The sequence below is a fragment of the Papio anubis genome, chromosome 2 (assembly GCF_008728515.1).
Source record: "Papio anubis isolate 15944 chromosome 2, Panubis1.0, whole genome shotgun sequence".
Classification (NCBI taxonomy): Eukaryota; Metazoa; Chordata; class Mammalia; order Primates; family Cercopithecidae; genus Papio; species Papio anubis.
In genome coordinates, this window is record NC_044977.1 from 109,039,122 (window position 1) to 109,183,300 (window position 144,179).

General features: G+C 40.3%; 1 protein-coding gene across 3 annotated transcripts; it reads right to left on the reverse strand.

Annotated features, from left to right (window-relative positions):
• Positions 1 to 57,861: 57,861 nt before the first annotated feature.
• Positions 57,862 to 100,388, reverse strand: LOC116273658 (transcription factor SOX-2). 3 transcript variants are annotated; one of them, XR_004181965.1, is made up of 3 exons: positions 97,939 to 98,579; positions 82,523 to 82,630; positions 57,862 to 58,259 (listed from the first exon to the last, which is right to left on the reverse strand). XR_004181965.1 is itself a non-coding variant. In XM_031662845.1 (2 exons), the coding sequence occupies exon 2, from the start codon at positions 85,470 to 85,472 to the stop codon at positions 84,513 to 84,515; it is 960 nt and encodes a 319-aa protein (XP_031518705.1). In that variant the 5' UTR covers positions 85,473 to 88,187; positions 97,939 to 100,388; the 3' UTR covers positions 83,222 to 84,512. The 3 variants fall into 3 exon arrangements, 1 of the variants encoding a protein (XP_031518705.1); XR_004181966.1 differs by lacking the exon at positions 82,523 to 82,630; XM_031662845.1 differs by lacking the exons at positions 57,862 to 58,259; positions 82,523 to 82,630 and adding an exon at positions 83,222 to 88,187 and having other exon boundaries at positions 97,939 to 100,388.
• Between the last annotated feature and the right edge of the window lie 43,791 nt (positions 100,389 to 144,179).

Consider the following 144,179-nt stretch of genomic DNA (forward strand, 5'->3'; position numbering starts at 1 on the left):
AGTTAGGCAAGAATTAATTCACTAGGTCCCTGGAAATAATCAGTCATATTTAATAAGCAAACTTTTCCTATGCACCTACTATAGAGGTGCCACGTGACAGTCAGCAGCTGGGAAGTTTTATTCACATTCAGAAGGGTCACAACAAGGATTCTCTTTTGTTAGCAAAAATACTGAAGGGAAAAACAAAAAGCATCTAAGCAGGGCAGGCAGAAACAAAAAAGTAGGCTTGAAAAATTTCTCTAGGCCGGGCACAGTGGCTCATGCCTGTAATCCTAGCATTTTGGGAAGCCAAGGCAGGTGGATTGCTTTGAACTCAGGAGTTTGAGACCAGTCTGGCCCACGTGGCAAAATCTTGTCTCTCCAAAAATACAAAAATTAGGTGTGTGTTGGTGGCTCCCACCTGTAGTCCCAGCCAGTCGAGAGGGTGAGGCTGGAGAATCGCTTGAATCTGGGAAGCAGAGGTTGTAGAGAGCCAAAATCATGCCACTGCACTCCAACCTGGGCGACAGAGTGAAATTCTGTCTTAAAAAAATATATATATATATATATATATATAAATTCTCCGAGGAAACAGGCCACTGTGTTAATGGTCTCTGTATGTCTCTGGGTAGTAACATTGTGGGGTTTTTCTCTTTGTTATGTTTTTTCATACTTCTTATTTATTTATTTATTTTTACAATAGGTATATATAACTTGTATAAAGAAAATAATAAATAAGCAAATTTTCAAGAGATGAAGTCTCACTCTGTCACCCAGGCTGGAGTGCAGTGGCATGACCTTGGCTCACTGCAGCCTCAACCTCCTCAACTCAAATGATTGTCCTACCTCGGCCTTCTGAGTAGCTGGAACTACAGGTGCAAACCAATAAAATTAGCCACCTGGCTAATTTTTGTACTTTCTGTGTAGAGACAGCATCTTACTTTGTTCCCAGACTGGTCTCAAACTCCTGGGCTCAAGCAGTCCTCCTGCCTCAGCCTCCCAAAGTGCTGGGATTACAGGCATGAGCCACTGTGTCGAGTGGAGAAAAATCTTAAAGGAAAAAGTCTCCAAAAGGCTATACAAAATAAGGAAGAGAGGCCAAGCACAGTGGCTCACATCTGTAATCCCAGCACTTCTGGAGGTGGAGGCGGGCAGATCATCTGAGGTCAGGAATTCGAGACCAGCCTGACCAATATGGTGAAACCCCGTCTCTACTAAAAATACAAAAATTAGCCAGGCGTGGTGGCAGGCGCCTGTAATCCCAGCTACTCGGGAGGCTGAGGCAGGAGAATCGCTTGAACCTGGGAGGTGGAGGTTGCAGTGAGCCGAGATCACGCCATTGCGTGATCTGGTCCTGGGGGACTAGAGTGAGACTTCGTCTAAAAAAAAAAAAAGAGAGATTAAATGTAAATAAGTCCATTGATTAGTATAGTTGACTGCCAATCATATTGATGGACAGCATGGTTCTAACTATTTTTTTTCTTCTTTTTGTAAGAAGCCTCTTCCCAGAACCACCTATTTAATTGTTTTTATTTTTTTGGTTTCTGTTTTTGTTTTTGATACAGGGTCTCTCTCTCTGTCACCCAGGCTGGAGTGCAGGGGCCCAAGTACGTCTCACTGCAGCCTCAAACTCCTGGGCTGATGACCCTTTTGCCTCGGCCTCCCAAGTAGCTAGGACTATGGGTGCATGCCACTACACCAGGCTAATTTTGCAATTCTTTTGTAGAGATGTGATTTCACAATGTTGCCCAGGATGTTCTTGAACTCAGGGCCTCAAGTGATCGTCCAGCCTCTGCCTCCCAAGGTGTTGGGATTTCAGGCATGAGCCACCATGCCCAGTCTAGGTTTTGTTTTTGTTTTTTGTTTTTCCAAATCAAACATTTGGCCTTAGCCTTTGAAAAGAAGGAGATATATCATCTACTTTACTAATTCTTCCTAGACTCTGGGACTTCACGTCCACTGAAAGAATTAATCCAATCCCTCCTCCTCAACCCCAAAAATCCTAAAACAGTTTGAATGTTTAATCTTCCTTTGTCAAAGGTAATCATGAGATCCTGAGGACAATAATATTGTGTTTTGGATTAATATATGCCATTTTAGGGTTAAAAACAACCCCCACTACCACGACAACAAGAAAATCACCCATTGCCTTTTGTTTTTACATTTGTATGAACCTTTTTGCTGTTACAGATTTCTACGCCCCACTAAGGTCTGGTTTAGTCAGAAAATCAGAGGAAGCCCACAGTGTATGAAAGGGTTATTCATCTCGAGGGCTGAGCATGAAGGTCCTCAGTCCTCAGTGAGTGATCCTGTGCACATACCCTCAAAGTACAGATGGCTCCTCAGGGCAGGAATTAAAGATGAAGAGAGAAATGATTCTCAAATGGAACACAGTACATTAATTCACTTAGAGGGCACAGGGTGTGTCTGCTTCACTGACTTTTCCAAAGACAGAATTTGGCCCTATGTCCAGTTATAGTACATGAGCTTACTCCTTCAAATGTGCCTCTAAATTTCCCCAAATGAGGGCCATGGCTTATCACCAAATTCTAAATGAGCTGCTTGCTGGTTTGAAAGCACTTGAGGCAATTTGAGTCTCAGAGACACTGAAGGCTGAGACTTCACCTTTGTCTTCACCTCCCCCAGAATGTCCGAAGAGCAGGCAATGCGTTTCACTCAGGAGTTGTGGCAGTTGGCTGAGGCCTCCCTGAGGAGAAAAGAAAGGGGGAAACTGTGCTGGGTGAGGTTGGCCTCTCCTAACTCTTATTAATAGAGAACATGTGGGCTGAGGCAAAAGCAGGGGCTGGGCTTGCTGAGTAAACAGGATGGGATGAGAAAGAGAATGATGCTTTTATATTCTTGTCTATTATGGATCCAGGGAGTCTCTTTAATGGAGATGAAAGGGAGAGATAGATTTAAAGGAAATCGTTTCCAAAGCTAAATGTGCAGGCCACTGATGTGTCTTCATTCCCTTTCCCATGGATGGGGGCTAGATCGTCAATTGGCATCGCTGGCCAGATTTCACACATGGTTTTTTTTGTTTGTTTGTTTGTTTTGAGACAGAGTTTCACTCTTGTCGCCCAGGGTGGAGTGCAATGGCGCGATCTCAGTTCACTGCAACCTCTGCCTCCCGGGTTCAAGCAATTCTCCTGCCTCAGCCTCCTGAAGTAGCCGAGATTATAGGCAACTGACACCATGCCCAGCAAGTTTTTTTTGTATTTTTAGTTGAGACGGGGTTTCACTGTATTGGCCAGGCTGGTCTTGAAATGCTGACCTCAGGTGATCCACCTGCCTCGGCCTCCCAAAGTGTTGGGATTACAGGCGTGAGCCACTGCGTCTGGCCTCACCCATGTTTTTAAATCGATGGCTCTGGTATACCTCTATCATCTGAGAATTTGTTTTTTAGATCCTTCATTTATGTATTCACTTTACTAATATTAATTGAGTGTTACTAATGCCAGGTACTTTTTGGGGCACTGTGAATGTGACCGTGAACAATACAACGTTTATCAAAATAAAGGGAATTACGATAGGCAATCGCAGAACATGCACAAAGTAGACCCAGGTGCTATGAAGATATCGGAGAGGGAGTACTCATCCAAGCATCTCTCAGGGAGGGGTGGTCAGGGAGGGCTCCCCTGAAAAGCAGTTCATGACACCTAAATTGAGCCTGGAGTTAGCCAGATGGAGAAAAGAGGAAGAGGGTTTTCTAGCCAGGTGATTCTGTGTAGACAAAAAAAAAGCTTAGAGTCTTGACATGACAAGAACATTGCGTAAAAGGGGCAACAGTATCATTACTTAAAAAGTGCACACTCCTTTCAGGGAGAAGAGAGAAGACAAAGGTATCCCCAAGGACATTTAAGGAAGGCTGCCATAGAAATGACACAAAAATTATCCCGGTGTTTCAGAGAACATCCAGATGAGATTCCACATCTAGAGTAGGAATAAAAAAGTGCTGTTTGCATTTGAAACTTTCTTCCACGTATGAAATCATTTTTGACTTGAGCCCATGAATACCTTTTTTTAAAAAGAGCAATTTAAGACTATGAGGCAGGCAGATTTGCAAAGGAGTTTCCCTTACCTTATCAAAAATGCTAACATGTTTACATATGTCAATGTCTTAAGTGACTTCTTAAGTAATTTGCCTCTCTAGTCCTAGAAGCAGCATTGCTAAAATAAACTATGGTGCTTATCACGTTTTAAATTTTGTATTGACACCTGAATATCGGAAAATTTTATCATTGAAATTTAATTTTAATACCATATATGCATACATCAGTGAGTATTTAGAAGATTACTATAAAACCTTGCATCTTCCTATATATATAAAAAATACACATAAACATGTTTATGACAAAAATTTTTTGTTTTTTTTTGTTTTTTGTTTTTTGAGACAGAGTCTTGCTCTGTCACCCAGGCTGGAGTGCAGTGGCACGATCTTGGCTTACTGCAATCTCCACCTCCTGGATTCAAGCAATTTTCCTGCCTCAGCCTCCTGAGTAGCTGGGATTACAGGTGCCCGCCACCACACCTGGCTAATTTTTGTATTTTTAGTAGAGACAGGCTTTCACCATGTTGGTCAGGCTGGTCTCGAACTCCCAACCTTGTTATCTGCCCTCCTCGACCTCCCAAAGTGCTGGGATTACAAGCATGAGCCACTGTGCCTGGCCTTATGACAAAGTTTAACCAAAAAAAAAAAAAAAGAAAAAAAAGTGGCTGGTATTGGAGAACCAAACCATTACAGAATTTTTTCATTTATCAATTTTATTCCAGACAATATAAAAGAAATAAGAACTCTGTCAGTACTTAAAAAAAAAACAAAAAAAAACTTTATTTCATGCCATTATTTCCTTTCAATCTGCTAGCTAAAAACATGTCCATATCAAGCTTTGTTTCCTGGTCCTTATTATAGTCTCCATAAAAATCATTAGAAATATACTGTCTCAAAAAGAGAAGCTGATTCCTCTTCTGCCCAAATTGTTAGTTTTCTGATTGACTTTGAAAACCAAAACTTTACTCTCTTTGAGGGAAAATAATCTATTTTTCTAGAGAATTTCAATCTGTCAGTCACTCTGATAGACACATAGCTCCTACTGTATTATTTTTTGCTTCAGCTAACATAAGTTAAAACAAAATCATTTTTAAAGCTAAAGGCAAGCCAACATTCTGATTAGCTTCAAAAGTTCTTTAGTTAACCAGCGACTGCCAAGTTTCCCCAATGTAAAACATGTTCTTGACTCATTTTCTTCAAGTATTAAAGTATGTGATCTGCCCCAGAATAAGAGCTGCATCCAAATATTATGTCTTAGCAAAAAAGTTACAGTTGCTAAATTTGTAACTCATATATTTTTAGTTTTAAATCTCACAGAAAGAAACTTTAGCTCTAAGACATGAAATGACTAAGAGAGGAAAACAAAGTTCAGGAAGTCTTCACTGTTCCTTATTTTTAGTCAATGATCCATTTGTGTGATGGCCAAAATTATTGTTACAATGAATTACTATAAGCAGACAGAGGCTACAATTTTCACTGATATTTCCTCTTAGGGACTAGAGAATTCAGCGTCCCTGGTTAAAAGTATAGATTGAGTTTAGGTAGTCTGGGTATTTTTCAGCAATTCTTTTTCAAAGAAATACTTGTATAAAAAATTGTTTTGGTCTATGCTGAAACAACACGTTATTGTGCACAGTAACTGAAAGTTTTATATAAGTTAGTCAGCCAAAAGAACCCAGACATCTGAAAACGTGCCATATTCACTAAATTGCTATTCCAAAGGAAGAAATTTGATTAAAATGTTAAATAAGTCAGTGGAATAAAATCAGGGAGCTAGTTGCTTGCCTGCCTGCTTTCCCCTCTTTTCCCCTTCCTTCTCTTCCCCCAACTTCCTTCCTCCCTCCCTCTTTCTTTTTCTTCTCCCACCTCTTCTTTTTTCTTTTTCTTTTTTAATCCAGATATTTTTAGCCTGGAGCATATTTGTCACATGTTTTTACAACTCGTCTACATTAAACCACATTTCTGTCAGCCAGAATAGTTATAGCATACCAATTATTTAAATAATCAGAACCCTTGGGTAAAAATGTTTCAGGTGCCAAAAAACAGCAAGTCTCGTCAGCATGCCGAGAAATTGTTTCTCCCGAGAGTTTAGAACGGGAATTTCCTCTGAAACAGAGACAAATGTACGTGGACGTCAAGCTAGAATTTCTTCTCTGTACTCTAGAAATGGACATTCTGAGATAGCATTGCCACGACCTTCCAAGTAGCTAGAGCTGAGCCAATGCTGCGGGGAGGCCTAGAGGAACAGGCAAACGTATTAGACCTTTGGTTCTCAGAAATTAGCTGCTCATTAGAGTCACCTGGGGACTTTTGAAAAACAATTCTGATGGCTGGGTCTCACCTGCAGAGGTTCTATCATTAGCCTGGGATATGGCTTGGGTCTCAGTATTTTTAAAAATCAGCAAAGCTTGAGGATCATTGTTTTAAAGCATGCAAATTTCAAATTTAGGCCTTAGACAGATTTTGATTAAAAAAAAAAACTGCCCTTTGGCCTGGCACGGTGGCTCACACTTGTAATCCCAACACTTTGAGAGACTGAGGCAGGAGGATCCCTTGAGGTCAGGAGTTCGAGACCAGCCTGGCCGACATAGTGAGACCCGCCCCCCCTGTCTCTACAAAAAAAAATTTTTTTAAATTGCTAGTCATGGTAGTTGTTCACCTGTAGCCTTAGCTCTTCAGAAGGCTTAGGCTGGAGAATTGCCTAAGCCCAGTAATTTAAGGCTGTAATGAGCTATGATTGTGCCAGGACACTCCAGCCTGGTTGACAGTGTAAGGTCCTGTCTAGAAAAAAACAACAACAACACCACCTCATCTGAGCTGAAAAATTAATTGAAAAAAGGGAAGAGTTCTTCTTGATGTTCCTAATTATTCTGTTGTCATTTAAAACAATTAACTAGCCATTTATTTATTTCATGATTTTGTGTGTGTGTGAGATGGAGTTTCACTCTTGTTGCCCAGGCTGGAGTGCAATGGCGCAATCTCGGCTTACTGCAACCTCTGCCTCCTGGGTTCAAGTGATTCTCCAGCCTCAGTGTCACAAATAGCTGGGATCACAGGTGTGCGCCACCACGCCCGGCTAATTTCGTATTTTTAGTAGAGACGGGTTTCTCCATGTTAGTCAGGCTGGTCTCTAATGCTTGACCTCAGGTGATCCACCTGCCTCGGCCTCCCAAAGTGCTGGGATTACAGGTGTGAGCCACTGCGTCCTGTCAATTTCATGATGATTTTTAATCACTTTTTTTCTGCCTTTCAGACGGTAGACATCAGAAACTTTACATCTGACCAACACCAAACAGGTGTGGGAATAAATGTCATGCTGTTTCTTTACCTCCTAAGCCTGCTACCGAAGAGGAGTGGAAAACTCAGTTTTCCGGTTTAACTCTAGTAGCTGGCCCATTCAAAGAGAATAGCCCATACACAGGACCAGCGATTGTGGCCAACAGGAATGTGGGCCCAGAGTCTTCAGATCTTCCATTTTTTTTCAAGAGAAGCCAGAAATCATCATCTTTATGCGAAATTTCCCAGTTTCTTAATGTTGGCAAGTAATTAAATTGTGGGTAATCAAAACACGTCTGCCAACCAAATGGAAGCTGCCACTCTGCAACTTCTGGCCTAGAAGGCAATTCATCTCCTCTTCATTCAGCCAATGACTGCTCAGCTTTCAACACTCAGTTCTGGAGACAGTTCCTTTGAAAAAACTTCCCTGGCCACCTCTGCTCCACCCTACCCCTTTGCCCCTAGCCTGCTACTCCAACTCTGAGCACCCAAGTGTATCTCCTAACTTACCTCCCTCCAATGTGATGCGTGTCTGTCTCCCCTAACAGACTGCCTGATACTGCAGGACTGAGATGGTGTCTTAGCACATTTAGTTTTGGAATGTATGTCAGTTCCAAACCGGATACTAACTCAGCAAACAAATGTTCATTAAATACTTACTATGGGCTGGGCACGGTGGCTCACACCTGTAATCCTAGCACTTTGGGAGGCCGAGGTGGGCGGATCACCTGAGGTCAAGAGTTCGAGTCCAGCCTGACCAACATGGAGAAATCCCATCTCTACTAAAAATACAAAATTAGCCAAGCGTGGTGGCACACACTTGTGATCCCAGCTACTCGGGAGGCGGAGGTTGTAGTGAGCCAAGATCATAGCATTGCACTCCAGCCTGGGCAACAAGAGTGAGACTCTGTCTCAATAAATAAATAAATAAATAAATAAATAAATAAATAAATACTATGTATATATATAAAAATTCAACAGCACTTTGGGAGGCTGAGGTGGGTAGATCATCTGAGGTCAGGAGTTTGAGACTAGGCTGGCCAACATGGTGAAACCCCATCTTTACTAAAAATATAAAAAATCAGCCAGGCATCGTGGCGGGTGCTTGTAATCCAGCTAATTGGGAAGCTGAGGCAGGAGAATCGCTTGAACCTGGGAGGCAGAGGTTGCAATGAGCCAGGATCACGCCATTGCACTCCAGCCTGGGCGATAAGAGTGAGACTCCGTCTCAAAAAAAAAAAAAAAATTAGCTGGGTGCGGTGGTCCGCATCTGTAATCCCAGATACTTGGGAGGCTGAGGCAGGAGAATTGCTTGAACCCGGGAGGCAGAGGTTGCAGTGAGCCAAGACTGCACCATTGCACTCCAGCCTGGGCAACAAGAGCAAAACTCTGTCTCAGAAAAAAGAAAAAAAAATTCAACAAATTCAAATCATGGCCTATTAGAAACACAAATTAAGAACATAAACACTAGGAAAATGTTTTCCACCTCCAAATAGATGCCATTATCTTTGTACATTGTATCTCCTCCCAGATCTAATTCATTTATGAGCATCATCAGAATGTCTCCGTAAGAGGATCAAGTAACTTGAAGAGGGTCAAGTAACTTGCAGAAGGTCACACAGGCAGCACCTTGAACCCAGGTTGGCTTCAAAGAACACTCTCTCAACTAAGCTTTCCTTTGGTCATTTTATATTTAACTGGGAATAATAATATTAATAGAACCCGCCTTAAAGGGTTATAAGGATTAATTATGCCAACAATTCTATACTGTGCTGGGTCATTACTATTACTCATGACGTAACATAGCACCTCTAAAGAACCCTGTGTATTACCATCTTTCAAATGAAGACCCAAGGTCAACTGTCAAGGTCATTCTGATAGGCGGTTGCAGAGCTGAGATTTAAACATGAATTTGCCACCAAGTCCATCACTTTGCCAGTTACACTAGAGAAAAATCAACCCAGTCCCTCTAAGTGTTAGCCAAACTGCCAATGCTTAATACCCACTCTCACACATTAGGCTTTTACTACTCACCTTAACTGGTACCCAAATGCAAGTAAATTCCTTTTATCTTTATATTAATAAAAATAAAAGCTAACGTTATTGAGTTCTATGTTCTCAACCTTGTACTAAGCATGTGCCGTGCATTATCTTATTTAACCTCTATGAGGCATGCGTTATTATTTTCAGATGAGGAAATTGAGGCCCCAGAAGTTTAAGTAACTTGCCCAAAGACACAAAGTAGTGTTTAAGCCTAGACTCTGACTCCAAAGCCAATAAGGGTTCTTAACCTCTCTGGCAGCCATTGAGATTTCCCAGACCACTACAATGTCATTAAAACTAATGATAATAACATTACAAACCAACTTACTAACTCTTTATTGTATTACCATCAACTCATAAAAGAAAGAACACGCTAACACAAAAACTATTGAGAGGCCTTAATCTCAGAGTAAAATAATTAAATACATTTTATGAAAAGTTTCGGACTCTTTACCTTTTCCATATGTACTGGTGGAAGCTTTGTCTTCACCACTGCCTCTCTGCTACCGTCTTTTTCTTGTCCTTTCCTACTTAGTCACTGCCAGGGCCACCACTCCACCATTTCTTCTCCTTAATATTCTTTCTATTTATTCTTTCATTTTGAACTGGGATAATTGTCCCACAATTAGCACTGGAATCATTTGGCCTGGGAGAAGAAAGCCCTGGGAGAAAGAGGGGGGGTGGTCCAACTTAAGCAATGGGGAAAAGGCTCGGAAGCCAAGGACAGGGGTGGCTGTCCATGCTGCGTGCACAGTCAGAAAGGGAGGTGCCAGCCGGGCGCAGTGGCTCATGCCTGTAATCCCAGCACTTTGGGAGGCCGAGGCAGGCAGATCACCTGAGGTCAGGAGTTCGAAACCAGCCTGGCCACCATGGTGAAACCTTGTCTCTACTAAAAATATAAAAATCAGCTGGGCATAGTGGTAGATGCCTGTAATCCCAGCTATAGCTACTTGGGAGGCTGAGGCGGGAGAATTGCTTGAACCCAGGAGATGGAGGTTGCAATGAGCTGAGATCGCACCATTGCACTCCAGCCTGGGCGACAAGAGCGAGATTCCATTAAAAAAAAAAAAAAAAGGAGATGCCATGGAGGACTGTGGTATGTGATGCAGAGTTTAGGAAAAAGAAGGATGAAAAAGGACAGGCAAAAGGACAAAGTGCTTCTCTAACTCTACCTTCTTAACACTCAGAGAGAAGAAGTAGGCCGATGGCAAGAAGAAGGCATGTTGACAAAGCAAAGGATGTTTTCATTGTACTGACAACTCTCCACAGGTACCACTCAGGTAGAAAATATGACCTAGGATCCAAATTCAGTCTATCTGATTGCAAAGTCTGGGCATGTTTCCCCATGCCACAAAAGACATGCCCAAAGTGACAAGGATAAGAAATGTTAAGGCCAGAATTAGAACCCAGGGCCTTTGACTTTTTATCACTCTGTTTCCTTGATACAAACTTTAATTCCCACAGCTGAGTCAGGCCACACTTCGAAACAATGCTAGACTTAGTATCAGCAATTGTTTTATCCCTGATGACTTCTCATTTTGCCTGATCAAGAGCATTGGTAATCAAGAAGGAAAAGGCAAGAGAACGAAAAATGTGGAAAGGAAGAAAGTTGGAGGCCCAAATGATTTTCTAAGATGAGGAGACTGACAAATTCCCTCACCAATTGTCTCCAGAACATAACACGCTGTGGTATTCACACCATACATGACACTGTGCTAACCACCATCACAGCAGTTTTAAACAGTTTGCATTTTGAACAGTGTGCTTTTGAGACTCTTAGTAAATTCAACCATTCCCTTATTCCTTGAGATTAATAAACCTATTCATGATGAACCTCATTCTCAATGGGGGACATACCTGACAAATCTAATTATCTATAAAAAGAAGGCAGTACACAATTGCTTAAAGAATAAATAACTCTTTAGTGAAGAGCAGAAGCAAAGCATGAGGAGGAACAGGTCCCGGTAGCCCTGGTTGGAACACACAATTTGCCAAAATCTCCAAAATGGGTAGTCATTGCAACTAATACATAGAAGGATATTTAACCTGGAGTGTCTGTTTTTGTGAGTTTTTCTACTCGCACATTAGCAAGACAAGTGTTTGGAGGGTCTTTTTGGAGGGGAGTGGACAAATGTAGAGAAAAAGAAAAGCTAAAAAAGGAAGTCGAAACCTGCATTTTCTTGTATCAGGAAATGCTCATGTATTTTATGCCCAATCTGTGTTGACCCTACGTGGCTTGTAGTCAATGCAAGCAGCATCTGACCTGCGGAAGTTAATTCTACAGAGCAATGGAATTGAGTTAGCAAGGTTTCATCCTATTACCTTCCGATAAAAAATTAATTCTTTTTTTCTCTCTCTCACAGTGAGTCCCTGACACTTTTAACTATTCGTGTTGCTAGTGAAAATAAATTGATTCAAAATTCAACTAACTACTTTTCCTGAAACTCTTTAGTGGGTTTAAGGGTATTTTATTTCTTTTCACTGAACATTTTATTTTCCCTACTAACTAAAATAATAAAATGTATACGTGGGGACATGGGCAGGAGTTGACCTCCAAAAGCTAAAAGTTTTTTTTTTTTTTTTTTAGATGGAGTCTCGCTCTGTTGCCCAGGCTGGAGTGCAGTGGAGCGGTCTTTTCTCACTGCAACTCCGCCTCCTGGGTTCAAGCCATTCTCCTGCCTCAGCCTCCCGAGTAGCTGGAATTACAGGTGCCCACCACCACGCCAGCTAAAAGTCTTAAAAGTCATTTCTGAAAAGTCTCCTATGATATATTGGTAAGTAGAAAACAACTAAAAAACAGTATTGATTATATCAGCACAATTTTGAAGAAATAAAACACACACATGTACATACACACACATGTGAAAAGATGAAAAGGAAGTACACTAAAAGGTTAGCAGTAGTTTCTCTCGATATTGAGAATGGGGGTGCTCTTTTATTTCCTTCATTTTTGCCTTGGTCTACTTTACAATTTCTCTCTCTTTTATTATTGTTATTATTATTTGAGATAGTCTCAGTTGCCCAGGCTGGAGTGCAATGGCACGAGGTTGGCTCACTGTAACCTCCACCTCTTGGGTTCAAGAGATTCTCGTGCCTCAACCTCCTGTGTAGTTGGAATTACAGGTATATGCCCTCATGCTCAGCTAATTTTTTTTTTTTTTTTTTTTTTTTGAGGTGGAGTTTCGCTCTTGTCGCCCAGGCTGGAGTGCAGTGACATGATCTCGCCTGTCACCACGCCCAGCTAATTTTTTGTATTTTTGGTACAGACGGGGTTTCACCGTGTTAGCCAGGATGGTCTTGATCTCCTGACCTGGTGATCCGCCCACCTCGGCCTCCCTAAGTGCTGAGATTACAGGCATGAGCCACCATGCCCAGCCTCTCATTGTGTTTTAATTTACATTTCTCTAATGATCAGTGATGCTGAGCTTTTTTTTTTCATGATTGTTGACCACATGTATGTGTTCTTTTGAAAAGTATCTGTTCATGTCGTTTGCCCACTTTTTTATGGTGTTGTCTTTTTCTTTTTCTTTTTTAGCTCATCAGCTATTGTTAGCATTAGTGTATTTTATGTGTGGCCCAAGACTATTCTTCTTCCACTGTGGCCCAGGGAAGCCAAAATATTGGACACCTCTGTCTCAGATACAAGTAAACAACCAAGGCTGGAAAAAAAAAAAAAGGCCTTGAACATTAAAACAGTGAGTGAAACAAATGGATAGAAAAAAGCAACTTGAGTGAAACAAAGATTATACAATAAAAATAAAACCCCAAAAGATTCGAATACCCTGAGGTAAAATATTGCAATTATGAAACAAGGACAAAATATTATTTTTAATGAACATTTAGAAAACAAAAAGGAATTATTGGAAATTTAAAAATATGAAAAAGGCAATAGAAGATTTACAATAAAACTAGTTCCAAAAGTAAAGCAAAAAGACAGAGTTAGAAAATAGAAAAGCAAAGATAAAATTAAAAGACAGCCTTGAAGATATGATATCCAAAGAACAGGAGTTCCAAAAACTAAATAAATATAAATAAAATAGAAACTTACAATGAAATAATTTTAAAATTGTACCTAGTCCAGAAGATATGAGTTTTCAGATTCAAAAGGATTTACTGGGTATCCAATGAAAAGTATGAAAACAAACCTAGACTAAGGCATATCATAGAAAAATATAATATCATGGAGATGAAAAGGTCTTACAAGCTTCCAGAGAAAGAAAAAAAGTTACAACAAAAGATTTCCAGACTTTTTAATAACATTGGAAGTTAGAAAGCAAAAGAATAAAGTGCTCAAAATTCTAAAGGAAAATGATTACTAACACGGAACTTTATACCTAACTAAACTTTTATCATGTATGATGGTAGGGGGAAAAAAAAAAGACATTTTGGGAATTACAAATTTTCAAAACATTTACTTGTCTTCTTCACTTTCTCAGAAAGCTATTAGAATGTGGTCAGTAAACCAGAAAGAGGAAGCAATGGATACAGGAAGCAGAATTCACACAGGGACTGTTAACAGGAAATTCCAGAGTGATAGTGAAGGGAATCTCTGAGAGCAGCTAGTCCAAGATGGGACAAATCATACAGCTCCAGGAGAAAATCTTCAGGGAGATAAAATTGGGAGACTATGTGATGTGTCTGAACATCCTAAGAGAATACAAATACCAAAGAGCACACATTGAACTAATGATTAAACCCAGAAAAGAAAAATAAAGCAAGGCCAGATCCTGTGGCTCACGCCTGTAATCCCAGCACTTTGGGAGGCTGAGGTGGGTAGATCACCTGAGGTCGGGAGTTCAAGACCAGCCTGACCAATATGGAGAAACCCAATCTCTACTGAAAAAAAAAAAAAACAAACAAAACCACACACACAAAATTAGCCAGGCATGGTGGTGCATGCCTGTAATCCCAGCTACTTGGGAGGCTGAGGCAGGAGAATTGCTTGAACCTGGGAGGCAGAGGTTTTGGTGAGCTGAGATAGCCCACTGCACTCCAGCCTGGGAAAAAAGGGCAAAACTCTGTCTCCAAAAAAAAAAGAAAAAAAGAAAAAGGAAAAGGAAAAAATAAAATAATTATCAGGGAAACAAAAGTTGTATAAGAAAGAAAAAGCAATGTCATAGTTTACAGTATGACTCAGCTGTGAAAAATCATTGTGATGTAAACCCTAATGCTGACCAGGCAAAAATTATGAGATAAGTATGTTGGAAGAAGAGGGGGACAGGGAGTGTGGTACGGTAGAGGCAGGTAGAGGCCCGACCCCTTTTTGTACTTTAAACTGCAGCCATATATTACTTTGATGCAAGCATAAAACAAAAAAAAAATCTAAAAATTTTGGCCAGGCACAGTGGCTCACGCCTGTAATCCTAGCACTTTGGGAGGACGAGGCGGGCGGATCACGAGGTCAAGTGGTCGAGGCCATCTGGCCCACATGGTGAAACCCCGATTCTACTAACAATACAAAAATTAGCCCGGCATGGTGGCGCGCACCTGTAGTACCAACTACTCGGGAGCCTGAGACAGAAGAATCTGGGAGGCGGAGGTTGCAGTGAGCCGAGATCGTGCCACTACACTCCAGCCTGCCACTAGAGCCAGGCTCTTTCTCAAAAAAAAAAAAAAAAAAAATCTAAAAATTTTAAAAAGGAGTGAGTGGCTGGTTTTTGGAGCTCTACGTATTTAGGTTAGACTCTCACTGCAGCGGTAACCTAGGTCTGACCTTGTATAACTTCCTTAACCTCTCTGAGCCTGTTTGTTTCCATCTGTTAAATTGGGACAATGGCAGTTGTGAGGATTAAATGAGGTTTAATGTGTAAGGCCTTTTGCCAATATTGGACAATTAATGTCAGTTTCCATTTCAAATGGCCAAGGCTCACTTGGCCATTGTGGGAGACTAGAAGCCAAAGTGTTTCTGCTGTTGCAGCAGAGTTCTAATTACACCAGTTGCCCAATTGTTTGAGGAGGGAGGCTTTAGATCAATGCTTCTCAATCTTGAACAAGTTATAGACTCCTTTTAAAGGAGAAACAAAAACAAAAATCCCCACCAGACTCTTAGGGGTCTAATGTTGACTTAGACAATTTTTATTATAGTGTTATTTAATTATGTATTAATTTCTTATATCCATAGAACTTGGAAAAGCCTAAATTAATAAATACAGTCAAAATAAATATAAATGCAAAACAAATAACAAGACCAGTAAAATTCAAATGATCACTAATTTAATGTGACAGTGGTAACATTTTGCTGAAACCAAATTACAGTTCTTCAAGAGCGCATGCTATAGCACATTCTCATGGGTCTCTGTGCCCAGGTTACTTGGTGCTGGTTCATGACCCAATTTCTCACTGATTTTCTGTAAAGCCTTCTTTGACAAATAGTTGCATATCTCCTTGGCCTTTGCATGGTTCTAGCATGTCTCTTATATGTCAGATCTACCAGTAATCTTTTCTTGTTAGTCCAATAAAATGAAATAACACAATTTGGCACTAACTCAATCAGAAACAGAAACTCAGGCTCAAAAATTGAGAAGAACCCCAAATTAAAAATCTTTACGTAGAAAACAAGAGAATCCCTTAATGAAACTTTGTGGAGATTAGCTAAGCCCTCCTGGGGAGCCATAACTAAGAGGCAAGAGTGAGTCCTGGGGCCACGTATGGTGGCTCATGCCTGTAATCCCACCACTCCGAGGCAGAGGTTGCAGTGAGCCGAGATCGCACCATTGCACGCCAACCTGGGTGACAGAGCAAGACACTATCTCAAAAAAAAAAAAAAAAACAAAGAAAACAAAAAAAAACAGTGAGGACTTTCCAGTCAGCAGATGCCATTCTTGCTTTCCTTTTCTCTCCCCGTCCCTTCCAAATGTGGAGACACATGTCCAGTCAAAATTGCTAGTTTCATTCTGCTTTTGACCATACCCATGGGACATCTAATTATGATTTCCTTCTTTCTACACACAATAATTCCTCGTTTTATTGTATTGGTTGTGATGGGTCCTTTGTTTGCTTTACTTGTTTTTTTAAATTTTGCCTTCTTTTTAAAAATATATATTAAGATATTTTGGCCAGGCATGGTGGCTCACTCCTGTAATCCCAGCACTTTGGGAGGCCAAGGCAGGTGGATCACGAGGCCAGGAGATCAAGACCATCCTGGCCAACATGGTGAAACCCCATCTCTACTAAAAAAAAAAAAAAATACAAAAAATTAGCTGGGCATGGTGGTGGGCGCCTGTAGTCCCAGCTACTCGGGAGGCTGAGCAGGAGAATGGCGTGAACCCGGGAGGCAGAGCTTGCAGTGAGCAGAGATCACACCACTGCACTCCAGCCTGGGCGACAGAGCAAGACTCTGTCTCAAAAAAAAAAAAAAAAAAAAAAAAAGATATTTTGTCTGGGCACAGTAATCCCAGCATTTTGGGAGGCCAAGGCAGGCGGATCACAAGGTCAGGAGTTTGAGACCAGCCTGACCAACATGGTGAAACCCTGTCTCTACTGAAAATACAAAATTTAGCTGGGTGTGGTGGGGGCACCTGTAATCCCAGCTGCTCGGGAGGCTGAGGCAGGAGAAACACTTGAACCCGAGAGACGGAGGTTGCAGTGAGGAGAGATCCTGCCATTGCACTCCAGCCTGGGCAACAGGAGCAAGACTCCATCTCAAAAAAAAATCGGTGTTTTTAAATGGAATTTAATATGCACATATTCTGGCATATTTAAAACAAACTGAGAAAAAATGTTCTTTTGTGAAATGACTTGTTATTCAAGGTTTTTTAGTGTATGTGCTGCCGAAGCGAGCACTATTCAAGGTTTTTTAAGCCTTTCCTAGGAAGAGGTAGTGTCATGAAAAGAATAAAAGGAGCCAGCCTCAATGGCTCATGCCTGTAATCCTAGCTCTTTGGGCGGCCAAGACAAGCAGATTCTCAAGCTCAGTAGTTTGAGACCAGCCCGGGCAACATGGCAAAACCCCGTCTCTACAAAAAATAAAAATAAATAAATAAATAAATAAATAAATCTTAGCCAAAATTAAAAAAAAAAAAAAAGTATAGTATATTAAAATTCCCCAACCCAACCTCAGCTCTTCCCCTGTAACCCAGGCTGCTAGTCCAGGAGCACAGCCTCAGACAGGGCAGGCTTGTTTTCTAGCAACACACATCCAACCACACATGTGCCATGTACCAAAAGCCAGGGGGTGAAATGTCCCTCACAGTCCAGGATTTCTCTTTTCTGCAACCACAGTTATCCACGGAAGTTATGAAAGTTCAGGCAATCATGGTCATTTCAGCAACTCCAGGTGACTGCAGTGACTAAAAGGAAAGTAAAAGAAGTTGCCTCTGCTCATACCCAAAATACCTCCAGCTATATATACATTTTTTTCAACAAATATTTATTAAACAACTATTATGTGAGGTTCCACGTTTTCTATTAGGCGATACAAGGGATATAAAGTTGAAGAACATGTATGTCCTACTTAGAAAAGTACACAATCTAGAGGAGGGGGTGGACATATAAACAAATAACTGCAAAGATTGATATGCAGTATGCTATGGGAACATAGAGGAAGGAGCAACTCCAGCTTGCCTGAACTGACTCTGAGTTGGTTTCTGGCTGAGTTAGAGTTTCTCAGCTTAAGAAAAGGTGAAAAGCAGCCGGGCGCAGGGGCTCACGCCTGTAATCCCAGCACTTTGGGAGGCCTAGGCAGGCAGGCAGATCACAAGGTCAGGAGATCGAGACCATCCTGGCTAACACGGTGAAACCTCATCTCTACTAAAAATACAAAAAAATTAGCCGGGCGTGGTGGCAGGTGCCCTCGTGAACCCAGGAGGTGGAGCTTGCAATGAGCGGAGATCACACCACTGCACTCCAGTCTGGGCGACAGAGTGAGACTCCATCTCAAAAAAAAAAAAAAAAAAAAAAAAAGAAAAGAGAGAAAGAAAAGGTGAATAGGAGAAGGAGTCCAGGCAGGAGATAGAGCACAGAAAAAAAAAAAAAAAAAAGACTTAGTTCATGCAAGGAAAAGTAAGTAGGTCTGGCGTTACATAATGTATAGTAGATAAAAATAAACCAGAAAAAAACATGGGACAGATGTTTAAGTTTGAATTTTTCCCCACAGTTTCAATTTGATGTATGTATGTGTAGGTATATATACAAATATATGACAATATTTATGTAAACAAAGCACTGTTCCAGATATTGCAAACCTAGAAATACTTCTTTGCAGTGTTTCTCAGAAGGAAAACTTGGACATGACGTATAAAGCAAATAATAACTCATGGAAAGCAAGTCTACAGAGAACCACAATAACATTGACCAAGTATTTGGTATGACTTTTCAATGAGTAAAATCTAGAATAGTTAGGCAAAAGGACAACCTGCATGTCCTTCAAACAATTCTTCATAAATAACATTTCTATCAAACAATAGTTTGATAAGAATTAGGCAATAGGTAATTGAGTTTATAGTCTTTGCAAATACTTTATAGTTGATTCTAATGGCAGTTGGTATTCTTTGGAGAGTTGTAATCAATGAGCTGATATGATTGTACATGATTCATATGTGCAAATTTTAGGAAGGAGTGGGAGGAAGAGCAGGGAGAGCCATGCAGGGGTTTATTACATTGTCTGAGATGAAAAAAAATAGGCCGGGTGCAGTGGCTCACGCCTGTAATCCCAACACTTTGGGAGGCCAAGTCAGGCAAAGGTCAGGAATTCGAGACCAGCCTGGCCAACATAGTGAAACCCCGTCTCTACCAAAAATACAAAAATTAGCCAGGTGTGGTGGTGTGCCTATAGTCCTAGCTACTCGGGAGGCTGAGGCAGGAGAATCACTTGAACCCGGGAGGCAGAGGTTGCAGTGAGCCAAGACCATGCTATTGCACTCCAGCCTGAGTGACAGAGTGAAACTCCATCTAAAATAATAATAATAATAATAATAATAATAAATTAGAAAAAGAAAAAAGACAGAATTGAATTAGGTAGTGACGATACATGCAGGAGTCATTAAGTAGTAGAATTGCTCAAGTTTGCCATCAATTAGTGCTGGGGAGTGAGAAGTATGAAGAGTCTTAGAAGCCTCTTAGATTTCTGTTATGAATTTCTGGGTGAGTTTTATTTCCCTTAACTAGAATAATAAAGACTAGATTGGGAAAGGCAGGCTGTAATTATGAGTTCTGGTAAAACTTGATGTTAGGAAGTGATGAAAGAGTGGACATGATTTATCTTTTTAATATAAGAAGAACAAATGTTGATGAGACAGTGATGGTCCCACACATGGGCACATCCACACCAGGAGGCAATTTTTCAGTATTAATATAATATTAAATGCACACACCACATGATTGAATTGATTCAATCAAGTCTATTTCTTGGCATCGACTTCAGAAAAAAATATATGTGCACTAGGAAGAATGTACAAGGATCTGTATTGTAGCATTGTTTGTAATATAAGAAATTTAAACTACTTAAATTATCTTTAATATGGAAATAATTCAATAAACCATGATAATGTTTCCAGAGTTGCTAAATAATAAAAATCACCTAGGATATTGAGAGAAAATAATTTCTTGGCCAGCCTCTGTGGCTCACGCCTGTAATCCCAGCACTTTGGGAGGCCAAGGTGGGCAGATCACCTGAGATCAGGAGTTTGAGACCAGCCTGGCCAACATGGTGAAACCCCGTCTCCTCTAAAAATACACACACACACACACACACACACACACAAAGTAGCAGCCAAGCATAGTGGCGGGTGCCTGTAATCCCAGGTACTCGGGGGACTGAGACAGGAGAATCGCTTGAACCTGGGAGACAGAGGTTGCGGTGAGCTGAGATCATGCCACTGCACTCCAGCCCGGGCAACAGAGTAAGACACCATCTCAAAAAAAAAAAAAAAAAAAAAAAAGAAAAGAAAAGAAAAAGAAAAGAATTTCTCCAACTCCCTTCCCAGTCCCATGAAACCAAGACTCTCTTAGGGGTAAGGGCTGAATATTTCTAGGTGACGCTTATCATTAGGAAATTTTCAGAAACAGTTAAGGAAAGTGTTTCCAAAATTATCTCCACAAATACTAGATGAGAATTTAAGAGAAGGCAGGTATGTTTGTGTGAAGCAACTCAAAATGAGCTCCAAAATATATTGACTGATCAACAGAGACTACAGATGAACCCACAGTATGATACCACTATGTAGCCACAGGCTCACACACAGAACCATGTATTTTGAGAGGTGAATATGGGCTTGGGGGTGGTGATTTCAAAGGGAACTTCTGTTATGCCTATAAAGTTTGATTTTTCAGCTGAGCGCAGTGGCTCACGTTTGTAATCCCAGCACTTTGGGAGGCCTAGACGGGCAGATCATGAGGCCAGGAGACCGAGACCATCCTGGCCAACATGGTGAAACTCCGTCTCTACCCAAAAAAAAAAAAAAAAAAATTAGCTGGGTGTGGTGGCACGTACCTGTAATCCTAGGTACTGGGGAGGCTGAGGCACAAGAATCACTTGAACCCAAGAGGTGGAGGTTGCAGTGAGCCGAGATCATGCCACTACACTCCAGCCTGGTGACAGAGCGAGACTCCATCTCAAAAAATAAAAATAAAAATAAAGTTTCACTTTTCTGTTTACAACCAAAATGTAGCCGTGTGTTAATTCTTTAATTAAAAGTAAATATTTACGTACTGCTGGTGTGGTTGAGGTGATGAAGGTAGCCTTTGCAAAATTTATGATTTGTCTCAGATCTCACAAACACTCTGAGGCATGTCCTCGTTAAATTGTATCTACTTATTTATCAAATATTTGACATTGTTCTCTACACACAATGAAGCAGGTTCATTGTTTTGGAAAGGGAGGGCAAGAGAGGCAGTAAAGATGGGGAATAGGACCAAGAAATCTCCTACCATTTCCATGTCTACCCATCTTTCAAGACCTAATTCAAATTCTGTCTCAAAGGGTCAGTTCCCACAACGTGATCTCATCTCTGTCTTCTACACTCCCATGCCACTTCCTTCATCTACTCACATATTTGTCTACAGGTCTCACCCCTCTTCCCACACTATCCCCCCTCCATTTCACTTTTTATTTCCCCAAAGCCCAGCAGTGTCCTGCATACACAGCTCTCAATACTAAATGATTATTGAATGAAATGCTTCCAGCTATGCCTCTGAGGTCTGAGAATGGTCTTCTACTCTCCACTGTAATTACTGCCCAGTGGAAGTCACTTAGTCCTCTCTCCCCTTACATCCTCACCCCATCTCTCCCTCCTCCACACTGCTGTCCAAAACTCCTGCAATAGGAAACATGTGTTTTCATTATATAATGAAAGCTAAGGCTCAATATCCAAATCCCCTGAGGAGAGCCATAAAAAGTAAATGGTTGCATCCCATTCTTTTAGAACCCACGATGGACAGGAGTGAAAGAAGAGACAGTAACCACATACCTCGGGTAAGGTGAAGAGCAGAGTTGGAGAACAGAAACTCTGTTGGCTCCTTGGGGAGGAAAAACAAGCATGGAAAAAGAGGCTTTTCTTCATAAGTGTGCCACATCAGTCACCCATCGCCACTTCTGCCTCTCATCTATTCCCTGGCGGCCATCCTAAGAAGAATAACTGTCTTGACATGAGACAGACGATTTCAAGGCCTTCTCCTTGAGGCCAATCTATCCATGAAGATGGGGAACAGCGTTTCACAGTGTTGCCCTTCAGTCCTCTCATGAGTGACTCATTCCGAGACCAAACTGAGGACACTCTCCAAAAAGCCATGCCAGGTCTCCAGCTGGTTTCAGACTAGCAGCCACAAAGGAATCAACAGACCATTGTTTTTTATATAAACCGTATGTCCTGGAACTTCATGTCTTATGCCACTTGTGCTGAGGTCTCTTTGCCCTAGCCCTCCCCAGAGTCACATTTATTTTATTATTTATTTAAGTTATGCATCAATCGGGGGCTGGCATGTAACATTTAGCACCTCAAATTGGGTAGTTTGGAGAAAGTTCATAAAAGGAATATTTGTAAACAGCAAGAAGACAGTTCTATCTCTTGGTGCTGGTATTGGTGAGGCACATTTGCCACCTCTCTGTCAGAAGCTGCAAGGAGCGGGAGTGAGTCCCAATCCCAGGGAGTCACAGCTACGTGGAAGGGCTGCCTGACAGGTGCTTTCAAGAGAATATATATCCTAATTTCAGTCTCCCTTCTTTTGATTTCTTCCCTCTGTCTTCATTGGCCAAACCCTGCTGGAAGCCAAGGGCCAAAGAAGCTCCTTGATGTTGTCTACAACAGTTTGTCCCTCTAGGTCACAAGCAGGTGGAGGTGAATGAACAGTGATGCTGGGAGGACAACGGAAGATGTACAGGACAACTGCACTGTCTGTCTTTGGCTCAAAAACCACCACCAGTGGCGTTTGTGTGTACAAGGCCATTTATAATCTGAAGCGCACTACCTTTCCACCCAATCTCCCACCATTCTCACCATGTGACAGTGCTATGATCAAGACGTAAGGCAGTGTCCCTGCCCAAGCCTCACAGTTCCATACCTGTGTGCCTGCCTTGTGCTTCCTCCTCTGCCTGAACCATTCATCTCCCTTTCCCTCTTGGAGAATTTCTACCCATCTTTCAAGATGAGACTCAACCATTTCCCTTTGAAGACTTCCCTGATCTTATTCTCTTCATATAAGCTTCATCAATTTTGCCTTTTTAATACTGAAACACAGCAAAAGTATGTGAGCACAAACTTTATTCCTGTACATTTTTTCCTGCCACTCTACTGAGCATTCCTCAAAGATGAAGACTTTCTATCATTATTATTAGTAATGACCACAACTGTAATTTTCTGAGTACTATTATGTGCCAGACCTAGCTCCATTAATGTATTTTCTCAGTTAATTACATGACACATTTTGTTTTTATCCAAAGTGCACGCATGAACACTGATTTTCAGAAAGATTGATCAGCTGGCACAAGGTCACTCAGCTAGTTAGCAGCGGAGCTAGGATTCAAACCTATGTCCATCCAACTCCCAAGTCCCTGAAAGTAACCACAGCAGACACTACCTCTCAGCTCTGTGTCCCCAGAGATGGCCCCACTCTGGGTAATGCATAACTGGTGCCTGAGACATGTTTCTGAATAAACAACCAGAAGAATAATATGCTGACAAAAATCTTTTGACTATGCATATGTTGTTCTGGTATGAGTTGGCACATGGCCTTGATTTCCTGTAACCTCATCTCCAGGCCGATAGTTTATAGCCATGTTCCATGATGCTGGTAAAACTAAACTAAATAAACTAAACTTTGTCTTGACTTAAGTTAAGTGGCTTCTCAGAAAAGACTCATCAGCAAACACAATCCCTTGGAAGACTGTGGTATTGTCCTTCATCCTAGAGCAGGGTTAGAAAATTTTCCCAAGGAATGGAAGAACAGTGTGGCAGGAGTGGCTGAGCAATATGTCCTTGTGGGTTTACATAACACAAACTGGGAGCTGAGAAAAAAGAGGAAGTAGATTTTTTAAATGAATCCTTTTATAACAATAACAGCCACCGTAGACTGAAAGCTTATTGTGTGGCTAACTCTGTTCTTGGTGCTTTACATGCATTATTTCTAATTTTTTAGCAGCCCTGAAAAATAGATCTTACTTACCTTTCTTATTCCCATTTTATAGAACAGGAAACTGAGGCTCAGTGAGCCTAAGTAACTTGTCCAAGGCCTCCCAAACACATGTAATACCTGACTCCAAAGGCCATGCTTAAATTTCCATGGCTCTACCCTGATTCCCTGAAAGACGCAAATTAAACACTATAAGCTATAACAGAACCAACATTATCATAAGGGAAATCCCTTACGAACCTTTGGAAATTCTGTGGCAAGTCAAGGTAATCCTGATTATCAAATGCAATTGTAAAACTCAGTTTTAGAATCCTAAAATAACATTTGTCTTCACATAATTACCTCATTTAAGCCTTCCTTTTACATCTTTGTAAAACAAGTAAAAGCAGTGTTATGATTCCATTTATGGATGAGGAGATTGACGTTCAGGGAAACAAAGCAGCTGATAACAATAGCATTGGAACCCAGGACGCTCATAAACTTATATGCAAAAGCATTTGTATTGTGAGTATTTTGAACCTATAAAGTTGAAAGTCTGCTTGTTTCTAAAGAGTTGGCTTATGCCAACGTCCTCTTCCTCATCTACCTTTCTCCACTGACATATGTTTTCCTTATTATGTTCATTCATTGCACAAATATTGTAACAACACATTTTTTAATTAGAAGTAATTTCATTCATAATTCCAGTACCCTGACTTATCAATTATTTTTAGGTTTCTATTATTTTCTTCCAGTCCTTATCCATATACCACAAAAAAGCACATACACACATTTACACATATAAACACACATCAATAAATATTAAAACTTCCCTGGGAAGTTATTTGAAACTCGGTGCTGATCAAAAGGTGGTGGTCACAGGCACCTGATTCACAGAATCCAAACAGATTCTTATACATATGTTATTTCCCCTCAGACAGCACAGATCTTTTTGCTGTCGTTGTTGTTGCTGTTTTTGAGATGGAGTCTCACTCTGCCACCCAGGATGGAGTGCAGTGGTGCGATCTTGGCTCACTGCAACTTCCGCCTCCCAGGTTCAAGTGATTCTCCTGCCTCAGCCTCCAGAAGTAGCTGGGACTGCAAGTGCACACCACCACACCCGGCTAATTTTTGTGTTTTTAGTAGAGACGGAATTTTACCATGTTGGCCAGGCTGGTCTCGAACTACTGACCTCAGGTGATCCACATGCCTTGGCCTCCCAAAGTGCTGGGATTATAGGCGTGAGACACTGTGACTGGCCTGGTTTTTGTTTTTGTACCCATTACCCAGCTTTAACAGTTATCAACATGTGTCAAATCTTGTATCACTTCTACCACTGTTTATTCTCTTCCAGCTAGATTATTCTGAAGCAAATCCTAGGCATCATAATATCATTGCATCTACAAATAACCTTTTATTTCTTTTCTTCTTATTTTTTATTATTTATTTATTTATTTATTTTGAGATGGAGTTTTGCTCTTGTTGTTTATGCTGGAGTGCAATGGCACCGTCTCGGCTCACTACAACCTCCACCTCCCGGGTTCAAAGGATTCTCCTGCCTCAGCCTCCCAAGTAGCTGGGATTACAGGCATGTGCCACAAAACTCGGCTAATTTTGTGTTTTTTGTAGTAAAGACAGGGTTTCTCCATGTTGGTCCAGCTAGTCTCAAACTCCCAACCTCAGGTGATCCGCCCACCTCGGCCTCTCAAAGTGCTGGGATTACAGGCGTGAGCCACTGCACCTGGTCTTTTTCTTATCGTCTATATTTAATTACGGATGCATAATAGTTGCATATATTTATGGAGTACATGTGATATTTTGATACAAGTATACAATTTGTAATGATCAAATCAGGGTAATTAGGGTATCCATAACCTTTAACATTGATCATTTCTTCGTTTTAAAGTACAATCATCTTATTGTGCTACTGAATACTAGGTCTTATTCCTTGTATTTTCTTCTTTTTTTTTTTTTTTTCCAGAGACAGGATCTTGATCTTTCCCCCAAGCTGGAGTGCAGTGGCATGATCATAGCTCACTACAATCCGCAAACCTCAAACTCCTGGACTCAAGTGATCCTCCCGCCTCAACCTCCCAAGTAGCTGTGACTACAGACGTGCCCATCACGCCCACCTAATTTTTAAACTTTTTTGTAGAGATGGAATTTCACTATGTTGTCCATGCTGGTCTTGAACTTCTGGCCTCAAGCAATCCTCCCACCTTAGGGTCCCAAAGTGCTGACATTACAGATGTAAGCCACCATGCCTGGCCCTATTGCTTCTTTCTACCTGAATTTTTGTACCCACTAACCACCTCCGCTTTATTCCTGCCTCCAGGCTATCCCTCCCAGCCTCTGGTAACCACTATTCTACTCTCTCCATGAGTTCAATTGTTTTTTTTTTAGGCTCCCACATATGAGTAAGAACATGCAATAATGAAACAGCACAATCCTGATATCATGAACTAGACAAATAGAAAGAAGAGAGAGCAACAAGGGAAAGACTTACTCAAAGTTAGTGATCATTTCTGTAAAGATTTTTTTTTTTTTTAAGGAGTCACCACTGCTATATCCAAATTCTGAATATGGCAATTATTCCTCAATAGGATGCAATGCCTGCTTTTCTGAGGCAAACTTTCCTGGTCTTTCAAATGTTATCTTAATAAGAGTGACATTGACCAAAATGTTAACTTTAGTTATCTCTGGGTGGTGAGATTTACAGGTGATGTTCATATTCTTGTTGATTCTTTTATGCCTTTTCTGAATTTTCTACAATAAACATATGTTTCTAATAATATTAGAATGAATAATAATGGTATTGAATACGATGTGAAAATGATCTAAAGAAAAGATCCTGTAAACATTGGAGTCACACGGACAGATCATGTAGTCCATACCACTGGAAGGACAGCCAGCCCCTTTCTTAGGTCAGGAAGCCTAGAACCTGGGAGGTACAAGTTCTAGCCCATTTCTCTTTCTTGTATAACACCTGCTAAGGAGCTGCTGCTCCTTTTTTGTTTGTTCGTTTGTTTTTAACTTGGAAATATTGTTCCAAAACCATTTGTCAACAGAGAAGATTGGATTCTGAGAGCATGTTAAGGATTTTCTGTAGCAATGGTCAAATATAATTTCGTAGAGAATATCACCCATAGAAATGTGTGGGAGCTTTGCTGTCAAGTCCTGTAGCACTTTAATAAAGGAACATGTCATTTTTCTTCAGTTAAATTTTAGCTGGAAATAATATTAGATGAATTTTTATTGCCGTTCATTCCATAGCCTTTCTGCAATTTGGAAACCTTAATGATTTCATGCAAAATTCACTGTCTAAAGAGTCTTGGTGGCTTCTGTCTGATCCTGGTTTTTCCTTTTGATGCGGATTACTTATGTGCATCTATCATGGTAAAAACAGCAGAGTTTGGGCAAACACTGCTCTCTCAGACCCCCGCTCCCTTTCAGACCTGGAGATCCTTCATCTAACCTAGTTCCATTCTTGTGTCTCTTCCCGCTGGCTTCCCCGGTGCCATTTTTATTAAAGCCCCAGCTCATCCCACATTCAGCTGCATGACTTCTTACAGGCTTCAGAATAAATCACCACATTGCTCCGATCTTGGCTTCTCTGCCCTCGGCTTTCAATTAAATTTAGAATTGACTTTAAAGATACAACCTCAATGTACATGGTTGAAAATGACCTTGTTTCCCCTTTCCCACCACCTGCGACTTCCTGAGCGGGGCTCTTATACTCCAGCTCCTGGTTCAAAAAGTAGAAACAGGAATTTGCTACATGCTCCTGTGGCAAACTATAAGTCTCAAGCTGTTTAAAGTCTTTAAAGTCCTGTCCAAAAGGTAAAGTACACTCTGCAGAGAAAAATCTGGGGGCCTGAATCTCTGGCTGCCTGTGTTCAGGAAGAGACATAGAAGGAGAGGAGGAAGGAGAAGAAGAGGAGAAGAAGTGAAATAAAAAAAAAAAAAAACCCAGAATCTTTGAGCTAAACAGTTTTAATTTGTTTAATTTCTACAGTTTGCATTCAGAATATTAGTCTATTTATAATATGCATCCACTATTAAAATAAGTATATTAAGTTAACATAAATGATCTATGACAAGATTAAGAGAACATCAAAGCAGATTTTAACATCAAAACTGACTTTCATCTTTTGTCTTGTCATTTGGCTTTTTACTCTTAGCGAGGAACATGGCATAGTAAGCAGCAGGTTTGGGCTATTTAGAATTGGGCCTGCTCCTGCCAGTTTCTCCCTCTTACCCTTGGAAGGCTTTACCCACCAGGATGGCTGAACCAGAAAACACTTCTTCCTCCCTTCAAAAACCATGACTATTTTAAGGCACACAGTTCTATCTAACTAAAGGCAATAAGGTCCCTTTCAATTTGGAAGAGAAGAAGGAAAGAATGATGTGTTCATCTAAAGAAAGGATCAAACAAGATTTAATACGTGAAAAGGATGTGTAAGTTGAAAATGATTTACAAATGTAACAGATCAATTTATTCATTAATTCATCAATCAGTTATTATTTACTATGTATCAGGTTCCAAGGAGGTTGTACAGTACTTAGGAACTTAAGCCTTAATTTTCTCCCCTCTAGAATGGGACTAGAGACCCTTCTTTTTACAGTATGTGAGAATTAGGTGAAAGAATAAATGTAAATTACTTAAAACTAGTTCTTGGCACATAATAAATACTGAATGAATAGCTCTCTATATATGTGAAAAAAAGTATTTTCAACTAGAAGGGGTCTACAGCCTGATGAATTATTATTCTGAAACTTCTACCCTTCGTGCTGAAAACACCCTGAAATTTGGGAAGCTTCAAACATTTAGCTATGCAAATCTCAAATCAGAATACACTCCTAGTGATTGCCCTTTAGAAAAAGTTACTAGGAACAGGCCGAGCACAGGGGCTCACGCCTGTAATCCCAGCACTTTGGGAGGCCGAGGCGAGCAGATCATGAAGTCAGGAGATTGAGACCATCCTGGCTAACATGGTGAAACCCTGTCTCCACTAAAAATACAAAAAATTATCCAGGTATGGTGGCTGGCGCCTGTGGTCCCAGCTACTCGGGAGGCTCAGTCAGGAGAATGGCGTGAACCCGCGAGGCGGAGCTTGCAGTGAGCCGAGATCACGCCACTGCACTCCAGCCTGGGCGACCGTGAGAGACTCCGTGTCAAAAAAAAAAAAGAAAGAAAAATAGTTACTAGGAATATGGGGGTGCTTTGCCAAATAAGGAATAAATGAAGAGAGGGAAAAGAAATTTACACTTAGTAACTCTCTAAACGTAAAATCTCAATGATTTTTGCATCATTTTTTCTAATTGGAATCTCTTCAAATTCTCATTAATAGACAGGCATTAATAGTCTCATATCCCAGATGGACATGCTGAGGCTCCTCCCCATGACCGCAGGGCTAGGAAGTGGAGATGATGGAATTCAAACCGGGTAATACGATTTCAGAGCCCACACTGTCTTCCAGGTCACCAGTTTGCCCCATCCATCCTGTGAGGTCCCATAGGGAGAGATCCTAAAACCTCACTGGAAAATACAAGAGATGTTTGAGATCTTCTAAACGTAAAGGGGACATTTTTAAGAAAAAAAAACTTTCTGCAATAATTAATTTCTCACTCAATTTTGTGAATAGTAGTATTATATAGTAGTGAGATTTTTTTTTTTTCCTTTCCATTTAAACTCTTCCACGTAGAACCTTCCTTTTTCAGTTCTAAAAGATTACTATTGATGGGGATGTTTCTGATGACTTTGAATTTCCTTTCCTTTCTTTCCATAACACTTACACTTTTCTGGGAAGAAAGTCATACAAGAGTTTAAAACTGTGAATTGAAAAGTTAGGAAAGAAGGTTATGCCATACTGACCCTGTTTTGAAAGGCTACAGCCACCCCCTAGGTTAACTGATTTATTTTCCCTCACCAGTTCTACATGTTATAGCCTTCCTGGAATGACACTCTTCCTACGTGGACTCTTCCTGCTCTCGGTTGTCTCCCTCCCTGGACTGCAGGAACAATGATGATCACATGTGAAAGTTCAACCCAGAAGCCCAAATACCTACAGAGGAGAAAGACTTCTTTGCTGGAGAGGCCTAAAAAGACAGCTCCTTAGCATTTTTAGGGTGTTAAGGAGAATTCCACTATGCTAAAAATGTCCTGCCAAGGACTCTCATTGCCACGTGGAGCCCGGTTGGGTTCTATGCAGTGCCTAGCCCCTGTCCACAGCATAGCTAGGTCGCAGCTGGCCCACACTAGCTGATTACAATTAAGGCACTCCACAGAAGACCAAATAGCCATATATAAATAGAAAATTTTCTCTTACCTTCCCTCCATCTTTCTTCCTTTCCTTCTCTCTGTCCCTTTAATATCCAGAAATAATTGTCTTTTTCTCTGGTGACTGAAAAGAAGATCTCCCACAGTTCATCTCACTTGGCAGTAGTCTTAACAGCTCTTTAGGCTAACTTCTCTCAGGATTGTCTTTAAAGTTCAAGGACGAAAAGTTCTCAGGGAGAGAAAGATCCCATTTAGCTAACAGAGAGAAGTTTACAGTTAATTATCACTCCAATAGTTGTGTGTGTTGTAATATTTTGAACCTCAAAAATGGAGCCCATCATTCACCAGGGCATTTTGTAACTGGCCAAATATATTTGCAAGAAGTTCTGGGAACTTAATCATTTCCTTTGTGTGTATATAATTTTATTTATCAAAGCACTTTCACTTGTACATTTGTAGGCCTGAATGATAATACCCATTTTGCGGATAGGGAAATTTGCCTCAGAGATGATGGGACATGCTAAGAGCATGAGGCTAGTTAATTGCAGCATCAAAATTAGAATACTGCCTTTTTACTCATCGTAGGCTTTTTTTTTTTTTTTTGGTACTATACTATATATAAGTTTTATACTCTAGTCTGTGAGATATCTCCATGGAAAAAAAAAATGTACTATTTGCATACCCTAATTAATGTGACTTATGACTCCAAGGCATTGACAGATATCTTGTGATAAAAAGACCTGAAATGAGACTGGGCATGGTGACTCAAACCTGTAATCACAGCACTTTGGGAGGCCGAGGTAGGAGGATCACTTGAGCCCAGGAGTTTGAGGCCAGCCTGGACAACATAGTGAGACCCCAGCTCTACAAAAAATAAAATTAAAATTATCCGGGCATAGTGGCACATGCCTGTAGTCCCAGCCATGTTCACTCCAGCCTGGGCAACAGAGTAAGACCATTTCTTTTTTGAGGATCATTTGTAGCCCAGGCTGGAGTGCGGCCAGATCTCAGCTCACTGCAAGCTCCGCCTCCCGGTTCGTTCTATCTCAGCCCTCAGCCTCCCGAAGGCTGGGACTATGTCACGCACTCACTGCCATAGACATATTTCTTTTTTTTTTTTTTTTTTTTTTTTTGTACTTTTAGTAGAGATGGGGTTTCACTGTTAGCCAGGATGGTCTCATCTCCTGACTCAGGATCCTACCGTCTCGCCTCCCAGTGCTGGGATTACAGGCTTGAGCCACCAAGCCCGCCGCTTTTGTATTTTAGAGAGACGGGTTTCACCGGTTAGCCAGGATGGTCTCGATCTCCTGACCTCGTGATCCGCCCGTCTCGGCCTCCCAAAGTGCTGGGATTACAGGCTTGAGCCACCGCGCCCGACCATGACCATTTCACAAAATAAAAAAACAGCCAGGCTTGGTGGCTCATGCCTGTAATCCCAGCACTTTAGGAGGCCGAGGCAGGTGGATTACCTGAGATCAGGAGTTCGACACTAGCCTGACCAACGTGGAGAAATCCCGTCTCTACTAACAATACAAAAATTAACCAGGCATGGTGGTGCATGCCTGTAATCCTGGCTACTCGGGAGGCTGAGGCAGGAGAATCCCTTGAACCCAGGAGGTGGAGGTTGCAGTGAGCCGAGATCACGCCATTGCACTCAAGCCTGGATGACAATAGCAAAACTCTGTCTCAAAAATAAATAAATTAATTAATTAATTAATAAAACCTGAAATAACTTTTTAATCGAATATAATCATGGAAAAATTATTTAACCCCTTTGAGTCTGTTTCCTCACCTGCAAAATGGTAATGATATGGCCAATCTCATAGTACTGGTATAAGAATTAAATAAATATTTGTAAAGTACTCTGCCAGTAGATTGTAGATGCTCAGTGTTGAGTTCCTTCTTGAAAACATTGCTGTTAGAGTCACAGACTTAGGAGATGAAGGTGAAGAAAAGCTGAGGTACTAGGATTCCCTCATCCCCCACAAGGATACCCCACTCGCAGACCATAGCTCCCTCCTAAACTGTAGGATTCAGACAGGAAGTAGGATAGATGAGTAGTGGCCAGATCATGTGGAGTTAAGATCAGCCTGGTCAGTAAAGGAATTCCGTTTTTTTTTTCTGTTTCTCCAACTCACCAGGCTTGTTCCTACCGCAGAGCTTTTGCACTTTCTCTTTACTTTACTTGTTTGGAACACTTGACCTTCAGACGGTTGCTTGGCTCACGTTCTCACTTTTTTCAGGTCTCTGACGGCTATCTCTGAATTAATTAAAATGCCATTTCTTTAACTACTAGTCATCTCCTACTCCTCAACTCCTCAACCCTTTATTTTGATTATATTATTTTCTGTCTGGTTTTTTTTTTTTTTTTTTTTTTTTTTAGTTGAGGTCTTGCTCTGTTGCCCAGGCTGGAGTGCAGTGGTGCAATCACAGCTCACTGCAGCCTACCTCCAGGGTTCAAGTGATTCTCCCTCAGACTCCCAAGTAGTTGGAACTACAGGCGCCTGCCACAACACCAGGCTAATTTTTTTTTTTTTTTTTGGTAGAGACAAGATCTCCATGTGTTGTCCAGGCTGGTCTCAAACTCCTGGGCTCAAGCAATCCTCTTGCCTAAGCCTCCCAAAACACTCAGATTACAGGCATGAGCCACCATGTCTGGCTTGATTTTTTTTCGTTTTTAATATTAAAAAAAAATTTGTGGGTGCATAGTAGGTGTATACATCTATGGGATACATGAGCTATTTCAATACAGGCATGCAATGTGAAATAAGTACATCATGGAGATGGGATATCCATCCCTTCAAGCATTTATCCTTTGAGTTAGAAACAATCCAATTATACTCTGTAAGTTAATGCTTATCAATACCTGAATTTATATCACGTATGATTGTCTATCTCTTCCGCTAGAACATAAGCTCCATAAAGACAGGGATCTGGCCAGGTACAGTAGCTCCTGCCTGTAATCCCAACACTTTGAGAGGCCAAAGCAGGCAAATCACTTGAGGTCAGAGGTTCAAGGCTAGCCTGGGCTACATAGCAAGACTGTCTCAATAATTTTTTAAAAGACCAAAAATGGAAGAAAAAAAAAGAGACAAGGGTCTCATCTGCTTTGTTCACTGTTTCCCCAATACCTAGAGGAATGAATATCAAATATTAGGTATTTAATAAATAAATAATAAATAAATGAATGAATGAATGTGGATATTGTTATATAAATGAATGATGCTATTCTAAGACCAGTTATTAGCACTGTGGATTCCTCAGACTGCTGTCTTTATGTACATATATATTTTTAAGACAGAGTTTCTCTCTTGTTGCCCAGACTGGAGTGCAATGGTGCAATCTCGGCTCACCACACCTGCCGCTTCCCAGGTTCAAGCGATTCTCCTGCCTCAGCTTCCCAAATAACTGGGATTACAGGCATGTGCCACCATGCCTGGCTAATTTTGTATTTTTACTAGAGACGAGATTTCTCCATGTTGGTCAGGCTGGTCGCGAACTCCCAACCTCAGGTGATCCACCCACCTTGGCCTCCCAAAGTGCTGGGATTACAGGCACCAGCTACCGCGCCCGGCCTTTACGTCTTATTTTAATTGCTAAGTGTACTTTCGGCATTGCGTTAGGATCCTTATAAATCTTGAAACTAAATGATGTATTCCAGCAAACTGTAGAAATATGAACTACTCTCTAAAATTGTCGCATTTCACTTACAAAGACGAATATTCACGTCAAGACAGCTGGGAGAACTTTAAAACAGAGATCTGATTTTGTCATGGTCTGTCCCATTCTTCAATGGCTGCCATTGCCTTGGGCAATTCTCAAAGAGCTCTGCCCTAAAAGTCCCTTTAGGGTCCTATCATCATCTCCTACAGAGAGTGTGTGTTTCTCCATATAATTTTTTTTTTTTTTCAAGACAGGGTCTTGCTCTGTTGCCCAGGCTGGAGTGCAGTGGCACGATCTTGACTCACTGCAACCTCTACCTCCTGGGTTCAAGCGATTCTCCTGCCTCAGCCTCCTGAGTATCTTGGGTCACAGGCATGTGCCACCATACCCAACTAACGGTTTTTTTGTTTGTTTGTTTGCTTGCTTGCTTGTTTTTTGTATTTTTAGTAGAAACAGGGTTTCACCACTTTGGCCAGACTGGTCTCGAACTCCTGACCACAGGTGATCTGCCCACCTTGGCCTTCCACAGATCTGGGATTATAGGCATAAGCCACCATGCCTGGCCTCCACATAATTTTTTTTTTTTTTTTTTTGAGACGGAGTCTCGCTCTGTCGCCCAGGCTGGAGTGCAGTGGCCAGATCTCAGCTCACTGCAAGCTCCGCCTCCCGGGTTCCCGCTATTCTCCTGCCTCAGCCTCCCGAGTAGCTGGGACCACAGGCGCCGCCACCTCGCCCGGCTAATTTTTTGTGTTTTTAGTAGAGACGGGGTTTCGCCGTGTTAGCCAGGATGGTCTCGATCTCCTGACCTTGTGATCCGCCCGTCTCGGCCTCCCAAAGTGCTGGGATTACAGGCTTGAGCCACCGCGCCCGGCCCACATAATTATTAATAGCCCTCCCTTTTACTCTCAAAAGTGTCCTGGTTTGAGAAATGATGTATATGGTCACCCCACCTGTATGTCCCTTTTCCAGAAAACCTTCATTCTAGGCAAACCCATGTCTTGGCAGCTCTCCAAAAAGAAGAAGCTCTCTGGTACCTTTCTTTGAGCAATTTTCCCTCAACCTAGGATAACCTTCCTTCTTCCAGATTCCAACTCTAACATCATCTCCTCTAGAAAGACTTTCCCAGAACTTTCCTCATGTAATTCAGATTAGGCAAACACCCCAAGGCTACTTTGGAATTGCCTGAGGAGCTTCTTAAAAATACAGGTTCCTGGGTGAGGCGGCTCAGGACTCTCATCTCAGCACTTTGGGAGGCTGAGGCAGGAGGATTGCTTGGGGTCAGGAGTTTAAGACCACCCTGGGCAACAACATAGCAAGACCCCATCTCTACAAAAACAAACAAACAAACAAAATTTTAAAATAATAAAGAAAGGGTGGCATGGTGGCTCACGCCTGTAATCCTTGCACTTTGGGAGGTTGAAGAGGGAGGATCATTTGAGGCTAGGAGTTCTAGACCAACCTGGTCAACATAGTAAGACCCCATTTCTATAGTAAAAAAGAAAAAGAAAAAAAAAATACAGATTCCTGGCTGGGTGCGGTGGCTCACACCTGTATTCCCAGCACTTTGGGAGGCCAAGGTGGGTGAATTGCTTGAGCTCAGAAGTTTGAGACCAGCCTGGGCAACATAGCAAAATCCCACAAAAAATAAAAATTAACTGAGTGTGGTCGTATGTACCTTATAGTCCCAGCTACTTGGGAGGGTGAGGTAGGAGGATGGCTTGAGCCTGGGAGGCAGAAGTTGCTGTAAGCCGAGATCCCATCACTGTACTCTAGCCTGGGTGACAGAGCCAGACCCTGCCTATCTTAGAACAAAACAAAACAAAACACAAAAACAGATTCCTGGGCCCTATCACCCCACCTTTGGGATATAGAAAATCTAGGGTGTATCCCAGGAAATCTGTTTGCCTCTCCTAATTGTTCTCACAACATCTTCTGCGTATTTTAACAAGTAGCTATCTCTCTATTATGCCCAATTTGCCTATCTGTTTCCTTCAGGTGACTTTAAATTCCTTGGGAGCAGGATCCATGGCCCTCATCTTTAGCCTGTCTCCAGTGACTAGAATGGTGCTCAACAAAAGATTCATGATTAAATAAATAAAAATGGCAAACATTTACAGAGCACTTACTATGTGCCCAGAACTTTACATATTTTTTTGTGTGTATTCAGCTGCTTATTTCAGAAAAGTTTTTAACCTTCAGGAGCATAACAGCCTAAAAGAAAAATGATATTAGGGATATTATCTCTTGAAAGTCTTTCACAGCTCCATGAATTATTGAATCATTTCTAGGATGGACACCCAGTGTGCCTTACAGGGGAACTTTATAAGCATAACTGGCAACACATATGGTATCATTCCTACTTGCAACTCTTTCCGAGTGTTTTGTGCTTGGCCATCACATTGCACCTTCCAGTGTTTTATTTCCAACTCAGACCTCTTTATCAAGACAGCTTCTATAATGCCTGGGGATGAGAACAAGAGTGGAACTGCTTCATTCTTTTAACCTATACCTTCCAACTCCAAAATGTAGTGCTCTCTGTGAACTTTCTATAAAATTAAGGAGAGCTTATAAAAGGGCTCATGACCTACAAAGAGCTTAATGCATTTTTAATGTACGATTCTGGTAACAGTGTCAGCTTATAGATTTCCAAATGACAGTCACAATCGTGATTTAGAACAAATGGTCAAACCACACAACAGAGTCAACAATATTTTCTCCCATCCCAAGAGGCTAACAGAGTCCAAGGGAAGTATCTGACATCACCTAAATTGGTAAACAGCTCAAAACAATCTTAATTAACAGTTTGCTGGAGCACTTAATGACAGAAAGCATGCCTCAGTAGAAACTGGTATTCATAGGCTGCTCTCAAATTATTAACCAGTTAAGAAGATGGTTTAATGCCCTGGGAAACAAAATAGTCAAAATTAGGAATTAGAAAATCTTGCTTTTGTTCAGACTCTGACACTGGGTGAACTTGGGTAGTAATTTGAAATCTCTGGATCTATTTCCTACTCTCCAAAATGATGTTTAAGTTACCTCTTTTTTTTTTTTTTGAGACGGAGTCTCGCTTTGTCGCCCAGGCTGGAGTGCAGTGGCGCGATCTTGGTTCACTGCAAGCTCCGCCTCCCAGGTTCATGCCACTCTCCTGCCTCAGCCTCCGAGTAGCTGGGACTACAGGCGCGCACCACCACGCCCGGCTAATTTTTTGTATTTTTAGTAGAGACGGGGTTTTACCGTGTTAGCCAGGATGGTCTGGATCTGCTGACATCGTGGTCCGCCCGCCTCGGCCTCCCAAAGCGCTGGGATTACAGGCGTGAGCTACCGCGCCCGACACCTCTTTTTTTTTTCTGAGACGGAGTTTTTCTCTTGTTGTCCAGGCTGGAGTGGAATGGCGCGATCTCGGCTTACTGCAACCTCCTCCTTCCGGGTTCAAGCAATTCTCCTGCCTCAGCCTTCCTGAGTAGCTGGGGTTACAGCATGTGCCACCACGTCCAGTTACTTTTGTATTTTTAGTAGATCCTGGGTTTCTTCATGTTAGTCAGGCTGGTCTCGAACTCCCGACCTCAGGTGATCCGCCCACCTCAGTCTCCCAAAGTGCTGGGATTACAGGCATGAGCCACCACACCCAGCCAGTTACCTTCTTTTAGCTTAAGTGTATACTGAATGCAATGGGATGGGGGTCGGGGGGCTTAATTATAAATGACCAAACATTTTGGATTATGATGAAGTAAAAATCATCTTTCAATATATATCAAGAGATTCAGCTGATGAATTGTCAGGCCTGGCTCAAAAAGCTCCCCCACTGAGCACCTTGTAACCCCCACTCCTGCCCACCAGAGAACAACCCCCCTTTGACTGTAATTTTCCTTTACCTACCCAAATCCTATAAAACGGCCCCACCCTTATCTCCCTTCGCTGACTCTCTTTTCGGACTCAGCCCGCCTGCACCCAGGTGAAATAAACAGCCATGTTGCTCACACAAAGCCTGTTTGGTGGTCTCTTCACATGGACGCGCACGACAACTATCATGTATTTTGTTACCAGAGTTAATATGGCAGGGGATTTTTTTTTTTTTTTAAACTGGAAATATTAGTGCTTACAACACAGCAAATCATAGTGCCTCTGAGTAAGAAGCCTTTCTTAAATCAACAGAAACATGCAACATTGTGAGTTCAAAAATGTTGAACTATTTTTTATGTGGTCATCTTTGGTCCTTAGTGTTGTCAGTCTTCTGGAATAGACTTCGAAAAGAATGGGCAATGTTTTAATCATTGCTTATCATCTAGTACATGCAACTCCAGTAAGGAAAGGTTCCATAACCGTGCCTCATAAAGCAAGCTAAAATGTGGTCACAAAAGTTTCAGCCTGACCTAACCCAGGTTAGGTCTAGATGCCAACAGGCACATTTATTCGGTTTTGTTGTTGTTGTTGTTGTTGTTGTTGTTGCTGTTTTTTCTTCTGTGTGTTTCTTTGATAGAATTTATTTAAGGACTATGTTCATTTTTTTTGAGAAAAGTTTTATAGTATGTGTGTATTTTTTGGAGGTGCTGGAAGAAGAGAGGGGAGAGGTTGAAGAGGAGGAGACAGTATTAAGCTTCTGGGAAGGAAGCCCACTGCTTCTCAAGTTACCATTTGTAAACCCTTTACCCAGTTCTGTTTGGGCTATTGTCCTGAGTAAATCATCCATTGAAAATCAGGCTCTTCAGCTCATTATATATTCTTCATTTGAGGTGACCAGAACTATTTCCTGAAACCTGGTTTGGGTGCTAATTACCTGCTCAAACACCTAGTAAATACTTCTGTGGGTTTGTCATAGGAAAATTTCACTTTTTCATTTTCCTTAAATTGAGCACACTTATCACAAGTTCCCTTTCAACTTCCTAGTCGTGACAATTAACGCCGTCTAAGTAGAGGAGCCCTTGCTCCTCTGGTCACTGGGGAGTGACTCTCATTCCTCCTCAGCTACCCTAAGTCCTAGCTTACAGGCTCAGTTGTAGAGAAAAGTTTACCAAAGTAAGCCACATATTTCTATAGAGAAGTAAGCTGCTTTTTCTTCCTCCAGGTATCTATCTATCTATCCATCTATCTATCTATCCATCCATCTTGTCCTCTTTCCCCAATGAGGCAGGAACTCCTTTTTACAAATACTCTAAGAAACTTATACAAAAAAGAACTTACACTTACAGACATTTCTGTCCCTTCAGATTTTAAAATAAATATTTCTGTTAGCCATCCTTTTATCCTAACTTCCCAAAGGAAAACCTCAAAATCATAGTATATGATTTGTCACAGTGATAAGATGATATTTCTATCAATTTTGAAAAGAATTATTTTACTGGGGAAAAATGTTTATGCGTCTGTGTGTGTATAGTTGGTTCAAACACAAGTTATGTTGCCTTTTCTTTCCTTCCCACATCTAAACAAATGTAAGCTCAAAAGAATGAATGTAGGTGTCATCTTTAAGAAAAATAATCATATAAAACCCAAACAAAATGAAGACAAAAACGTAAAACAAAACTACTAATAGAAGTCATATTTCGATCTTGTATCCCTGGGAAAGAATTGTAAAACTGGAAATTCATCTATTTCATTCTATGTCTATTGCATCCTGACTAGGCAAGATTTTTTCCCCCTTTCCTTAAGAAAGCTGAAGGTGAAGGCTGTCTCTATGTGGCACTGTGGTATAAGTGACCGCTGTTGTGGAGGAGAAAAGCCCATGAAGCTTAAAAATTTTGCAAAGAGAAAACAATCCTCCTGCAGACCACAGTAAATAAAATAACAGCAGTGGGGTGATTTGCAACCATGTAACGGGGCTTTTGTCTGGGTCTATTTCTCTGTGCCTTGAGGGTTTCTGTGTTCCTTCTCTGCAGGATCTCAGTGTTTCGCCCCTCCATTACAAAGGCCCAGGGCTTGAGCCCCTCCTCCAGCTGTTCACCCCCAATCTTGCCCATGCTGAGGCTTACTTACAGCAGACTGAAGAGTTTCAGTGGGGTGCAGGGCACTGCAATTTAGGATTTCTGCAGTACAGGGTGAATTTTCAAGAGTGTATCAGAGAGGGGAGCCAGACTTAAAAATAGCCTTTACTCATCCTATTAACCATTGCATTGCTGAACTGGCTTGTAAGGCAGGACCAGCAGGTTTTTTTCTCTAGCAAACTCCAAAATTGCTACAGCTGCCTCTGACAGTATGTATAAGGCAACACTTCACTGTGTCTTGGATAACAGCTGAATAAATGTTATGATTCACTACAGAAAGAATTACGGTATTTAAAAAATTATTGTATTCCTCTTTACGTGGGGTTTGAGGGTGGAAATGAGGGAAGGGATTAGAGAAGCAGGGGGAGAGGAAGAGTGAAAGAAAGAAGGAAGAGAGAAATCTTGATGAATAGAGGAGTAAGGAAGCCTCTTGTTCTGGTTCGTATTGATCTTATTTAAGCATGGGGAGAACTGATGAGTCTGTGATTATTTTAATGACCATGAAACCTATGCATTCAAAGAAATAAATGAAGCTATGTAATCACCTTCTAAGTAATATCAAAGAACTATGGAAAGGACTAGGGGGAGGGCCATCATTGTATAATAACATTTACATCATACAGGGCTCTGCAGGCAAAGGTAAACTACGGGTTGAAGTACTGTATTTCCAGGGGGACAAGAGCCTACAGTTCAATACTCTGTGACTGTGACCTACCTAATGCAAGGAAGGGTAAGGCATTGAGAAATAATTGTTTCTATTTTGGTATTTCGGCAAGGGAAACACTGATGTTCAAGGTTTCTGAGTGGTTTATAAAGTAAGCAAAACTTTGGAAGCGCAACAACACAGACTATATAAACAGTGGGCAAATAGAGTCAGATGCTGTCTTAGAATAGGCTTTAATTTTTAAATGATAATGAAAATATACTTGTTTCAGACAAAAGACAAACTTCTGATTATTTTAAATAATGTGACATTATTTTAATGTGACATTGTAAAATAATGTGATTGCTTGCCTAAAGGGAGGTATTAAGAAATATGAGACACTGACACTGCCCTCAAGACTAGCCAGAAAGACAGGACAGGTGCACATGAAAAGATGACTAGTGCTATGATGTGGTTTAATACGAATTCTAATCAGCTGATTACAAACATTTGTGATTTTAATGAACTTTCATGTTTAACAGGCTATGCAGCTATGAGGAAAAAACCTCAACTCTGGAATCTGACAGAGGTGGTTTCCAATTCTAGTTCTTCCACTTGTTAGTTATGTAATGCAATAAAAATTGCTTTAAAATTGCTTAATGTTTCTGAGTCTCAGTTTTCTTCTCTGTAAAATGGGGATACCATCACCTGCCTCCTCATGTAGCTGTGAGGATTAGAGAAAATAATAAATGGAAACCACCTGGGTGTATTTGGGCATGTAATCATAATAGCTGTTATCACTAATCCCATTACTCTAAACAGGCAACAGAAATTCTTAAAATATGTACCACAGAAAAATAAAACCTAATTTAAAACTTTAAGCCCTTCAAACCTTAGGGCTCCTGATTATGGGTCTGTTATTATTAAAATGCTGCTACAAATAGGTTTGCCAGCAAAAGAACAGGACATTCAGTTAAATTTGAATTTCGGATGAAAAACAGGTACTTTTCAGTATATGGCCCATGCACTATTATACGAAAAAATTGTTTGCTGTTTATCTGAAATTCAGTAACCGTCCATCTTGCTTTTTATTTGTTAAATCTGGCAACTTAAGTATAAACAGTAAAGACTTGAGTATATTTAATTCCTGTCTCCTTTAGCCTAAGTCCCTACTGAGGTAACAGGAAAGGAATCCTTATTTCAGAAAGTGAAAAAAAAATAATAAATGAAATTAATATCATTAAAACTTTTTACATATGCAGAACATAATTTGTCAATATAAGAGATAAAATCAACTGCCATTTTCCATGTGACAGTTTAAAAAGTGACTTTGGGATGTTTTATAATCTCTCACCCAAACCACAGCCATGTGCTGTTTCTAGGTTCATTTGGCCAGTTCTGAATCTGACTACTACCAGGCCTTGAAATGAGTTTTGTTTTGTTTTGCCTTTCCTTTCTCCAGTGCAGGGCTCCACAGAAACTTTATTACACAGATAGACCTGTGGAGCTAATTGTATACTGACAAATAAGACACCCAAATTGAGATACTTTATCAAAAAGAAAAGTTCTTTCCAGTGAAGTGGTTTTATGTAGGTAAGGGAATGTGTCTGCTCAGAAAATGTTTAGGTCAAACAGAAATGTTTAGATAAATGTAAAATGATATTACAAACATATGTATGACATTTGCATTTGTTTAACACTTGATATTCCTTTGTTATTTTGTTTTCCAGATAGGATGATAGAGTGAAGGCCTTATCACTTCAATATTGAATGTAGAAATTACAGTATAATAAAATTCAGAAAATTTCATCAACATAAAGTTAATACTTTGTACATGAGCTTTGAGCTTTTAATCCATGAATTCCTACTTATGTGCAGAGGATGTTAATAAGTATTTCTGACTTAACTTTATCAACAAAAGACAGCATACTAAAGTTTGCTTTCACACATATTTACTTGGCTTTGTAGTAACATGGTTGATAATTGACATGCTTATATATAAATTCATAAATGCTATTAACTGATAAGAAATAAAAATACTTCAGAATAAAATGAGAATTTTATTTTAGTCTTTAAAAATAGCAAAAGTTTAAAAGTTGAAATTTTTGCCTCCATTCTATTAAGTTCCCTTATTCATCACTGACACAGATGTATTCTCTTCATTTTTAAATTTTTCTGATACCCCAATATTTATTTAAATGCTACAAATGTCTTTATTTCTAAGTAAACTGTAAAGACTGGTTTCAGAAACTTTTTTTTATATGTTATCCTATCAAAGTTCTTATTTCATCTTAACTTAGAGCTTAAAACAATGTAATCCCACCAAAATCATGAAAGCAAGCAAAAATCAGAACATTAGAACAACACATTTTCCTTTTTGAAGGACAGAGAAAAATCATGGGTAATTCAGGCCAGTTGATTTCTAGAGAACTCCAGCTATCAGAATGACTTTGTTGGGAGCAGCCACCCAACAGTCTTGGCCATTACATGTCAACCTGTCAAACCAACAAACAAAAACACCATAGGCTTTAGCACAAATGGCATATGACAGATGCAGATGTGGCTCTGAAAAGAATCCTTTGCTTTTGAAACACCTGCAAGAATTCCAAAACAACTGGCATGCCTTCCACTCTGCCATAGCCACTTTCCTGACCCTGAGTTCAGAGTGGTAAAGGAAAAATGCCTAGCATGTACAGTATTCCACTCCCAGTGGGGAGAGCAGTGGGGGGCTGATGAGGAGCAAGTACAGTGTTGATATCACAATGCCATGCACCTGCTTTAGATGTAAAAAGAGGAGTTTATTACAGAAACTGCAGCATTTTTCAGCTTCTCATTCAGCAGTCATGGAGAAATTCAAGTGTGTTTTCTTTTTATTAGGTTAACCCATCCTGAATTAAAAGGGCCTATTGAGAGATGGGTTTTGTTTTTTTTTTTTTTTTTGTCCCTCCCTTTCCCAACAGGTATATTGTCTTCCTTTCAAAATTAAATCGCTTCCCACATTTTGGTTTAGGGAGATGAGCAATTTGCAGTACTGTTGCAAAGTAGTGTTTCCTAGATAATAGCCAAAAAGTAAAATTTACTGTACACTTTAACAGACATCTTTTCATTTTAAAAAGGCAAGCATCCCCCAAATACTTTTCTATTCTATGACTATTTTTATGTCTGAAAAATATATTACCAAGGAGACATAAATCATTCCTAGGGAATATTCCCACTGTGTGCATTTTAGCTGATACCTTTTGAAGGATCACCCTCAACAACCAGTACTATTAAATAATAACTAACATAATTTTTTAAGGTTATCAGTTGGTAGAGGAAAGTGCCCCTGTAACCCAGCAATTTTGGTTGTCAGGGTCAGTTGTTTGATAGCATTTTTCACTTCTTCCTTAATAACATTGTTATACTATATACACATACTTACAAAATAGCATTTCTTGAGTTAGCAGTCAAACTGTGAATATAGATGGGACACTACTATGTTATCAGAAAGAATGTTAGAGAGAGCAGGCTGTCCAGTAGCAAATTACAAAGTTTTGGCTCCCAAGAATGAGATGCGTTGTTTGTTCTTGCACACTGCAGCTGCCTCCCCACCCCCCCCCCCCTTTTTTGGTGGTTTATTACACACAAGCTACTAATGAATGGGAGCCGCTGTTTTACAGTACACCACACTTACAGGACTTATCTCTAGGCCTACCACAGATTTGACTGATCAACAGCAGGGCACCGCCATCATAATTCTTCCTAGAAACAGGAGTATAAAAAGGGGTTTGTTGGAGGTTGGCTGGGTCTGCAGAGAATCCTGCCCGCAGGGCTTGCTGATGCCATCACTAGCTGTTATGGTCTTTGGCCTAATAAGGTACAGAAACAAAGATTGTTCACTTATTCAAGAAGACTAAAGCACCAGAATGATGGAAAGTAGAGGCAGTAGGGCACATATCCAAGTGGGATTAAGGCCACAGTGCAACTTTATAGGGCTGTCTGGGTGGCAGAATAAGGATCTGCAGCTGAGAATCCAGTTCAAACATAATTTATTATATGTCATTCATAGTTAGAGGTAGCTGACATTAGGAGTTAAATTGTTGCATTGTGTGCAACTGATTTTGATAAGTATTTTTGTAAGATTCTGACATATTATTATAACTCAGAAACAGAAGCAGAAGGTAAACAACAGACTCATTAAAAAAGCAGTGCTATCTAAGGAATATCTCTAGAAAAAGCCATGGTGGTTCATTTTATTTTTTATTTTTTGTTTTTAATTTTTGGTCCTCTGCTTTAAAGTTGTCCTTCACATGTCCTTTAAATGTGTCCTTCACATTTCTAAATGTTAACATTTTTCTCATTGCAGTAAAATAGAACAACTTGTATCTTCTAGGCTTTTTCAAATTTTCAGAAAAACATCAACAAAATAAATTCACCTTTTTTCCCAACAAAGCAAACACACAATCCTGTTTTATATAAGAAGAAGTTTTAACTTGGAGAAGTCATTTGCCTCAGTCCTAAAGTCATTGAATAATCTAGCAGAAAATAAATTTCTGAAATTCAACCTTCTAGTCTTTTCATTATACTTTCCTAACCAATAATGGGAGTGTAGCAAGACCAGCAATAAAAAAAATAATAACAATAAGGGATTTAAGAAAAACTATTTCCTCTGTTTGTGGATTCCAAATACTGCTAGAATTAGAAATATAAATTATGAAAATGGTATTCTCACAATGAGCCCTGTGCATTTCGAAGTAGTTATACAGTAGTCATTGTCCAGAGAAAGGACTATAATTGGCTGAAACCATATCATATTATAAATAGACTGTATGTTCTTAGAGCACATTTTATTTATCCTGATTTCAAACCATTTAAGCATTTAAAACTGGTGTCTTAATTTAATTTTTTAAATTTTTGTTTTAACTTTTACTTTAGGTTTGGGGGACCATGAGAAGGTTTGTTACATAGGTTACATAGACAAATTCATTTCATGGGAGTTTGTTGTATAGATTATTTCATCACCCAGGAATTAAGCCCAGTATCTTTTCTGCTCCTCTCCCTCCTCCCACTCACCCCATCAAGTAGACACCAGTTTCTGTTGTTTCTTTCTTTGTGGTCATAAGTTCTCATCATTTAGCTCCCACTTATAAGTGAGAACATGCAGTATTTGGTTTTCTGTTCCTGTATTAGTTTGCTGAAGATAATGGCCTCCAGCTCCATCCATGTTCCTACAAAAGACATGATCTCGTTCTTTTTTGTGGCTGCACGGTATCTTAATTTTATGATTATCTTTAGCACTTAGGACATTGCCAGGCTTACTATTTTATTCCATCTTTTATTATGTTCCTTTATATCTCTTCACTCATGCCCGCTTTGGCAGCACATTAACTTGTAGTTGCCTGGTGCTTATTTCAGAAAGCAGAAGAATGTCTTGTTGTGACATAAGGACCACAGTATTTGTGAAACTATTCTACATCAAATGGGAAAATTTGAGGTGAGACAGCATGGAACTGTGTTAAACTGGTTCTTTTCTGAAATCTCTAGGAGTTAAAAAAATTTTTTTCTTCCCTTAGTCTGAAGATATATTTTCATATCCTTGGCCTGTAAGGTGGGGAGTGGGGAAATACATGTTTAAGATGCAGTGCTTATTTGTAGCTCTTTAAGGGGGGTCTGGGAGCACATGGCACATAAGAATCTCTTACTTACTGGTTATATGACCTTAGGCAATTTAGTAAACCTCTGTGAGCCTCATTTTGATCATTTATAAAATGAGGATATATTATACCCCTTTCCACATCCCTTATTTTATATTCCAAGACAAAATAAGATATTAGCAATTGCTTTAAAGTGGAAGCACCTGGAAACAACCTACATGACCATCAACAAGAGAAAGGTTAAACAAATTCTCATCCAACCCTACTGCGGGATGTTACGTAGCTGTTACGAAAACGAAAATAGATCTGTTGATTCCCTCTGACGTATCGTGAAATGATAAAATATATACAGCAAAATCTCATTGCCTATAAGAAAACCCTGAGTATACATGTATGTTCATAATAATAAGAGTAGTTGGCCAGGCGTGGTGTCTCACACCTGTAATCCCAGCACTTTGGGAGGCCAAGGTGGGCAGATCACCTGAGATCAGGAGTTCGAGACCAGCCTGGCCGACATTGAGAAACCCTGTCTCTACTAAAAATACAAAATTAGCCGGGCGTGGTGGTGCATATCTGTAATCCCAGCTACTCGGGGGGCTGAGGCAGGAGAATTGCTGGAACCTGTGAGGCAGAAGTTGCAGTGAGCTGAGATCCCACCTGGGGACTCCAGCCTGGGCAACAAGAGCAAAACTGCCTCAATTAAAAAAAAAAAAAAAAGGTAGTTAACCCCTATAAAATGCTTACTGTGTGACAAGCACTGCTCTAAGTAGTTCACATATAAATTTACTTAATCCTTACAATAACCTAATGAGACACTATAGGTTGGATGTAGCTTTCCCTGAAATGCCTGAGAGCAGAAGTGTTTGGAATTTCAGACCTTTTCAGATTTTGCAATATTTGCATATACATAATGCGATATCGCATGAAACAAAGTTTTGACTGCGACACATCACAAGATCAGGTATGAAATGTTTCACTTGTGGTGTCATGTGGGTGCTCAAAAAGTTTCAAATTTTGGAGCATTTTGGATTTTGGATTTTCAGATTAGGGTTATGTCCTGTGTGCTGTTGTCATCCCCACTTTTATAGATGAGAAAACTGAGGTCATACATGCAGAAGTGTTAATGGTAGAGCTGGGACTCAAACCTTGACTGTCTAGATTAAAAGTCTATGCTCTTAACTACTATCTGTCTATCATCTTTCTTTCAATTCATAATATTCATCTTTCTATCTGAAATCTAGAAGGATACACACTTCTGGGAAGGGCACTTTTACTTTTTATTCTATATATCATTTTCACTTCTGTTTGTATACACTTTTGTATTGTTTGAAGTGCTATAGTCAAGTTTAAAGTTATGGTACTGCAGCTATCTGATACACAGCTGTAGTCATTATAAAGAAAAAGCTTTAGAAACAAGTGGTCTTTAAGTGGGTACTGAAGGCAATGTCAATAACTTATTTTGGGTAGAGTTTTAAATATGCATATTGTTGTATCTTTGAAGGCAGGAGGTGTGACACCTTTGACACCTTTTTCTTTTAATTGCAACACCTAGTTCTTTCAATAGAACCCACCCCATATGAGCGCTCAAAAGTTTTGTTTACCAACTGAAAGAAGCCTATAAGTAAAAGACTTCTGTTAGGGCAGAGCTATAGTCTGAGGATACATAGCAGAGCAAAGTTAAATTGAAATTGAATATACGATTCCAAACAACTAGCCAGTGCTTTTCCCAACTTGATTAACCAGCCACAGATACAAACAAGTGTTTCTAGGTGGGCACAGTGGCTTACACCTGTAATCCCAGCATTTTGGGAGGCTGAGGTGGGAGGATTTCTTGAGCCTGGGAGTTCAAGACCAGCCTAGGTGACAGAGTGAGACTCCATCTCTATTTAAAAAAAAAAAAAAAAAAAAAAAGCAGCTATGCATGGTGGCACATGCCTGTGGTCTCAGCTACTCAGGAGGCTAATGTGGGAGGATCTTTTGAGCCCTGGAGTATGAGGCTGCAGTGAGCTGTGATTGCACCACTACACTTCAGCTTGGGTGACAGAGTGAGACCTCATCTCAGAAAAATAATATAAAATAAAAATGAGCATTTCTTTTACTCTCCCAAACCTTTGGGTTTATCCCCATTATTTGCCTCAAATTTTATTTTAATTTGATGTTCAATATATTTCAACCTATTTCCCCTATAAAATATTACTTGTGTTTGGATTTCCAAGCTTTAGGCCTAGGATTTAGTTTCCACTTGATTTAATATTTCACATTAAGAAGAGTGACATTTATAACAATTATCCTTTTTCTGGGCTCTTGTACTTTACATCACCAGAAACTTTTGTGTTAGTTTACTATTTTGGTTATTACAGGATGACTCTGATGTTGCTAGAATGTATTTAGTGTCTTTATTTCCTGCTTCTCTCCTTTTTTGCCTTTTACTATCATTTTATCAAAGATTCTGAGGTTCTTCGTATAATTGGCTGATACTTCCTGATTGCAAGAGATCTCTGTGGGCTTTAAACATATTTAAATGTATTTCTAAACTTTTCATTCACTTGCATAAGTATTAATGTAGGGCTTCTGAAGGAATGGCAGAGTTAAAAATTGTTTTTTCTTCCCTTAGACTGAAAATTTATTTCCATATCCTTGGCCTGTAAGGGGGGAAGTGGGGAAGCACATGTTTAAGATGCAGTGCTTATTTGTAACTCTTTAAGGGGGCTCTGGCAGCATATGGCATATAAGAAGTGACTCATGCAATATCTTTGAAAAAGAGTGATTGCTTTTTCATAAGAGTCTTCATTTTAATATGTTTAAAATGTTAAACATATTGCAAATGTTATTTCACAAATAAGAGAATATACATCCAAAGGAAGAAATGGAGGCACACAGAGGCAGCCAGATCTAGGAACAAAATACTAGATTTCTAAAACTTGCTTCTCTTCACTGAATTTTAACTCTTTAAATGTTTTTATCACTAGTAAAATGTTTTCATGGCACTTATGATGATAGTATTTCCTTAGTGAATAAAGCTATAGGATAACCTATTAAAGTAGATAATATTCAGACTCATTTTATATTGCCCTAGAAACTTTATTTAAAATCCATTAAATAATTTTCTGGGAAATATTCTGCATAATCTCACCTTTCTGCCTTTCTCTTCCATCTGGAATCAGGTGCCATAACTGTCTATCGCAGCCCTGCCTATTCTTCAAACCCCACGTTCTCCAACTCTCTTTAGGCCTCTCCACATTTTTACAACTGCTTGTTCGCACCTTTAGCATAGCTCATTCTGAAGAGAAACTTGTATACATGCCAATTTATCTTTCTTGGAGAGCTGGGACCAAATCTGGAGATTTTTTTTTCTGTTTTGTTTTGATTTTAAAATTCCAATCCATACTTCCTCCCAGAACCTAGCATATCATTCCATGATGGCAGGGAGTTGGTTTTATTCATCTGTGAACAACTTAGAGAAATGCATCATGCCTATTATAGAGGGCTGTCAATTATGCTTATTCTATGAATGGCAGACACCTGACAATACTCACCAGAAACAGAATAGCTCTAGCTTTTGCTGGTAAATTAAGTCCCATAACCACAAATTGTATTTGTCAGCACTCAGACACACTATAGTCACAATACCAAAAGACAGAGGAAAATCTAGTATAATAAAAACCAATATCCAAGTAGTTGGCCAAATGTTTTACTATGCATTGTGATCTTTTTTTTGTTTTTTCTTCTTCTTCTTCTTCTTATTATTTTTTTTGAGATGGAATTTCCCTCTTGTTGCCCAGGTTGGAGTGCAATGGTGCGATCTTAACTCACTGCAACCTCCGCCTCCCGGGTACAAGTATTCTCCTGCCTCAGCCTCCCGAGTAGCTGGGATTACAGGCATGTACCATCACACCTGGATAATTGTGTATTTTTAGTAGAGACGGAGTTTCTCTGTGTTGGTCAGGCTGGTCTTGAACTCCTGACCTCAGGTGATCCGCCTGCCTCAGTCTCCCAAAGTGCTGGGATTACAGGTTGAGCCACCACGCCCAGCCCTGCATTATGATTTTCTAAATAGACATGCATACATACTTTTCCTTTTAGAAGAATACAGAACATTTTTATGCCTTATTGACTTGCTTAAAAACTTTATTAGGAAGAATTCTTACCATTCTAAACAAATCTTATTTTGCCAAAATTTATTCATCTGTCCAGATTGATAACAGCCTTGCGGGGGTTGCGGGGACAAAGAGAAAGAATGAACATACATTAAATATTTGATACCACAGTATATTGGACAGGGGTGGAAAAAAAGTGAGAAATCTCTGATTTTTATTCAAAATTTTCAATGCTAGCTAGTATTGGGCTTTTATGTACTTATATACAAATTACGTGTAGCAATTTGACAAAATTTCTTGTCAGACTTCTAAAAATGCTCTTTTTCTTTGCAACACGAGAAGCTAACATAACTAACCAATAGTTTAGATGACTTGGAAAGACTACAAAGATAGCAAGAGGGAAACTGCCAGAATCTGTAACATTTTAAAAGTTGATCACTCAGTATTGGATTTTCATTGTCACAAAAGTCTTGATACTATACTTGAGGGTTTTCTGACTTGATGCAAGTTTAAACTGAAGTGTTTCATTGTTCAGCACCTCAGTTTGGCAAAATATATTGTATCAGATAACCCCTTAACTCAAGCTGCCCTATATTTTAAAAGAAAAAACACCTAAAAACTGATGAGTAACACAGGAAAGAAGGGAAGAAAAGAGAGGAGAAAGAATAAAAAGGAAGGATAGGGAAGAGGGACAAGAAAGAAAGAAGGAAAAAGAGAAGGGGAAGAGAGAGAAGGAAGGGAAGGAAGGACAGAAGGAAGGAAGGAGGAAGGGAAGAAACCCTGTTTTGAACAGCTGTTAAAGACACACATGAACAAAATGAATGAGATTGGTAATATAAGAAATTATAAAATTTCAAAGAATATCTAAACAAACATAGCTATCAGTATAAGATACCTTATTTTTGCATTTCCTAATTTGCACATAAGTAGAGGAGACACTAGAAGTTTGTATTTGGTGACTTGAACATTAACCTGCACATTAAAATGAACAATCTTCAGTCTAATGTTATGTTTTTGTAGAAAAACTTTAGTACAAAAAAAGGTTATGTCATTATTGATACCAGAACCGTTGCTTTTCTTTTTCTGTACAGTTTTTCATTTTGTCTAATGCTAACAAGTTTACCTAGATTTTTCTGGCTGCCAGAATAATTCAAGGGCAAAAGCATTAATTTAAGTATATATAAAATGACTAATTTTATTTTATATAATTTAAGAAATAAAAAATAAGAATTTCCATATTAACATCCACCCTGCCCGCATTACATGTTTAAAGCGATATAATTAGAAACCTAAGAAGAATAAAATAATGTCATCTATTTGTAATTCTTTTTTTTTTTTTTTTTTTTTTTTTTTTTTTTTTTTTTTGAGACGGAGTCTTGCTCTGTCACCCAGGCTGGAGTGCAGTGGCCGGATCTCAGCTCACTGCAAGCTCCTCTTCTCGGGTTCACGCCATTCTCCTGCCTCAGCCTCCCAAGTAGCTGGGACTACAGGCACCCGCCACTTCGCCCGGCTAGTTTTTTGTATTTTTTAGTAGGGACGGGGTTTCACCGTATTAGCCAGGATGGTCTTGATCTCCTGACCTCATGATCCGCCCGTCTCGGCCTCCCAAAGTGCTGGGATTACAGGCTTGAGCCACCGCGCCCGGCCATCTATTTGTAATTCTTGATTTCTGTAATGTTTAGATAGGTTACATTAATATCAAGTTAACTAATCCTTTTACTATTATTCCGAGAGTATTTTGCAAACCTTTTTTTTTTAACACAAAAAGTAAAAGCCTAAGAGAACAAAAGTAGGTCTATATAACTTTGCTTATCCAGACTTGCTAAGATGTTAAAAGATTTAAAAAGTTTTTTAAAATTGAAGGGAAACCTAAAACTCAAGAGCTTTATCAATGGCATATTCTCAAATAATTTCTTAATATGTAGAACCTGCTTCTAAAGTCTTATGCTATATTTTATTTTGAAATATAGAATCATGTTTTTGTATACATGGTTTAAATTCCAGGTAGTTATTTAATTTATATAGAGCTTCCCATGTTTAACTTTTGGAAATTAAAACTGTCAGTGCTGAAAGAACATTTAAGCATATATATAGAAAGAAAAACAATAACTGGTAGAATTCACTTTTAAGTAAATAGAATTATTTTCAGTCATGTCTTTTAAGTTTTTAATTTGCAAGATCTAAAATCTTTGCTCTCTAATACAAAATCTTGATCTTCAGGGATATAGAACACAAAAGCAATTCAAAAGCCTATTGCTACAGGTCAATCACTTGAAACAGAAGCTACAAAATCTGAGTTGGTATCTCAGTTCTTCCATTTATTAGCTCAATCACAGTGTGCAATCACAGGTAAAATGGGATTGATGAGTTTTGTTTATCTTATAACAGTATTCTAAGGATTAAACAAAATTATGATTTAAAAAGTGCTTTGTAAGCTACAGGGCATTAAGCGAATGAAAAATTTTTAAATAAGAATTTTATCTAAGTGAGAAGCTATGATTTATGCAAGATATTCTTATCATTGACTTTTGTATCTAAGCCTAGTACCACTTTGGAATCATCGATTTAACCAACAGTAAGTAGAGAGTCTTTCTGGTCACCTCTCTGACAGATTAACAACCTGGAAAAAAAATGATCTACAGTTTGAGCTGTATTAGGGGGACAGTGTAATCACTAGGACAATTCTTAATACAAAGAGAGTGGAAATGTGATTCTGAAGAGGGGAAATATCAAAGGTACTCTTTATCAAGAGTGAAACTTTGAAATCCATCTATTTAAGATTAATCACTATTCTTTTAGTTAAGCTGTTGTCATCTCTAACTTCCCCTGAGTAGAAAATAATCTACACTTCCAACTAAGTTATTCATGGTCCAATTTGTTCTCAGAATACTATAATAGGCTTTGTGAAGATAAGTTTTATAATAGGGATTTAACATAGTGAGAAGCTAAGACACAGAGGCCTTCAAACACAAAGAGTATATATATATATAAACTGCTCTGTCCTTTCCCCCTCTTCTTCTACTCTCCCCATTCCCTCTCCCAAAAGGATATTCACCCCTACTTAAAAATCTAATTTTTACAAAGGATTCAGATGAAATGGCATCTCAACAACTTCACAGTACAATTGGTTTAGCCACTGCAGTGTTGCTTTTGAAGCCATTTTCAACAGAGCTGGGAAAAGGGGAGAACTCTGAGTAAAGCACTGGAAGAAGAAACACTGTGAATGGTTTTAAGAAAGAAAAACATTCATAATCTTTCCTCTTGGCAGTTCTGTCTTCTTGATGGCCACATTTACATACTGAGTTCATAATAGGCTAGAACTCTCAAAGAGAACTCTACTTTCCTAGAGAAAATAAAACATTCAGGGTGGCATCCCGGGGGGGGCGGGGAAAGGAAAAGGAAATAATCACTGATGATTTATACATATCATATTTATTTTCCAAGTTTCTGATATCTTAAACTGTTGAAAATACATAAAGTTATTCAGAGACACTATTTTTTTGTTTTATTCCTCTTTAGCTCTATGAGATGTAACTCTCTATATTTATAATTTTTCTCTCATTTTTATCCAAATGAGTGTATTGGCTTATTGCTTTACAAAGTAGAAATGTACCTTGAGTGCAACAAGTTTATCTTTATTCCACACTGTTGAGTTTTTTAAAGGTTCTTTATTTTTCCATTTTAAACACTTCAAAACACACATGCAAAATTTTAGTATTTAAAATATTAGAAACTCCTTACCTGTTAATGTGTTTTAATAACTAGTTTGCCTTTTCTGAACATATTACATTCCTGCTGTACCTATTTTGTAGCAAGTATGCCTATCTTATTTGCATATTTGTAACAAAGTATGCAAAGATAAAGATATGTGACCTATTTATATTCAAAACTGACTAGAAAACTCTACAAGTCACAGGAATTCTGTAACAGATATGTATTTAAAACTTTTTCTAACAAAGATTTTTAAAAATTGTTTTTTAATGTGCTTTTAATGATTCCTAGCACTCACACCTCCTTACTTGCTTTCCAAACTGTTTATACTGTCCCCAATAACACTCAGTGGAAAGCTGTCATTCCTGGCTAAATCCTTACTTAGGGTGGATGCTATGCCTCCGTGAGACAGGGTCAGGGGGTCAAAATCGATTTTGGAGGCCACCTGGAGAGTCCAGGCCATGAACTGACTCGAAAAATTTATATCAGAGCCAGAATGGTCCACCTCCCAGGGTCAGATCTGGCCTGACACTCCAACCGCAGGCTGGGGCATGCTAGACCGAGCTCAGAGAGAGGCCAGGGTTGTTGACCCTGCCAGCTGACCTCTTCAAACTTCAGGAGAATTTTTTTGGCAGTTACCACGGTGACTGGGTACTCTAAAAGCTTATCCTTCTTACTGAATGGAGGGAAAAAAATTAGGAAAAAAATATGTTAAAACCTACCTTGCAGAGATGCCTATCATGGTTAAAGTAAAAAAAAAAAAAAAAAAAAAAGATGGGGAGGGGGGAAGGGAAGGGAGGTTATGGCCCTAAATTGTCTATGCCTTTGGTATTAATCACTACTGCTTTCCAAAAAAGAAAAAAAAAATTAGAATTTACAAGTCTTTCAAACTGCAAAACTTGACATTTGGAGCAGATACTACTTTTTTTTGTTTCTTTTTTCTTCTCTTTTTTGGTCAATAGCTGGCAACAATGTGAACAATGCATTAAAGTACTCTTTAAAACAATGCAATTTGGCCGGGCGCGGTGGCTCAAGCCTGTAATCCCAGCACTTTGGGAGGCCGAGACGGGCGGATCACGAGGTCAGGAGATCGAGACCATCCTGGCTAGCACGGTGAAACCCCGTCTCTACTAAAAAATACAAAAAACTAGCCGGGAGAGGTGGCGGGCGCCTGTAGTCCCAGCTACTCGGGAGGCTGAGGCAGGAGAATGGCGTAAACCCGGGAGGCGGAGCTTGCAGTGAGCTGAGATCCGGCCACTGCACTCCAGCCCGGGCGACAGAGCCAGACTCCGTCTCAAAAAAAAAAAAAAAATAAAAAAAAAAAAAAAAATAAAACAATGCAATTTACTTGGAAATTCTAATATCTCCACTTTTCTTTGAGAATAATCAACTTTGAAATAAGATTCATCATAAATGTTAGTCTATTAGAGAAAAGATGCTGTAAATAATCATTTTGCCTCAAAATCATGCTCAATATTTTTTTTTTCCTGAAAGAAAAGTGCCCAATTTTGCTTGACTTGAAATAATTAAATTAGGAGAAAAGCAAGAGTCTATTAGTATATATTTTATCTTTTACCAAATGACTTAATAAAAATAATGTATACATTAAAAACAACAAACGAAAATACTCTATGTATAATAAGAGAACACCAGGAAGAAAAAAATACCACGTGTACTTTATTTTAGAGTAATGAACAGTAAAGCTAAAAAAGCCATAGAATATTCTTCTATGTTTTTTTTTTTTTTTTTTTTTTTGAGACGGAGTCTTGCTTTGTCACCCAGGCTGGAGTGCAGTGGCACAATCAATCTCGGCTCACTGCAAGTTCTGCCTCCTGGGTTTATGCCATTCTCCCGCCTCAGCCTCCCAAGTAGCTGGGACTACAGACGCCCGCCACCTCGCCCGGCTAGTTTTTTGTATTTTTTAGTAGAGACGGGGTTTCACCATGTTAGCCAGGATGGTCTCGATCTTCTGACCTTGTGATCCGCCCGTCTCGGCCTCCCAAAGTGCTGGGATTACAGGCTTGAGCCACCGCGCCCGGCCTATTCTTCTATGTTAATACCAAATGTTGTCTTGTCCTAAAGTCTCACAACAATAGAAATACTTGCAGATAAAAATTTTAATTCCCCATGGGGTAAATTTATGCACATTATAAAACTATTAGCTGATTTTTGTTGATAGGTTGTAATACAAAATGCTTTCAAATGGCTCCTATATGTGGCTTGAAATTAGATGAGAATCATAATAATTTAGAAGTATGATATACTTGAGTCATAATAATACTTGCTTTTAAAAATATCTGAGTACTACACAATGACTTTTTGTAAAATGAAATCATTGACTTTTATTGTTATTGCTCTATACCTCTTACTTCATTTTCTCATCTACTACTTACATGATCCAGGTCCTAGAAGTCTTGAAAGGACCTCCTCTACTGTTTGGGTGCTGGCTCTGTGTGTGTCTGTGGGTGTGTGTATGTATAAATAATAAAGCACGGGTGAGGGGAGGGTGGATTTGCATTTTATTTTATTTTTTTTTTAATTTATTTTTTTTTTTTTTTTGAGACTGAGTCTGGCTCTGTCCCCCAGGCTGGAGTGCAGTGGCCGGATCTCAGCTCACTGCAAGCTCCGCCTCCCGGGTTTACGCCATTCTCCTGTCTCAGCCTCCGGAGTAGCTAGGACCACAGGCGCCCGCCACCTCGCCCGGCTAGTTTTTTGTATTTTTTAGTAGAGACGGGTTTCACCGTTAGCCAGGATGGTCTCATCTCCTGACCTTGTGATCCGCCTGGCCTCAGCCTCCCAAAGTGCTGGGATTACAGGTTTGAGCCACCAGCCCGGGCGGATTTGCATTTTAGAAAGGAGGGCTATATGAAAAAAAACAATGTCTTTGATTCAAATATCATTTTTCATATAATAGTAATTGACACTTCAAAAGTGAATACTAAAATTTCCAGAGGAATGTTTTAATCCTAATCTTAAATGTTCATTTTGCTATGACCTATTTGACTGTTTTGTAATAAATCATTAAGTTCCTACAATGGAATGAAATATAAAACCAAGTATTTATTAATTAATCTTTTAATTTGTTTTTTTTTTTTTTTTTTTGAGATGGAGTCTTGTTTTGTCACCCAGGCTGGAGTGCAGTGGCCAGATCTCAGCTCACTGCAAGCTCCGCCTCCTCGGGTTTACTTATTCTGTCTCCCATCTCGGAGTAGCTAGGACCACAGGCTCGCCACCTCACCGGCTAGTTTTTGTATTTTTAGTAGAGACGTGGGTTTCACCGCGGTTAGCCAGGATGGTCTCGACCTCCTGACCTTGTGATCCGGGCCTGCCTCAGCCTCCCAAAGTGCTGGGATTACAGGCTTGAGCCACCGCTACCATGGATTTGCATTTTAGAAAGGAGGGCTATATGAAAAAATACCGTCTTTGGATTCAAATATCATTTTTCATATAATATAGTAATTGACACTTCCAAAAGTGAATACTAAAATTTCAGAGAGGAATGTTTTAACCTAATCTTAAATGTTCATTTTCATATGACCTATTTTGACTGTTTTGTAATAAATCATTAAGTTCCTACAATGGAATGAACATAAACCAAGTATTTATTAATTAATCTTAATTTGTTTTTTTTTTTTGAGATGGAGTCTTGTTTTGTCACCCAGGCTGGAGTGCAGTGGCCAGATCTCAGCTCACTGCAAGCCTCAGCCCCGGTTTACGCCCCATTCTCTTCTGCTCCCCAGCCTCCCGAGTAGCTGGGACTATGTATGCCTCGCCACCTCACCGCTAGTTTTTGTGTTTTAGTAGGACGGCTCACCGCAGTTAGCCAGGATGGTCTTGACCTCCTGACCTCAGGATCCACCCGCTGCCTCCCAAAGTGCTGGGATTACAGGCTTGAGCCACCGCTACCGCCACTAATTAATCTTAATTTTAAAAGCAATATGTAATTCAGGAATCATTTCCTTTCTCCTCTTGTGCTCCAAACAGCCACTGAAAGGCAAGGTCAGAGACATAGTTTGAGATGATCTTGCCATGCGATCCAATTACACTTTGCTAAAACACAGTTCTTTCAATTAGATAGTGTGGTTCTTGACATTTTGAAGTGGACAACCAGGTTGGTGAGTCACTTAAACTGTGGTGCCAGCTCACTGTCTATGATGAACTCGAACTGTCCTTCCCAGCTGGGAACTCTTGGCAAGCTTCCTTAAAGACCCAGTGGCTGGCAAAGCATGAGGAACTATCACACAGAGAATGAGGTCCTCCTTGGGTTTTGAAAACCGATGATAGAAGTCTTAGAATGATGCAAGCCAGGTCACAATCTCCTAAACCACGAGCCTTATCTTGAATGAAACATTATTTCTAAGTTGGATCTGAAAAGGAAAAAAAGTTAAAGTATAAGGCAATGGTTCATTTGTACAAAAGAAAACAATGTCAAGTCTCTTAGCTTGGTTTCCTCCAGTCCAGTTCAGAATCTCTCCCAGAGAAGAACAAAAATCATTTTTTCAGTCTTTTGCATACATTTTTACTAAAAGGACTATGAAATAAGTAAGTATTTTATTCAGAAATTTATGGATCTGGCTCTTCTCTTAGGTTGAAAATTCACAAATATGTTACAAAAGTAGAGAATGTGGGGGCTGAAGAATCTAAGAGATTGTCTAGTCTCATGTTTTTACTTTACATATGCAAAATCTGAAGGCCAGAAGCATGAACTGCCTTACACACAAAATACTAGTTAGATGCCTGAACTAGAACCTAGATCCTGGCTGGCATTTCTAACCTAGTATCTTCTCTACTATAATATGTAGTCTTTTCACTAGGGTAGAGAATATTAAAAGCCCATACTAGTAGACATAGTCAAAGCCTTTAAGACAGAGTCATTCTGGGGCAAGGATATAAAATGATTGCAAATGATTCAAATTTCACTTCCAGGAAACAACTTTAGGTACCACATAAGCAGAAATGTGCTATTGGAAACTTCAAATTTCTCAGGAACTTATGTCTTATGGTAACAAGGGCGTGTTGTTAATATTATCTCTCCAGCTAATTGTTTTTATTGATCTGTTGTGGTTAATAAGCACTGACTAGTTTCTGTAGGTATGGAGTCCCCATTCTACCAGGTTTGTAATTAAGTAACAAGAAGTGGGGCTTTGGTGTTGGTCTGTCTCTGCCACCAGTATTATAAAAAAGTCTATCCAAATAACCATGAGCTACGTAAGATAGGAGGGCTGCCAGTCCAGGAAGGCTTGATCTAGTTTTTCTTTAACGTTACTCTAATTTACTTCAGGTTTAACTTATATCTATTAGGATCAATGGATCTTAAAAATGAAGTTAAAAAAAAAAGACGGTATAAAAATGTGCAATTAATTGCTGATACCCCAAACTGTGACTTGTCTACTGCATTCAGTTGTAATGGTACTTTTTTTTTCTTTTTTTCTTTTTTTAGTCACTGTCTAGCTCTGTTGCCCAGGCTGGAGTGTAGTGGTGTGATTTTGGCTCGCTGCAGCCTCTGCTTCCTGGGTTCAAGCAGTTCTCCTCACTCAGCCTCCCAAGTAGCTAGGATTACAGGTGCATGCCACCATGCCCAACTAATTTTTGTATTTGTAGTAGAGACGAGGTTTCTCCATGTTGGTCAGGCTGGTCTTAAACTCTTGTCCTCAGGTGATCCACCTGCCTTGGCCTCCCAAAGTGTTGGGATTACAGGCGTGATCCACCACACCCGGCCTTGTAATAGTACTCTCTATTAGTGTATTTCTAGTGCTGTCTCAAAGTTCCCTTTCTAACTTCTCATGGTATTTCGAAAAAATCGTGTTTTAATTCTGAAAATTTACTGGGGGACTCCAAAAGAGAAAAGGGTAAGGAATGAGAATTTGAGAAGAGAAGGAAAAGTACTAGGTATGCTGAGGGGCCAATCAGTGGCTCTCTAGGGAAGGAGGGGGGTGTTTAACAAGATAGTTATATGTGATTCAGAGGTGAAGGCAAGAGTAGTCAGGTAGTCCTTAACTCCCATCTAGAATTTCAAAGAAATGCCGTTTCCTTTCCATAGATTCAAGAGGGTATTTATTAGTTAAGGGAGGCATATTTTGGTACTAATCACATGTTAAATTTTGGGAGCAGGGAATAAGAAACTCCTCTGAGGGTGAGTCTGAATAGCATTTGCTGGGCAACCTTCACTCAAAATGTGCAGATGAGGCACAGCTACCTAGGCTGTACATTCACATGTATTTTTCCATTTCTCAAAATATTTTAGTTGTCTTGCCTTGGACCAATAGAAGACTTCCCCACCCAAAGGAAAAAGAGGTGTTAAGGAAAGCTTCTTGGTAGAAGGGAACTTTCAGATATACAAATCTTTTTTTCTTTTTCTTTTTGTTTAGACCGAGTCTCACTCTGTAGCCCAGGCTAGAGTGCAGTGGTGCGATCTCGGCTCACTGCAACTCCGCCCCCCGGGTTCAAGCGATTCTCCTGCCTCAGCCTCCTGAGTAGCTCGGACTACAGGCATGCACCACCACACCCAGCTGATTTTTGTATTTTTAGTAGAGATGGGGTTTCACCATGTTGGCCAGGCTGGTCTCGAACTCCTGACCTCAAGTGATCCACCTGCCTTGGCCTCCCAGAGTGCTGGGATTACAGGCGTGAGCCACTGAGCCCGGCCTATTTTTCTTTTTAGAATCAAGGTTTGAGAAGTCGGTGAGCTGAGCAGAAAAGAAAATGAGGAATTATGAGATTACAGTATGAGAACTTTCCCCTAGGTTTGTACTTGAGCTCCACCCCAGGACCAGGAAGGCTGTACTTCAGGAGCAATGCTAATTAAGGGAAGAGCTCTGGTCTTATCCACTTCTTGGCCCACCTTAAAACTTTCCCAGAGCTGTTCCTGCAGTGTTCCATTCTAGACACTCTCCACAGGACTATTGTGAGAAGGGCACAGCCTCCAGCAACCTGACCAGCATCTACTTGCTGCCAAAGCACTGCCACTGGAAAGGAGGCCCACCCTTTTGGCATCCTTCATAGGCCCCTTAGGAAATTGTTAAAGACAGAAACTTTGAAATTGAATTTTAATGATTGTCAGGAAATAAGGGTGAGGTACGGCAGCTGCTCCGGAGCAGCTGTCACAGCTGCCCTATCCAAGGGACAGGCCTGCTTTTTGGCCACCATCTTCCCCTACCCCCGATGAGAGGAAGGGAAGAGGTTGGACCAAAAGGTAAAGGTTTCAACTTTGAGGGCGCTGATTCAGGACCCATATCCACAAACAGAAAACTAAAAAGCAAACAAACAAAACAAAGCAAAAGACTTACAACTTCAGAGTCTCAGTTCCAGGCTGCCCAAGTGAACTGTAGGTCCAAGACATTAACTTTTGTAAAGGATAAGGGGGTGGCTGGGCAGAATATGGAGGACCCCCTACTTCTTATACATAATTGCTCACCAGGGAAAGCACAGCCACAAAGAGGGCTGTGAAGGGCCCCAGGGAGAACGGGAGAGCTTGTAGAAAGAACCAGTTTCTCTTCTGGATCCAAATGGTCTGTGCTTTGGGGTGACTGCAGTTGGATTAATGCTCTGTTTCCTTCTGTCTGCCTGGGCTGTGTCTAAATGAAAAGCAGACCATAGCATAATGCTGTCCCATCACCACTTTTCTAATCCCAAAACTCAAGTGCCTGAGAGTGAAACTTCACAAAAAAGTTATTGCCAGCAACAGATTCAGGCTGACAAATTGTCAATAATCACACCTTCGACATGCTGGATGACTTTCAGGCAATAAATAAGCAGGTGCAAGAAGAGCTGCTGGCTGGGTGGGCAAGGTGCAGGCCACAGCCTAGGCTGCAGTTTTCCCAATGTGTCCCCCCACAACAAGGGAATGCCTTCAGTGTGAGGACTGCAGGGCGCCTGCTTGCTTGCTCTAGCTCTTGCTCCCTTTCTTCCTGTCACTCACATAAACTGCACAGAGGAGCTTCTCTCTTCCCTCTCCTCCCGTTAACTCTTCTGGGTTTGTGTTTCTATGGTCTCAAGCACCCTTGATTTACAGTCACATTACCCAGGTTTGCTTTTGATTGAAATCCTGGGCCCCTGGAATGTATTAGACATCTAGTTACTTCCATATACCTGTACATTTTCTGTGACAGATAAAGAATTAACAATATAAAAAATAACATTTTTACCTGTGAATGCATTTGAAAAATGAATGCATATTATATCAGTTAAGAACTTAAGACAAATCTGAAAGACATCTTTCAAGGTGTTTGCAGGTTAGTGCTTCTATAATCACCCACATCTGTCTGTCCTCCAGCACACACACAGTCACAAGAGTGCTTTTTGATTTGTCTTTCCTGTTTTAGACTCACTCCGTGCTTTAAATTTAGGAGCAATTTTAAACACATACATGGATCCAAATATGCATTTATTATATAAGATATGATTTCTTGCCTAGTTTACAAATCCAGTTACCCGATCGTAACACTTCAAATTAAATTATTAGTCACAGCCCTCCTAGGAGGTTGATTTAACTACAGAAGTTTGGGTTCAAAATTTAATTCACACTTCCATTTTCTCTAACTTGAATTTTGATTTCTGCATTTAAATACAACACAGCACTTGAATTAAGGGTCTTCTTGTTACACTGGAGGCTTTTCAAATTTCTCTAAACTCTATAGATGAACTGCATTGTCACATAATCGATAGGAAAATCTCAGCTGTCACAGATCCTAAGCAACCCTCTGCTACAGAAATAACACGATCTGGCATTTCTGAGTTTGAAAATGTGCTGTTTGGATGACATGAGACCAGAACTACCCAGACGGCTTTAAATATTGTGGTCTCTAAGAACTGCTGAGGACTGACCTGCTGAGAATGACTGAAATACTTCCAATAGGCTTTTCTCCTGGTTAGAGACCAAGTGTTGCCTTTTTTTCCTTCCATAAATAAGTAATGCAAGAGCCAGCGTATTGGTATCTGAGATTCAAAGCTGTTTCTAGGCTCAACTAAGTTTGCTGCCATACAGTTTATATCAGAATTTCAAATTAAGTGTTTCCTTCCCCAAACCAATAAGCAATTCAGGCTTGGATTTTAGAGTCTAAATCTGAAACTAAACACCTGTCCTTTGAAGCCTTAGATCATTTCTATCAACATGAGCAGGGTTTCTGCAGTAGATAAATCCTTCAGCTCAAAAGAAACTGAATGGCATCTCATCATAAATAACATGAAACCATAAAACTATAGCAAACCATTTATCTGCCTCAATGCCACTGTTTCTTGCTGAACTCTCAGTATTGTCTCTACAATCTGCCACACACAAATGTCGCTATATCACATGAGAGCATGAGGAAGATGTATCCATATCTGTATCCTCTCCACTTTTATCTATAATACACTACTCTGCTACTCTTAAACTAATGACTTGTTTCACCGAGGGTATTTTTTAAGGTGTTACTGGGTGGCCCTACCCTAAAATCTACCCCACTTAGTGGATTAGATTATGTAATAAATACCTTAATTTATTTCAGAAGAACCCCTGCTAAAAATGCTTATGACCTTGTCATACTATGAATCATGTACACACCAAATGTAAAAACATTCTCTGATTTATCAATTTGCTCTGTCAGAGAGTTTATGTGTTAAATATTACAGTTAGTTACACTTTGCCTGCATGGGCCCATTTATACAAAGAAATGCCTAGAGGGGAATCAGACGATAGCAACCTAAGTGACACAGATTCAGTTTATAACTTCAAAGTATGGATAGGTAAAACTTTTTTTTTTTTTGAGATGGAGTTTCGCTTTTTCGCCCAGGCTACAGTACAGTGGTGTGATCTTGGCTCACCGCAACCTCTGCCTTCTGCTTTCAAGTGATTCTCCTGCCTCAGCCTTCCGAGTCGCTGGGATTACAGGTGCCCACCAACACACTCGGCTAATTTTTGTATTTTTCAGTAGAGACGGGGTTTCACCACATTGGCCAGGCTGGTCTTGAACTCCTGACCTCGTGATCCACCCGCTTTGGCCTCCCAAAGTGCTGGGATTACAAGCTTGAGCCACTGCGCTCGGCCTGTGTAAAACTTTTCTAAAACTAAAGCTGTTGGAGGCTGCATCTCCTAAATCCACCATCAGTAGGATCTTTGGGCTGAATCAAGAAATACCACCTCTAGTTCAACCGACATCAGGGAACCACTGCATCAGGCCAGGTATTTTGCTTTTATTCAATTCTAGAAGAAAATGGGACAACTTGGACTAATATAAAAAGCCAACATTTCAAATTGGCTTCATTTCTCAAGATCTTAGAAGCTCCCAACACACTGAGGCTATTTTTTGGCAACCTTGTTCTAGCTCCAAACTCTCCTGTTTACACACGAGAGTTTATCCATTATCATAGTCCACAGGCTTCTCCATAACTGTAAGTTGACATTTGGAAATTATGTCATGCCAAAGAGCCCCAAACCTATCCAGGAACCAAGTTATTTATTTCTAAAGCAGCTGTCATTTGTGGAGGTGGAATAGAGGAGGTAAGAACTAGGCACATAATATCCAGGCTGGGAGTGGCTGACCTCTGATTATCCATTAAGGAGAGATGACTGATGAAAACACGTTTACTTCTTGGATGCTTGATCAGTGTGTGAATTTGCCTCATTTACAATTAAGGGAAATGATTAAACCTCAGCCCAGTCTTACACACTGCAGAGTTGTATTTAATTTTTGTAAATGTGCTGTATTAAGCTAGCTTGTCCTCGATTTCCAAGATATAAATCACATAAGGTCAATACTGCAAGTTCGATGATTTGCCTGCGTTCTTAATCACGTAGCACAGAGACATGAAGCACTGAATATAAGGGATGTACTGATAACCCCAGCATATATGGCTCTAATATTTTAGGTTCAGGCTGGGCGTGGTGGCTCACGCCTGTAATCCCAGCACTTTGGGAGGCTAAGGTGGGCAGATCACGAGATCAGCAGTTCGAGACCAGCCTAGCCACCATAGTGAAACCCCGTTTCTACTAAAAATACAAAAACATTGGGCCAAGGCGTGGTGGTTTACGCCTGTAATCTCAGCATTTTGGGAGGCCGAGGCAGGTGAATTACATGAGGTCAGGAGTTCAAGACCAGCCTGGCCAACATGGTAAAACCCCTGTCTCTACTAAAAATACAAAAATTAGCTGGGCGTGGTGGCACACACCTGTAATCCCAGCTACTCAGGAGGCTGAGGCAGCAGAATTGCTTGAGCCCCGGAAATGGAGGTTGCAATGAGCCGAGATCATGCCACTGTACTCTAGCCTGGCTGGCAGAATGAGACTCTGCCTCAAAAAAATAAAAATAAAAATACAAAATACAAAAAAAAATTAGCTGAGCATGGTGGTAGGAGCCTGTAATCTCAGCTACTCAGGAGGCTAAGGCAGGCGAATCGCTTGAACTCGGGAGTTGGAGGTTGTGGTGAGCCAAGATCATGCCACTGTGCTCCAGCCTGGGCAACAGAGTGAGACTCCACCTCAAAAAAAAAAAAAAAAGTTTATTTATTTACATACTTCATACTTGCACACACTTTCTCTCTCCTCTACCCCCAACAGGAAATATTGCTTTCTCTGACCCTCTGCAATCTAACCTTAACACTACAGAAACCATGAGCTGGAGATGACTGCTTTCTTGCGGTACTATTTATGAAACATTCTCTCTTTTTCTTTCCCTAGGAATCTATCCCAAAGGATTGAGCAATGTGCTATGCTGCTACTCCACTAGATCTCAGCGAAAAGGTGGGGGTTGCAAGACCATCTTAACCCTTGCAATGGTCTGGCCAGCAGCATCTGCTTTGTTATCTAGTTCCCTGAGCTCATTCTCAGCTTAATTTTAGAAACGTATCTAGGTCTACATTTATCTCTTTAAATGGCCTCCAGCATTTGTCAGTACTGTGCCACTGGCCAGGTGTGGTGGCTCACACCTGTAACCCCAGCATTTTGGGAGGCCGAGGCGGGCAAATCACCTGAGGTCAAGAGTTCAAGACCAGCCTGGCCAACATGGTAAAACCCTGTCCCTACTAAAAATACACAAAAATTAGCTGGGCATGCTGGCAGGTGCCTGTAATCCGAGCTACTTGGGAGGATGAGGCAGGAGAATCACTTGTACCCAGGAGGCAGAGGTTGCAGTGAGCCAAGACCATACCATTGTACTCCAGTCCAGGCAACAAGAGCAAAACTCCATCTCAAAAAAAAAAAAAAAAAGTACTGTGCACCAATCCTGGCACATGTGTCTCTTCTGTGTAACGTCTGTCATTACACAAAGCATTATAAAAACGTAATTTCCAACCTTGCAATATACCCTTACTACAGAAATCATTACATTAGCATAAAAAGCACAAAGTTCCAAGGTAGTAATTTGGTTATAGGTCTAAAATCCTTCCAGTTCCATCAGATCTCTATGGATGTATGGTGTTACCCTTCTGCAACTACAGTCTGTGTCAGTGGATCTCTTGCATGAAGGAAGTTCTGCTGGGTGAACAGTAACAGTTTGTACTCAGGGACTCAAAGTCTGAGTTGGAACATTTCTTAAAGAATCAAGATACTTCATCTTTTTTTTTTTTCCTTCCTCTATCTCTTCTTGACCACCAAGAAAACATGTCTTGAAAGGTATTTTTCCACAGGTGTTTCATTAGACAAGTGCAGATATCAGGACTTATCTCATAGGCAATACAAGCACTTTTTGGTCTTTCAGCTGGGGGATGGATTTTGGGAAATTTGACTTCTATCTATGCTGCCGTTTGTGGAGGTGCAGATTAGCTGCAACTCTGCTGAGGAAGGATTGGTGGTGGTGGTAGGGGTCAGTAAGGTTGAGTTGTATTCAAATGTTAATTTACACCTGAAAAGACAAAATGTAGTCACCCACTTGGGGGTGACTTGAGTTTCTGTTGAATACCAGCCATGAGTGCTTCCTTGTGAAAGATGAAAGTTGAAATTGAGGGGGCAAGTAGTCTAAAAGTTATGGGAACAGGAAGAGAAGGAGCAGGGACAGTCTTGATGAGTAAAACAAAATGTATTTAGCCATCAGTTGTAGATCTATTTTCAACTTTTCCTTCTTAGTAAAGTTTTAAGATATAACGGAAGATGGTAATTTCCACTTTACTAAGTATTTGGAGATTGTCTATGGAATCCAAAAGTATTGGTGTGAAATAAGAATGAAGAATTAGCCTCACTTTTCTACCATTTGGATGGGTTTTCTTGTTTCACATAGTCTGTTTAACAACTGCTATCCACCTTGCTTAATGGAATCCCTAAGTACCCGGGGAGTAACTAAGGAAAAAAAAAAAAAACCTTCTACATTCCAACACTGCCTTTAACCTCAAACGATAGTAAAGGGTTCATTCAGACCCCAGGACCACACTGAGGCATTAATTAGGCTGATGAAATCCATCGAAATGTATGGATTCAGCATAATCAAGTTTCTACCACAGACTATCGTTAAGGAATACGTGAGCAGCTGGGAGAATAGAAAGTACTGTTAGAGTTAAGTCATGCATGTAATTGAGTATATTTAACATAACCATTTTAATGATCAGTGATTAAAAGTGCATCTTACTTAAACGGTATATCCTCTGCAATTTGTTCATATCAACTCGATAATGTTCTCAAGAGGAAAATGTAGGGATACAAATTTCTAAACAAGATCTTGTTTGAGTTTGGGGGAAAAAAGCAGGAAAGTGAACTAGAAAGAAAAATGTGGCTTTTGCATGCAGACAGCTACATGAGTGTGATATAAATTAATCACTGTTGTGGACACCTTCTGTGCTCAGTTCATACAAAGTATTAGGAATATATAATAAGTGATTTTGTTATTCCTCAAAAAGAATATATTTTTCCTTAAAGATGCTTTCTCTGTTTGACTTTTTTTTTTTTTTTTTTAAGGGGGCAGGGGTATGCTACTCAAATCCTGTTGATTTTAAGAGCTTCCCTTAAGATCCTGGGAAGTTCATATTTCCAATTCTTCTTCCAAACTGTTGGGTTGGCTTATCTTAGTGGAACTTGCCTCTGTGAAGATAACAGTAGGAAGAAGAGCAGGCACCACACGGAGAAAGATGCACCCACATATGACGGACCAAGAGCGCGAACAGTTCAGAAACCCGCAAAGGGGAAATTTGCTATTCAAATCAGCGAGGGGCCTGAACCAAAAGCCCACGCGTTTAGAGGCAGACTCTGCTCTCCTCTATTCACTCGGACCTGGACAGTTAAATGGAGTCATTGTGGAGCCATGCACAAGCCAACCCCACTCCTTTTGTTGCATTTTTTCAACTTTTGTGCTCAAAACACGCAAATCACCGATTACTTTGCCCAGGAAAGAATTGAAGGAGAGAGGTGGATCTAGATCTACAACTAGAAGTGTGTAAATCATACAACACCTACACATCTATGCAGGCACTACTAAAAGTGAGGGTTTAGAAGGGATGCCCAACTCCCAAAAGTTGCTTCACAGGGCTCTTTTTATCTCCCTTCACCCCTGCCCCCACTCCTATAGAAAAACAAATCTATTCTCCTGCTCAAAATAGGGTTGAAGAGTGGCACATCTTGAATGTCTGGGAGTTGCACCGAAACTTTTACAAACCTGCGAGAGAAAGGAAGCCACAAGCACATAAAAGTATGTTGGCACATACTATTCTGCTTGCTGCAAACAAAACAAAAATGTTTTAAGGGAAAATTCATTTGATGCCTTTCTTTTCACCCAAAAGCATGTCTTCTTTGGTTTGGAGGGCCAGCTCTTGGGAAATCGGGTCTCTCAAGGAGCACTCCCACCCCCAACGTATAGTCTATAAATATAGTGGAAGAGCCATGCCAGGGGCAGTAAGTGCAAGAGAATCTGGAGTCTTGAAAGCATCTTTTTCTTCTGGCTATGGTGGCACTTAAATGATAATGCAGGCAATGGAGCTGGGAGATTTATATCTTTTGGAAAGTAGGGCGAGCCAGATGGTAATAGCGTCATTAACACACAAACTTGGGATGTGCAAGTGAAGCTTGAAATTGGGAAAGAGATCAGGAGAACAAAGGGGGCTGCTGTTGAAAGGCTACCCTCTTCTGCCGGCCAAAGCTAAGAGCCCCTTGGTACTGGGGTCTGCTCCTGCCCAGAACTGGATAATAAACGACAGCTTTCCCCCTTCCCTGTTGTGACTTAGAAAGCACCAAGAAAACTTTTGCAATAGGCAAATTCGGCACTTAGTTATGGGTAACCCTTTGTAGTCTGAAGTGGCAGGAATGGGCCTTTAATCCAACTGCACTTCCACCCCCACCCCCTACCCCAGTTTGATAAGCCCTGGCAATTGTTGACATTTATTTTATAAAATCAAAGTGCCGCTTGTTGTATGTTTCAGACAAAAGTTCATTTCCCTCCCCTTACGTAAATACTCTAAGTAAATATTAAAGGCTGAACAGCACTACATTTTCATTTTGGTGACGGGGGTTGGTGTGAAGGTGTTGAAGGGGGTTAAACTCTAGTTTTACTTTGTAAAGCTTTAACCTTTAAGTTAACTCCCACTGAATAGGTATAATTCAGAGAGAACAGAGAAGGCATTAAGACAAGATTAACAATGGCATTACTAATAATAATGCATGTTTTTAATAAACACCCATGCACACCTCTATAAACAGACGAGGTGTGAAACTAAAGAAAACGAAATTAATAACATTGTTCTCCTTTTAATAAACACAATGTATGTATGTAGGTACATACAAACACATCCATACATATATACACATATGTATATGGTTTCTAGGAAGACAGTAAAGGTAACTAACGGTCATTAAGTATTGACTGGCTTGAGTGATGCCTGTTAGCGACTAAAAGTTGACGAGGTCTAAACTAAAATCGAACGTTTTTCTTTTTATTCTTTTAAAAAAAAATACTAGAGCTCTTTAAAAGCCTGGAGGACTTACCCTCAGGGATTATTCAGAGAAAAACTGAGACTGGCCGTTCGTCACAGGCAATTGTAAAGGGTTTCAAAGAGCCGATCAAACGATCGCCAGAGTAATCTACATTCAAGTCCGGATGATGGTGTTACGGCACACACCTGCGGGGTGTTTGCTGTCCGTGCCCCTCGCCGAGCTACAAATCATCATTAAAGCGAGCTGCTTAAGCTTCTTCCCAGCTTCTAGACAAGAGTTACTTGGGACAGTTCACTTTGATATTGCTACAGCTCGCAATTGACAAGCAAGCTATTTTGGAGCCCAAGCCAGAGCCCACATCCTAATGCGCTTCGCGAAGTAAGCAGGATGGTGGGGGCAGGGAGCGGTGAGCAATTGTAAAGGTCTGTCTCTTTCGCCAATTTCCAGAGCAGAATCACCGCAAAAATGTGTAGGAAACCAGGTTAAATCAGCTGAAACCCACCTTGAGTTTCTAGTGAGGGCCCTCCCAAAACTTCTTTACTACAACTTTTAACCGACCCGTACTGTGGACATAATCTCACCACCTCAGTTTCCCTCCTTCCCTCTCTTAAGTACCCACTCGGGTCAGCACCTTCCCTCGAGTTCGAGATTACATATTTCTTCATCAGGTCTGGTATCTAGTTTGAAACTTTCACTTTTGGTTCGTTCGTTTGCGATTATTTTCTCCCTTTTTGTGCGGACTGTGCCCTCACTGCTCTCACTGCCCTCACCTTGAGGGGGAAAATAATCCGGAGTTGGGTAAAAAAGAAAGGGACTTGAGAGTCTCTGACAGCTGGAGGCGGGGAAAGGCGGGGGTCGATGTGGGTTTCTGTCTGCGTCTGCCTGAGTGCCCGCAAGCCCTCGGCAATCCGCGTGCGACCCACTGGCGGGGGCGGGGTGGGGGAATTAACCGGCTACCGGTGATGCCAAGATCAACACTCGGAGCGAATGTATCAATAGACCAATTTTCTGCTCTTACCGCGAGCTTTTTCGTTTCAATCCAGAGTGGAGGTGTCTGCGCTGCGCAAGACGCAACAGCACAGTGGCGTCAGGAAGAAAAAAAAAAAAAAGAGGGCGCTAGATGCGGGAGGCGCAAGTATGGAAATTAACTCATTAGGAAGGGGTGTGGTTACAGCGAAGCCCCCTCCTCCATCCCGTCCTTTCTCCCTTGCTGCCACCGTCCCGGCTTGCTAAATATGAGATTACAAACAAACAAATAAAGCAGAAGCTGACTACGCAGTCCCAGATCAAACACGCTCCAGATAATTCGCTTCACTCAGCGCTGCGGCCAGATTTGCAGCTCAGCGCTGGCCCCTGACGCCCGCCGGTGGTTTCAGCGCCCCCTCCAAGCCAGCCCCTGCTTCCGCAGCTCTGAAAGGCAGGGCCCGCGGCGGCTTTTCGAAGGCACAGCACGTGGCCCTGACGCCCCGTTTGGTACACGTTTTAAAACATCAGACAAACGCTTCCACCAATATGGCAACCGTCTGAGGGCTTCTGCCGATCTCAGAGGTCCTCTCTTAAATGCTGCCTGAAGAGGATGAGGGTGGTGGTGGTCTCTTTGGGAAAAAAAAACAACAAACAAAACAAACTAGAAAGTAATGTCCCAGAGGCCCTGGCCAAGAGCCTTTTCCTGGGGCGCCGCACGCCATGAGAGGTATCAGTGGTGGAGGGCTCCGAGAATACGGAGGCTGGGGCCTGGAGAGGGTCTGAGCGTTAAAGCCCCGAGTTGTGATATTATTAACCAAAGACTAGGTTACCAAGATTGAGGGCAACGAGGTTGGAGAACCTAGGGTGCATAATTATGTGCCAAAATAAAATGTTTCAGTTGGGGGAAAGGGGCTAAAAGAACACGCAAAACCTCTCAACGCCGCCCCCCCAACCCCCGCCCCAACTGCCCTGCCCCTAGGTCCTCAAAGCCTGCCTCTGTGTAGGCTGAGGGAAAAAATGGCACTTTCATGGTTTTCCTTCCTGCGTGGCTCGTCTCCCTGTCTCTGTTCCCTGCCTGGCGCTCCCCCAGCTGCGGGCCCCTTGGAGGAAGGCTGCCCAGTCCCCTCGTCTCCCGCTGCCTGCAGGCCACCGAGTCTCAAAGCACGCATTGTCCAGCGGGGGCGGGGAGGCCAGCAGACCCATGGAGAAGAATAACACTGCGCCCAACTCCTGTTAGGGAAAGTTTCCCAAATCCACTCCTTGTGGCAACATACTACTTTAAAAGATGGGGGTGGGGGGGGGGGGGGGGGAATACGTTTTGAAAATCTGCTGCTTTCTCCAATTCTTCACTCTCTCCCCGTCACTTTTTAGGTCCTGGGAAAGAGAGAGAGTGGACTGGGAAGAAACTGGAAGGTGGCATGGAGGGCCGAAACTGTGAACCTGACTCTAGAGCAGTCAATGCGATGGTTTTTAAATGCAGGTGGGAAGAGAGAAGGGGGGATGTCTTCTCCCAGGTCTGGTTGGGAGACAGCTGCATGTCCCGACGCGCCGGTCGTCCGATCTAGACTGGGCCACGAGGGCGCGTGTGCAGGCAAAGCATTTTGCACCTCCTGTTTATCTTAGAAACGTGGCGGAGGGGGGTGGGTGGGGAGCGATTGTTCTGCTTCCCGACAGGCAGAAGAAGTTGAATAAAATGGAGAGGCGGGCACACGCAAAAACAAAAACTGCTGCAGGCTCAGAGTCTTTCTCCTTGACCCGAATTCCAAATGGTGGGGGCTCTTCATTTGCAAAGGACTCCGATGTCTGCAGACCCCAGAGACAGCGGTCCTCCAGTGACGGCAAAAGCCGCGATAGAGACCGTTAGAATTGGGGCTTTTGGGGCAAATGTAATTAATCTTTCATTCGAGCAGCGGGGACCCATTCCTTCTAAGCGTTGTCGTCTGCATTGTAGTTCTCTGAGTTTCGTGTGCTCTTCCAGGCGTTTGCAAAATAATGGCTCAGGTCCCTTGCAAAACTCTGCCTGAAACAAGTATATTCCAAGACAGTGCGATAGCGAATCCGTTTTAAAAATCAAATCAAAACAAAGTAAACGCCCCCCCCCCAAAAAAAAGTCCCAGGCCCGTGCTCTTGGTGTCCAATCACCAAAATGAGGGAAGGGGAGAATAAGTGGTTGTGGTTATTTGGGAGTCGCGCTAATTTGGTGTGTGGACTTAATGCCTTAACGCTAAATCGGCAATATAAAGGGCTGAAGAGCAAGCCCGATAAAAGCTCTAATTACTACTGGAAACTTTAGGTGGTTGCTAGGATCTGCGGACCACCACCACCACCACCACCACAAAAAAAAAAAAAAAAAAAAAAAAGCCCTCCAATGGAGTGTTTGGACTGCGTATATGGGGGTTGGGGGTAGAGCTTGTAGAGGCTAATAGTACCCACATCTGCTGGAACTTCCATATCTAAGCTGTTCATTTACGGGAGCCAACTTATGAAATCTCCACAATTAGATCTTCATTGTTCTTCCTCCACAACACTGTCTAGAAAGAAAAGGTCTTCTCGGTCGGGGCCAATCCAACGAAGCGTTTGACGTTATTAAATAATAAAGCGATTGTGATTTACATTGTTGTTCAGAAAAAAAGGCCAATTATCCACTGTTATGTTGCCATAAAGATCATATTAACTCGAATTAGTAATCAAACAATATGCGAGCGTTTAAAAAAGTACAGCCGAACTGGGTGACAGCTACCGCGACGTCTTCACTTTCACCAGCATACCCGCGCCGGCAGCGGGAGCGAAAAAGGCAGACGCCGCAGACCCGAAAGGAGGGAGAGAGAAGCAAAGTGGTGATTAACGGTCTCCAGTGTTAATTATTCTCAATTAATCCCAAACAGTGCAAACCTTCCCTAGTTCCCTGCAAGTTCCCTGGTTCCGATGCTCTTGAGAATCCTGCCTGTCTGGGAGGGGTTTATAAGAACTCCGGAAGAGGCAATTTCCACGCAAGTGTACCTGTGAGCAAAGGGGGTAGGGGTGCAAGTGTGTGTACTCATGTTGTGTGTAGTGTGTGAGTGTGAGGTTCACTACCTTTCTCAGAGCCTGGGGTGCAACCCGAAGTAGATGCCGTGGTGGGCAAGGCCCGCAGCATCTTCACGACCCTAGTGAATCTTGCGTCTTCTCTACTCAAATCACCCTCTCTCGTCCTCTGTTATTAGGTTTATAATTCGTTGCCCACTTAAATTTGTGCAGCCAACCAAGGAAATCTAAATAGGTTTGAGTCGCCCCATGGGTACAGAATGGAGGCTTTAATAAGAAAGATTAATTGTGGGTGTGTACCGGCCGGAAGACGCGTTAGCTATCAAGTGGCGGCTGGCTGTGGGTCGAGGGGCGGGGAGACGCCTCTCCTAGGCCTAGACGTTAGTAGGCGCCGTAGGCATACTCTAATGCGGGCCACCTGGCGACTCGTAGTCACAAGCAAGCAAAGGGCTCCACAGCACTCTTACCATCTTTTCCTGTGTTATTTGAGGTTTTAAATAACTTGCCCTTTACTTACCCTGCACATCAAATCTTCTCGCCCTGCGCCACGCACCGCCAGACCCCGCATTCCTGGTGTCCATGCGGAGGAGAGGGGTATTGTGACCGCTGTCCTAGGAGGTCTACCTATTCCTGCCCCCATCTACTGAACAGTATTTAGGTGAATGATTGAAACGTTTTGCTCCTGGGACTAGAATGTTGATATTTTTTGTTGCCGTGATGAAACATGTGTAAGGCTACATGTGTTTTTAAATACACACATGTAAGCAAGTAGGGAGTAATTTTCCCCAGCGAGATGTTTCAGCAAGTCAAGGCACAGGGGAGAATCAGCCAGCGGCAGGGCCACGGGGATGTCTCCAGGGGGAGTCGTGGCACTGAGAGAACTGTCCTGGCCCTTTCCTCGCCCCTCCCTCTTTCAGCTAAAATGTTCAGATCCAGGACTAAGAAGTGGCCAAGTGGGCGGGGGCAGAGAGGAGTAGGGACTGAGTTGGGGATGAAGGAATTGAGTAGAATAGTTTGTCTAGTAGTGTGCCCTCCTTGAGTAATTCCATTTAAAACTTGAGGCATCAAGGCCTGGGCTTCAACAAAATAAAACAAACTCTTAGAAGGTCCAGTCCTTGCAGCAGCAGGACAGCCAAACGGCGGTCGCATCATTGTTCAGAGTTTTAAAACAGTTGCTGCCTTTCCTAACCCTCTTGTTTTTCTCCACACCCCTCTTCCCAGTAAAACCAATTCAAAAGGGGGCAGAACTCCACTCCACAAGCTTAATGTTCATTAATTTGTAGGATTAACCCTCTCATGAAGCATAATAAAATACTAGAGGTGCTCTTACATTTAAATAAATACATAAAATTTGTGCCTTCTCTCCTTTTCTGTTTGATCTCTCTCAGGACATGGGAAACAGTGTCTTGGAACCTAAGAAGTCTTAGAAGAACTTTTAACTCAGAGTTTTCAGATCATCTGGGGTTGCTGTGGGCATTGGCATTGGGAGAGAATGTAGAGACCGGCTTACTTTTAATATCTATAGCTATACATTCTGGTTTGGAACTCACGATTAAAAATCTATTTGTTCCTCCCAGGGCTCCGCGGATTTCGATGTTGGTCATAGGAGCCACAAAATGTTCATTAAAGGAACCTAACCAAGGCTACTGTATGGCCACTTTGTGAACTCAGAACTATGGATGGGGGGAAAAGTATGAAAGTGTGAGTTGATGTCACGCTGGCTGTCAGTGTGTGGTCTATTGTGGAGAATGGTGCTTTTTGACTGAACAGAGGGAGCCCCCCTCCCCCCTTCCCCAGCTCTACTGCACCTGCACTGGATGAGGGAGTCCCTGCCATTCAGCCCATCGCAGATTGTTCAAACAGAAGACATCTCTGACAGCACTCAATTCATTACATTTCTTCCTGCTTTTCAAACCAACACACACACACACACACACACACACACACAAAATGAGTATTGCCAGCCAGTGACAGCCAAAAAAAAAAAAAAAAAAAATCTTAAAATACTTTATATGCAGCTAATTTGGAAGCTCATACAACTAACCACGAAATAGTTTGTATCCTTAACTTGTAAGGCTTCCTTGGGTGGTGGTGGGGGGGTGGGGGGTGGAATTACCTGATTTTTCCAATTGAGAATATATCTCCATAGTTTATATGGGGATAGTAAGTTTGTAGAAAGACGCTGCTAGCATGGGGCAGAAAGACATTTTGATGAGAATAAAAGCAGAAATGCGCAAAAGAGAAAAGCCTCTGATTTATCACAGCAGATGAGCCTGTTGATATGCATTCATAATTTATGCTGGGGGAACCAGCTTGCTAATAGAGGTGGGGTACCCAAGAACCAGGAGTGGGCAGTGAGGGAAGTAAGAGTGGGTAGTAAGGGAAGCATTGAGGCTGAAGTGTAAGCTAAACATTTAAATCAATTTCTTAACAAGGCAGTCTTCCCCCCATATGCTCAAGTTTATTTTGCCATCTTGGATTCCAAGATGTTTTTGCACCATTTCACAAAGCTGATGAGACAGTGTTTAGAAAGCTGATGAGAGCGTGTTAGTCTAGTTTAACAGAAGTTGGGGTAAACAAACTCTCAAAGGGAAACTTGATTTTAAGATAGTTTCCTTGGAGGTGGGAGGAAGGAGAAATAGAGAAAGGGAGGAGGACCTTGAGAAGGAGAAGACAGGTTTGCCATTTAGTATTCCAGACTGATTAAACTCTAATGTTATGCAATAACCCAGATTTGAGCTGTTAAGTGTGATAAAATCGACCTGGATGTGAGCTGATACTAAACTGACTGCATGCAAAATATTGGCTAATCATTACTGTGTGAGATCCTGGACCAATATCAGAACATAAGGCCTATTTTCCAGGACCCTTTCCATTAGAAGGGCATTCAATAAATCAAATTGATTTGAGAATTGGAAAGAAAATTTGAGAAGTGCATCTCCCAGAAATCCAGAAATGCCCAGGTGCTTTTCCCTAACAAATAATTTTATTCCATTTACACACATTCCACTGTCCGGCTATCTTTCCTCTTATCTACAATTTAAATCACAGTTCTAAGAAATTCTCTCAGCAATACATGACTCTAAAAAGATTTTTAAAAGCTATACAGATTCTTAGGAATGGAGGGGAAAGAGAAAACAGAACTGGTGCAGCAATGATAAGCTGGAGCAACTGTCCTAACCATGGCTGAATATGAGAGCCAGAAAACTCTTTTAAGTCCATTTCTTAAATCGCCGCTGAAACTTGTACCGGGTTAAATAAAGCCATGGTGTGCTTTGTAAAGGCATTTGTTGTAATTTGTCGACCGTCTAAAAACAAAAACATACAAACACAACAGAAACAACTCATTCAGATCCCACAACAAATTGTGGCTGACAAACTAAATAACTTATATATATTTGGAAGAAGGGCGCTCCTGTGACGAGAGTTGTGCGCGTGACTATATACGTACTGAAGACTATGGCTACTTGTATATGTGGTTATGTTCTGGAGACAGGGCTTGGGGGGCGGCCAGGGGCCTCGGGAGCCTCCCAAACTGGGGCTTGGTAGTGGTGATGGAGCTGGGCTGCACTGGCCTCGCCCTGTAAGCGTTCGGATTGCCCTTTCTGGAACAGTCAAACGAATCATTTCATCCCCGGGGCCCTGAGGCCCTGACGTCACGAGGTGGGGGTGGGGGCGCAGTCCCGCTTCTGGCCTGGCCGCCAGCGATAAGAACCCTCAGGAAGAATTCAGCGCTCCTTATTTAATACAGTAATTATTTTTCTGCCTTCTGCGGGTGGGGGCGGGTCCTGCCCGGAATGCCGGGATCCCTCCCTTCAGGACGATGCACAGGGATGGCAAGTTTGCAAGATAACTTCCTAGGCAAACCTTAAGCCAGAGAGAGCACTGGAGAAGTAAGAAGTGTAGTATGAACAAGGCTAATTTCGCTGTCCAGAGCCAGGAAGGCCAGAAAGGACTGGGGTTTCTGTATTGTTCTCTGTAGTCTAACATGAGAACTGCTTCCCTTCCCTAAGTCTGCTGGGCAGTAAGGAAAGTCATACTAAACAATTAAGCCTATTTTGTCAGGCACTTTGTATTATCTTCTTCGAGGTAACTATATATTATCCCTATCTAACAAACGGGAAAGTGAAGGGTCTGTATCTTTCCATCCCTACCTGCTCTAATCCAGAGGGGCCCAATATTCCAGGGATCCGAGATTGCTCCGGGGGATTCCCCAGCCCTGCCAGTCCTCGGCCTCTAATCGGGAAGAACCAAGCGAAATCACTAATACTGAAACTTGGCCACAAAAAGGGACAAACATCCCCTTGGGTAGACAATCTCTGATGTGGGTGGAAATTGGGGCCTAGACACCATCTCCCGAGTCACGAGGTCAACATGGAGAGGGCTTGGGCTGGGGAGCAGGAGGCAGAGGACTCTGAAGTGGTGAGGGCCCCAGCGCCTCGGGAGACTTTCTATACTTGTCTGACGCGGGTCGGTGACTGAGGGAGAGGGAATGCGGCCGTTTGAGCAAAGCCCGGACAGAGAGAACTCGAGCCCCACACAGCACCTTCTTGGGGAGCCCCATGGGTGCTGTGGCCCGGGCCGCGGTGACGTCAGGTCCACCCGCCAGAGCTTGTCAGCTTGGCCTCAATTTGCCCGCGCGTCGGCTCTTACCACTGGGCACTGCGCGCTCCCCAGGACAGCCGGCGGGAGGCCGGCGCGCTCACAGCCCGGAGCCGTGCCCCGCGCGGAAGCTGGGAGAGCGAGGCAAATGATAGTTCAAAGCGCCGAACTCTATATAAAACAGTGCACCCTTCATTCTGTACGCGCAGGCAGACTAGGGTAATAAAACGAAGGACACCTCCAGCTTTCAAATCACCTGACACTTCTTTGCAAAGGAGAACAAGTATCAAGTTCAAACGCCTAGGTGAAGCAAATATCTTTGCATTCCGAAATGAGAGGACATTCTATTTGCTTTAGGAGAAAAACTGAGCAAAGTGCTCAAGGAATCAGAAATATCACCATTATACCAAAGTATAAAATAAAATCCATCTGAACTCGGAATAGAGAAAGAGAGCTCTCTGCCACAGACAAGAATCTTAGACCTATCTTAATACTCCACCCTTCCAAAGAGAAATCCCCTTAGTCAAAATAAGAAAATCAAGTCCATTATTTTCTAAAGGCCACAGAAGCAAGATAGACAAACTGAAAACAAGAATCATAAAACTGGACAGCACTGTTAGCAGGGAGAGAGGAGGTTACAAGTCTCCCTTGGTGGTAACAGATGTTAGGTTTCCAGAAAAGTTTTAATAGAAAATAACCATGAAAGACACTAAACTAATTATCAGGTTTGGGCAACTTTCCTGTCTTTGGGAAGCTCCTTCCACAGCTTTCCTTACTCTGGAACTCCAGAAGCTATGTCCCTTTGGACTGTATCCATATTTTCACAGTAAAGGTCAGAGTTTCTCCCCCTTCTTCCTTCTTTAAGGGATTCACCTCATAGGTGAAGTCCTTAGGAAATCCACACAGCCCTCTTCAAATTTAGGTCAAAAAAAGAAAGCAAAGCAAAAAAATAAATTAACCCCTATCTCCAACCCTACTTGCTGCCTGAAAAGCCGCCTTAGCTTGGAGAGCAAGAAAATGCAGCAGAAAAAAACAGAGAATGAGATGCAAATTATTTTAAGGCAATAATGTGGGTGTGTGGGGTGGGGGTTGTCCGTTGGGGAATGTGAACTGAAGTCTCTGCTAAAGCTCATAGCAAAGGAAACTCCTTCCACAAAGAAGAATATGAGGATCTATTTGACAAAATTCTCCAAGAGCAAGAAATAAAACCAGGGTGGGGGTGATGAAAAGTTCTCTTAATTATAACAGATAAATAAATAAATAAGCAGTGTCAATCATCAGGCGATCAAACCATAGTCAAACTTCAATCTCAGAGCAGTTAGCTATAAACTGTTAGCAGTTGAAAAGTAAACCTCTTGCACACAAAGGCACTGTTTAATTTTCGTCTTGTAATGGTTCTAAATGAAGACCCCGTCACTATGTAGTAAAGCGGTATTTCTTGTCCCCCTGAGGCGCTGAGCAGTTCTTTTTAATGTGAGAAAACTGGCAGCTCAAAACCTGTCAATGGAGCTCCCACAACAAAAGTTCTGAAAAGCTGAATGAATTGGGTTTGTAATTACTGTTCCCACCGCCCCCCCCCCCCCACCCCGCAGCTTATCTCTTATTCATTCAACTTATATTATTGTCAAGGAATCTTACCCTCAAAATCATTCCCTTACCATTTTACCTAGGGCCACGGAGGAACCTATGACACGGCAGAAATGGAACACTGGTCCCCCTACCGCACCTTGCAGTGTTCAGACCAATAGGTGGGGAGAGAAGGAGGGACTACCTTGTACCCCAATTTACTCGAGACTATTAGAACTAATCGTAGTCAGCTTATGGAACCTTCCACTTTCAAACTTGCATTTTATTGACAAACAGGAATGTGCATCCTGTCTAAATTCAGGGCCTCCCTGAGTCTCTGAAATCCTGTGACATCTCTACTTAGAAAAGGCAAAGGTTGTAAATGAGTACCCTCCCCTTTTGTCCCATATTGCAGATCCCTAAAAGACCTTGTCATACATGACGTGGATATTAAGATAAATTATTATGTTCTGTCTTTCTTTTCTTTTAAACCAAGAAACAGTCAGTGAAACAGAAAAAGAGACTGTAATTCTGTGCCCCCCACCCCCTACCAGCCCAGGGAAAGGTTTTATGAAGAAGTCAGCTTTAGAATGCCAGGGGTCCATGTGTATTTCAATCCAAGGTGTTGCTGATGGAGAAGATTCTCCTGAGATTTTCCTACTGTAAGAATGTGTCGATTTCTAGAAATAAGTACAGCTATTACCACCAAATCTACTAGCAGTCTAAATAATTAATTGAAGCGTTGCTCTTTGACCCTTGAAAAGTCCAGTAGGGACACATTTATAGTAATAATACCTCCGAATGAGCCCTTGTCAAATATTCATTTAGTGGTTAATGTGAGCCATTTTCCCCTGGGATGGTCTGTAATACCAGCTTCCCAGCATTGGCAAGAAACCTTGCTAATCTACTACAGCTCAGCAAAATATTTTAACGCTCTTTATTTAAAGTATGCGGGGAGGGGGAGCGGGTGGTTTGGGGAGAGAAAAAAATTGCAGAAAGAACAAACTATACTCTCATCCTTCTGCACATTTCTATTCTGTATATATGGTTAACAAAACATTTAAATTCACCCTATTTGACTGGAAATTGAGTGGTTTCATTGAGCAGAATAATATCCTGAGGAAAAGAACTAAACAACAACTATCTTCAGCACCGTGAGATAACCATCTCTGGGCAAGTTTATGGGTTTACTCTCCTTGAAAATCACACTATTATTAAAATATTATATGTTCAATATTAATCTAGCCATGAAATTACATATCTCAGGGAACCATTTAATTTAATCAAATGAATGATGGCACAAGATATGTACCATTTCCCTCAGATGTAGTTATCAAAAGCATTTATATTTGCAAACAAAATATTTTGACTTTCATTTTTCAACTATCTGGTTTGGAGGTAGGAAGGGATAGGAGGGGGAACGGGAGTTCTCTTGTTTTATGCAGACAGTGACAATTATTCAAAGCTAGTTCTATTTCCCAAAATATTGTGCTCCCTTTCCTTTTGCTAAATATTTGAACCTGACCATTTTGCCAGAAAGTTGCTGACCCTGTGGGCTCTTTTTTAAAAAAGAGAGGTGAGAGCAGTACAATTACTGTAAACCTCTATACATATTTCTAATATATTTCTATTTTCAAAATACATACAATCTATATAGTTGACTGCCTCAAATTCCGGGAATATCCTCCCCACTCCCCCAGCATGATCATTTGGATCTTTATTCAAAGTTTCTTTTATTCGTATGTGTGAGCAAGAACTGGCGAATGTGCTCATTACCACGTGAATAATCCGTATATGCATTACAATGGCTGGCCAGGCTGGGGGAAATTCTTTTAGAGTCTCTGCATTAATTAGGGGGGAAAATGCCTTGCTTAGAATTGGGAACTGGAATAATAATTGTCCCTTCCCAGTACAATGTTACCCTAAAAATGAGGATTAAAAAAGTAATAAATAAAAACCAGTACATATCTAAAACAAAGCAATCTAGAAAAAAATAGAAAGTACAGAAAACATGAGATATCCTCAGTTCATCCCAGAACTAACATTAGTAACACCATGAGAAAGAAATACTTTCTTGGAAATGAGAAGATGCAAACCAACGGGATGAGCTAACTTAGTGGCTGCAGCGGGTACTTTACTGAAGGGTGGAAGACGCTGCCGGATTCCAACTTCTCCAAAGTTGTATCAAGTTGACACGACAAGCTCTTGAATTTGTGGGAAGCAAACCCGTGCTCTTAAGAGGGCCCGACTGTTGGTTCCTGGTCCCCGCGGGTGGGGGAAGATGAGCGAATCAAGTAGTAAATAAAGCAGAAAAGTCCCTGACTAGGTAACAGATTATCCGGCTGCCCCAAAGCAAGGGTGGGTGGTGATGCAGAAGCATCGCTAATTCAAAGACCATGGCGATGTCTCAACTTTTCCACTCCCACTGAGGACAACTATAGCCTTTCTTTACCTTTCCTAGGGGGGAAAAAAAAAAAAACCACACACTCACACACACAGACACACACACACACACACAACAAATCCAATCTTGTTTCCCCACCCCTTTCCCCTCCCCCACTTCTCTACTACAGTAGTAAAACATTGTTAACAGATCAAAAGCATAATCATCTCCAAATGTGATTAGACCGGACAAAGTAAAATATCTACCTCAGAGTTGATTGTTTTCTTCTTTAATATGGCTGTTGCCTGGCTTCTCTTTTGCTTGTTATCAGCTGCAGAGATTATCCGATTTGGGGCTACAGGCTTGGACCCGCGCTGCCAGTTTAAGAAATGGAATTCAGGCAGAGGGAGAGAGAGGGGAAAAAAGAAAATAAATAATAAAAAAAACTATGTTTATGATAAGCCGGGGAGTTTTGCAAGATGTTCTTTTCTTTCCCTCGCCCCGAACAGGAAAATGTAGAGGAGAAAGTTTATGAAGTCAAGGAACAAAGAAAGCAAACCACTTGTTTCCTCTCAGACAATAGCAGGGCCAGAGTAATCCAAACACCCACCCAGCAGATGAACACTTTGCATGTCTAGTTTGCAATTATTCTGATACAAGAAGCATCATTTTTCTCTATAGCCAGGTTTCAAAGGGCCATTGTGCTGTGAAGAAAATGAAAACAAAACCAGCCAACCTGGTTCTGATTTGGCTCAACACCCTATCTACTAAACTACATGAAAAATTTCAGAATTGAATCCTTTCTGGCAACAAGTGGCATAAATCAGTTTTAAGTAAAAGTCCCCATCATGCTTATTCATGCTGCTTAGAAAAGGAGGGGGCGGATTTACAATATATGTCTCTAGTTTCTATTTTAGAAATGACAGAAATTTCAGTTTTTCCAGTACTTATTAATCATCCAGTGGTTTTTTTTTTTTTTTTTTTTTTTTTGCAGTTAACATTAGCACATGATGCTGGACTAGTAATACCAAGGTTTTTGGTATTTTGCTTTCTTGGCTGAGCACAGTATTATAGTTCCCCGAGAAGTTATGTATAATCACAGTGTTATCCAAATAAATGAAAGACTCAAGAATAATTTCAGTGTCCATATTTCAAAAATTTATTTATCTCAAACTGTGCATAATGGAGTAAAAACTTAAGTTGAAAATGTACCTGTTATAAGGATGATATTAGTTCAAATATATACATGGATTCTCGGCAGACTGATTCAAATAATACAGAGCCGAATCTTTTAAAATACAACTACGGAAAATAAAGGGGGAAAAACCTTAAAATATCACAATAAATTTACAGAAATATTACAAACCATAAGAAAATATTTCAAACACAGTAATTTCATGTTCTTTTTTTTATCTGAACAAAATGGAAAGTTGGGATTGAACAAAAGCTATTATAAATTACCAACGATGTCAACCTGCATGGCCATTTTTGCTTTTAACAGTTGAGTTATAAAATTTAGTACAATCTAAAACTTTTGCCCTTTTAAACAAGACCACAGAGATGGTTCGCCAGTACTTATTCTAATTTTTTCCTTTTGTACAATTTTTAAACAATTAAAATGTCCAAATCTGAATAATTTTCTTCTTTCCACGTTTGCAACTTTCCTAAATTTCAGCTGCAGAATCAAAATTCAGCAAGAAGCCTCTCCTTGAAAAATATTGGCAAATTCTCAGCTTATAAACAATGGACATTTTGATTGCCATGTTTATCTCGATAAATACTGTACAAAAGTTGCTTGCAAATATTAAAACATTTTTTTCGTCACTTGGAGACTAGCTCTAAATATTATTGGTAAAGACTTTTGCAAACTTCCTGCAAAGCTCCTACCGTACCACTAGAACTTTTAAAAAGTTTTTCGTAGCTTTCTTTCCTCCAGATCTATACAAGGTCCATTCCCCCGCCCTCCCCACCCTCCCCTGGTTTTCTCTGTACAAAAATAGTCCCCCAAAAAGAAGTCCAGGATCTCTCTCATAAAAGTTTTCTTGTCGGCATCGCGGTTTTTGCGTGAGTGTGGATGGGATTGGTGTTCTCTTTTGCAGCTGTCATTTGCTGTGGGTGATGGGATTTTTTTTCCATTTTCTTTTTGAGCGTACCGGGTTTTCTCCATGCTGTTTCTTACTCTCCTCTTTTACAGCCCTCCCATTTCCCTCGTTTTTCTTTGAAAATTTCTCCCCCCTCCAGTTCGCTGTCCTGCCCTCACATGTGCGAGAGGGGCAGTGTGCCGTTAATGGCCGTGCCGGGCACCGGGCCGCTCTGGTAGTGCTGGGACATGTGCAGTCTGCTGGGGGCGGCGGGTTCCGGCACCTCGGCGCCAGGGAGATACATGCTGATCATGTCCCGGAGGTCCCCGGCCTGGCAGGGCGCCCTGGAGTGGGAGGAAGAGGTAACCACAGGGGGGCTGGAGCTGGCCTCGGACTTGACCACCGAACCCATGGAACCAAGAGCCATGCCAGGGGTGCCCTGCTGCGAGTAGGACATGCTGTAGGTGGGCGAGCCGTTCATGTAGGTCTGCGAGCTGGTCATGGAGTTGTACTGCAGTGCGCTCACGTCGTAGCGGTGCATGGGCTGCATCTGCGCTGCGCCGTGCGCGTTGAGGCCCGGGTGCTGAGGGTAGCCCAGCTGGTCCTGCATCATGCTGTAGCTGCCGTTGCTCCAGCCGTTCATATGCGCGTAACTGTCCATGCGCTGGTTCACGCCCGCGCCCAGGCCGGCGCCCACCCCGACCCCGCTCGCCATGCTGTTGCCGCCGGGGGCCAGCAGCCCGCCGGGCAGCGTGTACTTATCCTTCTTCATGAGCGTCTTGGTTTTCCGCCGGGGCCGGTATTTATAATCCGGGTGCTCCTTCATGTGCAGCGCTCGCAGCCGCTTAGCCTCGTCGATGAAGGGCCGCTTCTCCGTCTCCGACAAAAGTTTCCACTCTGCTCCGAGGCGCTTGCTGATCTCCGAGTTGTGCATCTTGGGGTTCTCCTGGGCCATTTTGCGCCGCTGCCCGCGGGACCACACCATGAAGGCATTCATGGGCCGCTTAACGCGGTCCGGACTGTTCTTCTGGTTGCCGCCCGCCGCCGCCGCAGTAGAGTTGCCGCCGCCGCCGCCGCCCCCCGAAGTTTGCTGCGGGCCCGGCGGCTTCAGCTCCGTCTCCATCATGTTGTACATGCGGGCGCTGTGCGCGGGCCCGGCCCGCCGGCGGCCGCCGACCCTCGGCCCGGCCGGGACTTTGGGGGGCCCGCGGGCGGGGGGAGAGGAGGAGGGGAGGCGGGCGGGGGTGTCGGGAGCGCAGGGCTCCGCGAGGAAAATCAGGCGAAGAATAATTTGGGGGAAAAAAAGAGAGAGGCAAACTGGAATCAGGATCAAAAAAGAGCTTCCCTCCTCCTCCGGCCGATCCTGCCGCCGCCGATGATTGTTATTATTATTTTTTGGAAAGGCTTAAGCCTGGGGCTCAAACTTCTCTCCCTTTCTTTCTCTCTCCTCTTCTTTCTCTCAGTCCTAGTCTTAAAGAGGCAGCAAACTACTTTCCCCCTTTTGCAAACACTCTCTTCTCTGCCTTGACAACTCCTGATACTTTTTTGAACAAGTTAATAGACAACCATCCATGTGACGGGGGCTGTCAGGGAATAAATGGGTTTCTAGCGACCAATCAGCGCGCGGCGGCTCCTCCACTCGAGCCCAGCCTCGCTGCCGGGTTTTGCATGAAAGGGGGCGGGGCCTCCCGCGCCGCCGGCCGCGCGGGGGAGGCCGGGGGAGGAAGGGGCAGGCGAGGAGGGGGAGGAGGCTCCCAGAGCCAGCCTGCCAGCCACTGAGAAACCTTTGTATCCCCTCTCGCAGCAACAGGTCACACCACACGCCTTTTCGAAGGAAGTGGGTAAACAGCACTAAGACTACGTGGGTTTTTTTTTTTTTTTCTTTAAACTTAATATTGATTTACTTTTTGGTGCAGGGTACTGAAATGAGGATGGGACGCGGGAAGCAGCTAAGGTGCGGGGGTGGGGCAGGGCACAGTGGGTGGCTCAGGGCGGCTGTCCAACTCGTATTTCTGGAAACAGCCAGTGCAGGAGTTGGTGTGTCATTGTTCTCCTGCTCATCCACAGCACTCCCCCCCCCCCACTCCAGCCCCTCTGGTGCCGCTCCCGTACCGCGCTCTTCCGCTCTCCCCTCTTACCTTACAGGTGCCAACACTCTCTCACTCCCTTCTCACAGTCCCGACTAGCAGTTAGGAGACCCAAACCTCTGTCCTCAAAACCTTCCTTGCTTCCACGTAACGTTGCTCTGTTCTTAAAAATAAATCCTGCTCGGACCATGAGGCCGACTCTAGAGCTGAGAACCGGCAGGCCTTGGTAAGCTGCCATCTCCCTGTCCAACTCAGCTCTTTGGCCCAGGAAACTGCAGATCTTCCTTTTAGCCCCAGCCACATCTCCCACTAGACTGTCTTCATTCAACCGTAGCAAAGGGGATGCTCCTACTGTCTCCCCCCACTCCCCATTCCCATCCCATGCCTCCCTGAAAGAAGGGTTTCGGTCGTGCGGGTTTCAGATGGGGGCTGGGGAAAGAGACAGACGGAAGGGCGCTCAAAAGTGCAGGCGATGGGGGAGGGTGATTTCAACTTCCTGGCATCCCACGGCACTGTACGGAGGTGGCTTTTGGGCCGCAGTCACAAACTCCCTCCCACGCAGAGTTCCCAGGACTCGAGCAGAACCAGCCCTGGCATTTCCCCCGTCGATTTCCACTGTGGTGGCTGCAAAGCCCAGGCCGCGCAAGGCTGGGGCTGCGCCGCAAAGGGGCTCAAGTCTTGGGAGGCGGGGTCGATGCTCTCCAGGCACAGGTGCAGGCAGCGCACACTGGGAGAAGGCGGCCGGGACTGGGGAAGGGGGAGCCCAGCAATGCCCGGGTTAGAGGAGGATGAGATGGAGGCGGGGGTAGGGACTCAGGAATCTTGCCCGCCCAGGACCCAAGAGGGTAATTTTAGCCGCTCTCCCATTGTCCCGACGTAAAGATTTCAATAGGTAGGCGCTCAATGCGGAGGGCAATGGCAGCACGTCCGTTACAAATAGGTAGTTTTGTTTCTCTTGTTGTCGCTACACGGAGTCAAACAAAGCCTTGTCTAAGTTTCCTTCCACTCTCTTGTTGGGATCTTTGTGGGTAAAATGCACTTGACTACAAAGGGTGGGGTGGGGGGGAATAGAGAAAAAAAAAAAAACAGAAAAACCTGATGCCATTTCTTTTTTATAAAGGGCTTAAACCATCAGGGTTACTTATTTTCTTTCTTCTGTAACACTCTCTCCGCCCCCTCCTCCCCTGGTCTACCCTTACTCACCCTAAGGAAATGTACTGAATAGTATCTACCAGCCACGTTCCATTTATTATCTTTACAAAACGGTGCATTGTTTTGTTCCTTACTAACCTTCTTCCATAATCACTCCCCCGACCCCCAACTTCTCCAATCTCTGCCCTTCCTAGCCTGTTACTGTCAAACTCACACTAAATATACCCGCTGGAAACTCAGAAAAGTTGTAAAAAAAAGAATTATGCAGACTTTCCTTAAGTTATTTCCAATCAACCTTCCTGCCCCCCGAAGTTTCTCCTTTTTCTCTCTTAAGTTATGACTTGCTTCAGTTCCTGGGTATCCGGAAAGGGTGAGACTGGGTTTCTCAAAATGCATACATATTCGGCGCTCTTCAAAATAAAGCACTGTTTTCTGTTTAATCTAGGTGTAATATTAAGGTAAACACGGACCTGGAGATTAGGAAAGAGAAAAGGTTGAGAAGATCTGGAGAAGAGAAGGCAGCCACCGGCTTTTCAGCGCGGCTGGTTTCAGGGATGTGGCTGGTGCGCCCCCTGCTGGTAGATTCGCTTTTCCAAGACTATTGCTTTTACCTTTAAAAGAAGGTGTTTGAAAATAATTAAAGTAAAAAAATAAAAATAAAAATAAAAAGGGGGATGGAAGATCAGACTAATTATACATAATCTAAACAAAAGAAAAGTTAACATATCGTATAAGCTGCGGAACCAAATCATAAGAATCAGATTTAATTTGCCTAACTTAGAAATATACATACAACCTCAAGATAAGTGGGAGGTTAGACCATGGGGAAAAATAGGTACAAATTATGAGATTCAACGTGTGAATGAATTATGATTGTCCAGACGCCACGAAGGGCAGACCAAGCATTCATTTTATGATTGTGTATGCATCGGTCTGCTTAATAGCATTATTCCAAAAACTTTAAAAAGCTTGTGGGTAATTGTTTGAAGAAACAACCAGGGAGTTGGTGTGGATAAGGGTGGTGTATATTTGTTAAAATAAATACTAATAACAGATGGTTATAGACACACATCTTTTCAATCTTGCTGCCTTGTCTCTCAAGGCACAATTTTTTTCCTTGGGAGGATATATAACAGCTTTTACATATTCTCAGATGCATGTGTTTGTGCATGAACTCTATAATAATGTATTTAAAAGGTTAAAGGGGTTGGCTAGGTCTTTTATTAATTGCTTTTATCACATAAATAAGCTATGGAAATATATTACAATTGTGTTATCATTGGTTGCATTTATTTACAGCTTTATTTTAATTAAGCCTGCTGTACTTATCGAGACAATAAACTAACTGTGGCTGGCGATTATGCATAATAATGTGCTATGAAAATAAGATTAAAGAAGATGGTGATAGGAGAAACATTTTCTCATTAGATTTTTTAGAACATATGCATTTAAAAAAATCAGATCACTGCCCACTCTATTTCACTCCAGCACCATCACTGATCCCTAAATATAATAACTATAACAATTCCAATAGATGACAGAAGCAACACTATTTTAGGTTTGTAATAGACAGCTACAGTACTAACAACAATATACCATTGACTACTAGACAATCAGAAAAGACTTGGAACAGGATGCTTCATCCTCTGAGAATCTAAAATGTTGCTATTGGCACAATCTATGAAAATTGAAAGTGCTTAATCTAAAGGGAGTATAATACTTCCCTTCCATGGGCAACAAAAAGCTACATACTTTTAGTTAGGAACAAGAATGCATAACTACTGGAATATTCTGATTTTATTTTGTTCTATTATAGGCCCTAGCCAAAAGGCCTTAACTGCTAAGTGTAACTCAATTTTATTTAAAAATCTTTCACATTGTTTTTTCTCTCCTAAAGTCTCCCCAGCACTCCTCAAGTATTATATCTGAAACCAACTGACAATTTTGTGGAGATAGGGGACTGTAGACTTATTTTTTCTTCTTAGTGTCAAATAGAGGTTTAACTTGCAGTAATTAGGTGAGAACTAGCCAAGCATCTTACTATTATGATGCTTGTTAAAAAACGCTTCTTTTCTGCATCTGCATTTGAGTGTGTTCCCCTCCTCTCTTAATCTTCTTATGGAAATGAAGGCAAACGGCAGGGAACCTGCAGAGTCTTGGAGAATGTCCTTGTTAACTGGAATTTCTCAGCATTGCTAATTAGCAGAGTTTGACGACCACCAGTATTGGGGGAAAGCTCTGTTTAACCACTCACAAACCATTCTGAGGAAGAGCAGACTAATTTTATTTTGTAATTAAAATCTGAAAAGAGCCCTATTTGACAGTTAGGGCTATGAGAGTTTTATCTCCCCGTGAAATAATTACTGCCTTGATAACTCAATTTTCTGAAAAATGTCAACTGTGGGCTCCAAAAGTTTTAATTTCATTACGTAAGGAAAAAAAGTGAGAAAAATAGAAGAAAATGTACAGAAAGGTTTTCTAATTCTAGAACTGGTTAAATATACTAGCAGCCAGATGTGGCCAAATGAAGGGGGTTTTTTTTCTTCCTTTTTTTGTCATGTTTCCTCCGAATCCTAACCTTCTAACAATCTCCTCTAAAAGTGACCATAGCAGCAATCATACTGCAGTGAGAGAGATCATACCAGTAGTCTGGTAAGTGAGAGGAAAATAAAACTAAAACGCTAAGTACAGCAATTGGAGAAAAGTTTCTAATTTTAAAGGCCAAAAATAAAGGAAAATTTAAATGTTTAGGACAATGCTGGTACAATTTGGTGAGATGATATTTGTATTTATCCTGTAATACAAGAAAACTGAGAATTGCAGAGCAAGGAGACTGGCATAAGCCAATTTTTAAAACATTTCCTTCTCCTCTGTAAGTCACAAAAGGTCTCAGTCACTTCAAATTGGAGCATGCTACATGACTTCCAGTATGACCAAAGTCTGATTCTTCATTTCAGAAACAAACACATATAAATGAAGGTAAATAAGTGCATTAGAGGATTTTTTCCCTTAAAAGAGCATTGCATACTTTCCAAAAATAATCAACAAGAAATAAGCTGGAAAAGGTTAGGATATAGAAAGTAAGAGCAAAAATTCAAAACTGAATTGTACCGTTGTCAAACTTCATTTCCTTTAGACTGTGAAGGATCCCTCATAGGAATTCCTAGAGGGGATAGACACCTTAATTTTTATAACACAATTTTCAAAATGATAGAAACTCTTTCATCTACATTTCCCCGATTTCTTTCCTATGTCAAACTTGTCAGATTTTGGAAGTGTGAAGGATTAGTGATAGTAACTATAATGAATGTTTCTAGATGATAAAAAGAATAAACATATATCTCCATCCCTTTCTATTTACTAAGATAGAGATATGCATATGGCTGCATGGTACACTGGCAATTTCAAATTGCTTAATCATATTTTTTTCTTCTTGTCTGTCCCTTCAGCACCTTGCCTTTAATTTCCAGAAGTGGTATTACACTTAACAAATGAACAAGGGATAACAATTGCTGTTTCAGTCCAGACCCAATTTCACCAAATAATTTCACTCAAGAGCTGTAAGTACCCTTGAAACCTAAGGAATGCAGAACAGCTTTGCATTCAGCTCCCTTTTTACTCATTCTCTTTCATCTAATTCTCATTGATGAAATAAATACATTTTGAAAAGAATGCAACAGTTATAAAACTAAACATATTTCTCCTTACTTTATAGCAACAAAAGTAGTATATAATCTTTCAAGCTGTATATAATAATCATCGTGTTACAGTATTATATATGAACATCCTTATATTCTAGCTCAAATATTTTCTGGAGAAATTAATTCACATTTCACAATTTCATTTCCATTTCTGAATTATCAAGCAATTTTAACATAAGTTAAGATTCTATCCCTGCACTACAGCTGTTGTCCAGGAGAAAATGTAGTGTGACCATTAAATGATTTAATTATTTTAAATATAAATTCCCTTTTAAAAACATAAACTGAAAACCTAAAGAGCTGCCACCAGTGGTTTTCAGTTGCATTAAATCTATGACTTTTATTTTTAAAATTGGGAGAAGAAAATTTTTTAAAAGGCAAAATGATCAGTAGGAACTCTAGGTAGCCCAAAAAGCCACTGGACCTTTTATACCTGTAAATCATTGCTTGAGTCTAAATACATATCTCTCTGATTGACCACACTATCTCATGCAATTAATCATACCAAAGGAAAAGGTCTTCCTTAGAATCCCACTTTTCCAGTGGCTAGGGTTATTACCCTCATTTTAGAGAAAAACCAATTGTTTTAAATTCTCCAACTGTGATTACTTCGTTTAGTTGTGACCACAACTTTTGTGGGAAAAACAAACCTACACTTTCCTTAAGCTTTCTCTACCCAGTATTAAATGACACTCCAGTGCAGGCTGGGCTACCCTTTCACTGCAAGGACAATTTACCAAGCAGGGAAAACCTCTTTCCCTTAGCCTGGCCCCTGCCACACCACATAAATGGAATTTAGTCTTCTTTCTTCTGGAATCTTATGGACCTTACTGCTACTGTGTTACCCACAACTTCCCTTTCCAGAAGTACAGTTGGACTCAATACAAACCACAAAAGTGATAAAATCTCAGAGGGCTGATGTGTTTGGCACCCAAAAAAGCAAGTTAGGGAAAGAAATTAGATCTACGTAACATGTGAGGGACAGACAGGAATACTATCAGAGGAAAAGGAAGAAAGTTTTCACCTGTGGCATGAAAAGAAGTTAAAGCAAACCACTGGAAAAAAGTCATCCTACAATCACCATCATCCCTAAATGAAACTATTACCACTTTTTTCAAAGATTTGCAGCTGCGGCTGGCCCTGGAAAGTGCTCTAAATCAAAGTGTACACCCATCCTGGGCGGGCTGGCATCCTCAAGGCCTCCCATTGACATCTGGAACCCTCTCCCAAAAGCTATTCTGGCCTCAAAAGAATGCCTGAGAAGTCGGCCTTCCCAGGGGCCCACTTCTGCTTGCCCCCAGCGCCCCTCTTCCAGTCCCGGCTCAGATGGAGTTGGGCTTCCAAACCCATCCCAATGGAATTCTCAGATCGCTGGCCTGATAATCTTTAAAGGCTCCTTCGGAGCTGGGGCTCTGACTTTTATCTTCCCTCCCACCCTTCTTCCCTTTTTGCTGGCTCTCCCCACTCCTTTTTCGTCTCGCCCCACCCCCCCCTCCTTAATTTGAAGATCATTGACACGATAGGCTGTAATGAGTCCTTCAGAAACTGTTATGATCTACAGTGACAATCTCTGCACCTAATTCACAGATTATTGACAAGCACCGTGGGCTCAATGGTGTCAAGTTGTACTTGTGGTTTCAACACCCTGCAGCAACCCACGTAGCTGCTGGGCCCTGGATTAGGACCCACAGTCTGGCAGTGCTTATCTGCCCGTCTGAGTGATAGAGAGATGAGTATCAGTCTATACCTCAACTGCTTCAAGCCCGCCTGGGCTTTCTCCCTGGCGCCTTTGTCTGACAGGGTTGGCGCAACGAAACTGAAAGATCTCCAGAGTTTAAAAACAGAGTGAAAGAGCAAATTTAATAAATGAGAGCTCATCCTTGAATCTTAGTCTTTATTAATAGAGTCATGTCCCCTACATCCAAATAACTATCAAACTCCAAACCACAGGTACTGTTTTTCAGAGTTCGGGTTCTTTCCTGGGTTCATCATGAAAGATGTGAGGGATGAAGGGGAAAAGGGACTGAGGAGTTGGCAGGGACTCAGTGGGCCTAAGCTAAGTGGGCCCATCCGTCTGGATAGTCCTCAGAATCCAGCAAGATTGGTTACTTACAAAGCAGGGCGCCCAGCCAACCCGCGCGGGCTCAGGCCTGGACGCTGGGACAGGAGACCAAAAATGCCCGCCCCGCCCCTAAAGGGCGCTTTGCCGCCGCGGAGAAACGCGGCCCGTTGCCAGCCGCTGCGGTTTTCCCTGCTACTAAGGAATCAGTCACTCGCTGCCCCTTCCTCAGCCCTCAGAGATGGAGGGGCTGCCTTCCTGCTGGCGGCCTTGGGGCGTGGGATTCGCGCAGGTGCTGGGTCCCCCTGGGAAATAACACTGAAATAACACTGCGTCGGGAGAGCTGGGTGGCATTCCCAGGCCTGGGCCACCCACTTGTTTAGCTCTCTTTCCTCAACCAGGGGTTATGCTTTCGCCATGGGCCCCAGAAAAGTTGGGCACTCGCTCCTGGCACGCCCACCCGCCCGCAGCCAGGTGCGGCTTCTCCCTCCTGCCTTCATCCTACAGCCTGCTACCCCACAGGCTGGGACCCCTGGGTGCGGAACGGGGTGGAAATCTCCAGGACTCTGCTATTGCACGTTCGACATCACTTCCGAATAGCAGGCATATACTCCCTTTCTGGCTTCGCCTCCAACATTTTGCTGGCTTTGGCCTCCCTACCTCACACGGGAACCACTGCGCAGCCTTCGGACCTCGGCTGTCAGCGCACCGTTTCTTACTTTACCCGGTTGGCGCGGGTTCACAAAACTAGCACCGACTAAATTATTTCTGTAATTGGGACAAGCCCTTTGGTAGTGCAAAAGGTGGGGGTGCTGTGGCTGGAATCCCGCTTGCCTGTCATTTCGATAGAATTCGGGGTAGAGATTTTATCAAAAGGCTTGATTCTTCTCCTGCCATTGCATCTGAACCTACTTACTAAAAACCCTAAGCCGAGATCTAATTCTGCAACCAGATGGAGAAGTCATCTCTCATCGCACTGAACAGCAATTCCCCTTGAAATGTTATCTCGAATTTGCTAATTTTGAGCAGTGGGAGTAATAAACATAAAGGTATTATAAACCTTGCATAGCCATAGTATTCAATATTTTAAAAAGCCATTCTTTTTTATGAAAAATTAAGCCGATTTCCATCGATAAGCAAACTATAAAAAAGCGATCTCTAAACTTCTTAAGAGTAAAAGTTAAAATCAATAACTGTAACCCTGAAGACGTAAATATTAAAACATCTTGTTCACTCAGCACAGTAATTATTTCTATTTGATTTTAAACAATTAAGCAAACCCACATTTCCCTATTGTTTTAAATTCAGAGGATGTGCCATTTTTACAGTTTCTCTTTCTGAAATAATTCAAAGGCTACTTTTGCTCTCACTTGCTGACCAAAAAAATAAGAAGAAGAAGAAGAAAAAAAAGAGGCAAAGCTCTTTATTATGTAGACAGGTAGTTTTTGGAAGTGTAAAAATACTCCCCCTTCTCTAGGATAATTTGGATTCCTGGTCAACGAAATGCTGAATTTCAAAGAAACCTTCCTTACCATTGGCACACCTTCCCTGAAATCCTACGGCTAAAAGAAAAAAGATACCAGGCACCTGTTTCTTAGCCAGTATGTGTTTCTTAGCCAGTATCTTCGAAGGAAAAAGTTTGACTAGGATTGGTTTGGGGGATGGGAAACACTCAAAAGAAGAGATTGGTCTTTTAATTATACTCTGGAAATAAATACATAAAAGCAAGTTATTTCGTTTACTTGAAGACTCAGTTACAATATTTGCAGGACCTCCGAGGGCATTCAAGACGCTGCTGACAACGTCAAAACAGTAATCAGCAGCATCTTCGGTTTAATTTTTTGAAATGTGGACAAAACGGAGGAAGTATACTTTGCTCGATTCTCCACGGCTACAGAAAAAATGTTTTGTTTTTCATCATTTTTCTTTACCTGTTTTACCATCGCAGAACCTTTCAAAGAGTTACAAAACCAAACCGGGTGGGGGATGGCTGGGATGTGAGGAGGAGGAATAGGACAGTCTTTATTTTTTATTGAATTAAAATTGTAGTATCGCCTCTTTACTTTTTTTATTGAGTTAATATTATATTATCTTTCAAGGATATAAAAATTTGTTTCCGCATCCCGTTTCTTTTTTGGAGGGCAATAAAGAGTTTTCTCTAACCCCAGAGCAGGATTCTAGCGATTTCCGGGACTGGCGCTGCGCAGCTCCTACTGTGTCCAACAGGGGGCGCTGGGCACGAACCTGCGCAGCGGCTCAGCGCCGCTTCACATCTGAGTCGGGTTCCAGCCCCGGAAGGCGAGAGCCGCTCGCGGGGTCGAGTACAGTGCTTTAGTCTTCGTGGATAAAAAGAGATTAAAGGCTAAATTCTTTTTTGGGTATATGTGTGTGTGTGTGTGTCGGTGTGTGCGTGTGTGTATGTGTGTGTGTGTGTGCGCGCCCGCGCGTGGGGGGCTGGTTATCAATTTTAACCAACTACGAAAATGTACAGCTTTTTATCCTTTGATGTTCTCATAAAGAAACTCCTATCGGATGAGAAATTACACGGTTTCTGAGCCAACACTGCAGCTATAGTGTGGGGGCAATTATTTAATTAAAAATATATTTTTCCATCTGTTCACATGATCTTTTTAGACGTACTTAAAAAGCTGACACTGATCCCTTTGGCCTGTTAACCTTGCCCCAAGTTTCAAATACTTTTAACTATATCGAAGTCCTTTCTATTAATTTGAAGGAGAAATAAAGGAGACCTAAATATTTAAATCACCCCTAAATAGTTACTCCTCTGCACTCCCCCGCCCCACCCTTTCTTTAAACAGGGGCTTTTATGTGAGTGACACATTTCACACTTCCGATTCTGCAAAGCCAGGTATAAATGACAAGGAGCGGCTCTAAATAATAATAATAATAAAATCGAATTTGGTACTACATAACACCCAAGTACCGTATAAGAAAAAAATCTAAATAAAATTGTAATCCACCCACCCACCCCCAACTAAAAAAAAGAAAAACAAAAAAAAACTCCTTCACCTGTATTTAAATAGCGTATCTTTAATTACAGCAGTTGGGGATGCATGAGGCTGAAATGAAATTAGCAGTCATTACCAGTCCTTTAACTCTGTGGTGCTTTTGATCAGCACTAAATTAGCTTTCCAGTCCTAACAAAGACTCTACAGCAAGCAGTGGGCTGTAAATAAGACAGCGCGACCTGCCCTCAACACCTTTTCTCTTGTCAATCATAGCTCTATCATTCAGCCCAAGATTAACCTTTATCTACCAAATTATAAAAAAAAAAAAAAAGAAGAGGAAGGAAAGAATGAAGAAAAAGAAAAAAGAAAAAGAAGGCGGGAAGGAAAGCCCCCTGACCACCACATGTCGCAATAACAGAGGTTCCCAAGAGCCCCCCTAAAATTGTATTATAATGAGCCCGTGTCAGAATCTGCAATTTCCAAATCATCCCTTCCTACTCCACCCCCCTACACCTCTCGAGTATATTAGAAGAGTCAGAATGCTGTTCAGGTAGGAATCGAATCCTACCCCCTCTCCCCGCCCGCAATGGCTAATTGGGCGTGGACCACCCTCCATAAGTCAATTTGCCATTAGCCTTTCCTCCTCTATTAGTCTAACAAGATTTCGGGAGAGGAGGGGATGTTTGAGGAGGAAACACTGGTGAGTTTAAGACATATATATAAGTTCCTAGGCTGAAAACAATCAATTTACTCCACTAATACTCTCTACTTTCTAAGTCTGCGGAGGAAAAAAACCAACAGCAATAACAAAAACCCAGCTGCTTTTCCCAGTACTGCATTACGAAAGTAAAACATTGGTTCAAGTTGCCATTAGAGGGCGCCAAAGAGCAAGCCCCATCACCCCTCGCACGACTTCCCGCAGAAACCCTCCCACCTTCCAGCTTCGCCATGCTCTGTAATTCCTTCTCTCAGGTAATATTTCCTGCTTATCCTGCCCCCTTGCATTTCTATTTCCCTCTATGTCAATCTCTTATAAAAAACGAGGTAACGCCATGTCCCCTTCCTCTTGTTTTGCAACCTCCCCCTACCCCTAACCACCAGCAAAATAGTTAAGACGCCGATTGAAGTAGTAGCAACCCCTTAATGATAGGTACCTTTTGAATCAAATCACTCTTTCCATTTAGTAACATTGGTCTGGAAAAGGTTCTTTGTAGGGGTGAAATGCTAGAGTTTAACATTTTTAAGATGGAAGCCTGAATTTTTCATTAATGGGTTTCTTTCTGGGGGCTCACAGATCTATTTCTTCAGTTTCATAGAAAAAGAAACACACCCTTGCAAGACAACTGATTAAGTTCAGTATCAAAACCGTCCAAAATAGAATAAAATAATGTCATTTCATCTCTGCATTTGTTAAAGAATTCTAAATTAGAATTTAATTCCAAAAGTTAACGCTTTCAGACTTAAATCTACCAGTGTTAAATGACTTCCACACAGGGTGTATTTCCAGATCTTTTAAAGGTCAAAAGAAAAAAAAAAAAGAAAGAAAGAAAAACAGAATGAGTGGGGAAGAAAGTGAGGTGGGGGGAGGAGTGAGCTAGCAGTGAATGTCAAAGTTGGGTTGCGAGCTACTTACATGTCCATGCCAGATCAGGGTGTTGTCTTGTAGCAGTTTGATTGGCAGGTAAAAAAGCGAAAGAACGTGAGGGTTCCCTGAGCCTCTTGTCAGCCCAAGCTTGATCACTTCTCACCGGACAGAACCAGTTGAAGGAGCTTGCAGTTCCCCTCTCGTCCTTCATCCAAGGCACCGTGAATCCATTTCGGCTTTTCTTCCCCCCAGTCTTTCCATCAGCCTCCTGCCTTCACCCGCATCGCCTTACACCAGCTTCCAAGACCTAGCCTAGCTTTGCCACTGCAATCCCCTGCAACAAGAAAAATCGTTTATGGCTTAAAACCCCAAATGGCTGATTTTTTAAAAGAGAGAGAGAGAGAGAGAGGGAGAGGGAGAGAGAGAAGAGAGAGAGGGTGAGGGGGAGAGAGGGGGAGCGAGAAGAATGCACCCAGAGAACAACAAAAAAGTCAGTTATCCTAACACTGCTCTATCCCCCCACCGTACAGAAGAAGAATAAAAAAAAAAGCTTTATGTTTTTTTCAGTGGGTATTCAAAGATAATTTGATGCCATTGTTTCTGCTACAGATGGTTCTTTTAAATACAATAACACGGCTCTTTGTGCAGGCTACCCACAATAAAAATCGAAAGCGTTCCCCTGAATAACCATTTTGTTCTCTCTTGTATGGGGCCAACAAAAGATGCCGTGAGGTAATGGGTTCTGTTTATTGAAGCCATAGAATAGGGGTTTGATAAAGATTTTTTTAAAGCAGAAGACCTTGCAAGGTCGGGCTGATCTCTTCATATTTTTTTATTAAAATATTTGTCCAATAGATTATTCCTTGGTGCAGCTGCAGGTTTCCTCCTCAATTCTTAATCAGCCCAAACATCTGTCTCTTTGAGGAGGCTTTTAAAAATCTACAATTGTATCACTGGTGCAGTAACCTTATCAAACCCTGAGTTTTTAGGCTCAGTACAGGCAAAGGCAATGAAGTTTCAATTCTATTTGGTCCTGATGGGGTGAGGCGGAGGGTTGGGGGAGAGGAGATAAGCAACCCCAGATAGAGTGACTGAAAAAAAAAATGAGGCTTTCCTCTCCCCCACTCTCTGGTTGGCCGTGCACAACTGTATGAGCCAGACACACAGATCACTGAGGGCTTCTTTCATCACAAGGTGTTTCTCTCCATCTCTGCAAGACCACACCGGTATGCACATGCTGGACAGGGGCTAGCCATGTTTTCTTAACATATTCACCCTTTCCTCCAGTAAGGTCTCCAATCCTGGAAAACCTAGGATGGGAGCCCAGTGGGAGGAGTGGAACAAGCTAAAGGTTAGTCTTTAGCACCCAGAAGGTCCTACTCTTGGCTCTTTTTGATTCATCATTAGCTAGCTTTGACACACTAATTGCAGCCATGTGAGGGACTAGTGGCCACAGCCTTCCTATTACAGCACCCTATCCCCTCAGGCTTGCTCTTACAGCCACCTGGCTTCCTCCCTCTCAGTTCCACAGACAGCTTCCACTTCCTCTCACAAGGGAAGCCCTGCCACCTAGACCCCCCTGAGGTCTGTATCAACTCTGAGAGAGCCTGAACACTTGGCAGTGAGGGCGCTGTGGGAGACAGCGTTAGTTACTGACTAGGTTTGTCTACCTTTCTGTAGGAATTAATGCCAGGGCTTTCTGGGCCTCCAATAGCCCAGAATGACAGTAATCCACTTTCATGACTCCTGCTCTATGTTGTCACTTGTGGCAAGACAATAGTGTGGAAAAAATGGCTTTAATCTTAAAAACATGTTTTCACTGGATTCTCTACCTCTGTCCTCCACCCAGTTCATTTCTCCCTTTCTTCTCATAAACCATTTTAAAGATAAATACTCAAATGAATCCCTCGATATAACTGATCTCAACTTCCACTTTCCCTTTTGGAAACAATTATGTTATTAGTTTACAATTGGTCTGGAGTCATCTAATAAGGAATTTTCATGGACTATCATTTAAACACCAACTAAAGCCTTTCTATGAAGCTTGAAAAACAAAGACATCAGAACAGAAAATTAAGGAATTTTTCACATGGTTGTTTCTCAAAAATTCATTTTGTATCTAACGATAAAGAGTCCAATATCAGTTAGAAAAGAATGAAAGTCAAGACAATACTAAAAAAGTTATGCACCTACAAATACTCTCTGGATCAAGAAAAATGTGTCTGTAAAAGTGTGAGTGCATTGGGGGTAGAAGGAAAGTGAAGAGAGTAAATCAAGAGTGACTTTCAACAGAACAGGCTAAGGTGTGTGAATTTGTTACTTATGGTATTGTAGGAGAGGGTAGGGGCATTATACAAAATTAAATCAATACTAGAAACTTCTTCCAACTAAAAGTGGAATGAGGAAGGGTGAATGTAAAATGTTTTAGCCAGTGTTTTCATAAAAAAGGAATCCACTGGAATAACTGAAGATCTCTTCCTGCTTCTTGTGTCATATGTATTTTTTGGATATCAAAACTTACAAAGGATGCTAACTGAAAAAAAGCCTTTTTTTTTTTTTTTTTTTTTTTTTTTTACAACAACCTGAAAGAAGAATCTGAACTGCTGTCTTCTTTCCACTGAGGGGTTCTGGGCTGAATCTAAGACTGTAAGATAGGAGTGCATCAGTGAGTAGCCCAAGGTGACTAAAGGTGAGGAAACCTGATATATCTTATTGGGATTGGATCTATTCAATCCCAGCCATAAGAAAGTTGAAAAATCCCTCAGTTGACCTCGCTCTCCTGTGGGAGATCAGGAAGACATAATTTTTTAGGCAAGTCAGCAAAAGTTGTCTCAAAAACTGTAATGCAATGGCATCCCATCTGACATAGGGAAATACTTCAACGTTTAACTAAAAAATATAGAATGTGAAACGCAAGCTGCAGGGCCAAGCTGACAAACTGTCTTGATAGATGAGGGAATCAGGAACCAGTAGTCTACAACTGGAAAACTGCTTTTAAAAAAAAAACAATAAACAAACCAAAAAACACAAACAAAAACACTTCCTGTATCCAGAGGGCAGAAACTGAGGTGACTGACCAGTGCCTCTCTGGCTGGAGCAAACACACATCACTGAGGCGATGCTGGGTTGTAGAAATGGCTTTCTCACGAGGTTGGGAAATTTATGGGCATTTATTTACAGGTGGCTCTGAGTTGGAAACTTTACTGTTCAAAAGCGCTCTGGAGCCAAAGTTGAACCCCATATTTTACAAGCAAAAGCCTAGCTGGGGAGATGTGGAGGGTGGGGTTTTCCCCTCACCCTCAGAATGGGACGTCGGTGAATAAATGTCATTCAGCACAAACGACCTAGATTGAGGAAGAAAAAGAGGAAGGGGAAAAGGAGAGGAGGAAAGAAGAAAGAGAGGGAGGGAGGGAGGACAGAAAGGTAAAGGGGGGAATTTACAAAAAGGGAATTAAGCGGGCTAGTGGCAGAGAGGATTAGCAAGAGGGGCACCCGGGACCTGTTTTTAAATCGCGAGTGCTGCTTTTAAGGAAACACGATACGCACGATCAGGGTCTGGATGTCCCAGTGAACCAATGACCATACACATCACGAGTTTCACACAGATGGCATCATGTCATGCTTTAGTTATCCACTACCGTGAAAGCTGTAGCTTCTCTCTCCTTAAACAATCAATCACGCCCTGACTGGCCACTTTCTACCCTCTACACGTGGAAAGAAATCGGACTCAGACGGCTCAAGCCCCGAGCCCTCGGCCTCCCAGTGCGGGCTCTGGGAGGCCGGGGCCGCCTCTCGTGACGCGCGCGCTCCTCGCCCTCCACTGGCCGCCCGACTGTGGCGAAGCGCGGCTCCAGCAGGCGCAGCGGCGCCAGGTCCGAGGGGACGATTGCTTTCCACTTTCTGCGGGAGGTTTAGAAACGCGGGCGCTTTTAAATACATCCAGGTATTATTAGCATGTAACCTGGCCTAACACGATTCAATTATTCACTTAGAGAAAAACACAACGACGCGACACCCCACTTGACGCGCACTTCGAGGGGCCGGGGGACGCGGCAGGGCCGACGCCCACGCTGAACGCGACCTGTCGCAGGACGTGGCTTAAATTCAAACTCTAGCTTCGAACCTTTAGCTCGAGAACGCGCGCGCGCGCGTGCGAAGAGACCTGGAAACCTCATTTTTCAAAGCCTCTAGAATAAACTTCTAGTCAGCCTGGTCGCCGCTCCGTCCTTTCCTGGGTCTGTGGTAACCGGAGGAGAAACCAGAGCTGAGGCCGAACGTGTCTTGACGGATGGGGCCCGGGCTTCCGGGCGCTCTGGGCCCGGCGGGGTGGGTCGGCCTTGTCCAGTTTCGCTGGAGTGGGGAAGCGGGGGCGCGGGCGGCGGGCTGAGCTGCCCTGTGCCCCCAAAAACTGCGCCACCGCTCGGCCGTGTCCGCCAGCCCTCTTCTGTGCGCGTCCGGCCCCCAGGCCTAGCGCGGCTCTGGCGCGGCCCTGGCTCCGAGGGAGGCTGAGGCCCCTCCTCGGAGCGGTACCGGCCGAGTCAGTCGAAGCCCGGGCTTTCCAGGCCCCCCTTCCCCACGCGCCTTCACGGGCTCATGGGCTGCTCCGAGGCGCAGGCGGGCGGCCGAGATCTTCCTGACTCTAGACTCAAATGCCGAAATGAATTTGGAACCGTCTGTTCCTCCGGGCGCACAGTGTGTCCAGTTGGATTCGTTCCCCGTACCCCGTGGGCCAAACGGCGAGCCCAGGAGAACCTCTCTGGAGGGCCGGATCGTGGTTCCCTGGAGAGCGGGGAGGGTTCGGGGGTGGAAAGTCAGGAACCGAGATTGGGCCAGCAAAGGGGGAGACCCTCTCAGAGGAGAGGGGCTCTCAGGTCAGGAGCCACGGACCTGGAAACCTGAGATGGGGAAGGTTGACAGTGCAGGCTCGCTGGCGGCCTGTCTGCTAAGTGGCCATGTACCCGGCCAGCATGGCCTGCCTTCTCACCCTTCTCACACTTCTGGAGCTCTGAGGCTCCCTCAGGCTGTTTTATGCTCTGGGACTTGACAACAAATAGGGACTAGAGAAGGGTGTAACTAAGTGGAAATTTAGAGGTAGAAGCAAAGCCTATGGAGAGCCTTTAAATCCATTTACATTCTTTTGTTATATACAAATGAAATGAAGTTATACGTACAATCGTGTTTTGTCTTCATGTGCTAAAAGTATTACTTTAAAAACGCTAACCACTTAAAATATGCCACAAATTTTGTGACCCTTTTTTTTTTCAGTTTCTTAATTTAACGATATATCCAGTGTTTCAATAAATGCAAATATCTCTGATCTCTCAACCTCTGAATAACAGGTTACTGGAGAGAGGGGAAGGGACCATGGATATTTCTCTGGTGTTTCTCTGGCATATCCTTACCAGGACCATGCTTTGAAAATCGCTTCTTGCATCAATCTGAGATAAATTAACTCGTTTTTTGGGGTAAAATACGTCCTCCTATCATCTGTTGGACTTCAAGAACAATTGAAACTAAGGCCATTTTCCAAATGTACACCTTATGCATATTGTGATTGCCAGTACGTAGTTGGATCTCCTAGGCTTCTATTCTCTGAACCAAAATTCACACGAGGGAATCCCATGAACACAATTGTAGACTCAGTGCAAAATCTGTACATAAAAGTTGGAAAAGACATCTCACAGTGTAATGGTTATTTATTTATTTTTTTCTAATTCATATGCCCAACAATGGGGAGCTGGTTTGGGTGGCTTACCGATACAGTCTTGAAGAGAGTAAGTATTATGGTGCATTTTGAGAGAAAAGGAGAATGCCATTTTGGGTTTTGGCGGTGGACAGGAATTAATGATCCAAAGAAACTGATTCCAGGAATTTTTGTTCATATCTCCCCCTCCAACTCCTCCTCCTAACACTCTCCCTTCACCCTTGAAGAAAGGGCAACATTTCTATTTGCTTGACAGTGAAAGAGGAAAGGAACCAATCTTTAATCAGTATCTATTAGGTACCGATACTTTCTCTTATTTACTTCTCATAATGATACTGTAAAATTGGAATTATTATACTTTCCCTCACCCCAGCATCCCCTCGTTACAGAATAAAGGATGATCCAGCTAGGTTAAATATCTGGTTTCACAGCTGGGAAATAGTAGATCTGGGTTTCAAATCTAGGTCTATAACTTTAAAACCCAGTCTGGTCTTTAGAATCTGGTAGACTGAGTCCCCACAGGCTCAAGCAAGCATCACTGGTTGCCGACTGTTGTGGGTACAAGAGAAAAATTTGTTATGAACAAATTTGTTGTGGGCTTGTCTTTTTCTTCTCTCCTTTCTCTGGAAGGAAGACTCTTAATTCTGGCTCCCCTTAGGATCTTTTGGCTACGGAGAGATTGACTAAAAGCGGTAATATAAAAGTCTGTGCCTTTTTCCATACCAAACTTGGGCCTAGAGTTTAAACTCAATTTTCAGATTATAGATCTCAATTGGCATTCGCTCTAAGGCTATCCATAGGCTGGCTTCATCCAGTTAATGATTTCATGAGGACAGACTCACATAGGTCAAACTAAGTATCACTGTTAACACTCTAGCCTCAGAAACCCAAAGGATGGGAGGGAACTATAGTAGTAGCAGAACACATGACTGCTAATTAACCTTATTAACATCTGCAAACCAGTGAACATTTATACTTTTATTTTTTTCAGGAAGGCAATTACAATTTTTTGCCTTTTATTAACTACCTCCCCCCATCGCTGATAGTCACTTATATCAAAACTGCCCTTTAAAAGGTCAGTAGAAATTATTTTAAAACATTCAAATATAAAAAAGTATTGTTATTTTAATAGACACTGTGAATACTTTAATTTGTATCTTGTATTAAATTAAACATATGGTGAACAAGGTATAATAGATTTTCTATAATTTTGCTGCCAATGTGGCAACAGCAGCCAGTTACTCTCACCAGCAGACTTGTCAGTGGTTTGTTTACTAGCTTATTTGAATTAAAATAAAGCTTCGCTTCTGCTGACTGCACATCATTATCTATGAGACCATAATCCTGCTAGCAAATCCTATATCTTCCAGAACTGGCTCTTTTGTTTGGGATTACTGAGAGCTTAGCCTATAACAAAGAGGAATAAGGCATCCCTCTCATCCTCATAATTAAGTGTGGGGACTAATTTAGAAACAAACCCAGAAAGATGTACTATTTGGAGTTATATTTCTATACAGAATAGAGGAGAAACAGGATAGGCCAAACACCTGATTGTTAACAGAATGTTTTAACTATTAAGCAAGTGTACTACAGGAATCCAGCTTGTTAAAATTAAGAGCAACAGCAAATAAGGCATTGATGGCCTTTGCACGGGGCAGTAATTCTGTATGAGGGATCTGAAGGTATGTTTGGGAAGAGGAAGTATTAGGGTGTCAAGCTGGAGATGTGCTGTGTACTTTCTCAATGCCATTTATTGTCTTCTTTCATTTTTCTAACAGGCTGCACAATTAAGAGTTATTGTTATGAGTAGAGCTGTTAAAATGCTGAATCAAAATAGCAAAACACTTTTTTATTCACCAGAACAAATATAACTTTTGAAAATTGTCATTGGAATTGGTTAACATTTTACTTCCAAGGTGCATAAAATTTAGCAGAAAGAAAAGAATAGGTGATTACATGGCCCTTTCCATGGCTCAAAACAAACCTCCATGTATTCTTATAGCCCAATTCTATCTGTATTTAAGGAGATAATTTTACAAATAGGATGTATATAAAAACAGCCTTCACAATCTACCATCCATTTATAAACTGATGTCTGTTTGATAAAGAAGAGAGAAAACACAAGGGTTGATTTATCAATGTCTTCAACATTAATTGTCACAGATGGGAATTCTGAGAACCTCTGTGAAACCAAACCAGACTCTGGTGAATTATAAAGCAGGTCCTTAGACTTTAAAAACATTTAGGCAAAGTGACAGTTCAGAACATCTGTTAGCCTTCTGTCTGAGTATAAACTAGATGTCATGGAGTGCACAGCTGTAGGCATTTTAGGCTTTTTTTTTGCCAACATCTGTCACAGCAGTACAATAATATAGGTAATTATCAACACCTTATATAAACTGTTTGCTATTTTAATTTTTAGAAAGAGTAAAATTAGTGTTACAGTCCTTGGCAAAAATAATTGAGATGAATATAATCATCCTTATCTAAAGATGAATAAATGATCCGATCATTCTTTGAAAAGCACACATTTTGAATATTTTCTGCAGCCAATATGGGTATTATATCATTTTTAAAAGCAAAAATTGTAAGTGATCTTGTTTTTGAAAAATAAAAGAAAAATAAAGACAAACCACAGGCCAAAGTAATTTAAGGGAAAAGGAAGAAAGAGGCCAATAATTTGCTATCCAGAGCAACCAAAAGTGATATAATTTGTGGTAAAAAGATAACATTTGTTAATATCACATGTTGTGGCATTGATTTCATCTTTGTAAAAATTAAAAATTCATTTTATAATGTAATCTATAGTAGTGAATTATTTTAAAAATTGCCTTCCTCCTCTATCTTCTCCTGGTCCTAGAATTTTTGCAGAGAAATGGCAAATAAACCTGTAACTCATATCCTGCCACCTTAGTTAATTTGAAAAGCATTAGCTCTCCATATAAGTCTAAGGACCATTTATTCCATTAATACCACCTGGATATGAATCATCTACAGTGTATATCCTAAGGGCATTATTGTCTCATACCTGATTCTCTTGACCTATACCATAGTTGTTTTCAGTCTAAAGGACTCAGAGCAGCAAGACTATATTCCAAAGCACCTGTTCTGGGGAAGATGCCAGTCAATAATGTCTTATTGAAAGACCAGGTCCAGCTAGAGGAAATAAAGGAATTGAGCTGCAGTTGGATTTCATCATCTAAACATGCAATGTAATCTTAACCAATTCATTACACACCCCTTTTGTTTCCACTACAAAAGGGATGTTACCTTTGTCAGAGGTTGTAATTCCAGTATGTTCAAGCAAAGACAAGGGAGAAATTGAAAAAGTGCTATCAATTCTACCCACAGCCAGGAAGAGCCATAGGGTCAGAAGGCCATTGTCACTGCCCCATGTACAGTTCAGACTAAACCATAGATAGCTAAAGTTTTCATTGAGCTAGAAAGGTATAATAAGGGAGAGTCACAGAAAATACTGAGTAAGAATTGGAGCAGGAAATCATTTTTGAATACGTTTGGCTTAACACGTATGAAGTTGAACCAAATGGTTGTCTCTATTTGGGCAATAGTTGTGGATGCTTAAAATTATGCTTTCTTAGAATAATCTTGTGGAGGAGGCAAATTTTCTTAATAGGCGATCACTATGGCAAAAACAATGAATCACAAATTTCAGCATTCATAATCTAAAGGTCTAGAAAGGGTTAAAGGGGAAAGAGAAGGAGGAAGTAAATATAGCTATAAAGGGCAGACAGCTTGGCCCAAAAGGAAGGATTAAGAATGAAGAAAGTGATTAAAAAGAAAAGAAAAGAAAGAAAAAGAAAAAAGAAGATGTGATAGATACTGACAGAAAATAAGGCTATCTGAGAGGGTGGGGGAGGAGCAAGGAGGATATTGATTACCAAATGGAGTATTAGGGACCAATTTAAAATTTAGGGACTGTGAGTGTTAGTGCTTCCTAAAGAGTGTTCCCCTGTAAGAAATGCGTCTTAGAGAAACGTTTTAAACTAATACGTTAGTGGTATGGTTTTGAAGCCTGTTAAAGTGGGTTCACTTGATACTTCTCAATGTTATATTTCTTTACCAGTGAGGAAAAGTCAGTGTATTTTGAGGTCTAGTAAAGGGGAAAAAAGAAAGTAAACCATTTTCCAAACAACTTGGAAAATATCTTATTTCAATAATGAATTTGATTCCTTAAGGACATTACTTTTTTGTCATCTGGTTTTAAATATTTGGAACAAAGTAATGAAATAAGGATATCTGCAAATATTAGATATTTGAGTGAACTTCAAAAATCATTCTTTACTAAAGTTAAGTTTATAAGAAAATATATATTACTTTAGAGTTTACATTGTGAATTTGAAAGCACATTGTCTCTAAATATCTCTCCTTGATTGCTTGGCACTCTTGGATTGATAAGAATAGTACTTTGTTAGGGTCCACTTTATATTTTGAAAATTATTTTCTAGAAGTCAGAGCTAGCAAATCCACCCTCTGAAACACACACAGTTTGCAGTCAGCGTGCTCTCATCTTCTACCCTCTTTTGTGCTATCGCCTCCCCCGGCTTGTGCCCACTTCCCTCATCTTCTTTCATTAAGTGTCTTAATCCAGGCTGATCTTTCCTAGGTAGTATCCTAGGCTTGCCCCATCCTTCAGCTTTTCAAAATCTGAAACAAATGGCTAATAGATGGATTCACCAAAATGTACTGATGACTGATAACAATGTGCTTTTTCTTCAAAGTTACTAGCCTTATGCCATAAGCTTTTGAAGGAGTGGGGTTGCAGATCTTGGTTGGTTTTGTATCCTCTGTATCACTCAACAGAATGCCTTCTCCATAGCAAATACTCATTAACTTGTAAGTGAATATTTGTTGAGTTTTGTTTTTTTCTCCCTAAATCTAGTCATAAATCACTAAGTGAGCGTATTCTTTTATTTTTTTTTACTTAAAAATTTTGGTGACTTATATTTTAGGTTCCACTAGCTAGAGATACAGTGGTCAGGTAGAATTGAGCCTTTAAAAGTAATATTATTTTTTTCCCTATTGATGTTTATTATCAGCATAGTAAAGATAAATTTTAAAATGAAGATGTAATCTGTAATACTACAACCTTAACACCATAAATAATTTAATATTTCTATATTCCCTCCTGATCTTTGGCCCACAGATACTTAAAAATTGTATTTATATAATACATTTATTTTTATGTTTATTTAATTTTACTATGTTTTGAAATTGAATTTGTCAGTAAGGGACACAGCATTCCTCTAAATATTACAATTTCCAGTGGTGGAATTTTAGGTCCCCACAAAAAGCCTGAGAAAGACATTTTTGGAATGGGGAGAGCTTTTCAGAATTTTCTGTCAAACTAATACAAGGCCAGTGTCCAAAAATACCTAATCTTCTATGATTTAAATAACAGGATCTTCAGTTATAGAAGGGGAAATTGGAAGCATGGAATTTCAGGGACTTAAAGTAGTCCTGAGAGAAAGAGAAGATCCAAACTGGGAATTAATAGTTGGTATTAACTCCATCTTAACCGTTGCTAACTGGAGGTATTTATCTGTCCTTCCTGGAGTCCATCTAGAAAAAAAAAAAAAAAAAATCCCAGATCTCCGAGTTTTTCTGTCCTTATTACAAATATATTCCTCATAATAGTTTTGTCAAAAGGGTTTGGATGTGTAGGCCATATTCACCAGCATGGAAAAAAATTAATTTTCCTATTATCAATGCAATCAGCCACTCCTACCATCACCCTTGCAAGCAGCCCAAAGTCCTTCACAGAAGAAACACTGGAATGTTTTGTTAATCGAGGGATCATATTGGACACTTTGAAGTGTTATGGAATTAATATTTTTACCACTATAGAGCCAAAAAGATTTGGAAGAACTGCCACAGTGCAGAGTTTAGCCTTGAATGTCCATTACCATCAAATACAATGATTAGAAGAATACAAAAAAGTAGCTGATTAGAAATATGCACTTGAATGCAGCCCATTTCTCTCCTTTTTCACACCCTATTATGACCTTAATATTCACTGTGGTACTTATATATTTAATAAGTAGTGATTCCCTTTGACATACACACCATACACACACACACACAACACATTCCTAGACACCCAATTGCAGGAGGCTAATCTGTTATGCAGTGCAGTTTAATCAACCATTTTTTCTTTAAGTGGGATGGCATTTAGAGCATTTTTCTTTCCTAACGTGAAACCAAAATCTTACAAGGCTGCCACCAATACGTAATATTGTCAGTCTAAACATAGAAGGAGATTGCTTCCTTTTGAAAAGCTAGAGTTCATAGGATCACAGAGCAAGATCTTCTGGAATTCTCTGTCTTATAATTCAGCTTATCCCAAAGAGGCCAGGAAATCAGGCCACAGGCCAGGCAGAGAAAACTGTGCTACATAGAAAATGCAGAGCTGATTCCCATCTTGCACCTGCAGAATCTGCTGTCAGCTGTTCAATTCTAAGTTCTGTGGCTTTTCCCGATTCCTGCTTGTTGGCTGTCTAATTTATTAACTCCTTAATATCTGCAGCAAAGACAGCACAGGCAAATATTTATGGGACCGAGAAAAACACACAAAAATGAAAGGGTGATTGAGGAGGCTGACTGAATTTTGTGTTTACTTCAAAGTCTAAGTGGTCATTGCTGAGAACTGTTTCAACAGCTGCACATAGTCCAGAGTAGCATCTCAAAATTCAGCCTTGACTTCCTAGCCCAGGCCATTCATTCCACCTTCACCAGCCAGCTAGCCATTCAGTACATCATCCTTATTTTATGTTGCAGGCAAAAAGCCAACAAAAATATGGTCACCTTTAAAAGGCTTTTAAACAGTGAGCACCTCCCTCCTTTCCCAATTGTTCCTTGCTTTTCGCATTCCTAGTTAATAGGTTTTTAAAGCAGTTTCCCCAACTCTTTTCCTGCCACATACTGTCTTGCCTAGCATCTATGCAGCAAAAGGCTGTTCTTCAAGAGGCTTTTATATCTATTGTACTTCTTTATGCCTTTCAACTGCTAACTCTTCAGGTAGGGGCTAGGTTTCTTGTTTAGCATATTTTGCATGTTCCAAGCCATTTACAGCAACTACTGCAAAAGTGAAGATAAAAATAAAAATAATAAATACAGTCATTTTACATGAAGTTTAGGGGTCATGTCGGCAGTTTTCTATTTGCAAAGGTATCTCGTAAATATCCAACAAGAGGAATACTTTCAGGGAGTGTACCATTTTGAGTTTACATGTAAAGGTTAATATAAGTTTTTGCTTTTTGTTTTTTTTTAATGAGAATTAAATTTCCCTGGTAAGTCTTGGGGCTTTAACTTGTTGAAACATTGATACACTGTCAGGCTATTTGGAAATCCTTCTCCTTTGCCTGATCTTATCAAGAGAAAAAAATAAGAAAAGTTTGCAAATCATGGGACTAGAAAACTTGAATATTGACAGTTGGTAAAGAGCTAAAGGTCTATATTTACATTTTTCTTTTAACAAGTATTTAACAAGTATTTCTGTTAACAAGTATTGTCTGCTGTGTGCCAGGAATTATGCTTAGGCATGAGATGTAAAGATCAATAAGAAATAATTTCTGTCCTAGATGAAGCTCACAGTCAAGTGAGAAGAAAGCAGAGTAAATAAGCTATTAATTAAAAGTATATTTTGAGAAATAATGCTTTGTGGCTTTGTGTGAAATTAAAATGGTTTGTTTAGCTCAGAGATAAGAAATCTAAGGTAGGTAAGTATGCTGTTAAAACTTGAAGTAAACAAGCATTTTCACTCCTGACCACTGAAAATAATAATGACTAGCATTCTCTTTTAAAATACTGTAATTACAATAGGATATTCTTTTTCAGGCCCTGCAATGCTGTATGCTTTATCTTCCACATTGATACCAGTGATCTCATCATGTTGCCAAAATGAATTGAAGTTTTCTAAGCAATGAAGCCATTATAAATTATTCAAATACTTAAGTCTTATAATATGTTCCTTCTTCCTGGCTTTGACCAGTGGGTGATATTTTACAGTAAGTTATAGAAAGCTAGATTAGCGAAGCCATTCAAGGATGAAACTGTTTGTCACAAATTTTTTTTCTCCTCTGTGCTACTGCTATGCCTGGCACAAACTTTACATTTGGATTTTTCTCCTACTGTTTGTTTGTAGTTCTTTCTTCTCTTTAAAGAAGGGATCATAGATTTATGCCTTATGATATCCCTCATGCCTAACATAGTGCTTGGCACATAGTATAGGATTATGAATGAATGAACGAATAAATAAACAAACATGTTTAAGCTTTTCTTCATATGGAAGTAGAAAACAGATTACTCAGCCACCTGTATCAGTCTATCTTTAACAACACATCTTTTTTATTTTATACGTAATAATTCATAGATTAGCTTCTAAGATGAGCTGGTTACTCAATATATTCAACTTCTGATAGCCAGAAGTACCATATTTATTTTTTATTTTCACTGATTATTTATAAAAATACAATTAAGATAGTTTTGTTAAGATGAATTCGTATGGTGTATTTAAGGAGGAAGTAACTGCAAGAAGTACTTCAGTAAAAGGCCCAATAGACCGATAATTTGCTGTTTTTTTTTTTTTGAGACGGAGTTTCGCTCTGTTGCCTAGGCTGGAGTGCAGTGGCGCGATCTCGGCTCACTGCAACCTCCGCCTCCTGGGTTCACGCCATTCTCCTGCCTCAGTCTCCTGAGTAGCTGGGACCACAGGCGCCTGCCATCATGCTGGGCTAATTCTTTTGTATTTTTAGTAGAGATGGAGTTTCACCATGTCAACCAGGATGGTCTCGATCTCCTGACCTCGTGATCCACCTGCCTTGGCCTTCCAAAGTGCTGAGATTACAGGTGTAAGCCACCGCGCCTGGCCAAGAATTTTTATTCACAAAAGTCACACTTACTTTGGATTAGAAATTATACAATTATGGGTCATGTGATCAATCTCACACCTTATGTTGAACAGAATATTCTGTACATAGTTTACAGAATCTAAAACCTTTAAAAAGTCTAAAAATACACAGATGCTACAGAATATAGCTATGCTTGCATCTAAAAAGAAAAAAAAATACCTAAGAAACAAAGGAAATGTCTTCCAAATCTTTATTAAAAATAGTTATTTCTGATGATTTTTCATTATTACTTTATTCAATGAATATTTATTGATCACTGATTATGTGAAGGGGGCTTATATAGGTGCTGTGAGGGAAAAAAATGAGTAAGAAATAGTCCCTGCCTTCAGAGAACTTTGAACCTGGTATATAAGATGACAATACAAAAATAATATATTGTAAAGCAGAATATAATTAAAGTCTTATGAAAAACACATTAGGGAGGTAAGATTTGAGTTGGACCTTGAAGAATGTAAATCTGCAGAGATGTGTGGAAGGTTTGATAAGCAGAGAAAACAGTATGACGTGCTAGTTAAGTTTTCTTGACTGGAACCTGGGGGACATACTGGGATGGGGGCTTGCATAGGTTAAGGTCACATAGTAGAGACATTTGGATACAGACCATGAAGTCTAGACTTACATCCAGGGAACATTGGGCAGTTACTTTTTAAATCAGAGAATAGAAATATTGTATTTTGGGGAAAGATCAGGCTGTCAATCTGTTTGATGGCTAGGTGTGAGGGCAGGAAAAACTAGCTCTGGGAAGCTGAGTTGGGAAGGTGTTGTGAAATTCCGGGATGGGAATATTCTATTGGATTTTGGCTGTGGCAATTGAAAGGAGAATATGAATACTGGGTGAATACTGTAGCTATTGGAGTATCCTAAATAGGAGTGATAAAAAGCAGCAAACAGGAGTCAAGTACAGCACCAAAATTTTGGGCTGAGAAGAGATCGGTGGTATTGGGAATAGAAAGGGGAAAGTCAGGTGGAAGAACTAATTTAGTGGGAAATATATGAATATGGTTTTGATCCTGTTGTATTTGAATTGCTGTTAGAATGTTCAAGTTGGGGATAGCCTTCAGAGAGTAATGAAAATGGATGAATTTGGGAGATAGGTCAGGGCTGGAGGTAGAGATTTTGGAATCTTTGGCATAGTGATGATAATTTAAGCTATTCAAGAAAATAAAATCTCAAAGAGAGAGTGGGGGCAGGTGAGAGAAGAGAAAAGTTGACAGAACCCAGACACCTACATTTAAGAACATAAGCCCATAAGAGGAGACAGTGAGTCATCAGAAAGATCAAAGGAATACTAAAATTGTGAAGGGTTATAGGGATCAGGAAAGGAGTTTACAAAATGAGGCATGGTCAGTAGCAACCAGAAATTTTCACTTCTTAAAAAAAGTTCTCATGTTAAAAACATTGTCTGTGTTTCTTCCATATATCCTTGGTGTTACATGTCTCACAAATAATGTTCTGTGTTTGAAGGCATGCACACACAAAACTATTAGTAATCATTAAAGTGGAAGAGTGTGTGTGGTGGGGAAGGGGAAGTGTCACATTTCTCTTTATTAGTCAGGTATGTTAGTCAAGGTCTCAGGAGGAAACAGATGGCATATTCAAATTGAGATAATTTTAGGTTTTACTAAAACTTAGTAAAGAAACTAAGTTTACGAACATGTAGGCAAAGTGCAGGGAAACCACAAAAGATAATGTAGTATCCCAGTGCCAAGAATAGCAGAAGTTAACATCCCTAGGTCCAAATAGATGAGCAGAGGAAGCGATATTTGGAACTCAGAGAATGATAGAGGGAGGACCACATGGACCCCACAGATCAGCACAACTATTATATAGCCAAGTGGTAGAGGTCGCTTCCTTGGTCAGGCTTCTGACTCTGGTCAAGGAAACAACAAGCCTGAAGGGACTTCCAGGAAGGGAACTAGGGAAGTGCATATCCTGACCACACTCCCCTGTTTCTTGGATTTCTTGTTGGAGATTGGTCTAACACAATTGGAAGCTAGCTCTCAAGGGAACATGTATATACATATATACATGCCTTCTGAGGCAGAACAGGGAGGGCAAAAGGGTCTGTATTGGTAAATGGAAGATATGTGGCACAAACTGGATTATGTGAATTTAGAAACAAAGTCATAGTAACCAACATGGCTTGGTACTGGCATGAAAACTGACACATGGACCAATGGAACATAATAAAGAACCCAGAACGAAATCTACGCATTTATGGCAAACACATTTTCAACAAAGGCACCAAGGAATGTACACTGTGGAAAGGACAGTCTGCAATAAATGGTACTGGGAAAACTGTATATCCATATGCAAATAAATGAAATGAGACCTCTCTCTCACCATACACAAAAGTCAAATCAAAATGGATGAAATATTTAAATGTAAGACCTGAAACTATAAAACTGTTAGAAGAAATAATTGGGGAAATTCTTCAGGACATTGGTCTGGGCAAAGATATCTTGAGTAAAAACCCCCTGGCTTACAAGACCTAAAAATCACAGGCAACCAAAGCAAAAATTGACAAATGAGATTGTATCAAACTGAAAAACTTCTACACAGTAGAGAAAACAATCAACAAAGTATCAAGACAACCTAAGGAATGGAAGAAAATATTGGCAAACTATTTATCCAACAACGGATTAATAATCAGAATATATAAGAAACTCAAACAACTCAATAGTAAAAACCAAATAATCCAATTCAAAAAATGTGGCTATGGCAGGAGTGGCAGCTATGACAGCTATAACAACAGAGGCAGAGGCGGCTTTGGCAGTGGTAGTGGAAGCAATTTTGGAGGTGGTGGAAGCTACAATGATTTTGGCAATTACAACAATCAGTCTTCAAATTTTGGACCCATGAAGGGAGGAAATTTTGGAGGCAGAAGCTCTGGCCCCTATGGCAGTGGAGGCCAATACTTTGCAAAACCACGAAACCAAGGTGGCTATGGCGGTTCCAGCAGCAGCAGTAGCTATGGCAGTGGCAGAAAATTTTAATTAGGAAGCAAAGCTTAGCAGGAGAGGAGACCCAGGGAAGTAACAGGGAAGCTACAGGTTACAACAGATTTGTGAACTCAGCCAAGCACAGTGGTGGCAGGGCCTAGCTGCTACAAAGAAGACATGTTTTAGACAAATACTCATGTGTATGGGCAAAAAACTCGAGGACTGTATTTGTGACTAGTTGTATAACAGGTTATTTTAGTTTCTGTTCTGTGGAAAGTGTAAAGCATTCCAACAAAGGGTTTTAATGTAGATTTTTTTTTTTTGCACCCATGCTGTTGATTGCTAAATGTAATAGTCTGATCATGACGCTGAATAAATGTCTTTAAAAAAAAAATGGATAAAAGATCTGAATAGACATTTCTGAAAAGAAGACATACAAATGGCCAATGTATATATGAAAAAATGCTCAGCAACCCTAATGATCAGGGAAATGCAAATCAAAACCACAATGAGATATTATCTCACTCCAGTTAAAATTACTATTAGTAGAAAGAAAATAATAAATGCTGATGACTATGCAGAAAAGGAGAACCCTCATACACTGTTGGTGGAAATGTAAATTAGTATAGCCACTATGGAAAACACTATAGAGGTTCCTCAAAAAACTAAAAAATAAAACCTACCACACGATCTAGCAGTCCCACTGCTGAATATATATTCAAAAGAAATAAATCAACATATCAAAGAGATGTCTGTACTCCCATGTTTATTACAGCTCTATTCACAATAACAAAGATATGGAATCAATCTGAATGCCTATGAACAGATGAATGGATAAAGAAAATGTGGCATATATACACACAATGGAATATTATTTAGCTAAAAAAATGATGAAATACTGTCATTTGTAGCAACATGTATGGAGCTGGAGGACATTATGTTAAGTAAAATATGTCTGGCACAGAAAGACAAATATTCCGTGTTCTTATTCACATGTGGGAGCTAACAAAATTGATCTTGTGGGGGTAGTGAGTAGAATGGTGGTTATCAGAGGTTGGGAAAAGTAGTGGGGAGGGAGGAGGTTACAGAGGGGTTGGTCAACAGGTACAAGAATACAGTTCGATAGAAGGAATAAGATTTAATGTTTGATAGCACAGTAGGGCAATTATAGTTAACAGTAATTTGTTGTATATTTCAAAATAGCTAGAAGAGAAGATTTGGCATGTTTCCAACACAAAGATATAATAAATGTTTGAGGCGATTAATATTCCAATTATCCTGATTTTGTCATTACACATTGTATGCTTGTATCAAAATTTCACATGTATACCATAGAGATATAAAACTATTACACAGCCATAAAAATTAAAAAAATAAAGCAATAAAATAAATAATTATATATTACTTCTCTGATTTTAATTATTTTAATATTTTATTTTATTTTATTTTATTTATTTTTGAGATGGAGTCTTGCTTTGTCACCCAGGTTGGAATGCAGTGGCACAATCTTAACTCACTGAAACATCTGCTTCTTGGGTTCAAGCAATTCTCATGCCTCAGCCTCCCGAGTAGCTGGCATTTCAGGTGCCCGCTACCATGCCTGGCTAATTTTTGTATTTTTAGTAGGGATAGGTTTTCACCTCGTTGGCCAGGCTGGTCTCGAACTCCTGACCTCAGGTGATCTGTCCACTTCAACCTCCCAAAGTGTTGGGATTACAGGCATGAGCCACCACACCTGGCCTCTTCTCTGGTTTTTAAAAGGGGTGTGTGTAGGTGTGTATTTATGTGTATGTAACTTTCTGCATGGTTTATGCATTCACATGATCCTAATTTTGTAAGGTACATCAGTATATAAAATAATAACTGAACAAAAAGAAGCTATAACCTCCCCACCAAAAAGCCCCTAGCTTACAGAGTTTTCCAGTGGGGTTTTACAAAACTTTCAAGAGCTTGATGATATGTATCTTATTTTATTTTTTTCTCTATTAAAATTGGCAAATAAAAGTATAATTATGTACAACATGTTTTAAAATATATTTACATTGTGGAATAGTTAAATCGTGCCAATTAACATATGTATTACCTCACATACCATTTTTTTGTGAGATAATACCTATTTTGTATTAATTGCTTCAGAAAATGAAAAAAAGAACAAAAGAAAAGCTGCCCAGTTGCCTAGCTAATTTTATAAGGCTATATAATCTTGATTCTCAAACTAAATGAGAAAGCCATAAACCTACTTCACTTATACATGTAAGTGCAATAGTCCTAAATAAAATATTAGCTAACCAAAGTTAACAGTTCATGTAAAGATAACACATATTGATCAAGTAGTATTTATCCCAAGATTGAAAGGATAGGACAACATCAGAAAAATGTATAAATATATTTCACTTTAATACTAGGCCAAAGAAGACATAAGATATGATGATCTCATTAGACACAGAACAAGCATTTTATTTATGATAAAAAGGCAAAATAAAGTATTAATAAAGTACTTATGATAAAATTTACAGAATATTAAGAATATCAAGGAAATTCCTGGACTATTTACAAAAAGACTTATGAGAAAATAAACTGACAAAAATAAATTTAGAAGCATTTCCTTTAAAACAAAGAAGAAAAGAATGTTTACAGTTTCCAATTACATTCCATTTACATGTTTACCATCTCAATGTAGTATTAGAGGCCCTGTCTATCTTTAAAGACAGGATAAAGGCATAAGTCATCTTAGGACTGGATAAGAAGATATAAAAAATCATTATTGGTAGATGACATGTATACATATGTAGAGAATTCTATTGAATCAACATTCTATGAGTACTAACAAAAGTTCAGCAAGATTGATAGAAGTATACAAAGCACCCAAGAAAGCACTTTAAAAATGAATAGCCAATTTAGTCATAAAATAAAAATAAGATACAGTATTATTATAAGAAATTATAAATCTGGCCAGGAGCAGTGGCTCACACCTGTAATTCCAGCACTTTGAGAGGCTGAGGTGGGTAGATCACTTGAGGTCATGAGTTTGAGACCAGCCTGGTCACAAAGTGAAACCTCGCCCCTACTAAAAATACAAAAATTAGCTGGGCGTGGTGGCAGGCACCTGTAATGCCCACTACTTGGGAGGCTGAGGCATGAGAATCACTTGAACCCCAGAGGCAGAGGTTGCAGTGAGCTGAGATCATGCCACTGCACTCCAGCCTAGGCAACACAGCAAGACTCCACCAAAAAAAAAAAAAAAAAAAAAAAAAATCTATCTATCTATCTATCTATCTATCTATCTATCTATCTATCTATCTCTCCATACTCAAAGTAATCCACAGATTCAATGGCATCTCTATGAAATTCCCAGTGGCAATTTTTACCGAAATGGAAAAAAAATCCCAAAATTTATATGTAACCACAAAGACAATGAATAGCCAAATCAATCTGAGAAAGAATAGGCCTAGAGGCATCACACATCCTGATTTTAAAATATATTGCAAGGCAATGGTAAACAAAACAGTATGGTACTGGCATAAAGACAGGCAAATAGACAAATGGAACATAATAGAGAGCCCAGAAATAAATTCATGCAGATACAGTCAATTGATCTTTGATGAGGGTGCCAAGAATATATAATGGGGAAAAGGATAGTCTCTTCAATAAATGATGCTTGGAGAACTGAATATCCACATGCAAAAGAATGAAATCGGACCCTTATCTTACATCACACACAAAAATCAATTCTGAACAGATTAAGGACAAATCTAAGTCCCCAAACTATAAAACTCCTAGAGGAAATTGTAGGTAAAAAGCTTCATGACATTGGTCTTGGCAATCATTTTATGAATATGACACCAAATGCATAGGTAACCATCACCACAACGAAAACGTAAAGCAAAAACCAACCAAACAAATGGGACTGTATCAAACTAAAAAAGTTTCTGCACAGTAAAGTAAACAATAGAGTTAAAAGGCAACCTGTGGAATGGGAGAATATTTGCAAACTATATATCTGATAAGGGGTTAACCTCCAAAATATGAGGGAATTTCTACAACTCAATGCTAGAAAAAAACTAATAACCCCGTTAGAAAATGGGCAAAAGACTTGAATGGACATTTCTCCAAGGACATACAAATAGCAAATGGACATAGAAAAAAAAAATCCTCAACAGCACTAATCATCAGGGAAATACAAATCGAAACCACAATAAGATATTACTTCATACCTCTCAGGATGTCTATTATCAAGAAAACAAGTATTGCCAAGGATGCGGAGAAATTAGAACTCTTACATACTGTTGGGGGAATGCAAAATGGTGCAGCTGCTATGGAAGACCGCATGGAAGTTCCTTAAAATAAAGAACTACCATATAATCTAGCAATCCCACTCTGGGAATTCAACCAAAAGAATTAAAATCAGGATCTCAAAGATATATTAGCATCTCTATGTTCATTGCTGCACTATACATACGAACCAGGATGTGAAAACAGATGAAATGTCCATCACCAGATTAATGAATAAAGAAAATGTGGTATATACCTAAATGGAATACTATTCAGCCATAAAAAAAGAAACTCTACAATATGTAACAACATTGAGGACATTATTCAAGTGAAATAAACCAATCACAGAAAGGCAAATACCATAGTATTCCATTTATAACAGGAATCTAAAATAGTTAAATTCATACATCAAAAGTGGAATGGTGGTTGCCAAGGGCTAGAGGAGGGGTAAATTGGAGTTACTAATCAATGGATATCATGTTTCAGTCAAGCAAAATGACTAAGCTCTAGAGATGTACTGTAAAACACTATCTATAGTCAATAATAATGTATTGTACACTTAAAATTTTGTTAAGAGGGTAGGTCTCATGTTAAATGCTCTTACTCACCCCCCAATAATAATTGTAATTACATTTCAGGACAAATCAAGAAGGACTATTTGTTGTTCCTTTATATTTCTTTCTTTATCTATTCAACAAACATGAAGTGCCTCCCACAGGCTGACTACCAGAAGTTTACCCAAGCTGACATTGCATTCTTTCCGTGGCTTCCACTAAGAGACATCTTTTCTTCCTTATACAAAGCATAGGTGTTTAAAAGATAAAAATAAAAGTAAACTGCAGGGCTGGGCGCGGTGGCTCACACATGTAATCCCAGCACTTTAGAAGGCGGAGGAGGGCGGATCACGAGGTCAGGAGACAGAGACAGAGACCATCCTGGCTAACACGGTGAAACCCCGTCTCTACTAAAAATACAAAAAATTAGCCAGGTGTGGTGGCGGGTGCCTGTAGTCCCAGCTACTTAGGAGACTGAGGCCGGAGAACGGTGTGAACCCGGGAGGCGGAGGTTGCAGTGAGCCGAGATCACGCCACTGCACTCCAGCCTGGGCAACAGAGAGAGACTCTGTCTCAAAAACAAAACAAAACAAAACAAAACAAAAAACAGTTAACTGCAATGCCGGAACAAGTTTTGCTGATGCTCCTCCTCCCTTGCATTAGTGATTTAATAATAACAGCTATATTTTTCCATTTCTTTCTTAAGTGTCTTACTAAATGTCTTCCTTATTGTATAATTCCTATTAGGTAGTATGTTATGCATTTTTTGGGGAAAAACCATTGCTGAGAGTGAAATCGGCGTCCCCAGATTTGCTATCTACTAAACCTCTTTTAAATAAAAATGTGCGTTAAAATTAAAAAAAAATCCTCATTCTAATGTTTCCTTTAGTAGAAAGACAGCAAAAGACATTAGATTTGAATAAGTGATGAAATAGACTATGCTTACGGTTGGTATGCGGTAACCTAGTATAATTATCAATTCTGTGTAAGTATACATACAAAGAAAATAAAATTCCAATACAAAATTTAATTGAATTTTTAAAGAACACAACAAATTCTGAAATTTATGTGGACGGCTAAAGGCCCACAATGTCTAAAGAAAAGCATAATAAATCATGGACTTTATAGATGGTATTACTCTCACTCATCAGATATTAAGACATACTATAAATGATAATGATAAATGTTGTTAACCCACCAATATATAGACCAATAAAACAGAATTGAAAAAAACAAAACAAAGAAAGAAAACAGAGTTGCGAACTCAAAAATAGATCTGAAGATCAAGTTTATGTGAGGACTTGTTATGTGATAAACATCTAGTGGCTCATGCCTGTAATTCCAGCACTTTGAGGGGCTGAGGTGGGAGGAACACATTAGGCCAGAACTTCCAGACCAGCCTAAGCAACATAATAAAAACCCATCTCTACAAAAGAAAAAAATTAACACTAAACATTTGTCTCACAAAGGAATTAAAAATGGAGAAATTGTTTAGCATTAATAGATGACGTTAGGATACATGTCTCATCATGTGAAGAAAAATACAGATTTCGAACTTACACAAAGGTTGTCTGTTGACAGATGAAAGACCTAAATGTAATAGATAAATCTATAAAGATGATAGAAGAAAATATGAAATAAAATTTTTGTCACCAAGAAGTGGGGAAAAGTTTCTTAAACAAAATGTCAAAAGCACCAACTATAAGTCAAAAAGTGTGGTTGAATTTGGCTGCACCAAAATTAAGAAATTTTGTTCAATGTATGTAACATAGATAAAGTTAACAAACATATTGTTATTTCCAATATTTAAAAACTAGCAGGGATAATATGCAAAACATGTGAGAACTTCTTAAATTAACAAGAAAAAGATAGGAAACAAAAATAAAAATTCCTAACAGGGTAAACAGTTCATAGAGGAGGTTCAAATAAATAACAAATATATCATGAGTTGCTAAAGTTTATTATGAAGAGACAAAACACAGATTAAAACAATGATGAGATGAGATATCACTTTATTTGTATTTTAATGGCAGCAATTAAAAAGGTGGATAATACTAAGTATTGGAGAGGGATTACAGGTATGTGCCACCACACCCAGCTAATTTTTGTATTTTTAGTGAAGACAGGGTTCTGCCATGTTGGCCAGGCTGGTCTTGAACTGCTGGTCTCAAGTGATTCACCCACCTCGGCCTCCCAAAGTGCTGGGATTTCAGGTGTGAGCCACCACGCCTGGCCTATTTATTTAGAGACAGAGTCTCACTCTGTCACCCAAGCTGGAGTGCAGTAGCCCAATCTTGGCTCACTGCAACCTCTGCCTCCCGGGTTCAAGCGATTCTCCTGCCTCAGCCTAAGTAGCTGGGATTACAGGTGCCCACCACCATGACTAGCTAATTTTTGTATTTTTAGTAGAGATGGGGTTTCACCATGTTGGCCAGGCCAGTCTTGAACTCCTGACCTCAAGTGATCCACCCGCCTTGGCCTTCCAAAGTGCTAGAATTATAGGTGTGAGCCACCGTGCCAGGCTTTTTCTTTTCTTTTGAGATGGAGTCTCACTTTGTCACCCAGGCTGGAGTGCAGTGGCATGATATGGGCTCCCTGCAACCTCTGCCTCCCGGGTTCAAGCTATTTTCCTGCCTCAGCCTCTTGAGTAGCTGGGATTATGACCAGCTAATTTTTGTATCTTTTAGTAGAGACAGGGTTTCACAATGTTGACCAGGCTGGTCTCAAACTCCTGACCTCAAGTGATCCACTTACCTCGGCCTCCCAAAGTGCATGGATTACAGGCCTGAGCCATCATGCCTGGACCCATTTTGTAATTAAAAAAAAAATAAAATAAAACAGTTTTCTTGTACTATGCATTTTTGGGGGTGTCTCCTGTACTCTTATTTTTTCCTAAGAGAGAATCAGGGTATTTTAGCTAAAAGTCAAATTATAGTTATATGCCTGACAAATATAGAGGGTGTTTTCATGGCCTCTATGATTGTTCTGAAGTTTCAGTGATCTGAGAAATAAACTGTATTTCAGCGGCTCTCAAACATTTTTGTTTCAGGACCCTTTTATACTCTTAAAATTATTGAGGGTCTTGGGGCCAGGCCAAGTGGCTCACGTCTGTAATCCCAGCAGTTTGGGAGGCTGAGGCAGGTGGACCACTTGAGCCCAAGAATTCAAGACCAGCCTGGGCAGCATGGCAAAATCCTATCTCTACCAAAAAAATTCAAAAATTAGCCAGGCGTGGTGGCACACACCTGTGGTCCTGGCTCCTGAGGAGGCTGAGGTGGGAGGATCACTTGAGCACAGGAGGTTGAGGCTGCAGTGAGCCGAGATTGCACTGCTGCACTCCAGCCTGGCCAACACAGTGAGAGCCTGTCTCAAAAAAATATATATATATTGAGGATCTCAAAAGCTTTTGTTATTTACCATATTAGAAATTAAAACAGAAAACTGTAATAGTTAATACTTAAAAATAATCATAAAACCATAAAATATTAACATTTTTAAATGAAAAATAATGCTTTTACAACATAAACATTGAATGAGAAGAGCGTCATCATTTTACTCATGTACAAATCTCTTAATGTCTGGCTTAATAGAAGACAGCTGGATTCTCATCTTTTCTTCAGCATTCAATCTCATGTGAATTGTTGTTTCGATTGAAGTATATCTAGAAAATCCAGCTTCACACAGACATATAGTTGGAAAAGTGAGGAGTATTTTAACAGCCTTTTCAGATACCTGTGGATATTTTTCTTTGATACTGCACCAAAGATTCACAAGTGGTAGTTTCTTAAAGGTTATTTGCAACATAGAATCTGAAACTATTATCAGTAAACGTTTTGAAGTTTATTATATTAAAATTAATTGACATGTCTTGTACTTTGATGAATCTTTTACCCATTTATAATTTTATAATTTTAAGCATTTGTCATTTAGAAAATATTGGTTCACTGAGTAATGCATATCGCATACAATATTTAAAAATCATGTTTGTTAATAATAACACTGATCTCATCAGAAAAGTGCTTAAGTATTGGGAAGATGTGAAACTCACAGTGGTGGATATAAGTTTCCAAAATCCTAATTTCTATTTGAAAGCTTAGCATTTATTACTGTCAATAATGCTGTCATTTTTTTCTCTTTAAGATTACATACTCATTTTTTTGTTTTTAATTAAATTAAAAAAATGCAAGTCTGAATAAGCATAGTTTGTTTGCCAATTATTCTTTCAAATAAAAATGGTATTTCTTTTATTTTCTTTTAACTCATCTGTATTTGTTACAACTTTAAGCAGAATGTGACTCGAGCACTAGATTTCCATCCACAAGACTGGGTCTGAGTTATTTTTGAACAGCTTTAATAAAAATGGTATTTCATGAGAACAGGTGCCAGTGGTTTGGTATGCAACTCAATTGCTACTGAAAGTGTGATGAGATTACTTGTGGTTCTTTTTGTTCAATATGCAGAAGTGCTTTATGCATACTTCCTATTTTATAAAACAGAGTATTACAAAGACTTGTTCTCAAGGGTTGGGATTTAATAAAATTAATAATTTCTACAGATTAATTGAGGACATTCTGAAATGAAATTGGCTTTCCCTCCTGCGTAGTGGTGAATGACAACACTACGATGCTTTTGTGCCACTGTCTTGATATGTGCTGAGGTCTTGATATATGCTGTTTTGAGAACTGCTGCTTGATTCCACACACCCTTCCTTGGCCTCCATCTCTTCTCATTTTCTACATTTGAAGAAGGATTTGTGAATTAGGATAGCTCAACTTCTCCCGGGAACTCAGAACAATACTTAGGAAGAGGATCAAGCAATTACCTGAGAAAGAGGGGAAGAAATAAGAAATAGTGAAGAGTGGCCAGGCGCGGTGGCTTGTGCCTGTAATCCCAGCATTTTAGGAGGCAGAGACAGGCGGATCACCTGAGGTCAGGAGTTTGAGACCAGTTTGGCCAAGGTGATGAAACCCTGTCTCTACTAAAAATACAAAAATTAGTTGGGCTTGATGGTGGGCGCCTGTATTCCCAGCTACTGGGGAGGCTGAGGCAGGAGAATCCTTGAACCCGGGAGGTGGAGGTTGTAGTGAGCTGAGATCACACCACTGCACTCCAGCCTGGGTGACAGAGTGAGACTCTGTCTCAAAAAAAAAAAAAAGAAAAAGAAAAGAAAGTGAAGAGATAGAAGGAGGGTAGATTTACTTTGGATTATATTCTCTACTCTGATTGTATCACAGCTTTAGAAATCCCTATATCCAAATTTAAGTACATACATACTTATATATATAAATGATGTCAGAGTTTATAGTGGGGAAAGTATTTCTAATAAGAAGTTCAGAAATTACAGAAGAAAAAATATATTGCATCTTTTTTATGTACTTCTGCATGACAAAAAAACATTCTATAACATCAAGAGACAAATATTTGTAACTTGTGTCAAACAAAATACTAACCTCCTTAGTATGTAAAGAATTCCTAGATTATAAGAGAATAATGGAAAAACATATAAACAGATATTTCACAGAAAATGAACTTTGAATGGCTCCTTAACATATGAAAAGATGCTTGACCCTACTCTTCATAAATGCAAATTATAGATAGAATAAAATGGTGTTTCCCACTTATCAACTGACAAAATCTTTAAATTAGGCGATATATTGCCAAGACTGTAGGAAAAAGAATATTATTGTACACTGATTGTAGGAGTATCAATTAGTATATTCCCTGTGAAAGGGGATATACTATTTAGAAATTAGAAGTACTATTTAGAATTTAGAAATATCTATTAAATTTGCAAATTGCTCTTTGCTCTGCAATTCTTCTAGAAAATTTTCCTATAGATGAACTTGCACATGCATATATGTGAACTGACATTTAAATGAAGTATTTTGTGTGTGTGTTGGTTGTATTTGCAAAAGTTTAGAAACAATTAGCTGTCTATCAGTAAGGGACTAATAACAGTGATTACATGTTGAAGGAATTAGTGATAATGGAGCATATTGGGGACAGGAATAGGAGGGAGAATTTTTACCCATATGTTTTATTGAAAAATTTAAATATATTATCCATTAGCTGTTTAAAAAAAAACCTGTACTCCCTGGCAAATACTAAATTTCCTCTTTATAGTTACTAGATAGGAAATAAGATTTTAAAAATCTGTCTTTTTATCTGAATTGAATAATTGAAATTATGTGCTTAATTATATTTTAAGTAGTCACTTAATATATTGATAAAAATAAATGAAATAAATGAACAATTACATTGCATAGCTGTAAGGTAGTTTTTTTGTTTGCTTGTTTGTTTGTTTTCTGAGTTGGAGTTTTGCTCTTGTCGCCCAGGCAATGGCGCGGTCTTGGCTCACTGCAACGTCCACCTCCTGGGATCAAGCAATTCTTCTGCCTCAGCCTCCCAGGCAGCTGGGATTACAGGTGCCTGCCACCACGCTGGGCTAATTTTTGTATTTTTAGTAGAGACAGGGTTTCACCATGTTGGCCAGAGTGATCCCAAACTCCTGACTTCAGGCGATTCACCCAACCTCGGCCTGGTGGGATTACAGGTGTGAGCCACCACGCCCAGCCTGTAAGGTAGATTTTATGATAATGGAACACACAAGAGATAAAATTCACTTTTAGTTCACTGTCCTTTCTCCTTGGGACATTATACTTCTCATCTTCCCTCCCTCCTTTCTTCCTTCTTTTTGTTTTCATAAACTTGAGCTTCTACTCATCTTCCACTACCCAGACCTAGATAAAAATATGTTTTGTTTTGTTGTGTTTGTTTGAGACGGAATCTCGGAGTCTCGCTCTGTCGCCCAGGCTGGAATACAGTGGCGCGATCTCGGCTCATTGCAACCCCCACTTCCCGGGTTCACGCCATTCTCCTGCCTCAGCCTCCCGAGTAGCTGAGACTACAGGTGCCCGCCACGACGCCCGGCTAATTTTTTGTATTTTTAGTAGAGACGAGATTTCACCGTGTTAGCCAGAGTGGTCTCCATCTCCTGACCTTGTGATCGGCCTGCCTTGGGGCCTCCCAAAGTGCTGGGATTACAGGTTTGAGCCACCCACCCGGCCCATAAAAATATGTTTTAACAGAAGAACTACTCCATGTGAATGGATATGTCTGTATGACATCCTAGTAGTTCAGAATTATGCCCATTATATTTTACAAAATAAACAGATTGAATATTGAAAATTTTACTCAAAACTTTTGTGTACATTGTGAGCTCTGAGTTTGAAGTTTTATAATTAATCTGTTGTTTCCTGAGTAAGCATACTTTTCCCGTACTAGTAAATTATTTCCTCAGAGATGAAATGTCCCGTGAGAATTTACAGTCTGGTAAATCAAAATATATACTTAATGTAATGTAATATAATATAAATATATATTTAATGTACACGACTAATAACAGAATAAGATGCTTCATTGTTTTCTCAGTTAAACTGTCATAAACTGTAATGCATAATACAAGTTATTATAAACTCCTTTTATCATACACTGTAATTACCATTAGTTTTTCCTTTTTTGTTTTTTATTACACTTTAAGTTCTAGGGTACATGTGCACAACGTACAGATTTGTTACATAGGTATACATATGCCATGTTGGTGTGCTGCACTCATCAACTTATCATTTACATTAGGTATATCTCCTAATGCTATATCCCCGCTAGCCCCTCATGCCCCAACAGGCCCTGGTGTGATGTTCCCTGCCCTGTGTCCATGTGTTCTCATTGTTCAACTCCCACCTATGAGTGAGAACATGTGGTGTTTGGTTTTCTGTCCCTGCAAAGGACATGGATGAATCTTTTTTTTATGGCTGCACAGTATCCATGGAGTATATGTGCCACATTTTCTTAATCCAGTGTATCATTGATGGACATTTGGGTTGGTTCCAAGTCTTTGCTATTGTGAATAGTGCCGCAATAAACATACATGTGCATGTAGTTTTTCCTTTTTATTTTTAGTATCAGCAATAGAGCTTCAGAACACATTACATGGTGTCAAATTTCTGACATATAATTGGAAAACAGAGTAAAGATGCAATTTAGCTTGCTCGATGAAGCATTTTGTGATTTTACATATGTTTTTGTGGGCATATACATATGTTGACACAAAATAATCTACCACTTTTTAAAAAGCTTTTAAAAAAAGTGGTCTTGATAAAAATGCGTATTTATAAATGACATAATTGTAAGAATTTACTTTTGATATAGCACCTTCATTATTAAATTATTTTTTTTTTATAAATAAAAATATGGACTCTAAACTTTGAGAACAAAATCAAGGTCTATATTCTCCTAAATTTACCCCATATGATGAGATCAAATTACTTCACGTTTATTTCAAATTAAATTTAATGTTTGAGAAAGTAGGAGGTAAACTTTTGTATCTAGAAGAAAAATCAGAAGTAATTTAAATGGTTACATAATCCATTTTTATCTTTATTGTGTCACACAGACTTTTCTGAGAATGGCATAATTTCAAACTTAGAGGCATCACTACTCTATTTTCACATATGGTTGGAATGAGAATTCCTTTGCAGTAACTGCCTCCCATTCATACATGGGAGGAGCAGGAACACAGCTATGGAGTAGCCCGTCAAAGGACTTTTTATATTATTAACAGAAACGTTATATTGTCTGCCTGCCTGAAAATGTTTACGGGAAGCTTGTGATTTCTGCATCTGGAATTAATTTTTTGAAAGTGAATACAAATCAAACTACTGAATAACAGACATTTTACTCTCCTACAGACCCAACTTGAGGTCTTAGATACAACCGCATCAAATCTTCAAAGTTCTCCAACACAGCTGAAAAATCCCCAAAATAATTTATCCTGAGAAGTAATGGAAGCTCTTAGAAGTTATTAAAAAAAAAAAAAAAAAGGATAGATTCCCTAATTTCTAAAATTGCTTTATTAAAACGCCAGTGATAGGACTTTCTAAAAAAGTTTTAACTTACTTTAGTTGGCAAAGCGTAACACTAATTTATTTTCGCAAAATTTAAAATAAAGGCAGTGAACTTTTCGCAAATATCTTTTAAATGCAATTCTTAAAATAGCTGAGATGTCTAGACTTGTTATTACCTATGTATACTAGTGGTTCCTGTGAACAAATGTAAACCTGAAAGAGCCAATTGTTCAAGATGGATTCAAAGTGGCTAACTGGGTCTAAATTGAAAATAGAACCAAGCAGCCATTTGCTGCCTAAAAGTTCCACATGGTATTCTGAGTTTCTCCAAAACACAAACCTCTGTTCAACTTTGGGACTTTCAGAGCTCACCAGAACCAACCAATTAGAGCTCACCTGCATTGACCAATCAGAATTCAGCTACATCAACCCATCAAACAGCTGTGTTGACCAATCAGAACCTAAGCAAGTTTGAATTGTTTATTTGTATGAACGGACCTGATTGTAAACCTGGGTGGGAACTTTCTCTGTAAAACCCAACTACCTCCCCGCCCCCCCGCCCACCCCACCCCACTTTGCTCTCTGGAATGCACCTTTGTTTTAAACTGAAAACTGCATCTCCGTGGTTTGCAAACTGTTCACTGGAATAAAGTGTCTTTCCTGGGAGGCTGAGGTAGAAGAATGACTTGAACTGGGGAGGAAGGGGTTGCAGTGAGACGAGATGGCGCCACTACACTCCAGCCTGGAAGACAGAGCGAGACTCCATCTCAAAAAAAAAAAAAAAAAAAAAAAAAAGAACTGTCTTTCCTCCAAATTCCTTTTCAGAGAACTTTTGCTCACATTCTTAAGTAGTAATTCATGATTTTTACCCATCTGCATGAAATAGGAATATGAGGACAACATAGTGAGTTTGCTCAATTGAGTAAAATTGCTCCAGTTTAAATTAAGACTATCCTCTACACTGAGACTATGTTATTTTACACTTTTAAGTATTTGTTCTTTGGTTATATGACAGTGGGGTAGATAATAGTTTGTTTTAAACATTTTTTTGGTGGCAGCTTTCTGTAGATCTCTCTAGTTTTTTGGAAGTTTTATCAATTTCGAAATCCAGAAATGAGGGTCTCACATATACAATATTAAGACATCTACAAAAAAAGTGAGAATTCAGGCTGGGTGCTGTGGCGCACGCCTGTAATCCCAGCATGCTGGGAGGCCGAGGCGGGTGGATTACCTGAGGTCAGGAGTTCGAGACCAGCCTGGCCAACATGGTGAAACCCTGTCGCTACTAAAAATACACAAAATTAGCTGGGCGTAGTGGCGGACGCCTGTAATTCCAGCTACTTGGGAGGCTGAGGCAGGAGAATTGCTTGAATCCGGGAGGCGGAGGTTGCAGTGAGCCAGGGTTGCACCATTGCACTCCAGCCTTGGCGACAAGACAAGCAAAACTCTGTCTCAAAAAAAAAAAAAAAGAAAAGAAAAGAAAAGAAAAGAAAAAAGAAAGTGAGAATTCAGAAATCAGTTAAAAAAAATTAATTTACCTAATATTTTGCTTTCCATCAGGATAGTGAGACATGTGCTTTAAATTAACTTAAATATAGTCTATTATGTATATAAAATTAACTAATAAAATCACTCAAAGCAGTAAACATGTAAGATGGGATAAAGAAGAGTGTAAAAAAGGTGTGAAAAATGGCCATGACCTAGGATGGATTGGCTAATGAGGAGGCTAATAGACTGAAAGGTCACACTTGCCATGACTCTGAAATTATTTTCTGGGCTTGACTTTAAGAAATAGGATTGTATGTTCAGTCAAATAAATCTAGGATGAAAAGATTATCATTTTTACAACCTTGATAAATTAGAAATGGTACAGGCACCTAGTGATTAATGAAGATCCAAAGGTAATTATACCTGGGCTACAAAAGCTGTGTCTTGTTTGCTGCTCTGGTCCTAGTGCCTAGCAGGTGCTCCATATTTGGTGAATAAAGAACATGAAAGAAGAAAGATAAGATAGCTGATGGGAGAGCAGCAGTGAACTGTGCAGAAAACAAATAATTTTAGGAATAACTAATAGATTAAAAGTTTTTGGAAAGCCTCTTTAAATCCAGACAACATAATCTATTTGCTATAATTTGCTCTACCAATATAATGTAGATGATAACACTCAAAATCATTCATTTGAAAATAGTTTGTGTTGGTCATTAGCTGCTACTACTATAATTTTCATCATAACTAGAAGACTATAGAATTTGAGGTTTAAGATAGTTCTCAACGCTTTAGAAATTCTAAAACTTCAGTGAATTCTTCATGCAAAGAATTGCACTTATAGTTACATATTTATAAGCCTAAAATGACTGTCGCCTCTTTAATATTAACAAGTATCCAAAAGATAATCTATATCCTCTTTCCTATCTACAAAGAATAAATTTCAAAGATCTTATTGACACACTATGCTATATTGCATCTGGCCTATTTTTAGATTGTTTATACATATCAAAACTAAACTGCTTGTTGTTGTTTCTTAGCAGTTCTTTGGCCAGACTGTAAAAATTTGGTAATGAATAAGTGTGAATGAGATTCCTAAAGATTAACCATTTTGTAAGATTAGCCTTTTGAAGTATGACTAAATACAAGATCTAGGTTTCATTTGTCTTCAAATAATTTAACTACCTCATCTACTAAAAGAGATGTCATTTCATGAGCAATTGCCATAAGATAAATACATTGGCATCTTGGTGATTTAATCCTTAAGTGTACAAAAGTTTATATGTTTCTAAAAATTTTTGGTGTACAATTTATATGTGATAAGCAGACAACACAGGACTATTTCTGTAGGATTTTATAATTTTCAACAGTAAATTTGCTCTCACTAGTTCATTTTATGTTAGCATATTTAAGTTCCTCCCCCCACCCTTGTCTCAACATATGAGGTAAAGCACTCACCAGTTTTTTTCTATTGTGTATGGTAGACATTTGAAAGTGTGTGGTCTTGCAAACTATGAGGCAAATTGGAATTCTTTATATGTAAAGTTAGTGACATACGGTTACTTCAAAATATATCTACTACTCTGGTAGCCAAAAGAAATGCAATAGAAATTGAGGCTGTTTCATTTTCTATGTATAATTAAAGTTCCCTGAAAAACATATAAAAATGATCGATTTGATTCAGTGATGAACTCAGGTTTGCAAAGTATATCTTGTTCCTCTGAAGGCATATTGCTTCCCGAAACTTGTGCATACCTGTATGTCCAATAGTTGTTCAAAAAGAGCAAGGAAGCAAAGACAGGAGTTCACTTAATCAGATTGTCAGTGATGAGACCAATCTAGCTGTTCAAAATCTTCCTGACATTCTATTTGTGATTATGCTGTTCTTCCACTTTTGCAGTCCAGGTATTCCTCGGGTAGTGGGTCTCTCTGTTTCCTTCCTGTGACTTACTCAGACTTGCATGGAATATACATCAGTTAACAATTGATTTCTCCTGTTTATTCACTCATTTGCAGACTGTTCTCTCCCCTTGACTCTGGTTGTCTCATGTGGGAAAGCATCTTGGGAAGTATAATATCTCATGTGTGAAGGAGGCACTCAAGGATGGAGTTACTCTTACTACATTCTCCCTGTTCTGTCTTCACTTTCCCTGCCTTTTAAAAACACCATCCCCTGGCCCACCTTTCACCAAAGTATGCTTTGCTAGTTTGGGAGATTTACAATTGTAAGTCTACACTCAAATAAATAGAGCAAGTATGCTAATGAGATTCTAATAGAGACTGTGCAATCATTTTCTCACAAGTGATAAGCAACATGTTTCTAAACTCCCTAAAAATAGAGCACACATCATGCAAACAGCTGATATCAACTGCAAATTATGGAATCTTGTTAAAAGCACTCCTCCTGTGTTTCCTTCTTTATGGGCTGAGGAAGGTGTTCATACAGAGGAAGATGGAGATGTGAGGAAAGAGGAGAGCTTTTCCTGACTCTGTCCTTACACATTGAGCCTCCTGACCCAGAACAGAAATTACTCAAATATGTGGAGAGAATAAGTAATCTATGTCTGAGGACTTTTTCATGTAAAGTTAAATTGTACCCAGCTGCTCCAGCTGTTTTCATTTCACATTTGAATGTTTACTATTTTACTTAGCTGGGAAAGCAGCTATTGAGTGTTGCATGTATCATTCTAAAAAAGGAAATTTTTCTGTCTTTAGTAGCTGAAGTACCAGAACTGTCCAGGAGATGAGAGACCATGTCTGTCTTATGCAACACAGGAATTTCCAGAATCAACCTGGTACTTGCATATCATAGGTGCTCAAAAAATATTTAAGATAATAAAGAATAATCATTGGTCTCTTAATTGATCAGATAAATAAGGGTGCCTACATGATATGATTGTAACATGTGAAAAGCAAAAAATTAAATTGCCATTCACTGTGTATATATGTATATTGTAGATTATATAATTAAAGCCTTTTTATTGTTGATTTGATTTTTTCGTTTTTGCTAAATTGGTTATCTTGGTGTCTGAAAGCATTTACAAGACAACTATTTATAGCAGTTTTTCTGTTACAAGCCAGTTTGAAGGATACGTGGATTTAATGTTTTACTTTTTTTTTTTTGAGATGGAATCTCGTTCTGTCGCCAGGCTGGAGTGCAGTGGTGCTATCTTGGCTCATTGCAACCTCCACCTCCTGGATTCAAGCGATTCTCCTGCCTCAGCCTCCCGAGTAGCTGGGATTACAGGCAGGCACCACCACACCCAGCTAATTTTTGTATTTTTAGTAGAGACAGGGTTTCGCCATGTTGACCAGGATAGTCTCAATCTCCTGACCTTGTGATCCGCCTGCCTCAGCCTCCCAAAGTGCTGGGATTACAGTCATGAGCCACTGTGCCCAGCCATGTTTTACTTTTTAAGGTATTTTCTACATCATTTGTTTAGATCTAACTGACCTGTTTCCTATCACTCAAAATTCAAAACATAGAAAGTTTTCTCTCTCATTTTTGACTCCACCCCCAGACACTTAGTTCCCCTACTTACAGACTATGTTAGTACCTTCTTGTGTAGTTTTCCAGAGATAATTTGTGCTTTTTAAATTTAACACTGTATCTTACATAGCTTTCTACATGAATTAATATATATAGAACATCTTCATTCTTTTTTATGGCTTCAGATTCAATTGCATGGTTCTATCATAATGTACTTAAACAATTTGATAATGATGGAAATTCAAATCATTTTCAATAGTTACTATTACGAGCAATGATGTCATGAGTAATTTTGTATATAAGTCATTCTGTACATGTGTACTTCATTAGAATCAATTCCTAGATGTAGAATTGCTGTAATAAAGGTATATCCATTTCTAATTTTGATACATATCCTTCAAATTGCCTAAAGGATAGATTTAATTACTTTTTTCTGAGCAATTTGTTTGACTCAAAGTATTCTATAAGCTGATTTTTTAATATTCTGTAGGCATGCCCTGGAAAATGCAATCTTATAGACCACAATAAGCAACCATCATGGTGGAATGATTCAGGGAGTATTGAATGTCCTACTAGCACAAATATCTGGAAATTACCAGCTTGTCATAATGTCCTTAAAAGCAATCCTTAGGGGATTTTTATATGATAACCATACCCAATGCATCATTTTTTGGTTACAATAGTTACTAGTATTTATTACTTGAAAAATTATAAAATGCCTCTTCAACACTTTCTTTTTCCTTGTGTACACTCCCCTCCCCTCCCCTCCCCTCCCCTCCCCTCCTCTCCTCTCTTCTTTTCTTTGACAGGGTCTAGCTCTGTCACCCAGGCTGGAGTGCACTGGCATGATCACAGCTCACTGCAGACTCGATCTCCCAGGCTCAGGTGATCCTCACACCTCAGTTTCCCAAGTAGCTGGGACTACAGGCACATGCTACCACACCTGGCTAATTTTTTGTTTTTTTGTAGAGATAGGGTCTCATTTTGTTGCCTAGGCTGGTCTCAAACTCCTGGGCTCAAGTGATCCTCCTGTCTCAGCCTACCAACGTGCTGGAATTACAGGCATGAGCACTACTCTGAGCTCTATATGCTTATTTCAATAAGGCAGTGGTATATGGAAAGAGCATGGACCTGAGAAATCAGGTAGGTCTGAGTTGAGTCCTGTCTCTGTTACTTCTTAGCTGTGTGCATTTAGACAAATTATGTCACATTCTCCAAACTTCAGTTTCCTTATCTGTAATCTGAAGGACAATTGTTATAACTCATCATCTTTATAAAGACTAAATAGGGTCATTTATGTTAACCACCTTCCACAATATCCTAACTCCTTAAAGACTCTTTCAGTGTTAATCCTTTTTCTTCTGTCGTCTTCCTGACCAAACAGATTATGGAAGTAAAGTTTTAAGGATGCATGTATCTTCCAGAAAATATTTAAAGTGGCTATAACTTGGTGCTTGGACCCAATGGTTTCTTAATGAAATTTGAAAACAAGGAAATATTGTTTTCCTTGTTCATAAAAGACATTTTCAGGCTAATAAGGTTTGCTTCTTCTTGCTTCCATCCTGTGCATTTTATTTGGCCTGAAAACATATTGGCAAATTGTACAACATTGGGCACATACTAAATGTTGCTTATAGTAAAATTTATGTGTATTGTACCATAATTTTTTTAAAAAGGAAGACAGAAAACAATAAAAATAGATTATTATCTTTCTTTAAAAATATATTGACAAAGCTACTGGTTTCAAATAAATAGTATCTGTTCATCCATATTTTCATGCTTAAAAACAAACAGCTGAAACAAAAAAAATGGCTGAAGAGTTTGGAATGTGAAGAATATCTTTCAAAACCCATTTACTACAAAGATGTTTATCAGAATTATTTGTAATGGTTAAAAATGGAAAGTAATCTAAGTGTCTCACATTAGGGAAATGAATAGCACAATAAAAATTAAGATTTATTGAATATGTACTATGTATCAGATACTCTTCAGTATTTTACATGTATTAACTCATTACATCTTCATAATAAAGCTATAAGATAGGTAGTGCTATTATTCACATTTTACAGGTGATGAAATAGACACAGAGGTGTTAGTAAATTGTACAAATCACATAGCTGGTAACTGCAGAGCAGGATTTCCACTGAAGCATGTAGATTTGGAGCCCAAATTTGATGTGTTGAGATAATGTAATATTTGTAAACCTTAAAATAATGACCAAAACATTTTTGTTTTGAGACAGGGTCTCGCTTTGTCACTCATGCTAGAGTACTATGACTGGAACACAGCTCACTGTAACCTTGACCTCCTGGGCTCAAGCAATCTTCCTACCTCAGCCTCTCAGGTAATTGAGACTACAGGCACACGCCACCATGCCTGGCTAATTTTCTTTCTTTTTAAAAATGTTTATTTAATTTTCATTTTTAATTTTTGTGGGTGTATATATTTATGGGGTAGATGAGACGTTTTGATACAGGCATGCAATGCATGATAATCACATCACATCACGGAGACCTGGATAATTAAAAAAAATTTTGTAGAGACAGGGTCTCCCTATGTTGCCCAGGCTCATCTTGAACACCTGGGCTTAAACAGTCCTCCCACATTGGCCTCCCAAAGTGCTGGGAATATATGTGCGAGCCACTGTGGCTGGACCCCCAAAACATTTTTTGATGACACAAAAGTGATTATAACAAAGCAAAACACTGCAAGATAAAAATTGCCTGTATAATACAGTCTCAACTTCGGAAAAATTTGTGGAAAAATGATGGAAAGAAAATGTTTATGATGGATGAGCAGGATCATGATTGTTTATTTTCTCTTGTATATGTATTTGATGCCTTAGGAATTTCTTCAGTTAACTTGTATTCACTTATATTCAGAACAATAAATGATTTACAATAGCACTTCATTTACTTAGCATTTTTAATGAATCTATAAATTATTCCACAAAAGTGAAATATTGTTTTAGTTTTGGAAAGGACCATGATAAAGTAATTTAATTTAGCTTTCCAAACAATGCTTAAATCCATTTAACAACGGTCATTTCAAGAGATTTTAAAGTTATGTTTGAACACACCTTTCTGTTGATGAAAAACTCACTAATTTCTCAAGGCAATGCAATCCACTTGTAAACAATTTTTACTCTGGGAACTTCTGAAGGCTAATCTTTTGTGGGGGAAAAAACTTTTTATTTTTTTCCAAATTTTATTCATGTTGGTCAAATGGTCTGCCACAGGATCCTAGGCCCCAACTTTGGAAGAGGACCTGGGTATCTGGGATACTCTATTCCCCCTAAATTGAGCCCCTGAGATATCACTTTCTATCCTGACCCCAACAGAACATGACACTTGCTGTTCTGCTAGTCTGTGATAATCTACTACTCAAATTCTTCTTCTTGCTTATGTAATCATGCATGGCTATTTGATTTTCATGCCTGCTATTCCAAACAAGCCATAACATCTGCTGTCATAAACTGACCCAGTTAGCACCTCATTGGTAAAAACCCTAACAGTGATAATCTTGTAATGTTTCTTGCCACGCAGGGTAACATTCTTGTTATGTAGAACACACAGGACTTCCTATTATGATGAATGACAACTTGCATTGATTGAGCAGCTCCCATACACCAAACACAGTGCCAGGCCTTTAGAAGCATGATCACATTTCATCATTATCATCATCCTTAGGTAAGTATTGTTCCCATTTTGCAGATGATGCTAATGCTAATAAGGGTTAAATCCCTCTAAACGAGGGGTTAAATAATTTACTGAAGGTCAAAACTAGTGAATGGCAGTGTTAGGACTACAATCCAGGTCTTTCTAACTCCATGGCTTCTCATTTAAATTATAACTTTTTAAATTGATGACTCAAGATTGTAATGATGAAAATCACTTAGTGTGCTGTGTTGTAGAACAGTGGGATCTTCAGAGGCTATAGGTTTATAGGCCACAGAGTGTGCTTTGGAGTTCTTCTGTCTGGCTTCTCGTAATGAGGCTATCAAGTGTCCCTCTGCTGCTTTTGCATGTGCCAGGCTCATTATATTTTCTTACATGCGACTTCTTATTTCTAGGACTCTGGGTTGGAATTCGTTAACCAAATGTATTAACAAGCTGTGTTTCAAGGAGGATTCAGTAAGCTTTGAGGGAAGGGCTGAGGGGCTTCTTTTCGTTTCCTTTGAGGCACGTAAATGCTAATGGGTGTGCTTTGCCACTCAGAGACTTAATTCTAGGTTATGTTTCATAGAGCTGAACTTGCTTGATAAATAAGGTGAGGTATGTTTTTGAGCATTTATAGCTATCAAGCTATATAGCCTAGTGGACAGATTTTACAAATACACTTATCACATCAAACATTGTCTGTTAAATGAAGAAAAATAATATTTTTTCTTATCTCTTTACCATTACCTCTGCTCCAAATCATATTCCTACTCTAGCATGCCTTTAGGAAGGATAGCTATACATCCCAGTTTCCCAGGACTATTCTACATTGATACTTATTATAAGTATGTATGATTATAATTAATACTTATTAATAGCACCCTTTAATTGTTAAATGAGTTAGAAGTGATAAAGTATATGATCACTCTAGCTTAATGGCAATACTGATTTTGTGGGGCTCCGTCTTCTATGGGTCTGTCCATTGGATAATCAGGTGCTTTGAGCTTTAAGCCCTTGGTATTCAAGGGTAATTTCTAATATTTTTTTTCTTGCCTTCTGTTTCATAGAATCTATTGGGCTATGAGACACTTTCTTTTTTTCCGTCAGAGAAATAGGAGGGTACAATATCTACTGTTTTCTGAGTCATTAACATTGAAAAAATATTTTCGGCTTTCTCTTACAGATTATAATGACCTCTTAAAGACTATGAAAGGCATTAGACGATGACTATTTTGGACTACTATTTTGACGTCTTATCATTTACGTAAGATTTCAAGCTGATCTAGTCGTTTACCTGGCAGCACAGAGCTGTATCAAGGCTCAGTTCCTAAGAGAGGCAAATAAAAAATGTAATAGCCTTGAGGGGGAGGGAAAGAAAAAAGGAGAAGGAAAAGAAGGAGTTGAAGGAGGAACAAGGGCAGAGGAGAGGAGAGGACGGGTAGGGGAGGGAGGGAAGAGGAGGGGAGAAGAGGAGAGGAGAGGAGAGGAGAGGAGAGGAGAGGGGAGGGGAGGAGAGGAGAGGAGAGAGGAGAGGAGAGGAGAGGAGAGGAGAGGAGAGGAGAGGAGAGATTCATTCTTTGTTCTGGATCCTGATGGCTCCTGACATTACCAGACACAAGATAAACTCAGTTCAAATTGGTCTAGATTGAATGAGAGGAATAAAGGCCTTATATACACAATACCAGTTATTCAAAGGAAAACTCACTTATTCAGTCTAGACTCAAAATACTTCAAAATAATTTGATCTACATTATTGCATAAACATAAATCAACTTAGTAATATACTCTCGGTCTTGTGCAGATCAATAAGTGATTTTCATAGAAATACACATAATTTTCAGGTTTCATGTACCACTCAAGACTGAAATATGAAGAAAGTGCTACAATTCAGAGCAATAACTAGGAACTAGTGGCTAGAACCTTTCTAGGGCAGATCCAGCCACTCCCAAGTGTGGCCACATTCAAGCAGCTCCTGCCACATGCCTGAGATAAAGGGAGACAAAGTATAGGTTACAGAGAACCTCAGGAACAAGAACAGAACAGTCATACCACTTGTTGAGTGCCTACTGTGTGCCAGACACTATACACACACTCTCACTAATCCTATGAACAATTCTGAAACTTAGGTATTATGTTCTTTTATAGATGAGAAAGTTAGCTTCAGAGAGTCTAAGTAACATTCCCAAGATTAACCAGCTGGACTTGAACTCAGGTCTTTCTGTTTTCAAAGCAGAAGCTCTTTTCACTATATTTTGCTATGTCTTTAGATGAGGACCTTCTAAAGTCATTTCTGGTACTATGGACTTCTTATTTTTATACTATGATAGAATTTACTAATTTAATGACTTACAAAATCCTCTTCTACATGTGAAAGCAATCATTGTCATCACTCCATTAGGAAGTATTCTCTGTCTTCTCTGAATGGCAATACCTTAGGCCACTCAGAAGCCTCTTACCACATCCTGCTTGGTATCCCGGCTATTGGTGGCCACAGTCTATCCCTTCTATAAACTATATATTCCTCAAGGAGTCTGAGACCATGTCTTGTTCAATGTTGTTTCCATACCACCAATCCTTGCACATAGTAGGTACTCGGGAAATATTTGTTGAATAAGTTAGTGCCACATAGTGTAATATTAAAATGTACTTATTATGAGGCCAGATGCGGGGGTTCATGCCTGTAATCCCAGTACTTTGGGAGGCTGAGGCGGGCGTATCACCTGAGGTTGGGAGTTCCAGACCAGCCTGACCAACATGGAGAAACCCTGTCTCTACTAAAAATACAAAATTAGTCAGGCATGGTGGTGCATGCCTGTAATCCCAGCTACTCAGGAAGCTGAGGCAGGAAAATAACTTGAACCCGGGAGGTGCGGGTTGTGGTGAGCCGAGATCATGTCATTGCACTCCAGCTTGGGCAACAAGAGCGAAACTCCATCGCAAAAAAAAAAAAAAAAAAAAGGAAAAAAAAAAAAAAAGAAAAAGAAAATCACTTATTATGAAACTCACTTGAGCAGGAACATGAGCAGCAACTGGCTTTCTAGAACTTTGCTTCTCAAATGTTGCTGTGTGAATGCATCACCTAGGGGTCTTGCTAAAATTCAGGCTCTGAATCAGTAAGTCTGAGATTCTACATTTCTAGCAAGCTGCCAGGTGATGCCCTGCTGCTGGTCTGCTGCCTACATTTCAAGTAGCAAGGGCCTGGAACCAGGAAAGATAAGAAGAAAATTATATGGTATTTAGTTTTTTCTTTAGAAGGGGTCAAAGGAAAGTTTGGGGAAAATAAAAGGATAGTCTGTTTCAAGGGCAAATTTAGGTGGCAGCTCTTCAGAAGGGCATGGGAAAGGGTTTACAGATTTGGGGAAATTTAGGAGAGCGTTCTTTTAGTCAACATATTTTATTTTATTTTATGATTTTAATTTTATTTTTTTGAGACAGAGTCTCTGTCACCCAGGCTGGAGTGCAGTGGCACGATCATGGCTCACTGCAGCCTCCAGAGCTTCAGAGCTCAAGCGATCCTCCATCTCATTCTCTGGAGCAGCTGGAACTACAGGTGTGGGCCACCATGCCTGACTAATTTTTTGTATTTTTGTAGAGAGAGGTTTCACCATGTTGCCCAGGCTGGTCTCGACCTCCTGGACTCAAGGGATTCGCTCTCCTCAGCCTCTCAAAGTGCTGGGATTACAAGTGTGAGCCACCACCCCCAGACAACAAACTTTAAGTACCTACTCTTTGCAAGTCACTGTGTGAGTGAGGGGAATCACCATGGAACATGTTATTCCTAGGGCTTGCTGTGGATTTGTGATGATTACTAGCTTGTTATGTGCTCTCTGGGATTTGTCCTCAAACTTGACCATACATAAGAATTACCTGGAGGGCTTGTTAAAACACTCTTTTCTGGCCACGTACGGTGGCTCATGCCTGTAATCCCAGAACTTTGGGAGGCTGAGGTGGGTGGATCACATGAGGTCAGGAGTTTGAGACCAGCCTGGCCAACATGGTGAAACCGCATCTCTACTAAAAATACAAAAGTTAGCCGGGCGTGGTGGCAGGTGCCTATAATTTCAGCTACTCGGGAGGCCGAGGCATGAGAATCGCTTGAACCTGGAAGGCGGAGGTTGCAGTGAGCTGAGATCATACCATTGCACTCCAGCCTGGGCAACAAGAGCAAAACTCTGTCTCAAAAAACAAAACAAAACAAAACAAAACTCTTCCCCCTCCCCCACAAGACCCCACTCTTTTCTGGGCACCATCCCCAGAGCTTCATATGCAGCAAGTTGGGAGGGACCTTTGGTTTTGCATTTCCAACCACCTCACAGGTGAAGTCACAGCTGCATGTCTGAGGTCTACACTTGGAGAGCCACTGTTCTAGGTCAATTACCTTAATCCCTTAGGTTCTTTTCAGTTCAAAACCTAAAATCTGTGTTACCCGGAACGTAAACACAGGACTTTAGGTTAGCAGGCCAGAAACCTGGGTCAGTAAACAGAGTCCTCTGGCCTTTGTGATCAGAGGGGAAACCTGAAAGTATCTATCAATAAATAAAAAGCTCAGCTTCAATGAGATAACTGGCTAAAATATATAGAATTGAAAGAAATTACATTTAAATGTTAGCTGTGGTCAACTATGAATAATTTTTTCCTTTATATTTTTCTATACATTACAAATTCAATATAATAAATAGATAATGATTTAAATAAATGTAATATAACAAATAGATAACGATTTCTTATGTAGAAAGCAAACCCTTTAAGTCAAGGTTCAGGATGCCTGTTACGACTTTCACAACTACATTTTCCATAACAAACATCCTTCAACTAAATGACACACAAACCAAAGGAATCTTTTTTCAAACTTCTTTGTTCATAGCAAAGGAGGGCTCTCACTTTGATTGTTTCTTAACAGTAAGGTCTTTGGAAGGCAACTCTAGCTAAAATACAAACACATTGTAACGAAGCATTCTATAGGCTGTTTTTCCATCTGAGGACAATCTATGTATACTTCTATGGTACACTGCAGTCAGAAGGCATTAAATGTGTGTGTGTGTGTGTGTATATGTGTGTATGCACATGTATGTGTGTATCTTTGGCCAGATCAGTAGGACAAATACTGTGAAGTGATCAAGTGTGTTTCAGAGTTCTGATTGGTCTCTACTCTCTCAGAACCCTCAAGTTGCACACTGGTCATGCAGTTCCTTTCCTCCCAGTCCCAGCCCCCACCCCCTACCCTGAGGATTCCCTTGCTCTGAACTGCCCTTCAACAAAGCTTCTATTCCATTTAAACCAGTATCTTCTCTTTTCCTACCAGATAACTGAAGGTCTTTGGAGACAAGTTGTTTCCATCTATTTTTACCGCATACATGAAAACCATCTGGTCCAGGACTCAGTTAAGGTTTCAAGAATGTCAAGGCTGGGCGTGGTGGCTCATGCCTGAAATTCCAGCACTTTGGAAAGCTGAGACAGGGGGATTGCTTGAGCCCAGGAGTTTGAGACCAGCCTGGGCAACATAGTGAGCCCCTGTATCTACGAAAAAAAAAAAAAAAAAAGAAAGAAAGAAAGAAAAGAAAGAAAGAAGGAAAAAAAGCCAGGTGTGGTGGAGTATGTGTTTATAGTCCCAGCTACTCTGGAGGCTGAGGTGAGAGGATCATTTGAGCCTGGGAGGTTAAAGCTGCAATGAGCTGTGATTGCACCACTATACTCCAGCCTAGGCAACAACTGAGACCCTGTCTCAAACAAACAAAAACAAACAAACAAACAAACAAACAAACAAGAAATGTCACAAGCCTTTGGTTTTGAACACAAATTCCATCTACCCTGCCCCACCCTCCCAAGAAAACCCTTGTCCTCACTGTCTCTCCTCAGAAAGTCTTCTTTCCTCTCCTCCATGAGGCCTTTGGAGGCTGCTTTAATTTTTTCTGGAGCATACCTTTTCCTAAGACACTGCTACATAGAAATCACCACCCCATAGGTTAACATGTGCACTTTACTTTTTGTGTGTGTACAAGAGTTTTGACTTCTCAAATAGATACATATTCTGTCAAGATTTTGTAGCTCTGGGTTTTCCACATTTTAGAACAAGAATGTAATTTTGAGATGAATTTCTGAATGTTTCCCTCTGACAATTGTTTTTTAAAACAAATTCTTCAAGTATGTTAATGACTGTTAATAGCTTTATGCATTTTTCTCTCCATTATTATATAAGCATAAATATAATATATTCATATGTCATCTTTCTTCTCATCCCTACTCACCCCACCCTTCCCCACCAGCTTAAACCCTTCAAAGGCTCTCCTCCTTCTCCTCAGGATTAAAAAGGGCCCTTTGTGTTAGCCCTTACTCTCTGCTATGTACTCTCTAGC

Bases quoted from the DNA above. Each gene is read 5' to 3' on its own strand.
- LOC116273658 (XM_031662845.1), bottom strand. From the start codon at position 85,472: ATGTACAACATGATGGAGACGGAGCTGAAGCCGCCGGGCCCGCAGCAA.